At 39.3% G+C, this 118,057-nt stretch overlaps 8 protein-coding genes and 1 pseudogene across 9 annotated transcripts in view; 5 read left to right on the plus strand and 4 right to left on the minus strand.

Moving 5' to 3' along the window:
* The window catches only part of LOC122670106 (probable caffeine synthase 4), a 1,773-nt gene extending 7 nt beyond the window's left edge, over positions 1-1,766 (plus strand). The window contains exons 1-4 of the mRNA XM_043867111.1: positions 1-65; positions 228-638; positions 1,081-1,275; positions 1,419-1,766. The exon at positions 1-65 is cut by the window's left edge and continues 7 nt beyond it. Of these exons, the coding sequence (XP_043723046.1) occupies positions 1-65; positions 228-638; positions 1,081-1,275; positions 1,419-1,766 (1,019 nt within the window). The remainder of the gene's footprint in view (positions 66-227; positions 639-1,080; positions 1,276-1,418) is intronic.
* Positions 1,767-20,553: 18,787 nt separating this feature from the next.
* Positions 20,554-22,315, plus strand: LOC122670218 (annotated as a pseudogene).
* Positions 22,316-28,801: 6,486 nt separating this feature from the next.
* Positions 28,802-30,508, plus strand: LOC122670352 (7-methylxanthine methyltransferase ICS1-like). Its single transcript, XM_043867232.1, has 4 exons — positions 28,802-28,876; positions 29,017-29,427; positions 29,781-30,050; positions 30,155-30,508. Exons 1-4 carry the CDS (start codon positions 28,802-28,804, stop codon positions 30,506-30,508), a joined length of 1,110 nt encoding a protein of 369 aa, XP_043723167.1.
* Positions 30,509-39,784: 9,276 nt separating this feature from the next.
* On the minus strand, positions 39,785-40,930 carry LOC122670437 (protein NRT1/ PTR FAMILY 5.5-like). The gene has a single exon (XM_043867351.1). It carries the CDS (start codon positions 40,928-40,930, stop codon positions 39,785-39,787), a length of 1,146 nt encoding a protein of 381 aa, XP_043723286.1.
* Positions 40,931-51,300: 10,370 nt separating this feature from the next.
* LOC122658389 (cytochrome P450 86A1-like) lies at positions 51,301-52,932 on the plus strand. Its single transcript, XM_043853324.1, has one exon. It carries the CDS (start codon positions 51,341-51,343, stop codon positions 52,904-52,906), a length of 1,566 nt encoding a protein of 521 aa, XP_043709259.1. The 5' UTR covers positions 51,301-51,340; the 3' UTR covers positions 52,907-52,932.
* Positions 52,933-54,662: 1,730 nt separating this feature from the next.
* LOC122670751 (sodium-dependent phosphate transport protein 1, chloroplastic-like) lies at positions 54,663-74,372 on the minus strand. Of its 2 annotated transcripts, XM_043867733.1 has the most exons (10): positions 73,906-74,372; positions 72,175-72,282; positions 67,840-67,995; positions 65,344-65,559; positions 63,179-63,388; positions 60,080-60,217; positions 57,395-57,496; positions 56,154-56,219; positions 55,791-55,875; positions 54,663-55,247 (listed from the first exon to the last, which is right to left on the minus strand). In XM_043867733.1, the coding sequence occupies exons 1-10, from the start codon at positions 74,314-74,316 to the stop codon at positions 55,150-55,152; spliced, it is 1,590 nt and encodes a 529-aa protein (XP_043723668.1). In that variant the 5' UTR covers positions 74,317-74,372; the 3' UTR covers positions 54,663-55,149. The 2 variants fall into 2 exon arrangements, with proteins under 2 accessions (XP_043723668.1, XP_043723675.1); XM_043867740.1 differs by lacking the exon at positions 55,791-55,875 and having other exon boundaries at positions 73,906-74,371.
* Positions 74,373-92,918: 18,546 nt separating this feature from the next.
* LOC122669161 lies at positions 92,919-94,300 on the plus strand. The gene has a single exon (XM_043865848.1). The coding sequence runs from the start codon at positions 93,118-93,120 to the stop codon at positions 94,258-94,260; it is 1,143 nt and encodes a 380-aa protein (XP_043721783.1). The 5' UTR covers positions 92,919-93,117; the 3' UTR covers positions 94,261-94,300.
* Positions 94,301-95,214: 914 nt separating this feature from the next.
* Positions 95,215-99,954, minus strand: LOC122669151 (glycerol-3-phosphate 2-O-acyltransferase 6-like). Its single transcript, XM_043865838.1, has 2 exons — positions 99,324-99,954; positions 95,215-96,268 (listed from the first exon to the last, which is right to left on the minus strand). Exons 1-2 carry the CDS (start codon positions 99,939-99,941, stop codon positions 95,399-95,401), a joined length of 1,488 nt encoding a protein of 495 aa, XP_043721773.1. The 5' UTR covers positions 99,942-99,954; the 3' UTR covers positions 95,215-95,398.
* Positions 99,955-109,959: 10,005 nt separating this feature from the next.
* Positions 109,960-111,274, minus strand: LOC122649883 (probable aquaporin PIP1-4). Its single transcript, XM_043843143.1, has 4 exons — positions 110,924-111,274; positions 110,457-110,752; positions 110,201-110,341; positions 109,960-110,100 (listed from the first exon to the last, which is right to left on the minus strand). Exons 1-4 carry the CDS (start codon positions 111,252-111,254, stop codon positions 110,008-110,010), a joined length of 861 nt encoding a protein of 286 aa, XP_043699078.1. The 5' UTR covers positions 111,255-111,274; the 3' UTR covers positions 109,960-110,007.
* Positions 111,275-118,057: the final 6,783 nt, after the last annotated feature.

Genomic DNA, 118,057 nt, shown 5'->3' on the forward strand with positions numbered 1-118,057 from the left:
TGAAGGAATTCCTACGCATGAGTAACGGAGAACGAGATACAAGCTATGCTCAGAATTCTTTCAATGTTAGTACATCTTAAGCTCTCTAACTCATTTTCAAATTTTTTTTTCCCCCTCTTATGGTGAACGAAATCTATATCCTATTACTTTTGCTGTATATATTGTGATTAAATTTTTATTTTTATTTTTATTTTTATTTTTTTTTTTTTTTTTGATGGTTGGAGCAGAGATCGGTGATATCAACTGCAAAACCTATCCTAGAGAAGGCCATTGAAGATCTCGTGAGCGAGGGCCTTCCCTCTAATGTCTTAACCATTGCGGACTTGGGTTGCGCCTTCGGTCCTAATACGTTCACAGTGATCACTACGATCAAACGAAAAGTAGAGAAAAGGTGCAACGAATTAGGTGTAAAACAGCCAGAGCTTCAAGTTTTCTTAAATGATCTTCCTGGAAATGATTTCAACTCAACGTTCAAGTTCTTTTTTGAAAATTATCAACAACTTGAAGGAGAAAGGATCGGCGAAGATGGTAAGAAGTGTTTCATTGCAGGTGCTCCTGGCTCCTTCTACGAGAGACTATTCCCCTTGAATAGTTTACACCTTGTCCATTCTTGCTACAGTGCGCACTGGCTCTCTCGGGTAAGTAAATTTAAGTTTCATCACTTCCCAACTATTTCACTTGGCCCCACCAAGCACCAACAAATCAAGGCCGGTATGCATTGAGCATCGTGCACTGGGTACGCCCTAAATAGTTAGTGGATTCCATCTATATGCCATATCTCTGGTGTACGAGAATAGTTCTCATACGAGAACCTGATGGAACCATTCTCGCTAGGTTGGAGGGGTTTCGGTCGAAACCAAGTCGAGATATGTCTTTCTCATTTTTGGCCTGGTGTTCTCTTTTATATTTCTTTTTTTTTTTTATTAACTTGCTTTAAGCGTCCAGTCCTTAATTTAGATCACGACATAAATTACTAATATTTTTAATAAATTAATGGAAATCGTTGTGAGTTCCACCAGGGCTCACAAATGAAGTAGGTATTCCAATAAACAAGGGGAAAATCTACATCTCCAATACTAGCCCCCTCCCGTCCAAAGCTTACTGGAACAATTTCAAGAGGATTTTACTTCGTTCATCATGTTGAGATCAAAAGAGTTGATCCCCAACGCTCGTATGGTCTTGATACTTCATGGTAGACAAGGCGGCGACCCCTCCTCAGCTACCTGTGATTATTGGGAACTATTATCAGAGGCCCTCATAGCTATGGTTTCAGAGGTACGTAGTACTACTACTTACATATCTTTGGGCTTTAAGAAACTCCATTAGCTTATTGCTAAAGTTCCTTCCATGCATGCGTATATATTTCTTTTTAACTAATTAGGAGTTTTTTTTTTTTTTTTTTTTCTTTTTGGCAACAGGGACTAATTGAGGAAGAGAAGTTAGATTCTTTTAATGTGCCATATTACACGGCATCATGCAAGGAAATTCAAGAAGTAATAGACAAGGAAGGCTCCTTCGACACAAAACAATTGGTAACATTTGCTCTAGATATTGGGGACAAGGAAGAGACAAACATGCAAGTTAAGGGAGATAAGGTAGCTAAAAATATCAGATCAGTTTCAGAACCCCTGATTTCTCACCACTTTGGACATGAGATTATAGAACCATTGTATGAGAAATTTACTTGTTTGGTAATTGATGACATGGTCAAGAAGCTTCCTATTGAACTTGTGAGCATTGCCATCACACTTCAAAGAAAGGGCTAGAAGTAATTGAGTTTCAATGTAAGAAGCTAGTTTGGGTTTAGATTTGTTTTGAGTGTGAAATAATTGGCTCCTGCTTAAGGTGGATGTCCTTCCCCAAGGAAAAAATCTTTGTACTTTTAATTTTTCACCATTAATAAAGTTATCGGAACAACTGCTCACAATATCGAGTTTCTTGGTTAAAAACAGGGAAGATTTAGCTGAAAAAATCTTTGTCCATTTAATTCTCTCTCTCTCTCTCGCCTTCTGCCTGTGTGGCCTCACAAAGGCAGAGGTGTAATGACCGCCCTACCCACTGCCCCACCTCCCTATCTGGGTGGGGTCCATGCCCTACTATGTGAGGCTGCACGAGCAGGCGGCAGCAGAGGATCCATTTCTCTCTCTCTCTCACACACACACGTGTGCCCCCTCTACATGTCCTTCTACTTCGGATGGTATCCGTTCTACCAGGAATGGTGGTAATGAAACATTATTGCCAGACATGCCAAAGACTATATGAGGGCTAATGACATGTAGTAGAGGATGGTTTGACTTTCGGATCCACATCCTCCACTTCCATCACTTGTACTTCCATCCTACTTCCATGATTTCTGGGAGTGACACCTGTACTGACAACCATCCAACGGTTGTTAGTTCAAAATTTCAAATGGTTTTTAAACCTTATTAAACCCAAAAACAACCCCGACCGACCCAAACGACCCAAAACCAAACCCAACCCATTACACGCAAGTGATAAGGTTTCAAAAAGATTTGAAATCCCAAATTTCCCAAAATCTCGACCTTCTTCTTCCCTCGCTCTCTTCTTCTCCAAATCTGCCTGAACCATACCGGAAATGGGTGACATTGCAGCGTCCATCTGAGCCGCGGCAACCATCATGGAGAAAAAATGAAACCCTACTTCGCAATCCACCCTTCTCCCTTCAAAACCCTTTTCGAACGAAATACCCTAAAACTTTGTGTTGCAGAAAAACTCCATCGGTCCAATTGTATTTTTTCATTTTACTCCCTTTCTGTGGATGAATAATCTCTTCTTTTTTTTCTTTTCTTTTTTGATAGGTTAAACTGAACACCCAAAAACCCCCATCTTCTTCTGCAAACACGAACATGCCTTTGTGGGAAGACTCTGGTTGCCCCTTTCTCCATCCGCTCCGCCATCTTCCATTTGTCTTCTTCTTCTTTTTTTTTTTTTTTTTGGATAGGTTAAACTGAACACTCAAAAACCCCCATCTTCTTCTTCTGCAAACACGAACATGCCCTTGTGGCCTTGCCCTCATCTTCTTCTGAAACCCAACCCCACCCCTGTTCTTAGCCTTGAAATTATATTATGGTAAATATTAAACCATTATTAAATATGATTATCTTCAATGCTATAGTCTAAAACTTGTTCTGAGCTGAGTAAATGACGGGTCAATTTCCAGTGTTAGGATGGTTATGGTTTATTTATTTGTTCCCTGTGAAATGGACAATGGTTGTGATATAGTTCCTCTCACACCTACAAATGCAATTTATGTGAAGGTCTTGGGTTGAGGACAAAGCGAGGAAAAACCAAGCATGTGCAAAGGTTCTTGAGGGAGGTCAGATGGAGGTGGAAATGGGATGACTGAGTGTGATTTTACTGGTTCATGCTATCAAGAAATTGGATTTATGGTTGCAATAAACAAGGTTGATGAGGGTGTCGAGAAGGGTCCATAGTTGATCCTTTTGATTGTTGGGATCAAATCTGTTCAGTTTACTTAGAATAGAAGATGTGATAAGAGATTGCAGCAGAGAGATCAGAATTTACAGATTAAAAAACATGAAGTTCCAGATAACAGAAACAGAGGGTAGAGGGAGATGATGTTTTATTATAAGTAGCAGCAGCAGAAATAGAACATAAGAGATGAGAGAACTGGAGGGGAGAAGAATAAGAGAGTAAATTTCAGCCTCTATGGTTGATGACCCTCTGCAATCTGTGTGAACTAAACTATTTCTACAACTATGCTTTACAACTATTTTTCCTCATCCTGCACCTGAGTGGAGCGATGGAGTTCTTCTGCAACTCAGAGTTTTAGGGCATTTCTTTCTAATAGAAATGGGGATGAGTGGGGGTTTAGTTTGAGTGAAAATGGTTGGGTTAAAAGTGGGTTTAGTTTGAGTGAGATGAGCCGGTTGGGCTGGGTTGTTTTTTGGGTTTATGGTGGTCTAGATAGGTCTCATCAGGTTTTCAAAAAAGTTTGAATTAATTCAAGTACAGCCGTTGGATGATCATAAAGACAGGTGGTGTGTTGAGAAATCGTGGAAGTAGGATGTAAGTACAACACATGGAAGTAGAGGATGTGGATCCTTGAGTTTCACCAATGCATGCCGACTCATATTCACTACATGTGCCTGTAGCTTAGACAGAAGAGGGGTGTTGACAATGTTAGGAGCCCCATACCCTACACACAAAGTTAGGCAACAAGTTCAACATCCTCTTGTACTTAATTTAGATCTATTTTTCATCTTAGTTTGTTTTCAAATTATTTCTTAAAACCCTTTTATATCGAACTTTTGAGAATTAAAAAAAAGAGAGTCAATTACGATGATTTCAAGTTATAAATTAAGACACTTCCAGAGGTGTCATTCAGACACTCCCATTTAAGATATTATCATAAATGACTTGATAGCTACCTCTATACACACACAGCACACAGACACATTACAAAAAGAAAAGACTATACAATATTTATACACTAATATAATGCAGCCTGGTTGGAAGGCACGGATCCGGAGAGCGACTTTCCAAGCACACCAAAAGAATGATTGATGGAATCGATCCAAAAGAACCCTCAATTCTTCAAGATCGAAGGAAAAACTCACCGTGGTTTCTTTGGAAAACAAGAACTCTGCAAGGTTCTTAAAACTCTCACAAAAAAAGAACGTTTTTTTTTTTATCCAAAATTATTCCCTACAGCCAAATACGTTGGCTTTTAAATAGACTCAATTACAACCCATTGAAATTAAAATACTATTCATACTCAAAAGCTAATAACGTGAAGGTGTTATTCCTAACTAAGGACACCTAGTAAAGAACAAACTCTAAACTTCTAAATTCCTATTAAAATAAAGAAATAACAACTTCCTACTTGATCTCTAAAACAGCTCATCACCGAAACTCAAAACAAACTACGGATAACGTACTACTAGTGCTGGTGTTCTATACGTGTAGGCTTGGTTGGCTCGTCTCCACCTGATTTGCGATAGTATTCGGGCCTGCATCACTAATACCATGTTTTACTATCTGAAAAGGCCAATTTGGATCTTCTACGGCTAAGCAGGTAGCGGCTATTGTGCTAACTGCACCCAGGCAGAGGTGTGAGCCCTACTTGGGTAGGGTGCTCATTGCGCCCCTGTCTGGGTACGTGTAGGCAACACAATGGCCGCTACCTGCCCAACTGTAGAGTGTCAGAATCCATGAAAGGGTGGTATATCAATCCTGATCATATGGATACATAGAAGATGGTCTAAATTGGCCACATCAAATTTCAGATTCATATACAACCGTATACATTCTCAGGTAATGACATATATATTCCATTGTATTTTTAGTCGTCAATATACTTTTAAAATAAACTATTTTTTCCATTGGATTGTCTGAATTTTCTTATTGACATCTTTCAATGTGTCAAATAATTTGTAATTAAAATTTTTTTTTTTTTTTACCCTTTTGGTATATGATATTGTTTTTTCTCAATGAGAATAATAGATGGCTTCATCTCACATGTGTACCTAAAAAACATGCAGGACAATTATTTTTGAAAACCCTTTTATAACCCTTATCTTAAACAACTTTTGTGCAAATCAAGAGAAACTATCAAGACCTGTTGGACTGGTAAAAGTTTGTACCAAAAATGTATATATATATATAAGAATATGTAATTTCTAAAGCAATCAAGAAACATACCACACTATATGAAAGACTTGAGAAGAGAAGAATCCAATAATTGCCGCACATTGTGTCGACCCGGAAGGCTAGGCCGGTATTGGTGAAACTTATCTTCGAAACGTTTGTCAAGTATGTTTGCATCAACCAAAATGTGTAGTTAATTATGGTGTACAGTAATCCCAAGATTGTCTCCACAGAAAAAAGAGACCAATAATGTGCTATCAATATCAACATTAGAAATGGCAACTGTCTCCACATAAAGATGGGCCAGAAAATATGCTACCGTTAATATCATTAAGGATAATGTTTCACTATTTTCCACATGATATATTACATGGATTAGTCTATGTGATAGATGGTCGGACAAGCATCTCACTGGTATAACAACTTAAAATGAGTAGAGAAAGTAGTTAAAATTACAAAAAGATTTTATATTCATCTCCATTTGATGGTATTTTGATAATTTTACTAAAACTTATAGCAGTGTGTGATTCTCCACTGGATAGAGTTTAGGAAAGGGGAAATAGACCACCAGCTTTGCATGAAACTCCATGGGATCTTACCGGATAGGAACTTATGATATAAGTCATGTAACAAGTTGCTAAAGGGTTATGTGTAGTGAATATTCTAAGATAAAAGGTTCTTCAAGCCTAAGGCGTACTTTGTGCCTCTTCACATTCACTATTTAAATCATTGTTTGTCAATGGAAGTGAGGGAGGTTGGAATTGGAGGAGAGACACTACCAGGGAGGAAAGAGAATATAAGAGCGTTTAGATGAATTTGAAAGGGCATGGATCACTCCAACATGTGAGGTCATGAAATTTAATAATATAATATTTCCTCAAGATAGACAACATTCTCCATATATACATGTGCCAAAAGAATATAATATCAAAATATCATTTATGAAAGAAGGAGTCAAGTGGGCGACATGTAATTACGGCTCATGAAAATACAACCCCAGAACTTTTCATAAAACGAAACAACCGAGCAGTCCTAATATAAAGTATAGAATAATTTTCAGATGCGAATGAAGAATTGATTTAGTCTGTCCAAAAGATGAACTAAAGATAGCACCAATTAATGAACCGTGCAACACCCCTTCAATGCTCATATTGAGGAGAATGGATCATCAACAGGTATCAACAAGTGAATGTACATCTTAGACTCAATCACAATTTAATTTTGTTTTCATAAAAACCCCTCATCCCCTTGTAAATGACAAAAATAAAACAGGTGGTTATGAACAGTTCCATGCCCCTCAATATATGGTCAACATGTGTTTGAGGAAAAAACGGGACTCATGCATGCTGATCTATTTATGGCCTCAAATGTCACGTATTGGAACAAAAACAGCATGCTATCTCACATAACATGCGAAGATCGAACATTGCTCTCGCAAGCCAATAAGAACACATAAGACTATATATATATATAATACACTTTGACCCAGGAAACCCGTACCATTGTGATATGAAAAATCAAAAATAATTATTTTCTAACATCTAAATTGGCTCGTAATGTTCATGAAGCTCACATATATGTGAGGTTAGCGTTTTGGATATGTAGTACTAAGAGGCCAACCTTTTTTTCTTTTTTCTTTTTTTTTTCTTTGAAGAATATCTACTCTCTACATATGTGGAGCTGATCTGAACAAGTCGCAAGGGAGTTGATGATCAATATATCATAGGTCATATCCAGTACCTATATTCATCTGGCATTGCCTAATTATAAAGGATATCTAAGATTATATCTAGAGATATCTCATACAAATAACACTGACATATCACTTCATTAGTATTCTATAAGAACTCTAATTGCACAGCCAAACCAGAAAAGATTTATGGAAAACTTTTTTTACTGTGATTACTCTTTCTATTATTTATGATTACCAGCTTTTCCAATAATTAAACATTAGGCTTCAACCACTCCATAAATGAGATATAGGCATAACGGTTGCTACGAATTGTAAAAACAGCATCCTTCATTTTTTTCTTTTTTTTTTGGTGGGGGTGGGGGGGGGGGGGGGTTTTAGTAACATAATATTAACCTTGATGTAATGTAGAAATTGTTGGCCAGCGAACTTGAATAACCGTGCCAATATAGAAAGAGTGTAAAAGGGAATTTTAGGTGTCCGCACCAAAGAAAGAGGTTCTAGTCAAACCTGATTCTTTGGCGCCCTAGAGCATCATCTAATAAATAACCTTTCACAGGGAAAGGGAAATCATCATCCCAAACAAAAGATGAACGATGCTTTGCCGAGTACTTAGCAAAAAAATCTGCCACCAAGTTCACTTCTCTGAAACAGTGAGAAATCTTTCAATGGATAGCTTTCAAATACAGAAGAAGGCTATTCCATAGTTGACGAATAAACCAAGGAATAGACCCAAATTGGACCACCAACAACACTGCCACTGAGTCACACTCAATCCACAACCTATGTGTAAGTATTGTGGTCCTCGGAGGGAGGTTTCCTCGGCCTTATGGCGACAGGATTTTCCTTCGATGGATTATCGCGTATCATTTTGATACATCATTATGGGGATTGAAATCATGCTTCATAAAAAAAAAGGAGTCGCCACTTAGGATTAGGGCCTAGGACCCAATGGGTGTAGCCCCATCCGGAGTTAGCGGAAAGGGCTATGTGATTCCATATGGTCTGACTGGAGATTATGGGTAAGTGGTCAAGTTATGAACATGGGAAGGTATTAGCACCCATCTCTCCCAGTTAAACCGGTCTTTCTACTAGATGTTAGATTTAGAAAATTCTCCCTTAATATGTCCTATACCAACATGTAACACTAAATTATTATGCACTAAATATGATAAAGAAAGAAAAAAATCATTGACTATGTACACTAAAGCGAACTACTTTAATGGTCTACATTATGCCAAAAATAATAAAAAGAAAATAGACAAATACCTGTATAGAAATAAAAGAAATGAATGGAAAATGTACCAAATACGAAATATGCGATGTCCCACGGCTCAGGTAGAGACGGATGATCGACTTGCCTCTCTCTTGTCGGACAAAGTAAAGGCTATATGGGTATCGTTACTCAGACTTCAGGCAGAGTAACGGCTATATATGGGATTTTCGTTATCTGTATATAGACAAAATAACGACTGTTGTCGACACTGAATTTTGTCACCCCCCGGCGATGATGATAATAGGACACGGACAGACATCGATATCTCTCTCAAGAAGAACTTTTGCCCTACATCTAAGCCAAATCATCCTGACATCCTTAAAAATAACTTATAAGACCCTTTTACCAAATGATGAAGGAGGTGCTGCTCACCTTCGATTTAGATGCCAACCGCTCATAATGATTGTGACCAGCATTGTTAACATCTTGTGTCTTCCCATGACGTTGCTTGCTTTGCCCCTGTAAATCCCTCTTCTCAACTACAATAGCCATTTGATCGATTTCCGCAACCTGCTGCATGCACCACAACCATGCCATCATCAAATGCACGTACAGCAATAGTATCCACAGTATGAAACTTCCCAGCTGGCAAAACCACCTCCAAGAATCCTCCAGCCAAAGTCGAAGCCTCCACACCATGACCAGGGGTAGTGGAGGAGAACAGCCCGTAGACCCACCCCCACGGATAACGTCCCCATGCATGCCCCTGGAAGACTCGCCTCTAGGGCACCACACCACGACCATGGCCCATCACATGGGAACCACCACTACCCGATCCACAACCCAAACCAAGATTCACAAATCCCTGATCCGAAATATTTGACGACGAAATACAAATCTCAGATTATGGGACCTTCCAAATAGGGAACACCACCAGTTTGACTATTACTTCTCCCATCCAACCATGGTTTGTGATCTCGGTATCGGCTGGATCGGTTCGGATCGACCGATACAAATCGGGATTGCCCAACTCGGGCAAATATAACACTTTTGTCCCTGTTCTCTTATAAAAAAAATTTTAATTTTTTACATTTTTACCGTTGTCCGTACAGCTGGATCAGATCGATATCACGATCGGTCTCGGCTGATACCAATCCGATCCAACTAATATCGACCGATCCGATCCGATACCTCAAACTATGCATCCAACTCATCAGTAGATAAGGTAAATTGTCTTCCACTAACATTTTTAATGCATTTTTTTTTTTGGTAAAGCATATTTAATGCATTTGAGCCCCCATGCAAAATTCAAATTGTCTTCCACAAGCCACAATAATTGAAGGGATTCTCGTTGTCTCTTAGAAGAAACCTGTTCACACCTTCAACAACTACTGGTGGAAGACTAACTTTGTCTTATTATATATACATACATAGTTGAAGTAACTCAAAACATAGAAACGTTATCGAGTGATCAGAGTATACATTGATTGATCACTGAAGTCATGGGGGTAAAGGAATTCCTACGCATGAGTAATGGAGAACGAGATACAAGCTATGCTCAGAATTCTTTCAATGTTGTTACATCTTAAACTCTAACTCATTTTCTTTTTCTTTTTTTTTTCCTCTTATGGTGAAGGAAATCTATATCCTATTACTTTTGCTGTATATATTGTGATTTAAATGTTTTTTTTTTTTTTTTTGATGGTTGGAGCAGAGATCGGTGATATCAACTGCAAAACCTATCCTAGAGAAGGCCATTGAAGATCTCGTGAGGGAGGGCCTTCCCTCTAATGTCTTAACCATTGCGGACTTGGGTTGCGCCTTCGGTCCTAATACGTTCACAGTGATCACTACGATCAAACGAAAAGTAGAGAAAAGGTGTAACGAATTAGGTGTAAAGCAGCCAGAGCTTCAAGTTTTCTTAAATGATCTTCCTGGAAATGATTTCAACTCAACGTTCAAGTTCTTTTTTGAAAATTATCAACAACTTGAAGGAGAAAGGATCGTCGAGGATGGTAAGAAGTGTTTCATTGCAGGTGCTCCTGGCTCCTTCTACGAGAGACTGTTCCCCTTAAATAGTTTACACCTTGTCCATTCTTGCTACAGTGCCCACTGGCTCTCTCGGGTAAGTAAGTTTAAGTTTCATCACTTCCCAACGGTTTCACTTGGCCCCACCAAGCACCAACAAATCAAGGTGTGCATTGAGCATCGTGCATTGGGTACACCCTAAATAGTTAATAGAGTCCATCTATGTGCCATAGCTCTGGTGTAAGAGAACCTGATGGAACCATTCTCGCTAGGTTGGAGGGGTTTCTATCGAAACCAAGTCGAGATATGTCTTTTTCATTTTTGGCCATGTGTTCTCTTTTATATTTCTTTTTTTTTTTTTAATTAACTTTTTTAATCGTTCAGTCCTTAATTTAGATCACTACATAAATTACTGATATTTTTGAATGAATTAATGAAACTCGTTGATAGGTTCCACCAGGGCTCACAAGTGAAGTAGGTATTCCAATAAACAAGGGGAAAATCTACATCTCTAATACTAGCCCCCCTCTCGTTAGCAAAGCTTACCTGGAACAATTTCAAGAGGATTTTACTTCATTCATCAAGTTCAGATCAAAAGAGTTGATCCCCAACGCTCGTATGGTCATGATACTTCATGGTAGACAAGGCGGCGACCCCTCATCAGCTACCTGTGATTATTGGGAACTATTATCAGAGGCCCTCATAGCGATGGTTTCAGAGGTAGTACTACTACTTACCATATCTTTGGGCCTTAAGAAACTCCATTAGCTTATTGCTAAAGTTCCTTCCATGCATGCATTTTATTTTATTTTTTTGGGAAACAGGGACTAATTGAGGAAGAGAAGTTAGATTCTTTTAATGTGCCATATTACACGGCGTCATGCGAGGAAATTCAAGAAGTAATAGACAAGGAGGGCTCCTTCGACACAAAACAATTGGTAACATTTGCTCTAGATATTGTTGGGGACAAGGAAGAGACAAATATGCAGGTTAAGGGAGATAAGGTAGCTAAAAATATCAGATCAGTTTCAGAATCCCTGATTTCTCACCACTTTGGACATGAGATTATAGAACCATTGTATGAGAAATTTACTCATTTGGTAATTCATAACATGGTCAAGAAGCTTCCTATTGAACTTGTGAGCATTGCCATCACTCTTCAGAGAAAGGGCTGGAAGTAATTGAGTTTCAACGTAAGAAGTTTGGGTTTAGATTTGCTTTGAGTGTGAAATAATTGGCTCCTGGTTAAGGTGGATGTCCTCTCTCCCAGGAAAAAATCTTTGTACGTTTAATTTTCTGCCATTAATAAAGTTATCCGAGCAACTGCTCACAATATCGAGTTTCATGGTTAAAAACAGGGAAGTTTTAGCTGAAAAAATCCGTCATTTTAATTCTCTCTCTCTCTCTCTCTCTCTCTCTCTCTCTCTCTCTCTCTCTCTCTCTTATTCCTGAGAAGCTAAGTGAACTGCAGCTCATTATGAACTACTAACTACAAATCTTCGAGCTGTAAAGGTTGATTGTCATGCTTCAGAGGCTTTTTGCAACAAGGGCTACCAATGTTTCCTGGACGATGATCTCAGTTGGCTTGAGGCATCCTCTCAATGAATCGTGACCAAGTTGTGCCCTTTCGTTGTCCCCAAAGCCAAAAATGAAGCCCCTGCGGCTGATGAAAACAGTGTGGTATAGCCCTGTGCTAATTTGAGAAATGTGGTCGCTCTTAAGCTATCAAGGACTCGGTGCTTCATAACTTTATCAGAGATCCCTCTGTCAACAAATCCTAAGCTCCCAAAGCCCATCCACCCAAAACAAAAAACAGAGCCATTGTCCACAAGGACAAAGGATTTCCTCTTTCTCGCACAGACCTGCACAAGGTTCAGATCAAAATTTATGCCACTAAAATATTAGTATGTCACCATATGTGACTACAGACTCACTGTCATGGAAAGAAATTGAAGGACAAAAAAGTGAGCAAAAAAAAGTGTCAAGGATAGGGTCAGTGATGGACCAATAAGATAATTAAATTAAGGGAAAAATATAGGGACACCCCCTCAACTATGGCATGTTTTCATGTACACCCCCTTATCTTTGAAACCTTTCAAACACACCCCCTCATCTATTGAAAGTAAGTAAATTAGTGCATCAAACTAACTGCCGCTAGTTTTAAACGTTAATACTCACCCACCCATTTTTTTAAGACCAAATTGCCCAAATTAAAAGTTTGAAGACAAAAATACCCTAGATTACAACTGTTATTCTGTCTGTATAGAGATAACGAAAATCCCATATGTGACCGTTACTCTACCTGATCTGAGTAAATATACCCATATAGCCTTTACTCTGTCCGACAAGAGAGAGGCAAGTCTATCATCCGTCTCCACCTGAGCCATGGGACATCGTATATTTCTCATTTGATACATTTTCCATTCATTTCTTTTATTTCTTGACAGGTTTTGTCCCTTTTCTTTTTATTATTTTTGGCATAATGTAGACCATTAAAGTAATTCGTTTTACTGTATATAGTCAATGATTTTTTCCAAGACCGCATCCACACACACCAAAAATTTGGAAAGAAGGGGCAGGGTTGAAGATCGCCATAAGGTTGCATCCACATAAATAATTGCAATAATTAAAACATTAGGTTCAACAACTCCATAAATGAGATATAGGCATTAAGGTCGCTAAGAATTGTAGAAGCAACATACTTCATTTTTTTTTTTTTTTTTTTTTTTTAGAAATTTTAAGTAACATGATTGGAAAAAGGAAAAGTTGCAAATTAATCGGGTGTCAAGGAGAAAAAATCTTTAGATGAGAGTGAGGGAGGTTGGAGGAGAGACACTATCAGGGAGGAAAGAGAATATAAGAGCGTTTAGATGAATTTGAAAGTGTATGGATCACTCCAACATGTGAGGTCATGAAATTTAATAATATAATATTTTCTCAACTCAATACATGTGCCAAAAGAATATAATATCAATATCAAAATATCATTTATGAAAGACTCAAATGGGCGACATGTAAGGCTCAAAGAAACGAAACAAGCGGGCAGTCCTAATATAAAATGTAGAATAGTTTTCAGATGCGAGTCCAAAAGATGACAACCAAAGATAGCACCAATTAATCCTATATGAAAATGATGGTCACGCTTTCGAATCCCCTCTTACACTCGATCTCTCTCCTCCTCGACAGTTATACTTCACAAATTTATGAACCGTGCAACAACCTTTGATTGGAGGAGAATGGATCATCTCTATGTTCCAACAGGTGAATCTACATCTTAAAGCCAATCGCAATTTAATTTTGTTTTCATAAAAACCCCGCATGCTCTTGTAAATGGAAAAAATAGGACAAGTGATTGGCTCTCACATATACGTTCACCTATTGGTACGTGCAGAGGAACCGAACTTCATATTGAGTTGGCGTGAAAGATTAATTCAACCTCACATTGACATTTGTGTCAAACTCTTGTTCTAATTTATCATTCATCGTCTATGTGCAAAGGTACATAGAGAGAGAGAGAGAGGGTCCCCTTTGACACACTCTCTCCTCGTGATGAACCATTCCATGCTGATCTAATTATGGCCTTTTTTTGCTAAAGGTCAGCAAAACTTTGTATTAAACGATATTAAAAAAAGTAATTACAGTTAAAGTCCAAACCAACTCAATGGAGTTTCTTCCCCACCTTCGGCATGGCCATCAATAGGGAAGAAAACCACCAACAAATTCTACAAAAAAGCCCACAACATCACCTAGAAAATCTGTATCTAGGCCTTAGGTTTGCGTCTCAGATAATCTCATTGCAAACACAACTTGGAGCAGCATCCCAGTTACTTGACGTCCTTGTTGAAGCTGCATGCTTAGCTAAAATGTCCGCTACTACATTAATTTCTCTGTAACAGTGGCTTATCTTCCAGGTAATCCTTGCCAAGTAGCCGCTGTAGAAACGCCATCTCTGCTGGAAATTCCAAGGAATTGAGTTGTTTTCCACACAACTAACCACTGCAACCGAGTCGCTTTCAATACACAATTTATCCACCTACAACACCATCGCATGGTGGAGACCTTTGAAGAAACCTTCAAGCTCTGCCATGAAGTTCGTTCCTACGCCGATATAATACGCAAACCAACACCTAGAACTCCCAATGTGATCTCTCAAAATTCCCCCAGCCCCTGATCGTCCTGGGTTACCAATAGAACAGCCATCTATATTTAGCTTGTGCCATCCCTGAAGTGGGAGCTGCCAACATTATTCGGTAATCTTTCTACAAGGCAGCCGAGAGACGTTGAGAAATAGTTTCCTTGACAGCAACAGATCAGCCACCGAGGAGACTTGCACCGGAGCCACAGATGACACGTCGATTAACTCTTTAAGAATTCCTTTTACCATGACTGCATGATTACGATGCTTATCCTCAAATCTCCATCTATTCCGTTCCATCCAAATATGATATGGCACAAGGATGATCAAAGCTGGCCATATTTTTGAAGCACATTGCTCTAGCAGGCCAATTAGAACACATAAGATGACTAGATATAGATATATATATATATATATATATATATATATATATATATATAATACACTTTGGCCCAGGAAACCCGTACCATAGTGATATGAAAAATCAAAATTAATTATTTTCTAACACCTAAATTGGCTCGTAATGTTCAAATAATTTTACAGATAAAATTACCCATATAAATTGGGCAAAATTTATTCAAGACCACAACCCCATCCACCTTTGGAATCAAGGACATAAAACAGTTGTTCATTCCTTTAGAAAATCTGCTCTCCTGAAAGAAATTCCTATTGGCTCTGCACACATATCACAGCAGAAGTCTACCTGCGAATTGGTAGATCGATAAGGGTTACCCCCTTTGAGTGCAGCGGCAGATCTTTTCTTTGATCAATAGCACCTGCTTTGCACCCACATCTTTTGATACTATCCCTCAAGGACGGATTATCCGCTAACGAGTGGTGATGTTAGAAGTTTTAATTTTAAGATTGTTTTTTATCTTTGTGATTTCCACGGCCATATATTCTGTAGTGGTGGTGATGTCCTGTGACACACTGGTTTGAAGAACCGGACGCGGTGTTTGGACCTTTGTCGTACCGATACTATAGAACGGGTTTAGCCCCCAGGAAATTATCTCTGTAATCTGCAATCACTATTATGGCTTCCCCTCCCCCTTGTTATGGTGATCCATCTTTACCTTATGAACATAGCACCCATGTGTTACCAACTAATCTCAGTATTAGTGGCGCTTTAAATTTTTTAATTGATATGTCATTAGATAACCAAGAAAAAATCACCAAAAAATTAGATAACATAATCACTCTACTTGCTGATCTGGTTGACAACCAACCGATCATACCCCCTAAACTCCCTTCCCGGGAAACATTTTTAGTTATTAGCACTCTTACTGAGGACAACTCAGAGGAACAACCTGTCTCGGATGATTATCTTTACCTCAAAGAAATCACGGACCATTGGAAAGATCGTTATAAAACGACTAAAGACCCAATGGACCAAGACCGACTCTTCAGGATGATGCAACAATTCTATGTTGGCAACCAACAGAGTTTTGTCGCACACAACTTTGTTCTTTTTTCGGACGACGAAGAACAGATTCACAAAGAATCATCTTCTTCCTCTTCTGACTCAGAGTTCGAAGCTCTTCCCCACAGTACCCCCACTGTTGGTAAAAGTTCTAAGCGTAAGATGGACGCACACGAAGACCATCTTGACACGGATGAGGACTTCCAACCTCAGACCGGTCAATGCGAAACCTTTGGTCACGACACTGTTTTTGCCATAGAAACAGAGGGTTTATATACCTGCAAAGATGACCTTCATAAGTATGGTTTAGCCTCAGGCGGAACCTACTTAGACCTTACCAATATAGCCATTAAAGATTATGATAAGGCAATTAATGAATGGGCACAAACTTTTGCCATTCTCATTGCCAATAATAAGGCTACTTGGTCCGCGGACAAATTCCTGGAATACCTTAGTGGTTCACTCCAAGGAGATGTCCTGCAATTTATTAAAAAATTCGATCAAACTGAAGAAGGCAAACTGGCTAAAACCAACCTGCTTATTCTCCAGAAAAACTTTGAAAAAATTTTGGTTGAATTTACGAAAATCATTAAAAGTGAATTTTGTGGTTTTCATTCCCCTGACAAACTTGCAGAAGATGTCAGTTTTAATTTAACTAAGATCAAGCTTAACAATCAACTAGAATTTGAAGCTTTTTCTAAAAAATATATGAGTCTTTACCAATTGTTAGATAGCTCAAAATATGCCTATTGGAAAGACCAATTTTTCCCAAAGTTACCCCCACCTTGGGATGAATTATGTCATTCTACCTATCCAGCCTTTATCAACGACTCCAAAAGCGCTGATACACTTGGAAACAGAATTAATTTTATTTTTAGGCATATTCTGGATCATTGCCTAAAAGCCCGAGCAACCAAAGCTCTTAAACACAAAATCTCACTCGGTCTGTGTAAAGATCTGCTCAACAACGAATTTGAATTCGGTACCAAGCCAATTCATCATTGTTCTCATAAATCTACATCTAAATCTAAGTCTAAATATACCAAACGGTATCGATGGAAAAAGTATAATTCCACAGACTTTCCCTCCAGACCTAAGAAGTCGTTTACCCACAAACGCTTTATTAGGAAAAAACCCTCTTACACAAAATCTACACGGGACAAGACCAATTGCACCTGTTATTTGTGTAATGAAAAGGGCCATTTTGCAAATGAATGTCCCAATAAAACTAAGAATGCCCGTAAAATGATTCGTTACTTAGATGAATTTGATTATGAGGTATTATTCTTTTCTGAAGTTTCAGACCCCACTGAACTTCTTTATGAGTTAGTCTCTGAATCCGACGATCAAATGTCTGACAACGAGTCTGATTTCATTTTTATGGAAACTGAGATCCAGGAACCCCCTCCTTCAAAATCATCTATCCCTATTGAGATCACGCCTATCACTGCCTCTGAACTCGAATCTGTCGCTCTCAATGACCTTGTGAGAGAAGACGTTTCTTTTGACCCCAATCTCTTTAATAAAATCAAAGATGTTACTCACGATGAGGTTTACAAGCTATCCAAGCCTAGTAATCTCTGGTCTCGGCGTTATTTAGACCAAGCCTGTGGTAATACCACAGCCCAATCTACCGATGACGCTAGTCTTGAACTTTCTTTGTTCAATCCTGACCAAATCAAAAGATTGGTTAAAAAACACCCAAAATTGAGATACATACACATTGGTCTCATGTAGATTGAACTCACTGCTCTTTTTCGACAAGGTATCGACACCCCCGTTGTTGTTGCCATTTTCAATAAAAGATTCCTTCAGGAGCCACTCAACGCTCTTGTTGGTGGAATCGAATCCAACCTTGTTAATGGTTCGGTTTGGTTCAAACTTAAACCCAATTTCTTTATTTCTATCCATGACCCGAATCTTTGTGATTCCGTGGTTTTGAAAATTAAAACCCAATGGAATGGCAAGAAGGCTGACAGTCATAATCTTGCTGTTAGTTGGAAATGTTTACATGAGTTAACTAATGTTACCTCTACTAAACTATTACCCCTTCCAGATAAAAAGTTTGTGGAACTCTTTGAACCACGACCCTATGAGCACAAGATACAACCTCGAGTGCTTAATTGGCATGACATTAAAATTCCCCGTGAATGGTTAATTACTGATATTTTAGACACCCCTCAAAATATCTGTGAAATGCAAGCACCAACATTTGAACTTCAATCTTCAGGTAATAATCTTTACTTCGAAAGACGAACACATGTCCCTAGCATGCTAACGGCTAATAGACCTTCTACGTCTAGCCACGGTTCAACATCCTCTCGAACCTCAGCTGCTACATCTTCTCTACCTAGGTACGTACCCAACTATGTACCAAACTATATACACCCTCGGTTCTATAAAGGACCACAAAATTCTGATTATTCTCCTTCGGAGCATGACACCGATTCAGTCGTTGTCATAACTATCTTCAACCATTATATTACTGAAGATTCCGATATTATTTTTCAGACACACCAAAGTCCAAAAAAATATACTTATGTCCAAGAACATTTCTCTTTCTCCGGATTCAAGCCTTATACCCTTGATATCCTTATGGACACCGGCGCCACCGGCTGTATTTGCAAACATAATGCAATACCTGGCCATTATTGGCAGAAAATGGATATGCCTGCCTATGTTAGTGGCATTTCTGGTCCATCTACGACTTTAGAGTACAAAGCTCTAAATGTCCCTATTACCCTTGGCAACAGAGATTTTGTTATTCCCAAGATCACTTGTTTTCCTTCTATGCATGGTGATTTCATCTTAGGCACTAATTTTCTTTTTAATTATCTGCCTATCACCATCCTCCCTCGTACCTTTCAAATCCAGCACCCAACTGGCCTTGTTGAGTTAAAATTACTCACCTCTCACTCTTCTAAATGTGACAATGGTTTAATTCAGGAACCCATTAATGTCACTACGGAAGACCACTGGCTTATCACCCTACTAAAACCCAATTTTAGTAGTCATCCTCTTTTATTGTGGCACCTGAGCCCTTGTTTTTGTTCTATCAAACTGGATGCTCCACACAAGATCATCCGTGTCAAACCTATTCTTTATCTTAAAACAGATATTGAAGAATTTGATAAACAACTCCCAGAATTACTCAACTTCGGACTTATAGAACCCTCTACTAGTCCTCACTCCTGTCCCGCTTATATGGTACGCAATCATGCGGAAATTAAGCGTGGAAAAGCTCGTATGGTTATAAACTACAAACGTTTAAACCAGAACATTATTTTTGATGGATACTTCATCCCTCGAAAAGATGTCCTTATTCACCGAGCCAAAGATGCCACTATCTACAGCAAATTTGATTGTAAATCAGGATTTTGGCAGATCAAGCTAACTAAGGAATCCAAACCTCTTATACCTTTCTCTACACCCTTTAACCGCCATTATCAATGGAAGGTTATGCCTTTCGGCCTCTGTACTGCACCACAGATTTTCCAACGATGGATTGACTCCATATTTGCCAATCTCCCCTTTTGTGTTGCTTACATTGACGACATTCTTGTCTTCTCCAAAACCCTCGAAGAGCACACTAAGCATCTCCGCATCATTGGAAACCTATTCCTACAACATGGAATAACTCTTTCTCCTTCGAAAATCGAAGTAGAGAAACCTCAAATCGAATTTTTAGGATTAATCTTAGCCGATCATGGACTCCAACTCCACATCCATTTCAATGATATCCCACCATCACTTGAAAATGACACCACTAAAACCATCAGGTACAAATCTCGATCAGATTGTGGACCTTCCAAATAGGGAGCGCCACCAGTTTGACTCTTACTTCTCCCATCCAACTCATCAGCAGATAAGGTAAAGGTACAGGCCTTGAAGAATAAAAAACGATCCTTAGAAAGAAAGACACCCCACCCCAAGTCTAGGATTTACCAGTTTGACAACTAAATTGTCCTTCACTAACATATTTAATACATTTTTTTTTTAGGGGGAAAGCACGTTTAATGCATTAGAGTCCCCATGCAAAATTCCAATTGTCTTCTACCATGCAACATATTTATTTAATGCATTTTAATCCCCATGGAAAATTCCAAGTGTCTTCCACAAACCACAATAATTGAAGGGAACACATGTGAAGAACAGTGATGACGATCCTTGTCTCTTCATTCCTTATCGCCACATCCGATACAACTCCTTCTCTAACAACTACATGTTTTGTTTTTTATTGGTAAGAACACATGGGAAGAACATTGCTCTCGCAAGCCGTCGGATGTGCGCCATCTGGTTGCTTTCCTCCCTACTGGTGGAAGACGACTAAGTTTCTCTTATTATATATACATGCATAGTTGAAGTAATAACTCAAAACATATATAGAAACGTTATCGAGTGATCAGAGTATACATTGATTCATCACTGAAATCATGGGGGTGAAGGAATTCCTACGCATGAGTAACGGAGAACGAGATACAAGCTATGCTCAGAATTCTTTCAATGTTAGTACATCTTAAGCTCTCTAACTCATTTTCAATTTTTTTTTTCCCCCTCTTATGGTGAACGAAATCTATATCCTATTACTTTTGCTGTATATATTGTGATTAAAATTTTTTTTTTTTTTTTTTTTTTTTTTTTTTTTTTTGATGGTTGGAGCAGAGATTGGTGATATCAACTGCAAAACCTATCCTAGAGAAGGCCATTGAAGATCTCGTGAGCGAGGGCCTTCCCTCTAATGTCTTAACCATTGCGGACTTGGGTTGCGCCTTCGGTCCTAATACGTTCACAGTGATCACTACGATCAAACGAAAAGTAGAGAAAAGGTGCAACGAATTAGGTGTAAAACAGCCAGAGCTTCAAGTTTTCTTAAATGATCTTCCTGGAAATGATTTCAACTCAACGTTCAAGTTCTTTTTTGAAAATTATCAACAACTTGAAGGAGAAAGGATCGGCGAAGATGGTAAGAAGTGTTTCATTGCGGTGCTCCTGGCTCCTTCTACGAGAGACTATTCCCCTTGAATAGTTTACACCTTGTCCATTCTTGCTACAGGCGCCTGGCTCTCTCGGGTAAGTAAATTTAAGTTTCATCACTTCCCAACTATTTCACTTGGCCCCACCAAGCACCAACAAATCAAGGCCGGTATGCATTGAGCATCGTGCACTGGGTACGCCCTAAATAGTTAGTGGATTCCATCTATATGCCATATCTCTGGTGTACGAGAATAGTTCTCATACGAGAACCTGATGGAACCATTCTCGCTAGGTTGGAGGGGTTTCGGTCGAAACCAAGTCGAGATATGTCTTTCTCATTTTTGGCCTGGTGTTCTCTTTTATATTTCTTTTTTTTTTTTTATTAACTTGCTTTAAGCGTCCAGTCCTTAATTTAGATCACGACATAAATTACTAATATTTTTTAATGAAATAATGGAAATCGTTGACAGGTTCCACCAGGGCTCACAAATGAAGTAGGTATTCCAATAAACAAGGGGAAAATCTACATCTCCAATACTAGCCCTCCTCCCGTCTGCAAAGTTTACCTGGAACAATTTCAAGAGGATTTTACTTCGCTCATCAAGTTGAGATCAAAAGAGTTGATCCCCAACCCTCGTATGGTCTTGATACTTCATGGTCGACAAGGCGGCGACCCCTCCTCAGCTATCTGTGATTATTGGGAACTATTATCAGAGGCCCTCATAGCTATGGTTTCAGAGGTACGTAGTACTATTACTTACATATCTTTGGGCTTTAAGAAACTCCATTAGCTTATTGCTATAGTTCCTTCCATGCATGCATATTTTTTTTTAACTAATTAAGGGTTTTTTTTTTGTTTGGCAAGAAGGACTAATTGAGGAAGAGAAGTTAGATTCTTTTAATGTGCCATATTACACGGCATCATGCGAGGAAATTCAAGAAGTAATAGACAATGAGGGCTCCTTCGACACAAAACAATTGGTAACATTTGCTCTAGATATTGGGGACAAGGAAGAGACAAACATGCCGGTTAAGGGAGATAAGGTAGCTAAAAATATCAGATCAGTTTCAGAACCCCTGATTTCTCACCACTTTGGACATGATATTATAGAACCATTGTATATGAAATTTACTCGTTTGGTAACTGATGACATGGTCAATAAGCTTCCTATTGAACTTGTGAGCATTGCCATCACACTTCAGAGAAAGGACTGGAAGTAATTGAGTTTCAAAGTGAGAAGTTTTGGTTTAGATTTGTTTTGAGTGTGAAATAATTGGCTACTGATTAAGGTGGATGTCCTTCCCCAAGGAAAAAATCTTTGTACTTTTAATTTTCCGCCATTAATAAAGTTATCCGAACAACTGCTCACAATATCGAGTTTCATGGTTAAAAATAGGGAAGTTTTAGCTGAAAAAATCTGTCCTTTTAATACTCTCTCTCTCTCTCTCTCTCTCTCTCTCTCTCTCTCTCTCTCACACACACACACACACACACACACGTGTGCCCCCTCTACATGTCCTGCTGCTTCGGGTGGTATCTGTTATACCAGGAATGGTGGTAATGAAACATTATTGCCAGACAGGCCAAAGGCTATGAGGGCTAATGACGTGTAGTAGAGGATGGTTTGAGTTTCACCAATGTATGCCGACTCATATTCACTACATGTGCCTGTAGCCTTAGACAGAATTAGGGGTGTTGAAAATGTTAGGAGCCCCATACCTACACACAAAGTTAGACAACAAGTACAACATCATCTTGTACTTAATTTAGATCTATTTTTTCATCTTAGTTTGTTTTCAAATTATTTCTTAAAACCCTTTTATATCGAATTTTTTAGAATTAAAAAAAAAAGTCAATTACGATGATGTCAATTTATAAAGACACTTCCAGAGGTGTCATTCAGACATTTCCTTTTAAGATATTATCAGAAATGACTTGGTAGCTACCTCTATACACACACAGGCACATTACAAAAAGAAAAGACTATATAATATTTATAGACTAATACCATGTTTTACAATCTGAAAAGGCCAATTTGGATCCTCTACGGCTAGGCAGGTAGCGGCTATTGTGCTGCTTGCACCCAGACAGAGGTGTGGGCCCTACCTGGGCAGGGTGGTTGGGCAATGGGTATGGTGATCATTTCGCCCCTGTCTAGGTGTAGGCAACACAATGGCCACTACCTGCCCAGCTGTAGAGTGTCAGAATCCGTGAAAGGGTGGTATATCAATCCAATGGTCAAGTATGTTTGCATCAACCAAAATGTGTAGTTAATTATGGCGTACAATAATCCCAGGATTGTCTCCACATAAAAAAGTTACCAGAAATGTGCTATCAATATTAACATAGAAATGGCAACTGTCTCCACATAAAAATGGCCAGAAAATGTGCTATCGTTAATATCATTAAGGATAACGTTTCACTATTTTCCACATGGTATTACTTGGATTAGTGTATGTGATAAATGGTCGGACAAGCATCTCATTGGTATAACAACTTACAATGAGCAGAGGAAGTAGCTAAAATTACAAAAAGATGTCATTTTATATTTTATATTCATCTCCAGTTGATGGTAATTTTGTAATTTTACTAAAACTTTTAATTGGAGTTTGAATAACTTTCTTTTTTAACTTTGGACCAAGATTTAGCCATTGAAATGTATGTGGGATCCTCTATCACATGGACTAACCAATGTCATACCAAGTGGCAAATAGTGAAGCGTTATACATCACTTGGCAACGTGACACCTAGAAAGTTGAGTAGGATTTCTAAACCAAACTAATTATAAATGGGATATGCTCCATCATGCCTAGCCTTGCTTGAAAGTCGATTTAATAATTAGAGGGATTGGCCGGTAACCATTTTGATAAAATCATGAGCACAAGTTCAACTCATTTTGGGGATTGGAAAACCTAGGGATGAAATTAAGTTTGACCCGACGAGTCAGAACCTTCTCGAAGTCTGCCTGAAAATTTCAGGGCATGGACTAAGTTAGGTTTAGGAGTTTTAGGCCCAAAGTTGAGCCGTTTTGGATTGGGTTGACCTATTTGAAGAAGGGTTCTCTGAACAAACCGTATAAAGGAGAGCATATATAAATGAGGGGAGAATGTTTTCTGCCTGGGACACAGGGGTCACACCCATGCATAACGTGCGCTCTCAATGGTTGGCGCACGATGTGGCCCCTGTGTCCCACCCAGAAAACAGCACCCCATAAATGAGATACAATAAAACGGTATTATACGTAATAAAGAGGGCAGTGCAGCGAGGTTATTTCATGTGAGAGGAAAGAGACACAAAGGTGTTAGCACACCCACAGTACTCTACCCAAGAAAGAAAGAATTTTGAGGATGCAATTCTCGGTTATCTCAAAGTTCCAATTATCTACGTGTTTACCAATTTAAAAGGCTTTATCTCGAATCAGTGCATTAAAATTTCTTTGAACTGTAGAAAGTAGCTCAAATGGATCGAAAAGTAGTACTGGAGATTTTGAGGCATGCTCCCTTCGTGGTCGCCATTTCCACGTTGTAATAATAAAGCTTGCGGGAAGAAGTAGAAGAGAAGCAGCAGCAGCTCCGAGCAATATTCAAATGATTGTGCTTGCTACTTACTGGAGGGAGCCGAATGGGAGATCACTCTTGTAGACTTTTTTACTGTGAGTACTCTTTCCAATTATGATTACAAGCTTTTGCAATAATTAAACATTAGGCTTCAACCACTCCAAAAATGAGATAGAGGCAAAACAGTAGCTACGAATTGTGAAAAACAACATCCTTCATTTTTTTTTTTAGGGGAAGGGGGCGGGACGAATTTTAGTAACATGATTGGAATAAAAAAAAAAGAAAAAGTTACAAATTGATTAGGTGTAAGGAGAAAAAGTCTATTTTTCTAATCTCCTTTTTTTTTTTGGCTAAAGGTCAGCAAAATATGTATTAATGAATGAAAAGATGTTACAACAGGCTGGAAATTATCACCCAACTATCTCGAAAACTTGGGCGTTCACCTTCGGCATTGCCATCAGCAAACTTCCCAAGCTTGGAGAACAAAACATATAAGAAAAAAATTCCAGACCCTTAATAAGTTATGGAAATCTGTAGTAAGGCCTGCCTAGTGCTTCATAATTGACTGCTGAAGCAATGAAAGTAGGAAGCAATGAAAGTAAGAGTTGTAGTCTAGTTGCTATTGATTGTCTGCTTGGCAGCATGGTTTGCTAAGGCATCTGCAGCTGCATTAGCTTTCCTATAACAGTGGATGATTCTCCACTGAATAGAATCAAGGAAAGGGGAAATCGACCACCAGTTCTGCAGAAAACTCCAGCGAATCTTGTGTGTGAGAACAGCATTGACCATGGTTGCCGAATCACTTTCAATCCAAAGCTTATCAATATATAGATTGCGTGCCTCCTTAACACCCACTATAAAAACCGTCATTTCTGCCATGAAATTGGACCCCACTCCTTGGTAGGAAGCAAAACACCTAATAGGAGTACCAAGATGATTCCGAAAAATACCTCCTGCACCTGTGGATCCCGGGTTCCCCAACGAAGAACCGTTAATGTTGAGCGGTGTCCTAGGGCATCATCTAATAAACAACCTTTCACAGGGGAAGGAAAATCATCATCCCAAATAAAAAATGAACCGTGCTTTGTCGAGTACTTAGCAAGAAAATCTGCCACCGAGTTCACTTCTCTGAAACAGTGAGAAATCTTTCAATGGATAGCTTTTAAATACAGAAGAAGGCTATTCCATAGTTGATGCACAAACCAAGGAATAGACCCAGACTGGACCGCCAACAACAGCGCCATTGAGTCACACTCAATCCACAATCTATGTGTAAGTACTGTGGTCCTCGAAGGGCGGTTTCCTCAGCCTTACGGCGACATGATTTGCCTTTGATGGATTATCGCAAATCGTTTCAATACATCATTATGAGGATTGAGATCATGCTTCATAAAAAATAAAAAAAAAGGAGTTGCCATCTAGGATTAAGGCCTAAGACCCAATGGGTGTAGCCCCATCAGGGGTTAGCGGAAAGAGCTACGTGATTCTATATGGTCTGGCCAAAGATTATGGGTAAGTGATCGGGTTACAAGCATGGGAAGGTATTAGCACCCCATCTCGTCCGGTTAAACCAGTCTTTCTACTAGATGCTAGATTTATAAAATTCTCCCTTAATATGTCCTATACCAACATGCAAGGCTAAATTATTATGCACTAAATATGACAAAGAAAAGAAAAATCATTTACTATGTACACCAAAGCGAACTATTTTAATGGTCTACATTATGCCAAAAATAATAAAAAGAAAAGAGACATACCTGTCAAGAAATAAAAGAAATAAATGAAAAATGTATCAAATGCGAAATATGCGATGCCCCACGGCTCAGGTGGAAACGGATGATCGACTTGCCTATCTCTTGTCGGACAGAGTAAAGGCTATATAGGTTTCGTTACTCAGAATTCAAGCAGAGTAACGGCTGTATATAAGATTTTTATTAACTGTATACAGACAGAATAATGGTTGTAATCAAGGGTATTTTCATCTTCAAACTTTTAATTTGGGCAATTTGGTCCTAAAAAAAATAGGTGGATGAGTATTAACGTTTGAAACTAACAACAGTTAGTTTGATGGACTAATTTACTTATTTTCAATAGATGAGGGGTGTGTTTGAAAGGTTTTAAAGATGAGGGGGTGTACATGAAAAAGGCCATAGTTGAGGGGGTGTCCCTATATTTTCCCGTTAATTTAATTATCGTATTGGTCCATCACTGACCCTATTTTTGACACTTTTTTTTGCTTGCTTTTTTGTCCTTCAATTTCTTTCCATGACTGTGAGTCTAGTTACATATAGTGACATACTAATATTTCAGTGGTATATTTTTTGGTCTGAACCTTGTGAAGGTCTGTGCGAGAAAGAGGAAATCCTTTGTTCTTGTGGACAATGGCTCTATTTTTGGTTTTGGGTGGATGGGCTTTGGGAGCTTAGGATTTGCTGACAGAGGGATCTCTGATAAAGTTATGAAGCCCCAAGTCCTTGATAACTTAAGAGCCCACCACATTTCTCAAATTAGCACAGGGCTATACCACACTATTTTAATCACCCGCAGGGGCCTCATTTTTTACATTGGGGACAACGAAAGGGCACAACTTGGTCATGATTCATTGAGAGGATGCCTCGAACCAACTAAGATCATCGTCCAGGAAACACAGGTAGTCCTTGTTGTAGAAAGCATCTGAAGCATGACAAGCAACCTTTACGGCCCGAAGATTTGTAATTAGTAGTTCATAATGAGCTATAGTTCACTCAGATTCTCAGGGGTAAGTTTCAGATAAAGTTCTTAAAAGGAGCATTTTTAAGCCTCCCCAAAGAGTCTGAAGCAATGGCCAAAGGAGAGTGATCCGAAGCCACTATCTGTGCAACACCTGTTGACAACATGATTGAAAAACTTCCAACCATTTAGAATTACAAAAACTACGGTCCAATACCGCATCCACTCGACCACGCTTCATGTTGTTGGACCAGATAAATTTCTCCCATGTGAAGAGACAGCAATAAGAGAACAAGAATCGCTCACAGCACCAAACTTCAAAACCGATCCCAAGAAAAAAGGCCCCCGAACCACGCTTTTCATTAGAAAGAAGCGTGGCCATGCCCCAAAAGACCCGCCTCTGGGGCACCACACCACGACCATGGCTCATCACATGGGAACCATCATTACCCGATCCACATGGGAACCACCACTACACGATCCACGACCCAGACCAAGAATCACAAATCCCTGATCCGAAATATTTGAATTTGAAATACAAATCTCTGATTGTGGACCTACCAAATAGGGAACACCACCAGTCAAAGCATGTGGGTCCCATTTCAATAACGATGCCATTTTAATACGTTTGGAAGTGTCGGTCGGTATAAACTCACATAAGCCAGTGACGTTATCGTCCATGCCATGAATGACGACCCGACCGATCGATCCATCCAACTTATCAGCAAGGTCTTTGAAGAAAAAACGATCCTTAGAAAGACCAGTTTGACTCCTCTAATTCCGCATGCCCCTAGACTCGCCGCCTCGATCTTCATTCCTTATCTCCACATCCGATCCTACAACTCCTTCTCTTTTAAAAGAGTACAGTTAATTGAGGTGACCCCACCCCTATCCCATCTCTAACCGCTTTATCTTTTGAATTATATTGCACGGCAAGACTTTTGCTAGCAAATCTTGTCCACTCCAGCCGAGTTAACTCCCGAGTTTTGACTGAGTGAGCAACAACCCGGTGGGTTAACACCATCTTCCTCAATGTAAGGAGCCTCTGGAGCTCAATCTGCACTCGCTATCAGGGTATACAACCCTCTCGATCATGGTCCCCTTTGTCAACAACATTTTTTTTTTATTTGGAAAGATGTGATCAACAACATGTGATTGAGGAAAAATGGGACTCATGCTGACCTAATTAGAAAATGGCCTCAAATGTCATGCTGTCCTAATTAGAGAATGGCCTCAAATGTTATTCCTAGTAAGACTTTGTATAACACACGTGTGAAGAACATTGGTCTCGCAGGCCATCGGATGTGTGCCATCCCGTTGCTTTCCTCCCTACTGGTGGAAGACAACTTTCTCTTATTATATATACATATACATAGTTGAAGTAATAACTCAAAACATAGAAACGTTATCGAGTGAGAGCATACATTGATCACTGAAGTCATGGAGGCGGTGAAGGAATTCCTATGCATGACCAATGGAGAACGAGATACAAGCTATGCTCAGAATTCTTTCAATGTTAGTACATCTTAAGCTCTAACTCATTTTCATTTTTTTTTACTCTTATGGTGAACGAAATCTATATCCTATTACTATGCTGTATTTATTGTGATTTATTCATTTATTTATTTATTTATTTATTTTTATGGTTGGAGCAGAGATCGGTGATATCAACTGCAAAACCTATCCTAGAGAAGGCCATTGAAGATCTCGTGAGCGAGGGCCTTCCCTGTAATGTCTTAACCATTGCGGACTTGGGTTGCGCCTTTGGTCCTAATACGTTCGCAGTGATCACTACGATCAAACGGAAAGTAGAGAAAAGGTGCAACGAATTAGGTGTGAAGCAGCCAGAGCTTCAAGTTTTCTTAAATGATCTTCCTGGAAATGATTTCAACTCAACGTTCAAGTTCTTTTTTGAAAATTATCGACAACTTGAAGGAGAAAGGATCGGCGAGGATGGTAAGAAGTGTTTCATTGCAGGTGCTCCTGGTTCCTTCTACGAGAGACTGTTCCCCTTAAATAGTTTACACCTTGTCCATTCTTGCCACAGTGCGCACTGGCTCTCTCGGGTAAGTAAGTTTAAGTTTCATCACTTCCCAACTGTGTCACTTGGCCCCACCAAGCACCAGCAAATCAAGGTGTGCATTGAGCCTCGTGCACAGGGTATGCCCTAAATAGTTAGTGGATTCCATCTATCTGCCATATCTCTGGTGTACGAGAACCTGATGGAACCATTCTCGCTAGGTTGGAGGGGTTTCTGTCGAAACCAAGTCGAGATATGTCTTTCTCAATTTTGGCCTGGTGTTCTCGTTTATATTTCTTCTTTTTTTTTTGTTAACTTGCTTTAAGCATTCAGTCCTTAATTTAGATCACTACATAAATTACTGATATTTTTGGAAGAATTAATGGAACTCGTTGACAGGTTCCACCAGGGCTCACAAGTGAAGTAGGTATTCCAATAAACAAGGGGAAAATCTACATCTCCAATACTAGCCCCTTTCCCGTCAGCAAAGCTTACCTGGAACAATTTCAAGAGGATTTTACTTCGTTCATCAAGTTGAGATCAAAAGAGTTGATCCCCAACGCTCATATGGTCTTGATACTTCATGGTAGACAAGGCGGCGACCCCTCCTCAGCTACCTGTGATTATTGGGAACTATTATCAGAGGCCCTCATAGCTATGGTTTCAGAGGTACGTAGTACTATTACTTGCATATCTTTGGGCTTTAAGAAACTCCATTAGCTTATTGGTAAAGTTCCTTCCATGCATGCATTTTTTTTATTTTTTGGAAACAGGGACTAATTGAGGAAGAGAAGTTAGATTCTTTTAATGTGCCATATTACACGGCATCATGCGAGGAAATTCAAGAAGTAATAGACAAGGAGGGTTCCTTCGACACAAAACAATTGGTAACATTTGCTCTAGATATTGGGGACAAGGAAGAGACAAACATGCAGGTTAAGGGAGATAAGGTAGCTAAAAATATCAGATCAGTTTCAGAACCCCTGATTTCTCACCACTTTGGACATGAGATTATAGAACCATTGTATGAGAAATTTACTTGTTTGGTAATTGATGACATGGTCAAGAAGCTTCCTATTGAACTTGTGAGCATTGCCATCACTCTTCAGAGAAAGGGCTGGAAGTAATTGAGTTTCAATGTAAGAAGTTTGGGTTTAGATTTGCTTTGAGTGTGGAATAATTGGCTCCTGGTTAAGGTGGATGTCCTTTCCCCAGGAAAAAATCTTTGTACGTTTTAATTTTCTGCCATTAATAAAGTTATCCGAGCAACTGCTCACAATATCGAGTTTCATGGTTAAAAACAAGGAAGTTTTAGCTGAAAAATTCGTTGTCATTTTAATTCTCTCTCTCTCTCTCTCTCTGCCGACATGTGGCCTCACATAGGCGGGGGCAAAATGACCGCCCTACCCACTGCCCCACCACCCTGCTTGGGTGGGGTCCATGCTCTGCTGTGTCAGGTTGGCAGCAGCAAACGATCCAAATTTCTCTCTCTCTCTCTCTCTCTCTCTCTCTCTCTCTCTCTCTCTCTCTCACACACACACACACACACACACACACGCACTCACTCACTGGATCTCGTCCAATGTCATTTAAACACCAGAGTCGATCTCCCACCATCCATGGGGTGTGGGGAGCACCTCTAGGATCTGGAGACCACACCCCATGGATGGTGGGAGATCGACTTTGGTGGTTAAATGTCATTGAAGAGGATTTGAATTCACACACACACACACACACCAAAAATTTGGAAAGCAGGGGTGGGGTTGCGGATCGCCATAAGGTTGCATCCACATATATAAGTGCAATAATTAAAAATTAGGCTCAACAACTCCATAAATGAGATATAGGAAGAATTGTAGAAGCAATATACTTCATTTTATTTTGGAAATTTTAAGTAACATGATTGGAAAAAAGAAAAAGTTACAAATTAATCGGGTGTCAATCAAGGAGATCGAAAAAGCCTCCTCTTTGCTTTTGGGGGAGGAATGTAAAATGAAGTCAGGGCGAATCATCCAATTCCAACTCTTCCAACATGCTTACGTCTTTTCTCACCTAATAACAATGTTTGTCTCTTGGAATGGTAATTGGCGGTAAACTTACTTGAGGAACCGTAAAAAACCAGAAAGAGTGTATAAGGGAATTTTAGGTGTCCGACCATAAGATTCATGTGGTTTAGTTGCTCAAGAAAAAAAAGTGTTCCCAATGGCCAACACAACACCACAAACAATGACGATCATCAATAAAGGAACCATTCTTATAGTAAACTTAGAGACAAAAGCACGAGGAAGGGAGCAACTTCCTGCTTGTGGTTTGACACGAATGTAAGAAGAGGTTCCACTGAGGAACACAAGAGTAGCTACCAGACCACATATGGCTGGGATCCCAAACCGAATCGACCATTGATTAATATAAGGCAGAGCGATAATCCAAATCCCTGGAACAAATGACATTGCAAAGATGGAGAGAAAAAAGTAGGTAACCTCTTTCTCTTTTGGGTGTTCCTCTACCTGTCCTTCTGCTTCGGTTGGTTTCTGTTCTAGCAAGAATGGTGCTAATGAAACATTGCCAGACATGCCAAAGGCTATGAGGACTAATGACGTGTAGTAGAGGATGGTTTGAGTTTCACCAATGCATGCCGGCTCATATCCACTACATGTGCCTGTAGCCTTATATAGACAGAACTGGGGGTATTGACAATGTTAGGAGCCCCATCATACCCTACACACAAAGTTCGACAACAACTTCAACTTCCTCGATCTCCTACTTTAGATCTATTTTTTTACCTTAATTAGTTGTCTTTCAAATTATTTTTGAAAATCTTTTTATATCGAACTTTTGAGAATAAGAAAGAAAAAAAAAAGACAATTAAGATGATGTACGTCAATTTGTAAATACACTTATAGAGGTGTCATTCAGACACTCCCTTTTAAGATATTGTCATAAATGACCTGATAGCTACCTCTACACACAGACACATTACAAAAAGACAAGACTATAGAGTATTTATAGACTAATACCATGTTTTACTATGTGAAAAGGGCAATTTGGATCCTTTACGACCGGACAGGTAGCGGCCATTGTGCTGCCTACACCCAGACAGGATGTTCGAGCAGTGGGTAGGGCAGTCATTTCACCCCTGTCTGGGTGTAGGCAACACAATGGCTACTACCTGCCCAACTGTTGAGGATCAGAATCCATGAAAAGGGACGTATTATAATCCTGACCATATGGATACTTAGAAGATGGTCTAGATTGGCTACGTCAAATTTCAGATTCATATTCAACAGTATACATTCTTAGGTAATGACATATTCCATTGTATTTTAAGTCGTCTATATATTTTTAAAATAAACTATTTTTTTTCATTGGATTTTCTGAATTTTCCTATTGACATCCCTCAATATGTCAAATAATTTGTACTTTTTTATTTTTTTTTTACCCTTTTGATATATGATATAGTTTTTTTCTCAATGAAAATAATAGTTTCATCTCACATGTGTATCCAAAAAATTATTTTTGAAAATCCTTTTATAACCCTATCTTAAACAACTTTTGTACAAATCATGAGAAACTATCAAGACCTGTTGGACTGGTACAAATTTGTACCAAAAATGTATATATAAGAATATGTAATTTCTAAAGCAAGAAACATACCACACTATATGAAAGACTTGAGAAGAGGAGAATCCAATAATTACCACACATTGTGTCGACCAGGAAAGCTACGCCGAGCGGCAAAATGCTTGACACCCCATGAAATATGTTGACTATGGTCGCGGCGTTGGTGAAACTTATCTTCCATACGTTGGTCAAGTATATTTGCATCAACCACATTGTGTAGTAAATTATGATGTACTACACAATTAAATAATTAAATAACTTTGATCTTTTTGAGTAGAGGAGGAGCAATGTTGGAGCAGATTTTGCCGCTTTTGGGCTTTTTCTCTTTCTTCTATTTATAGCTAAGATTTTTATTTATTTATTATTATTAATCTTAGTTATATCTTTCAGTTTATGCCTCTCCTTATGATGATAAAGAGATATGTCTAGTGAATATTCTAAGGTTTTGAGCCTAAGGTGAGGAATGACCGCCTTACCCCTGCCCGAGCACCTTACCCGAGTGGGGGTAAGGCAGTTATTTACCACCTAACTGTGTCTTGGCAGTAGGGTCCTGCCAAGCAGCTCGGCAGTAGAGGATTTGAGTCCTTACTTCTAAGCAAGAAGGGGTTACAGGTCGTAGCACCGCCATGGGATTGCGAGAAAGGTAGAGATGAGTGGTGGTGGGTTTTGTTTGAGTGAAATGGGTTTGGTTGAGTTTGAATCAATCAGGATGGGTTCGGTTTGGGATTCAAGGTGGTTCAAACAACCATCTCGTGATTTTTAAAATATTTTGAATTTTTTTAACATCAACCGTTGGATGCATGTCACACCAAGTGGCGTACTATGAGCTCACTGAAGTAGGATGGAAGTACCAACTTTAGAAGTACAGATGTGAACCCTGGGTTTGCTAGGAGCAGATGGTGTGTTGGAATATCAGGGCGCCTTGGAGGACTGTTTACATGCAACAATAGATGGAGTTGTAGGCGAGGCAGCGGGAAAGAGGCGTGGCGACAATTGCAGATGGGTTGTAGTAGAGGGAGACAGTGGGTGGTGAGGTTGTTTGAGGTACTCAATAACCCAAGGGTAAAATTGGACATAATTCTAATTTGGTGTTAAAAAGAAACCCATACGACCCTTTTCATACTTAGGGTACCCAAAATATCCTTTATACTAACTAAGGCACCTCAGAAGTAATTTACCCATAAAAATAGATAAGGGATAAAGGGAAGGGAAGAGAGATGATGAATCGATTAATAATTTGAGTATTTTAAAGCAGCAAGAGATGTAAAAAATCTGTGTTTCACTTTCCAGGTTCATTGTTTGATACAATTGGATTGCACATCCAATGTTGGGGGAAGAAGACGGCGATGACGAAGGAGAACCAAAGAAGGAAAGGCAAAGGCAAAGATGATGAATTTTTCTCCTCTCAGGTTTTCTGCCCGGTCAGGTGCGTAGGTTTCTCTCATAGGAGGGCATAAATGACGACCTCACCCCATCCGAACAGTGTGTTTGGACAGGGGGTGAGGTCGTCATTTCTACCCCTCCTATGAGAGAAACTTGTGCACCAGACCCGGTAGGAAACCTAAGAGGAGAACGATGACGTTGAACAAAATTAGAAGAGAGAAGACTTATGAAAAAATCAAACAAAGAAAAATCCATATTTAAAAGACGATAGAAAAAGTGAAACACGGATGACAAAAGTGTGACCTAGCGATCTCATCTCCACACTTTGTTTCTTGTACTTCCCAATTATGGTTCAAGGGATAATATACCATTTTATTACTAAATAAAAAATATATATATATGTGTCCAATTTCGATCCATGGATGAGGTACATATGTGAGGCGTGTAGATACTAGATACCAAGGCACACGGGTAGTGTCAACATGTGTTGGGGGAAAGATCGGACTCATTCAGATCTAACTATGGCTTCAAATCTCACGTATTGGAACAAAAACAGCGTGCGTAATAAGACTTTGTGCTATCTCACATAACATGTGAAGAATATAGCTCTCGCAAGGCCAATAAGAACACATTAAACTAGATATATATAATACACTTTGGCCCAGGAAAACCGTACCAAAGTGATATGAAAAATCAAAATTATTTTATAACACCTAAATTGGTTTGTAATGTTCATGAAGCTCACATATATGTGAGTTTAGCGTTTTGGATATGTAATACTAAGAGGCTAGCCTTTTCTTCTCTTTCTTTGAACATATGTGGAGAATATCTACTCTCCACATATGTGGAGTTGATCTGGACAAGTAGCAAGGGAGTTGATGATCAATATATCATGTCCTATCTAGTACATATATCCATCGAAAAATTATCTATTCCATTTCCTGTTCGATCTATTTCTCCAAATCCCTCTAATAAGGAAGGGTGGACCCCACCTAGACAGTGTGTTTGGGTAGGGGATAAGGTGATCATTTTTGTCTCCCTATTAGAGGAACTTGGAGAAATGGACCGGACAGAAAAATGGAGCAAATAACGATCCATGGCCTTATAAAGTAAAGGATGTCTAAGATCTAGAGATATCTCCTACAAATGACATCGACATATCACATCATTAGTATTCCGTAAGAACTACTAATTGCATAGCCAAACCAGAAAAGGTTTATGGAAAACTATCTTACACAGTACTCTTTCCATTTATGATCACCGGATTTTGCACTTTTCAGTATCCAACTTTGGGTCTTTATCCCCTCCAATTTCCCAAACTCTCTAACAAAGAGGGCCGCAATGACTATCCTATTGCTGCCCGGGTGGGGTCCACCCCACTTATTAGTGGGACTGAGGAACTAGGCCGGGCAGGGAACTGGAGGGGATAATTTTTCATCCAACTACACACGGAGAAAATTCTCTTGAATGGCAAAACCATATAAAATTATCTCTTCCAGTTCCTTGCCTGCCCAATTCCCTAGTCCCTCTAATCAGGGTGGAGGGGGTGGACCCCACCCAGGCAATGGTAGGTAGTCATTGCGCCCCCTCCGCTGTTAGAGGCTGAGGAATTGGGCCGAGCAAGGAACTGAAGGGTATAAAGATCTCAAAACCACACGTTACCCCTTTCCAAAATAACCACACACTTGTATTTCGTTAGGTAAGCAGTCATGGTTGATGACGATACTTACAATAATGATAAAGATGAGTATCAATATTTACTAGTGGTACAGTCGCAATACATATACTTTTTTAGCTGTGGTTACTTACCACCGCTTTTAATTTATGATAAATAGCAACAATATTATTTTAACGTCGTTTTACACTGATATATAGCAATGGTATTTGGTAACGTATTATCGCCGCACATTATTGATAGATAACAACGGTAATATATTTACTGCCACGTTATATAGTATGTTTTATCTATATAGCAGCGGTAATATTTTATCGTTGTGGAAATGTTTATATAGTAGCGGTAAAAATATACTGTGGCAAAAGCACCTTTCCTTATAGTGTTGAGTCTTTATTAAGGAGGTTGTCACCCCTCAACCCCCCCCCCCCCAACTTTTATTTTTCTTCCATTAATAAAGTTATCCACCTAGGATAATGGAGTTTCATGTTTAAAAAACATTAAAGTTTGAATTGAACATCTCTTCTCTCTCTAATGCAGGCTAGCCTTGTATCTCATTTTTTTTAAGAAAATTGTATATATTCAAGCTAAAGCCTACAAGGCCCATGAAGTACTCAAGCCCAAGACTAGGAACTAGTCTAAACACCTTGGCTAAGGCCAACTCAAATCCAAGACCATCAGGCCAAAAGGAAATTAATCAGCCCAAAATCAACAATAGCCATGCTAGTGGGAAAATCTCTATAATGCCTCTTGCGCTGCCCTAGTGGATTGATGACGTAGAGAGCTACCTTAGTAGATGATGATGTGACACTTTCCTTCAATGCACTCTCTTGAAGATTGCATCAAAGCACCTTACACCAATTTTTCTTAAAATTGATCTCCACAAGGCGTATGATACTATGAGTTGAAGATACATTTTCCATGTGATGGAGACTATGGGTTTTCCAGAGAGATTTATTTTGTGAGTTAAGCAATGTGTGACGACCCCTATGTTTTCAGTTCTTGTAAATGGGAGTCCTGCAGGCTTCTTTGTAGGAAAGAGGGGAATTAGACAAGGAGATCCATTATCCCCTAATCTCTTTACTCTTGCCATGGAAGGTTTATCTATGTTGCTGAATCAAATGGTTGTGGAAAGGATGATGCAACTTATCCCTAGATGTAAACCCCTACAACTCTCTCATTTAGTTTTTGCAGATGATCTGATGGTGTTTGTCAGGGCTGATAGTGAATCCAGTTCAGTTGTGTTAAAGACTCTTAGCTATTTCTCCATTGTCTCGGGTCTTAAAGTTAACAACTCTAAGTCGTCTATTATCATTGGGGGTGTGGATGATCTTATTCGAAGCTCTCTGATCCAGATCTCTGGATTCACTGAAGCTCATCTCCCCCATCAAGTACCTAGGTGTTCCTTTGATTTCAGGAAAATTAAAATCGAGTGATTGTGCACCTCTTTTTGACTTGGTTAGGAAGAGATTGGAAGGCTGGAAATCTCGTTTCCTCTCATTTGCTAGTCGTCTTCAACTTATTATCTCAGTGCTCCAAGGAGGATATATTTATTGGTCAGGAATATTCAAGTTGCCTAGTCATGTCACCAGGAAGTTGGAGTTAATGTTAGCTAAATTTCTTTGGTCGGGGCCTTTGATGGAAAGGAAGATTCATTTCATTTCTTGAAGTGATATTTGTAAGCCTAAAAATGAAGGGGGGTTAGGAGTGAGAAGAATTAAGGATATGAATATTGCCGGCATTCTGAAACAAATTTGGTGGGTTGCCTAAAAAAATGACACGCTCTAGGTGAAGTGGATTCAGCATAGATACTTGCGAGTGGATTCCATATGGACTATCCAGCCAATCCTTAACTCCTCTTGGGTGTGGCGAAAGATGTTGAAATATAGGGTGCTTGTGGTACCTTTTATACATCACAAAATTGGGAATGGCTCAGATATGCTTCTTTGGTTGGATCCTTGGCACCCTAAAGGAATTCTTCTAAATAGATTTGGGGATCGCATTAGATATGACGCTGGTTCAGACAAGATGGCTTTGGTGAAGTCTATTATGGTGGATAGAATGTGGAACCATGGTCCTCCTACTTCCTCAATGCTTTCCTTGGTTTGGGGACGACTTACAGAAATCAGTAGACACAGTCATCTACAGGATGATTCTATCTTATGGATGGGCTCCCCGTCAAGGGTCTTTTCTACAAATTCCACTTGGAGCATAATGAGAGTTCCTTACTCGAAAGTCAATTGGGCAGGTTCAATATGGTTTGACAACTGTATTCCCAGGCAATATGTAACAACTTGGAAATGCTTGGTTGATGGGCTACCAACCAAAGACCAGATCCAAAACGTAAGGTGATGATTTCTCCAAACTGTACTTTTTGTTGGGCGGGAGTAGAGAATAGGGACCACTTGTTTTTTTAGTGCTCTTTTACGAAAGAGATTTGGGGAGATATATTGAGCATTTGTTCTCCGACTAGAAGGCCTAGTAATGGTATTCTTGTGGAAGCAGAATGGATTACCAGGACCTTCAAGGGAGATTCAATTGGGTGTATTGCTAAATTGGCCTTCTGTGCAACGCTTTCTCACATTTGGAAGGAGAGAAACTTTCGGATCTTTAGAGATAAAATGAAGACTATGCCTTGCCTCATCAGAGACATTAAAGCGGACGTCAAGGATAGGTGTAGAGCAGACACCCCAAAGGGAACGAAATCTTCAAGGAATATGATTTTAGTCCGGAATTGGGGAGTGCATCCTATGTGGGTTGAGAAGAGTAATGTCTTGGGGAGATGACTGGTGTGGGGGGAGGGGTCTTTTGGTCTTTGTGTTTCATTTGTGTTCATGGGGTCCTTAAGGAATTGTTTGGGTGGGCGGTGGGCCTTGGTTACGGCCTTAGTCTAGGAGCCTCTTGAGTCTTGGGGAGCCTAGGCCCAAGGCTCTTTAGGCTGCCTTTGCCTTGTATATATTTTTGTTTTTTTTGTCGTTTAGCAATAAGATGATCAACTTATCAAAAAAAAAAAAGATGTGTTCTTCCCCACTTGAACTTAGAAGAGTTCAACAATGAAAACCTTAAAGAATTTTCCCATCTAGCCTAGAAGAGTTAAATGTTTTCCCCTTGTCTTTACTTGGATCCTATACAAGTTGCAATACTTCATTGGAGATACAATCATTCTATAAAAGTTGTATTTCAGACACATATATAAATCGATATCTATTTATTTTTATTTTCATAGTTCTGTCTTTTCTCGTGCACCAACTTCCTGAGCTAATTCGAACACCGTACAATGTTTTTATAAGAAAACATTCTTCGTCAAAGTTGTAGATCCGGGAGTCCTGTTTGTTAAGATTTTGAAGGAAGTCATTTCAACCTATATTGAGCAAGATATACTCATTTTCTTGAATTCATCCATATATATAATTACAATAATTAAATTTAGACTTCAACCACTCCATAAATGAGATATAGGTATAACGGTTGCTACGAATTGCAAAAACAACATCCTTCATATATATATATATATATATATATATTTTTTTTTTTTTTTATTTTATTTTTTTTGGGGGGGGGGGGTGGGGGGGAGGGAGGGAGGATTTTAATTGAAGAAAAAGTCTATTTTTTTCTTTGGGGGAGGAATGTACAATGAAATTCCATCAAGGAAGAACACCTATAACTCACCAACAACTCCCATCAACAAAGAAGGATAAACCGAGATTGATTTGATGATAAGGGTTGCTCAAACTTCCAGTTGTTCATCTTCAATTTCACCATCCTTGTATGAGTGGCAACAGGCAATGACAAGAAAGAGAACAAGGGTGATACTACTCAATGCTGCCAATGTCCAATAGTAATTATCAAGGCGACTTTTATTAAGGGTATATTGAAACCACCCTTGTCGCCCACCCTTCTCACTAACCTTGTCCGTCACATAAACAAAAAGGATACTACAAATGATGCCTAATCCAAACACTGCCTCCACGAATGAGTTCATATAGGCCTTTATAGAGACAGGGACCTGATCACAGAAGAAATATTGGAAACCCTGTCGAGCAAACCCATCGAAGGCCCCTAGCAAGACAAACTGTGGAACCAACCAGAAGATGGTCATAGGAATTGTGTCATAAGGCTTCTCTACTAAACCATGTCTTTCGATAACATCTATCCTTCTAACCTCTACTTTTGCTGCAGTTATGCAACATAAGATGGATAAGATCATTCCAATTCCAATTCCAACTGGTGCAGCATACTTACGTCTTGTCTCACCCAATATGGACCTTAATGTATTGTAGAAATTGGTCGAACTTGAAATATAGTACCAATATAGAAAGAGTGTAAAAGGGAATTTTAGGTGTCCCAGCATATGATTCATGTGGTTTAGTTGCTCAAGAAAAAAAGTGTTTCCAATGCCCAACACAACACCACAAACAATGACGATCATCAATACAGGAACCATTCTTAGAGTAATCTTAGAAGCCAAAGCACGATGGAGGGAGTTTCTTTGTGGTTTGACACGAATGTAAGAAGAGGTTCCACTGAGGAACAAAAGTGTAGATACCAGTGCACAAATGGCTGGGATCCCAAACAGAATCGACCAATTTTTAATATAAGAAAGAGCGAAAACCCAAAGCCCTGGGAGAAGTGTCATTGCAAAGACGGAGAGAATAAAGGAGGCAATCTCTTTTGGGGGTGCCTCTACGTGTCCTCCTGCTTCAGTTGGCATCTGTTCTATCATGAATGACGCTAATGAAAAATTGCCACACATGCCGAAGGCAATAAGAACTAATGACGTGTAGAAGAGGATGGTTTGAGTGTCGCCAATGCATGCCGACACATATTCACTACATGTCCCTGTAGCCTTAGAAAGAACTGGGGGTGTTGACATTGTTAGGAGCCCCAAACCCTACACACAAAACAAAGTTGACAACAACTTCAACAGCCTCTCCTACTTTAGATACTATCTTTTCACGAATTTTTATTTGTTGCTGTAACAGGAACGCTGATGTGCGCATTGCGCGATGCAGTAGCTGCCATGTATGCACAGCGGGCCCCATTGTGTACACATGGCCATTGCTGTGCCGCACGATGCGCACAGCAGCGCTCCAATTACAACAGCTGATCGATAAAGGTCCATCTTTTCACCCTACTTTGCTTTCAAATTATTTTTGAAAACGCTTTTATATCTTTAATTTAAAGAACTTTTGAGAATTAAAAAAAAAAAATACATATTTGTAAGGCTAAATGTTCCTTGTGCAGCAGCGCAGACTGCGCTCAGACACATGAGGATGGACAAAATGACCACTCTACCCCCCTGAATGAGCAGCCCAGGTGTCTGGGCGCAGCCTGCGCTGCTGCACAAAGAACTTCCGCCCTATTTGTAAATACACTTATAGAGGTGTCATTCATCCTTCAAACACGTGTTGCTCCCTTCTAATATATTGTCATAAATGATGTGATAGTTACCTCTACACACACACATTACAAAAAAGACAAAACCATAGAGTATTTATAGACTAATCCCATGTTTTACTATGTGAAAGGGTGATATATCAATCCTAACTATATATATACTTAGAAAATGATCTAGATTGGTCACGTCAAATTTCATACTTATATTCAACCATATACATTCTCTGGTACTGACATATTCCACTGTATATTTTTTAGTTATCTATTATTTTTAAATTAAACTATTTTTTCCATTGGATTTTCTGAACAATTTTTTTTTATCAATTGGCCAAACTCAATTATGGGTGAAACTTGATAATTTTTCTTATTGACACCCCTTCAAAGTGTCAAATAATTTTTAATTTTACCTTTTTTTTAGATATATGATACAAATTTTTCTTAATAAGAGTAAAAGTATCATCTTCCATATATACTTAAAAAATATGCTAAAAAATATACACGACAATGACATCTTTTAATAATAACAAAATAATATAATAATTTTTGAAAATCCTTTTATAACTATATCTTAAACAACTTTTGTGCAAGTCAAGAGAAGCTATGTATAAGAAATTAAGAATATGTAATTTGTAAAGCAAGCAACATTACATACCACACTCGATGAAAGACTTGAGAAGAGGAGAATCCAATAATTGCCGCATATTGTGTCAACGAGGAAAGCTAGGCCGAGCGGCAAAATGCTTAGCACCCCATGAAATACGTTGACTATGGCTGCGGCGTTGGTGAATCTTATCTGCCAAACATTGGTCAAGTACGTTTGCAAAAACCACAAAGTGTAGTACATTATGATGTACATTGATCCCTGGACTGTTGCCACAGAAAAAAGGAATTGAACCAGAACTGTGCTATCAATATTCACATTAGAAATGGCAATTATCTACAAATAAAGAGGGTCCAGAAATATGCTACCCTTAATATCATTAAGGATAATATTACTAAAAAGTGATACAGACAGAAAATAATTAAAAAAATCATATGAAAGAAATTGTACATGGTACTCTGAGGGCGATATGTTTTCTAAAATTTAATATTTTTATTTGGGTTTTTTTCCCGTCATTATGTTGTGTGAAGTATAATGTTTCACTATTTTTCACATGGTATTACACATGGATTAGTCTATGTGATAGAGGGTCAAACACGCATCTCATTAGTATAATTTCAGCTTTAAATGAGTAGAGCTGGAAATGGCTAAAATTACAAAATGATGTCATTTTAGTTTTATTTTTTTTTTATGAAAATGTAATCACACAAACCACACACCAATCCCAAAAGGTTAACCCAGATGTCATTTTGTGTTTTATATTCATCACCATTTGATAGTATTTTATTAATTTTATTAAAACTTTGAGTTGGACTTTGTGTCATTTTTTTTTCTTTTATTTTTTTTCTTTTGAACTAAAATTTAGCCAGAAAGACATGTGAGATCCTCTATCACATGGACTAATCAATGTCTATCAAATGGCAAATAGTAAAACGGTATTCTTCATTTGACATAATGACAACTAGAAGGATGAGTACGATTTTGAAACCAAACTAGTTATAAACAGGCTGTGCTCCATCATGCCTTTGGCACTCGATTTAATAATTAGAGGGATTGGGAACTATTTTGATAAAATCTAATTTTGGGGATTGAAAAACGTTAGGGGTTAAAATTTGACTCGACGAGTCAAAACCTACTCGAAGTCTGCCTGAAAATTTCAGGGCTTGGACTATGTTAGGTTTGGGAGTTCTAGACCCAAGGTCGACCTGGGTTGGATTGAGCTGAGAGGCCTTTTCGTTGAGCTACCCGAAAGATAAAGGAGTGCATCAACGAGATGCAATAGAATAGATTCCATCTAAACAGTTGTGAGTTGTTCACATACGTGAATATTCTTTGCACTCAAAACGATATGGTACTTAAGGGGGCAACGAGGTTATTTCATGTCAGAGGAAATAAATAGACACAGAGGTGCTAGCGCATCCAGTCCGGATCCTCTATTTCCGTTTGCCCAGTATTGCTGTGTGCCCTACACATAGCAAGGCGGTAAAGACCGCCTTACCCCCACTTGGGTAGGGGTAAGACGGTCTTTTAAAAAAAATTTAAAAGATTTTGACTCGAATCAGTGCATTAAAATTTCTTTGCACTATAGAAAGTAGAAAACATGGATCGAAATGTACCGGAGATTTTAAGGTATTTTCCCATCGTGGTCGCCATTTCCACGTTCGCTGTTTTCCTAAATCAGAGAATCCGAATTATACAAAATAAGCTAATCGTAATAACAAAGCTTGCGGGAAGAAGTAGGAGAGAAGCAGCCCCAAGCAATAGTCAAATGATTGTGCTTCCTACTTACTGATGGAGGGAGCCGAATGGGAGATCGATCACTCGATCTTGTAGACTTTTATCGTTGTAGGTAGAACCTCCGCAGCTGCTGATCAAAACTCCATGCGTAGAAGAAGAAGATAAGGGCTTTGGAAAGAACTGATGATCCTTGCGGATTCTTTAGGTAAGGTTCCCAGTGAGGGAGAAAGATGATTTAGAGATATGAAATAACTTTGATCTTTTGAATAGCTAGGCCAGGGAGGAGCGATGTTGTAACGGATTTTGCTGGGGATCAAGTCATCGCCGGGAAAGGGGGTATGGTCGGAGAGGGGAGACCAGGAAAGGGTGGCGCACTCTGTGCCTTTCTCTTGCTCCCATTTTATAGTTTAGATTTTCTCTTTCATCATCCAAAAAAATAAAAAATAATTCCCTCTTTATTTTTTGGTCAAAGATATATAATATATATTTATATTCTTTCTAATAAGTTTTTATTTCTTTTTAACCCTCTTCTTATGATGTAACAAGATGATATCATCACTTCCAATCACACGTAGGGCCCATGACTCCAGCGAGTGGTAAAACATCAATTAGCTTATTAATTTTGCTCAGTGGTGGCCCACTCTACCTTTAAATGGATTGTTTCCTACCCTAGTTGGGGTTTTGGGGAGTCCGGTTTACCTCTTTGTTCTAGTGTCTCAGACTCTCAGTTCTTGTTCGAGAATAGAGGTGGTTTAATAAATTCCCCCTCTTTGGGGGTGTTAGCACAAAATAAGTAAATAAATAAATCCATATGCACGTAAGAGATATATTTAGTCAGTATTCTTATAATTACAACCTACATTTGTTAAGGATTTTTCATCTACCCAGTTGGTCATCGGCGCACAAAATTTTGCTGCTACCCAGGTCATAGTCAAAGAAACGGAATTTAAAAGGGTATTTTAAAAAATATTAAAACCTAGAAAGGTATTTATGAATCCAAATAGGAAATGAATTATTTTATTTCTTTGGTTGCAAACCTAGGTAGCATGAACATTCCTACAATCCGGATAACAACAAAAATTTTCTCATCATGGGCACCCTTGGATCAAGCATAGGCTCTCTCAAAAAATGCATCTGTAGATGTGGATTGATTTAAGAAAAAATATAGTACTTTCATGGAAACATGGTTCGTCTACTAGAGAAAGGGAGGTCAATTAGAAGAGAGTGTTCGGGAGAAGAGAATGTGAGAAGGATTGTTAATTTAAAAGTGAATAAGACATCCCACCATGTAAAATTATGAAGTTTAATAATATAATATATCTCCTCAAGGTAGGAACTACGAACATATTCAACAATTGTGCCGAAGGAGTATAATATTAAAAGCCACACTTGCACCCAGACATAAGAGCACGCATAATGACCATCGCACCCCTGAAAAGATGAAAATGACTAGGGGTGTGGTGATCATTTCACATGCATCTATGTGTAGGTACAGGGTGGCGTGTACTGTGCAACTGGGTGGCATTCTCTTTCTCAATACTAGAAAGTCATTTATGAGATCCTTAAATTGTGATTATGTAAGGTTGATGAATCATCCAACAACTTTCCATTAATAAATATCAATGAAATGAAGCAAGTGGGTAGCCCTAATATAAAACATAGAAGAATCTTCAAGGGCACGCATAATGATCATCACACCTTTTAAAAAAATGGAAATGACAAGAGGTGTGGTGATCATTTCACACGCATCTATGTCTGGGTGTAAGGGTGGCGTGTACTGTGTAATCAGGTGGCGTTCTCTTTTTCAATATTAGAAAGTCATTTATGAAATCCTTAAATTATGGTTATGTAAGATTAATAAAGATCAACCAGCAACTTTCCATTAATGAATATCAATGAAATGAAGCTAGTGGGCAGTCCTAATATAAAACATAGAAGAATCTTCAAACCCAGAGGATTGATCTGGTCTAGCTGAAAGAGAGATGACAGCCGAAGATAGCTCAATTAGTATATTGGAAAATGATTGGCCGCGTTTCCGGTATTGATATGTGGGCCCCTTTTGTATGAATGTACGATTCCCACTCCCGTGCTCCCATTGGTTTGGTTTGAAAGATTGATGTCAATTGCCCAATCTGAATATCTACACAAAGCTCTAGAGAGAGGGGGAAAAAAATTTGTATTATATTTTGTCCTCCGCGTCTATGAAATTATCATAGAGATCCATTGACATTTGGCTGTGCCAGCGATTTTGCAATGATATCTCTTATAATAAGGGATAACTACTTCAGTCCGGTCAATTAAATGTTGGGAAACACATCGTTGACCTCTGACTTTTGGTATTAATTATTAAAGGCTTTGCGTAATGGTAGCCCAATTGGTTGGTCCAACTTGGAAACAAAGGATCAAGCATTGGTAAGGTGAAAACCCTCTTCTCTCAAAACTGACTACTGAGGTAGGTTAGACTGAGGTAGGTTACAAAAGTAATGTAACCTATTTTACAATACCCCTCCCTCACAAGCTAATGGTTTGATAAAAGGATAGACTAAAAGGTATCTTTACATGTTGCATTATTAATATGAAAGAGCTGACAGGTCCATTCATTATCTTGTGTGACAAGTAAGGTGGTTTCTTAACAATCAAATTTTCACAACGATTGAGTACATGAGGGCTATGTACGGTATGCATTTCCATTCAATGCATATAATGTATTCTTAACCATAGTTAGTAAGTTCAGGTACGACAATAATACGGAAACAAATGTATATAGTAATTAATTGACTCATGTGATAGCAATATGTTTTCCAAAAATCCGGGGCAATAAAATGCGTAAGGTAATGATACAGTACATGTTTAATACATGTTTTAATAAGGTTGCTCTGTAAAAGTCTGGGAGCACAAATATGGGTTTATCCTAACTAAAATCAAGGAGAAAACTGATTTTTTCGTAATTAAATTCTAATCTCTCATACCTTCATGAATACTTAAAACCAATATGACTTTCCAATTTGGAATCATTTCTCAATCTTTTGGATCTCTACATCTAATATTAATTAAGTTTAACTAAGTCTATCAAAATAAATGTTGATAGGTAATCCATCAACCACAATCTATCATAGCAAATAATAGCATGTATTAGTCAAAACAATAAAAATAATAATAATAATAAGTAGACAACCATTTAACGAATCAAAATATCATCATTAAAATTATCTCATCAAAAAAAAAAATCCACAAAACATTATCTATAACAAGAATATACCTATATATATATATATGTGTGTGTGTGTGTGTGTGTGTGTGTGTATCTTTCGTCACTTAACCCGCGAAATCCATAAAATATAATTCATGTCATAAAAAAAAACATCAATTGTTTATATTTGATGGTGCTTGTGTCTCTGAACTATATATGAAAGGAGTATTGGAGATATTGTGCAGTTGACTTAGAGTGTCACTATAGACCGAAGTGAATATCATCAAAGTCAACTGCAGATCTAATACCAAGTTCTCTATCAAACAGTGTCAGATCATCTTTCATTCTTGCACCCTCCTCATCCAACTCCAACTTCATAACCATCTTCATCTCTGGCCGTATATCAAGTGCATTTGAAAGAAAAGAAAAAAAGTGTGGAAACCCAAAGAATTTTGAATAAGATTTTAGAACCAAACCATTCAATCTCAAACCTGGTAATGTAGGAAAATACTTTAGAAACTTGAATTAAGAGTTTAGAGAAACTCGTTATAATGTTAACCTTGAAGAATCCAACGAAAACAAAGAACCAAAGTCGCATATAAAATACGATTAATTAATAAAATATTGTAATAGGCGACTTATTGATTCATACGGTCGGATATATATATTAATAACGACAAGTAATACGTGAACTTACTATGTTCTTAACTGAGAACATGAACATTGTTTGAATACATGTTTCGTGAAATTGTATTCTTTTTTCCTTTTTGGAAGTAGTTTTTTGTCCCATGTGTCTATCTCTCCCTCCTCCTCAAAACAAGGGGGCAAAGGTGTCTTTTCATATGGAGAGGAAAGAAATAGAATCATGGCCTGACAAAACTTTCTCCCTTTGTTTTAAACCCAAAAAATATATTTTGTATTTAGAATGCTTAAGTATTTCATCAAATACCTTATAGGTTGTTATCAAATATTGAAAATTAACAGCAAAACATAGAAAGAAACTTATAGTGTGCATAAAGGAAGACGAGTTGGGTTCAATCACTTTACTACTTTTTTTTTTTTTGGAGGGGAGGAGAGGGGGAAGAAGTAAAAAAGAGGTATTGAAGCAAGAACCCACGTGTCACGACACAATGGTTCGAACATGACCTTCTCGTCCAACAAAAGCATCTCCATTAACATCGACCCCAGAAGGCCTTCAACAACAATGGGGAAAGAGTTTCATGAAAGCTCCGAGCATCCCACATATCTCGGGGACCCAAACCCCTTCCACCCTAATTCGAACCCAAGGCTATTATCTCTTGTCGTTGGTCGTTAAAGTCTCATTGGATAGATAGATTGGATAAACTAACAAAAAAAAAAAAAAAGAAACCAAGGCTATTTATGCATTTATCTTTTTAGAATAAGTACCTCAGTTAGAAGTAGATCGGTATTGAGGGCTTGGAGATACCACTAAAGTTGGGGTTTCAATGGTCACATATTATGAGTTTATCCAGTGGCAGATGGCCTGAAATTTAAAAGGTGTCAAGGTCCCGATGCACCTATAGATGTGTCATTCAGACACTTTTTTTCAAAACCACATGCATTTTAAAATTGGAATTTTGTTTTTTGGGAAAAGGCTGGCACACCGCTCATACCGCAAGCTAGCGTTCACTATGTCTAACTCTCTCTTCCCTTTTTGAAATGACCACTCGTGCCCTCCCTACATAATACCCTGTCCCGTGCCTCCATTGCTGCTGCCGCTAACTTACCACACATGGACGGTGTGCCTATCCCACTTTTTTTTTTCTTTTTTTTTTTTGAGATTTTGATGCCTGCTCTGGTTTAAAGAACCTATGAAATGAATGTGGACAAGCTGAAGAGCAATGCTTTGGGGTGTGGGCCTGTATCTTGGGTCAGAAGAAATGGTTGGCTGGGGTGATACACTGATACTGGGCCTTTCAATTCAGCGGATGCGAGTGCGGGATTCGTGAGGCGGCATCTCTTTGCTTGGTTCCATCGTCATTGCTTGTTCTGCTGCATAGAACTAGCATGTTCGTTTTTGTGCAATTCAAGTGAAATTAATGGGTTTCTGTGCTTGTTCTGTTTGGGATTGGTCACAGATACATAGGCTGCAGGAGATTAGACTCATCGACTACACAGCCAGCGTTGGTTATCTTCCCCCCTCCCAAAAGAAAGGAAAATTATTTTGGTTATGGGAACAGATCTCCCACTACTGTATTGTGGGAAATCTCCCACGTCACACCACTAGCGGGGTGAGAAACAGTATAACGACCAATCATATGGGCCTATATGATTGTATGAGAAAGAAATCGTAAACAAACATGATGAATGTTGTTGTAGTTCGACACAAATGTTTACATCCACTCAAGAGAATCAGACAAATTTCACATTAAATCAAAAAAACATTTTACACCACTCTCCACCTCATTTGTGATCTTATTTACTTGTCTCTAAAGTTTTTTCTCACATAGATAATATATATAGAACCTTAAAAACCATAATTCCCACATAATTACAATTTTACTCTTGTATTTGTAATAGACCCAAAACTCGACTAAATTTAAACAAGTACGTCCAATAATAACTATGTGAACTATTACATAATACAAGACATATTACCCAATAAATCTCTACCTTGGCTAGGATTGTGCAAGCCACTTGATAAATGGCATTGTTGTTGATTTTGCCTACTTTATCGTTGTCTTTGGCTGTTTATGCACCACACTCAAAGCAGCATGACCCACACCACTGCCCGAGGTGTCCCGTGACTCCCGCATAGCCCAGGGTCGCATGATGTGATGTTATCTCTCCTGGGTTGAGGACTCGGCCCTGGCAAGGCCAACACGATCCTGTATTAATGTATTATATACTATATATATATATATATATATATATATATATATATATATATATATATATGTATGTATGTATATATAATACATTAATTTTATTAATATAATACATCAAAAAGTGGGCAGGGGCTTGGGGCTTTGTTAAGTGGGTTGTGAACTTGTGATGCCATGACGGGTTTTTATAATTTCACTATTCAATGGGCCAAATAGGATTGGGCCAGGCTTGGGAAAATCCTACCAAGGTTGGGTTGGGTTAAGGGCATACTGGGCTCTGGCAGGGTCCGGCTGGACTTGGGTTTAGGTTAAAGCTCCTAGAGTTGGGTTTGGGTTAAGGTCCAGCCCAGCCCATTGACACCCCTATTCAGTACAGTACCGAAGCCAAACACCCCATACTGGTACCATATAGTACCAAGTACGGTACCATTTTCCCATATCGATACCGTACTATATGGTATCGATTCAATATGTATTTTGTATGATATACGATATTTGTTATACGATTTCTTATATTATATATAATAGTGTATATTTTTGTAAATGTATTATATATATATATATATATATATATATATATATATATATGTATATATATGTCGGTAATATGGTACGGTACCAATATTCAGTAATTCAGTACCGTATCGATATGTACTGCCGGTATCAACCTCCATACCAATACCATATCATTTTGAATACGTTACCATTTTCTCATACTAGTATCGTATCGAATTATTTTCAATATGGTACGATATGATACGAATAATTCAGTACGGTAAATGGTTACCTACGGTAGGGAATTGACATCCTTAACCGAACAGATAAGGGAATCTGTGTTCTAAAGACTAGAGTGTGACATCACCGAATTTAACCCACCCCCTCATTTGATGAATCGTGGAAACTATCCCCAATTTTTATATTTCTCAATTTAAAATACCCCCAAAAAATGAATGAATGGAGCACTGACCAACAAACCCTTTACTTTTTTGTTTTTGTGTGGTTTTAGAAGTTTCCATTGATTGCCAAGTTAACTTCTCCCATATTGAAAAGGTCCAGAATTCAAAATTCTCATTCTCCAAAACCCAATTAAATCGCAATTTTCTCAATGCGGGTAAACAGCTTCTAACCACCCTCACTCTCTCGTTTCCTTAAGTCACCACAGTACTACATACACTCACACAGATTCTTTCTTAATTCTACCAGCCAGCATCAAAAGAAAAGAAAAGGAACGTCACCACGATTCTATTCTACTTGTAACGCTTTCGTGTCTTTTCATAAAACATTTCTAATTTCTTATCAACTAAACAGCAACTCTCATCGCATTTGTAATTATTTTCCTAACAACCCCTTCCTACAGTAACCTCTTTTAAATATTCTCACGATACTATCACTATATATCCTTCTACTGTCATTCTTCCTCTCCACTCTCCAATCTTCAATCTCCAAATCTCCAATCTCCAATCTCCACTACTCTCTCGGCGCTCATCTGTTCTACTACTTATAACCCATTAAATGGATACCTCACTTCTCTGCTTCGTCGTGACAGCCGCCTTGTCAGCGTATCTCATCTGGTTCTATCTCCTAGCACGAACCCTGTCCGGTCCAAAGGCCTGGCCTGTTGTCGGGAGTCTCCCTGGCTTGATCGCAAACCGGTCTCGAATTCATGATTGGATAGCTGACAACCTTCGACGCACCGGTGGATCTGTCACCTACCAGACTAGCATTCTGCCTCTGCCTTTCGTAGCTCGCAGGCTAGGTTTCTATACAGTTACCTGTCATCCTAAGAACATCGAACACATACTCCGAACCCGGTTCGAAAACTACCCAAAAGGTCCGACCTTGCAAACCGCCTTCGATGACTTATTAGGCCAAGGCATTTTCAACAGCGACGGCCATACATGGCTAATCCAACGCAAGACAGCGGCGCTTGAGTTCACCACACGAACACTCCGTCAAGCCATGGCTCGATGGGTCAACCGGACGATTGAGTCACGGTTATGGCCGATTCTCGCCAAGGCCACCACCGATAACTCCCCTGTAGACTTGCAGGACTTGTTGCTTCGCTTAACGTTCGATAATATATGTGGGCTTACCTTTGGTAAGGATCCTGAAACGCTTTCCCCCGAGTTACCTGATAACCCGTTTTCCGTCGCGTTCGACTCGGCCACTGAGGCGACTATGCAGAGGCTACTCTATCCGAGTCTGTTCTGGAGATTAAAGAAAGCTTTAGGGATCGGATCAGAGAAGGTACTGAAGGAGAGCCTCAGAATAGTGGAAAATTACATGATGGAGGCCATCATAGCACGTAAAGAAGCACCGTCGGATGATTTGCTCTCACGTTTCCTCGAGAAAAAAGACATCGACGGCAACTTCTTCCCAAGCTCGGTTCTAAGTTTTATTGCTCTCAACTTCGTTCTTGCTGGCCGAGACACGTCATCCGTTGCACTAAGTTGGTTTTTCTGGTTGCTCATGTCTCACCCGCTAGTGGAGGAGAAGATCATCAACGAGATATCGACGGTCCTTAGGAAGACACGTGGTGAGGATCAACATAAATGGGTGGAAGAGCCGCTGGGATTCGATGAAGTGGATCAACTTGTCTATCTTAAAGCAGCGCTGTCCGAGACGCTTCGGTTGTACCCGTCCGTGCCGGAGGACTCCAAGTATGTCTTATCGGATGATTTCTTACCGGACGGAACGGTTGTTCCGGCAGGTTCGACGATTACTTACTCGATTTACTCGGTGGGGAGGATGAAAGCCATATGGGGAGATGATTGCTTGGAGTTTCGGCCGGAACGGTGGATCTCATCGGATGGGGACCGGTACGAAACACCGAAAGAGGGTTATAAGTACGTGGCGTTTAATGCGGGACCTAGGACTTGCTTGGGGAAAGACTTGGCCTATCTGCAGATGAAGTCGGTGGCTGCGGCAATACTGATACGTCACCGGCTGTCGCTGGTACCCGGTCACCGCGTTGAGCAGAAGATGTCGCTGACGCTCTTCATGAAGAACGGGATGCGTGTAAACGTACACCAGCGGAATCTGGAAGGGGACAGTGGCAGCGTCACTTCTTCCACCTAGTCAGGGGTTTCTTCTTGGTATGGGGAACTGAACTTAATGTTTGTGCTTCTTCTTCTTCTTCTGGATCTCTGCAACTACTGCCAATATTGTATTGTTCAGGAACTACCGTTATAATTTGCTTTGCATTTCTTTCTCCCGTGTCTTAGGGGGATTTTTCGTTCTCATGATTCATTTCGTTCATTTTGATGTTATAGATTACATGTTGTAATTTGTTCTGTTATTTACGTCCTGTAATAATAAAATAAATTAAGTGTAACTCTCTCTCTCTCTCTCTCTCTGAGCCAGATTCATAAAGTCAGGTATGGCTGATTCGTATCAATATCGGCTGGGGGTTGATACCAATTTCTGACCGATCCCGTATCCATGAATCTGTACCGACTAAGTGTAAAATGGTTAAAAAAAATAAATTTTAATTAGTGGAGATATTTACCCAAAAAAAATATATATTAGTGGAGATGAAAAAGGCTAAGCCCGTGGATCCTATCCGAAATCTTTGATAGTTCTTATTCGTTTATTGAGGAAGGCCTATTGTTGTTCAATTTAGATCTTCTATTGCCGAGTTGTCTGGTAGGATCGTATTATTCAAACACGATGTTACGTGCAATGTTCGTCTTACCCCCACTCGGACAAGTAGAGGATCTGGATCCTTAGGCCTTAATCATGTTTGTTATGCTTACATTCAACAGTAGCTTGGTCTATATTTTTTTTATGTTTTAAATGGCCTTTTATGGTAAGGGGATTCACATAGCCCTGGTTTTCAAACATATCATCAGTTTTTTTCGTTTGGTTGGTGTTTTATTCTGTTCTTTTAGACTGTCATGACTTCAATTCCACTTTGTCTCCCTAGTCGCAGTCTTCTTGCTGGCCTCCACCTAACATGAATATTAGAGTGCCACGGTGGACGATAGGTGTGCCATCAATCCTATTGCAAAGATGCGTTTGCACGCCCATTTATAGTTGAGGCGTTAGCGCATTTCTTGCCGCATCAGCGCAACAGTACTGTTCTAGGATCAACTCGACCACCAGACGCCTACGAAGTTGGTGGGATGCTTCTTTTATGCCACAGATATTAGCCACAGCTCGTATTTATTCAGTAATTCTACCCCCTTTGAATTCTTGGACCTTGCTTCTTAATATTGTGACTCTTCCATGCTGTCTCAGGAACCTCTTCAATACAGTCTGGATTGTTAACTCCCAAAATGAAACCAGGGGCAAAAATCCATTTAATACTGATCTTTCTAGATCGGTATCGACAGAGTGGGATTTCTAACTTTTATGGGGTTGTGGCTGTCATTTCCTTGGTTAACAGCAGTGTAGCAGAAACATTCATGTTACAAGTGTCCCACTTCTCCCTACCAATTTCTGGTAGTTGTATTGAGTAAACTCTTGTATATATTAGTTGGAGAAATGTTCTTCGAGTGTGTGTGTGAGTGTATTGGGGTGGGGGGTGGGGGAGTGTGCACTTTATCCCCAAACACATGATGGGGGTAAAATGACCGCCCCGTTTTTTGGAACACCATGCACTTGTGGTCGACACCTCTAATATAGATATTAACCCCACCCCCCAAAAAAAAAAAACCCTCCAATATAGAGCATATTCCATTTCCATCCCAATAAAGGACAGGAATTTGAAGAAAGAAATAAAAAAGAAAAAAGCAATATTTTAAACAAAAGTATGTCCCATCAAGTATAGCATTTCTAATTTCTAAATCTCTGTTCCATCTTATAAAGGACAGGACATTGGCAGAAGAGAGAATTAGCCACAGAATCTACACAAAAAAATGACATCGATTAATTACATTACATAGCAAAATTGACAAGGGTTAACCTGTTACAAATATACAAGCCTATGGCTGAAGGCAATTACACAAAAATCTTTCCTCCATTACATATGTGCAAGCAATGATGACAGGTTAGGCATCATATTAAGATGATTTGGAATTTTCCATTGTTCAATCAGCCTGGCAGAGCTGGAGGCAAATGTGTTCGATTATGTTGAGCAAGTGGAAATTTTGAGAATAAAAACTTTTTGATCTGAGTGATGTGGGTTATGTGATTCTTCATTGTGATTTTCCTGGCACTCCATGAGTTGTGTAACCAAATACCACTAGGAATTCCTTTCTCCATTTTTGTCCCACCTTGATTTCTTTTCTTGCTTCTCTTAATTTTATCTTCCAAAACTCTTTTCATGTCACGTATGTCGGCAAAAGCTAGCCCACAAATATAATCAGGTATTCTAATGATCAATCCAGGATTTTCTCGCCGGTAGAGAAGAGGTTCCAGACAACAGTTCCTACCAGATAGAGGCCAACTGAAACCTTGAAGACATCATCCCAAGATCCTAAACAGTCAAGTGATGGAAGAATCATTAGTAAAATGAGGAAATCTAGGCCGATGGTGTCTAAGTCCATATGAGATATATGGCTTATATCCATGACCTTAGACCAACCATTCAGTTGGTGCCAGCTAAGCATCTATAATCCTATCTCTTCAATCCTTTCGACAGTCAGAAGTGTACCAATACTACTCTTTTTCTTTTTTGGGGGTGAAAAAGTGTATCAATACATTTAGTTATGTTAAGTACATGACCAACTGTTCTGATAAAATTCTGAATTATCAGTCACCAGATCATCCTGCCATGTGGCAGAATTACATGGGCTGGCCATATAAGCTTTATCTGGTTGGGAATATAGTTGTAATTTTCCCTAAGAATACACAAACTTAGTACAAATTGGTATCAGACCACAAGTTTCCTCTTCATATACTACTGGTATACTCTAATTAACTGTGAAGAGATTTCTAAACACTATATATATATATATATATATATATATATATATAATGCTTAATTAGAGATTAATAAACCAAAAGGGCGTAAACAAACCATGTTGCAAGATGTAACCCGTTGCTGCTGTCCCAAGGACACCTGCCAGTACCCCTGCAGTGTTGGATAGTCCAAGCAGTACTCCCTGTGTAAAAAATTTCAGATAAAACATATATTATTTGTATTTGTTGTTGTTTGTCCAGTAAAGATAAGTCATAACAGTCTTGCTTCTCTTCCTTCTACACTAATTCAAGTTTCAAACACTTGTGATAAATCTTAAATCCAACATCATTCAAATAATGGGTGATGTAAGGTGAGGATCCACAGAACAAATAGTGATTTCCCATTAAATGGTATTGACCTTAATAGCAAAAAAAAAAAATGTATTGAGCATCGATGATATCTGGAAGAATTAGTACTTACAGCATATCGAGGGCCAATATCTAGATGATTAGAATATAGACCTGACTGAGAGAATGCATCAGTTCCCTATTCAAAAGATACACAACAATTAGACATACTCCCAAGCCAAATGGAACCTCACAATTTGTAACTTAATCATGTCTCATAATACTATTCTCATTATTCTTCATTTTGGTAGATTGACAATGATCAAATATTTATACTTGGAAGAGTAGAAATGCTAACAGTAAAGCAGCTGCTTAGAACTGGCCTAATTGCAGGTTATGGTACAACAACGCTAATCAAACAAATATTGCAACCCTACCTCCCAAAGAAAGGTGGGGAGGAATCTACCACCCCGTTGTAGCACTACAAAAGTGAAATTTTTATGCCGTTTGACACAAAAGAGTATTGCCTGCATTCCTCCTTTTACTCTGTCGCATCTTCTATGTGTTCTTCAGGTATAATGCATATAACCATACTCCTTAGTGAACCATAAGATGCAGCACCCATTTTCAAGGTTGCATCAATGAGTGTCCATTGAAACAAACTCACCTTTGATTTCGTATCTGTAGGCCTACACTTTTTAATGTATCATCTAGTTGTAGTGCTCACATTTTCCAACCATTAAATGTTATTTGTTCAGTGGGCGAGCCTTGGCACACCAGTTAAGTTGTGCTATTGCAACCATCAGGTTGTGGGTTCGAAACATGGAAACAGGCTCTCCACGAAGCAGGGGTAGGGCTGCATACATTTGCCCCTCCCAAACCCTGCAGTAGCGGGAGCCTCGTACACTGGGAGGCTCTTTTTTTTTTCAAAAATATCTCAGAAGTGGCGACTCCAATTCTTCTAGTTGTCCAAATTATTGATCTTGTATTCAAAATTTATATCAATTTGAAACTAATACAGCATATAAGATTAGGTTCATGTATTCCGTTACTTTGGCCTTTCTGAAAGATAATTGACTATCAATAGCAAACTTAAAGACACTTTGACATTGTTGACAGGCAAGCATGTCCCAAAATAATGTGATGGATCAGACGACTACTTCCTGTTTGTTGACTTATATCTTCCATAGGCTTTTCCCCTAAGGAGAAGGTGACCGGTTCTTAGTGGTTCTGTTAGAATCCCATTTATATTTCTAGACATTTCCATAAGCTATCAAAGATATTTGAAGCGAGTTGCGAATCTCAAACTGGAGCAGTAACAGCTGAATTTATTTTTAATTATCTTTTGCAGCACTATGGATAATCAAGACAAACCTGACTGCATGTCATGCATAGAACTGCCAAGGCAGGGGAATCGACGTGACTGAGCTGAGTTAGAAAGAAAGCTGGACCAAGAAACCCAATTGACTGCATAATCTGCAAGGTTATTCCAGGAACAAAGTTAATTAGCACTAACTGATTTGAACTGACGGTATGCAACAAATCTTGACTGAAATAATGGTTGCTATAGCAAACAACAGTAGAAGCCAGAAACCAAAATTTTGTATGAGAGGAAATAAATACATGCTCAACCAGGGCTAAACAGATCCTAGTTCATGAGCCATTTACCCATCTTCAACCTCACTTCCAAAAAATGAAAAGGCTTAGAGTGGATAAGCAGTGGTGAGAAAAGGACAGTTCACATCATCTCTAGATGATTGGGTATTCAAGAATCAGGTACTAAATTCTAATATTTTATCCTAAATATTATGAACAGAATGTGAGAAGATCTAATGAGTGCAATAGCATCAGTTAAAATGATATAAGACAGAAACTATCCTAATTCAAATGAGATAACAAATTGCAATACCAGTTTTGAGTCAATTCTTGGATTCCTAGACCTATTCCAGGTTGAATTCATTCAAGCCTTCACATTTTTATGAGAAAACACATACATGATTGATCAAAGTGCAATCAATCTAGGGGAAATTTTATTTTCTACGGTGACATCATAGAGATGCTACTGACACCAATTCATTGATTAAGAGTGCCTGAAGTGGTGAATAACACATTTATCACATAACATGCCAATATTATACATAAGGATGATATGGACTGTCTTCTGCCCCAAAAATGGGTTCAGGTATCAGGTGATGAAACTGGAATGTTTATGGCTGTTTTGACCTGGTAAAGAACGATGTCAACTAACACATATATTTTATGTTGAAGTTATTATATGAAAATGAAACTAAAATAAGAATATAGAAGTAAAGCAAGCAAAGAATTATAAAGACAGAAGCCTGACATGCTGGAAAACAACAAAAGTGAGGTATATCCATGTAAATGTGAACTGACAACAGATTCCGTAAAATTACTTTTCTTTTTTTCCTACAACCAAATAACTGGGACAGAAAATGAATAAGCCAATGCCGATTTTGATTCTAAACTTGAATCCTAATAGATTACATCTTATCAGAATTAACTGCAGAGAACTAAAGTATAAGTAAACTCTAGATATCAATAAACAATGCACAGAAAATGGGTTGATGAGATTATCAACAATGAAAAATTTAGCCAAAAATACGATTCATGCATGTAAGAGATCCTAAGTTAACGAAGCACAATCAAAAATATACATGAACCAAATTATAATGGGATTTCTTGGAAAATCATATCATAAAAACTCGGGTAAATAAAAGATTAATATAAGCACAATCAAAACTCAGTTTTCCCTGTTGTGTTTGGATCCATGTAGCCAACCCCATTAAGTTGGGATAAGGCTGAGTTTGTTGTTGTATCAATTAAGATATAGAAATAAGAAAATTTAGGACATTAAATATGAGAAATTGTGGGAAGAAAACTACAAACCATCAGAAATAGACTCTATTCATTATGAAAAACAAATCAAATATATCATTAATCCGCTACACTAAACTTGGAAACAGCCTCTCCTGCGAAGCAGGCAGGAGGTAAGGCTGCGTACATTTGCCCCTCCCAGACCCTGCAGTAGTGGGAGCCTGGTGCACTGGGTTGCTCTTTTTTCCACTATATTGAACTTAGCAAACATATAGGATATTATAAATGAAAAAGAACTAAATACAATGGAAATTTGAAGAAAAAGGATTGAACTCTTGTTAATCACAATTTGAATCCAATCTTGTATTTTGGAATGTAATTCCTAAAAGCACCCAGATCTTAAGCTTGAATCTTGAGAGCAATAAAGAGATTTTTCACAAACCACAGATTTTTGGATTAATTGGATCTTTGAAAATTTCAAAAAATATAATATTTAAAACAAAATATGCCTCCATGTGTATGGAAGAAGGACTCCCCATCTGAAATTGGGTCAAAAGTACCAATCAAACCCTGGGTTAGTCCTGATTTCAAACTATGGTATATACATCCCAGAACCAATTTCTTAGAAGATTATAGCATTTTAATTCCTACTAAATTTGGACCTAAACGTAGATATGTTTTCAAATGGCCCAAGTTTTGGTATTTTTTGCATGAAATGGCCACCCAGACTCAAACTCATGTCTTCAGGTTGGGAGTCCAAGCATTTATCATTGTAACAAGTGACAACCCCTAGGCCTAGAAATAAAGAAATTAATCCTAATTGATAGGGTTTTTTTTTCCTTAAACAATGATAGTACAGATTCTGCCAAAGGTGAACTAAATCAAGGATTCAGAGAGGCCTGGGGGGTAAAACCCAATTTTCTACATTGTCATGGATATGAAAACAGTCCCTTAATTTCAACGTTATTTGAAATAGTAGCAGATCACTAATATCAATTCAATCAGAATTGGGAATTGTGTTTTTATCAAAATGGACATTCAAGCTCAGGCACAAGGAAACAAAACAAGCAGGATAGTTCGGAATTAAGCATTCAAATCATTTTAATCTAGAGAGCAATTCAAAAAAATTAATAGTGTTTCTTATGATATGAGTGAGCTGTACTGTGGCATGGCATATGAAATCGAGGACATCATCATCAATCTCAATAAAGAAAACGAGAATACCTTGCGAACCACGGTAACAGATAGCCCTTTGCTCACAAGTGTGTCTGCAATCCACCCTCCAGCATTTGCCGAGAATGCCATTGTAAGCCAGGGTAAAACACAGAAAAGCCCAGACTCCATGAGGTTGAACTTCAAGACCTGGAAAGGAATCAATAATAAATGTCAATAAACTTGCTTTCCGCACTAGATGCTTGTATTGGATCAATTGTTAGAAGCACCCACATTTTTCTCCATCAGCAATGTCCACAAACTTCTATTAAAAATGTGAACAGTGATCGGCATACTACACACATGCACACAGTGGCATCAGATTTATCATGCAGCATACTAAGTGATAAAATAAGATGACATCGCAACAGTCTAAGTTAGAGAATCGGCCTCACAGAAGATATATTCTACAATGCCTGAAAGAAAAAGGAAAGTCATAGTTTGGGTATATGTAACAGCTAATATTCACTCGTGGAAAAAGCAGCCGTACGTGGAACATATAACTCCTTATCAAACATTATACATGTTGTGCGTTGATATACATTGTTGTGGCCCTTACTTAACAGCTCGAGCTTTTGGGATAAGCGGTTGTAACTGGTATCAAAGCCAAAAGTTTGTGTTTTCGATAACTAGTAAGTAAGAGGGGTTTGTGTTATGTGTTACTGTTGTTGTGCCCCTACACTTTGTGCCCCTTAGTGCCACATGATGGCACCACCACATGATGGGGTCACGTGCAGAGCCGTGGGTGTGTGGACCTGCACATGCGGGGGAATGCTCTTGTGTGTTGATATACATTGTTGTAGCCCTTTCTGAAGAGCTTTAGCTTTTGGGTAAGCGGTTGAAACAATACACACATAATAGATTTACCATTTAACTCCGTCACATGATTGTGTTATTAGGGGTATTTGAATCCAACACAGACAAGAGGTTTTTGACTCAGAAAAGTAGGATAGGGGATTTGGAGGTTATACAACATTCTACGATGAATTAACTTGGAGAATGGACCCTGCCAGATCTTCTGATCACTAGGACAGAGCATCTATCTATGGTGTAGTGCTTACGGAGCGGGGCGTGAGTTTCATCAATATTTTAAGGAGAAAGATCTCACCATGGATTGTGTACATCTTTTGTCCACAGGAAATGGTTTTCCACCATGCAGACTACTGATTTTGCAGTGCACATTGCAGAACATTGGGCAGATAGGTTAGGGCCTTTAGCCATAAGTCAATTTTCAGAGCCAAACTCAGTAATTTACAGTTTACACCCCCTTCCATGTGTTGCAAAAAGACTGACTTTTCAACCTTTATTTTTTCACATGGTGATATGTGTCCGGGCTGAAATTGTGCATTTATGGAGGCTAATATGGAGATTAGGTCCACTACCCACACGTATGACTTTGACATGGGTGTGGCTCCTATTTTGTACTGTTCAGGTAACATACATATCTCAAAAAATGGATGAGCTAATTCAAGCCAGTCCATTGCATATGTACAGGGCCCACAAAGATGAACAAATCTGGAGCCTTCGCATCCAGAACATGCAGATCACTGTCATGCTGCATTCAGTATACATGGATCTCATGCAGTCAGAATTTAGAGTGGATCAGCATGAGAACCACAAACCTGAAAATACAGAGTGGAGGTTTTTTTTTTTTTTTTTTAATAGGTAAGTGGAGGCTCATTACGTCCATTATTATTCATAATAGAGCCATTCCCACACACGCACAACAACAACAACAACAAACCTCTCCTCCTATAGACCCACAAATAGTGAGGAGGGGGCAATGCCATCACAGTCTATGAGGAACTAATCTTTTCCCTATTTTCCTCAACATTAGCACCCATACTTTCACACAGCAACATAAACACTTGATCAGAGCTGATGTCATGTGACATTAGCATCATTCTCTTCAACCAAAACAACAAAGCATCTCATGACAATCTGTCAGTTTTAAACTTGAAATGTTTTCTCATTACTAATGTTGAGATTATCGAGTTTTAATGTATGGGGTACATGATCATATGTACACAACTATTTTATGTATTTTAGAGTCCTGCGGGTATTTTGATATTAGTTGTCCTATTTAGTTGTCTAGCTTCAGTTTGATGTCTACTAGGTTAGTTTCCTATTTCTAATATGATTCCTAGGCAGTTTGATTCTAGGTTGTAACCTATTATATAAATAAAGGAAGCTGAGGTGTGGAATGATTACACACTCACAGTTTTTTCACAAACCTACAAGCGGAGTGCTCTCTTCTCTTCTCTTCTTCTGTTGCTGGTTTATTCTTTCCAGCTCTGTTACAACTAACAACATGTATCAACTAAAACATTACACTTTTTCTTATAGACAACTAAAACAGATGGTTAATCATCTGTATTTTAAAATAGAAATGTTTTCTCATTTATAACATGTATCAACCAAGACAGAACACTTTTTCTTGATAGACAACTAAAATAGACAGTTAACCATCCGCTTATTTCTCCAACCCTTTAGTCCATATTATCTTTTTGAACAAATAGTTAATACATCCTAGCAGATTAACATTAATTTCAAATCAAACACTTAACTACTTAGTGAACATTGACAAAAAAACACTCCAAACCTTTTGAATCATTTTAAATTTGCTGCGCTAACATCCCAATCTTGTCATGTTCCCTCTTCATGCCACACTTTGGCAACTTAGTCCTGGGCCAGGAATCATAAGAGTATTGCCAAGCAACCCAAACTCTTGCGCTTCTCTTTCCCTATTCTTTTGTTTCTTCTTACCACCAGAATGGTGTATTCAGTTGTTTCCCAGATAGCTTATATGTTTATTTAGTACCTCATGACATTTGTGGCCCAATCCATGTTGCCTCTTCTAGGTGCACAAGTTTGTCTACATTAACACACATATAAGCAACAGAAATTTAATTCAATTCAACTCACTGAGCCTTATCCCAATTGCTATGAGACAGGGTAATATGAATATTTCCCCGCATTTACTTGATTTAATAGTTCCAATTATAGTAATTTACAAACAGATGATTGATAACAAACTTTTTAAACTTATGTCTGTCATGCTGTGAACACGGATTTAGTTAACCACAACTGGATGCTTGTTAGAAATTTTACCTGGTTATAGTATGTCGGCATCCATGTGAGAAGAATGAATGTCCCCCAATTGTGGCAGAAGTGGGAGACTATTAGGGCCCAGACAGGTGCTTTTGATAATATTAGTCTCCACGGTATTGTCGTCACAGGGTCCTTAGGAGGATTGCCACTAATGATAAGCCTCTTTTCTTCAGGACGAAGTTCAGGATCTTCAAAAGGTGAGCTGTGTGCCTATGACATCAGTTTCCAAAGGTGAAGTAGCATCAGAAATCTAAGCATGTACGGAAGTGGTGGAAAAAATCACAAAGATAGATTCTGTAATCCTTCACTTTTGGCATCTTATACATATTTATCAATATCATGGGTACATACAACAACAACAACTCAGCCTTATCCCAACTAAATGGGATCGGCTACATGGATCCTTGCAAAGACTAAATATTAATAATAATAGTAAAAAGAAAAGGAACACAACAACTACAACAACTCAGCCTTACTCCAACTAACTGGGGTCAGCTACTTGGATCCTTGCACTCCAATCAGCTCCATCCGATGTCATACTTGAAACAAGACCTAACTATGCATGTCTTTCCTCATCACTTCTCCTAGGGTCATTTTAGGCTTGCCCTTAGCTCTTTTAGTACCTTCAATTTGAATCAAGTCACTCCTCTGAATTGGAGCATCCAAAGGCCTCCATTGAACATGGCCATGCCACCTAAGACAACTTTCTCGTAGCTTATCTTGAATCAGGACTACTCTCAAATCAGCTCTAATATGATCATTCCTTATTTTATCGTTCCTAGTTTTGACACACATCCATCTCAACATCCTCATCTTCGTTACACTTAATTTATCTACATGATGCTTATTAACTACCCAACATTTTGCGTCATACATCATAGCTGGTCGGATGACTATATTGTAAAATTTTCCTTTTAAGCTTTAAAGGGATCCGCCAATCACATAACACTCCGGATGCACCTCGCCAGTTCATCCATCCTCCTTTAATTCTCTGTGAAACATCATCTTCTATATCACCTTCCTTACTGATGATTGTCCCAGATACCTAAAATAATCACTTTGCGGAATCTCCATCTCATCAACTTTCACCCCCTCGTCAGTCCCAGAGTTACTAAAGTTACACACGGTATACTCCGTCTCCATTCTACTTATCTTAAACCTTTTCAGATATCAATAGTACACTACAATGTAGAGCTACATCATATCTCCTCTAGATGCATACTGATAGAAATATTTTTGTCATAACTCAAGGATGACAGAGGAGATATTATTTTAAACATCTATGACAAATCATGTCAGATATGAGATAGAAAATGACATGTTTGAAAGTCCTGCTTCCCAGTGGAAGAAGGCACCAGTAGCACATAGGAACTCTTGAAACTACACCTAACAACTTAGATCCACTGCAAATGCCTCCTGTTGGTATGTATTGTTATTGATTCTCGTGAAATTTAATCAAAGGGCAAATAAAGAATATAGTTCTAATCATCCTGTAATGAAGCATGTAAGGCATGGTTTAGAAATTGACATGTGACTGAATTTCGGCAGATGTGGGTTGTGGCAACTCCCTCTTAAAATGGAGACTAGTTGAGATACTAAAACTTCTTAGGACAGAATATTGAGTTGTAATGGACATGTTCACAAAATTAATGAAATATCATGAATATCAGTACAGAACTACAAGATTATGTTGTGCCCGCAATAACATTATGCCTCAGCCAACGATTGCTAGTTAATATGGACATATCAATACCAACATATGACACCAATTTCCAACTTCTTTTGCATTTGATGTTAAAGGATGGACATGAGTATCAGATTTCAATTATCCAGGTACCGCATAAACAAACTGATAGCAGGACAGCACTAGTTCTAATAACCCCAACAATAAAGACACCAGATTTATTTCTTATCACATTTCAAGCTCATCATTTTCATTGTCCCATGCTATTACAATTAAATTTTTTTCCCTCTTTGAGATGCTAAAGTAAAACATACACTCTGCCAGTAAGGATAATATAGAACTACTTAGATTGCAAACATATGTCTACCTAAGTGTGTTCCCACATAATAGGAAGATCCACTGAAGTATCTGCATGAGCACTACTACAATGACGTTGATGAAATACAAACAACAGGATATATGATGATTGTAAGAAAGTTACCTTACTCAGCCATATTGCAAACCAAACAGTCCCAACAGAGCCAAAGGAGTAAAAAACTGATGGCCAACCAAACCTATGTATCAGCAAAGGTGAAAATGCCAATCCTGTTACTGATCCAAGGTACATCCCACTGTATACTAGAGCTAAAGATCTACTTCTCTCTCCAACAGGAATCCACTTTGACAGAATATTATTCATGGCAGGCATGGCAACACCCTGCAAAAAGATTCAACTAACTCTCAACAAGACAACAATATAATCCAACAAACCTTCAACCAAAAAGAAGTCAACAGAAATATACCATAACATATAAGCATCCTCATTTTCTGGTTCATATAATCAGAATGGAGTGCATAAAATGTACTAAGGGCTACCAGCCCAGCCCCAATAGGAAAGAAGATGAGGGGGACCCAATCTAGATGGGTCAGTCATGTACAATGAACACAAAGGACCACGGATAGAGTTGTTTGGAGCACAAGCACCCGTGTAGCCGACCCCTTGTAGGGGGCTGTTCCTGGGATGCTGCTTTGACTACTGCTTAGACTTTTCCCTTTAGTAATTTTATTCTATCTCTTTTTTACTTCCTTACTCCCCTTTTTTATATTTCAGTTGTTATCAGAAAAAAGAGAAAGGGGGTTTGTGGCTCTTCGAATTCAGGCTTTTATTTTTTGCCTGCAGTTCATGGTCTGAACCAATTTTTATTTATTGCTATCAAGTTGTTTACTGAGGCTGGGATATGTTCAGTCCTGTTTCAAATCAATTTTATGCAAGTTATTAGGAGTCCTAGTTGCATAAAACTACTCCAAACACAGCCTGCATAAAGAGGAGTTTTCCTTTAAAAGTTTAGTCTTGTTTTTAGAAAGTTTGAGTCAGTCAAGGACTACAATCTGCAGCTGGAGAGTCCTAGTGATCTGTTTATGCCTTTTTTTCCCCTTAAATTAAACATGTAAGAGGCATGACCTCACCCATGATTTGAGTCAAAATTAAACATGTAAGAGGCATGACCTCACCCATGATTTGAGTCATAAAAAGGCTTCAGCTTTTTGGTTTTGAGGTGATTCAGACCTTCCTGCTGTGGTGATTCAGTAGGTTCCTGGTGGTGATTTCAGGAAAAGCCTTGGTGGTGATTCCAAAGTAATGTTTTAGTAGGTTCCTTCTTTTCCATTTTCTTCTTCTTGTCTTGTTCTTCTATCAAACCAGGTCCTATTTTTTATTTCCTGTGCATCTTTAATTCTTCTTTTCTTATTCTGTTAGATACTGTTCTGTTTTCTTCTTCAGTCTACTATCCTCTGATCTGGTTTGAAGTTCTGATTTCAAACTCTGTTTCAAAATCCTATCTTCTCATCAAGTTTCAGTTTCCTACTTGCAGTCAAATTCTACAAAACCCTATTTTCTGAATTGAGTTTATAAAAATCTGGTTTCATAATATTGTTCTAATATTCCTGCTGCATCTGAATATCAGTTCTGATCTGTTCTTAGGACTGCACATCCATTGAATTCCAAATTATCCTAATTCTAGTATAATTCTCAGGTTTTTGGGTTTGTTTACTGAAATATGACTTCTGCTATTTGTTCATGCTTCAATTTATGATATTCCTAATAATTCAGTTTTGATTTCCTTATTTCCTGTTATCAATTTCTGGTTCAGGAATTCTGTTCTTGAATATCTAACAGACCTAACCTTAGTACGGTTCTTTCATATCTCAGAATCTGACCCTTGGACTGCTTTCATCTTTTGATATGTTGTTCTATTGAATATCCTAAGAATTTGAACAGCTTATCATCCAGATCAGACCCTTTGATTTTCTGATGCTTAATTTCTCCTGAAATCTGGTTGTTCCTATCTCTAAGATTCTGGAATTTTACTGGGAATTTTGATCCCTAATCCTTAGGTGACTTTGAACTCCATTGTAACCATTAGGAGAAGAGGAAGGTTGAAAGTGTTAAAAGGATAAGGGGGTAATCGAAAATTACTTGGGCTGCAGTCATCTCAAAAGGATAAATTGGAAGTATTATTAGTAGATTTATGCTACAGTGCAAATTGGAATTTCTTATATTAATATGGGTATAGGGGAAAAAATGATTTGGGCTGCAGTAGTAAGAAAGGACATGTGTGCTTATGATTTCAAGTGCTAAATAGAGGACCAACACAACAGTACTCATGTAGGAAAAAGTAGTTGTAGTTGCGTCAAGGATTAGTTGAGTTGTGTTGAGTATTTGGTGGTTTATGGAGAATAAATAATTTCAAGTGCTGAAACCCCTTTACCTTAAGTATGAAAATGATTTACAACTGCCTTGTATTTGAATTTTGATCAAAAGACAAATTCCTTTGTTTCTACACTATATAGATGTGAGGCAATTAGAAATTACATCTGAAAGAAGTATATCAACCGGACAACTATAAGCCATTATCAAACTTATAAGAAGGCCGAATGTGAACACCTTCCTAATGAGGCAGCCAATTTGATATTTTCTCAAGTAAATTAAGGAACTAACCTCACCAATCCCCATGAATGCACGGACAACAAGTAAGAAAGGCAACCCAATCTTAGCAGCAACAGGTGTGAGAATTGTTGCGATGGACCACCAAACTACCCCGAATCCCAGTACACGCTTCCCACCAACTTTATCTGCCCATATACCTCCAGCAATCTACAAAATTAAATTTTCCAGTTAGAAGAAACCCTAGAAAATAACTTATAATGAATAACCATTTAAAGGGGTGAGGAAATGTCCTGAAGCTACAGTATTGAAGGAATTTTTCACATGCATAGTGTAACAAAGTCAAAATATATAATCTCAAGGCAGAGAATTACCCTCAGTTTGTAGTGAGGATGTTTGAATGAAAAAGTATTAGTCAGACTCCAAACAGTTCATGAACATAAAGCCAGTGACCAAATTGGTTGACATAAATAGGATGTAACGGTTGGAAAAGTTCATAAACGAGAAGAAGAAAATTTTCACAAGTGCTTGTAACCGGATTTTCTTTTGGGGGCAGGTACAAGGAAAGGCCCCAGCTCATGACACTACCCTCCCCATGCTAAGCTGTGTCACTGGTACAACCAGCAAGTGAGCTTATCAGCTGAGCTAAATGAAATATGATGCCTTTCTGAATTTAGAAAAACAAGAAAAATCCACGTATACAAACTATCACACTGTTACATGGGGAAAAGAAATACTTTAGAACCACATTTGATTAGAGTGACACTTCATTACGCTGATAACTCTACAACTGAAGTAGGCAAGTTTCAGTAGCTTTTGTAATTGGCAATGTCTGATGACTTCAGGAACCAGGGCGGTTTTACGAGATTGAGATTTTTTTAAGCAATACAATGAAGATAATTTTGTGAAGTTCATAGAATCTTGTTAAGTACGTAGGATTCACTGTATTCAGTTTTTACCCAATCAACAGTTATGGTGGGTGAGAACTTTACTTGCCAGCCTATGTAGACATCCTTTGAAGCAAGTATGTAGCATTACCTCTCATAGACTAGACTGACTTTGCTACCAGGCATCTTCAACTAGGATACCTGGGCACTTTGAGATGGAGTATATCTTTTCTGATATTATACTTTTTAAGTAGAAAATATCATACCGGGCTTGCATACTTGCTATCTGGGAAAATAGATTTTGCTAGCTTAAAAACACCAACTTCTTGACTGAAAAGGTAAAAGCAAGTGCTACAGCCATGACTAAAAGAAGTTTGTGTTCTAAACAAAACTGTGGAGATTAATAATATACTCTAATGGTTCTTGATATCATGAACAATCCTCCAAGGGTGTCTGGACTTTTTTATGTAAAAATATTTTTGGCAGTCATTAATGTTCAATAATTACAGAGTATAAAAATGACATACTCAAGCCCATTAACTCGAAGCACAGTAATTAGGCCAAAACATTGGCCGCATAAAGAAATAGGAGAAAAAACTAAAATGACTGATAGGCATCATGTTATTAAATTTATTTTTAAATATGCCCTTGTTTATTTAATTATGTATTTATTTATGTATGTATGTAAGGTATTTTTATAAAGGGATTGAGAGAAGAGTGATAAGCAAGGACCTCAACCAGCTTAGTAACTAAGTGAGCAATAAAGTTACTTGTAAAACTCTAAATACACATCTTCATTACATAAGCAATTTGTTTCACTAACTTTTCCCGGAGTACAAAATTCCCAAGAAACAACGATGTTCCAAAGAATACAACTGATGTATGAGAGGATCCTCACTTTTTGAAGTCCCAAAGAAAACCTTTTGATACCAGAAACTGTAGTGAATGAATTGGGGCACTGCACATTGCATCTTAGATAAGTTCAAGAACTTCCCTTCTGCAATCCAGCTCCCTTAAGAACTTTCACCTTTCTTCTACAAGTAGGAAAAACCATGAAAACCTCTACAAGACACTCTCTAGTCATTATGATAACTGCATTCTGGTACCTAATAGAAAAATCTGAATTGAACAAATCCTCGCGAGATCCTCATCAGACAGGATATATACATACAGACCATTTTGGAACTATATTACCTGGAGTCATTAAAATAGGATCCAAACTTGCATTTCACTTTTATTTTAATTGAAAAACTGGTCTGACCCAGTCAGTATCCTTCCCAGAGGGTTAAAATAAAATTTAAGCTTCATCTATCTGATTATGGTCTGCAGCACATCCTCCAGATCTGTCGTTGCTTTGTTCTGAAGAAGCCAACCATTTCTTTCTTTCCAAATGTGATATATCATTGCATACAAATTATGCCTTCTTGAAAATCTGAGACTTGTATCTTCCACAAAGAGCAAAACCTAATAAAACATGCTAAGGAATACTAGACATTCCTTGGGTGTGGAATATAATAACGTGAGAGCTACAAGGCTTACATGGTTTCAGCTATTGTAGCATTATTATTGAGACCATTGTGATAAAGATCACTTTAAGATATCAAACAAGTACACTTCATCTTTAAAAGTTCCCAATGTTGTGCAACGGCTACATGTTTTCTATATGTGGATTCTCAATGGCAGACATATCTATGCTGGACACAGTGGATTCCATAACAAAACTTGATTTTTTTTTTACCCATTTTTGTCTGAAATTGTGACCATCTGGCAACATGGAAAAAAATACAACTCTTCCATAGCACTGATAAATTTTTATATTTATTTATCCCCTTCTCTATAGGAAAAGTTACAAGCCAGAAGATATTCCACTGCTTAACAGTTTCTTTGGTTGGTAACAGTCCCTGACCATTTTCTTTTTTCAGTTCATGTTAAACTCCAAAACATGCACCAGATTTCGTCTCTGATAGTATTCAGAGAATACTGGTCTGGACACAACAATGTGGCAATAGATTTTTTTTTTTGAAACCTTGGAACCCCAGTTTCTTGACTTGTTAGGTTAATGGAAAACCTAGGTCCATCAATAGATGCCACATTTTCTTTTGGGAGAATTGCCTAGATCTACTAGATAAAAAAAAGATTTGCAAAATTGATAGATATAATTTATATTTTACAATGACAAGTTATGACGTTGAAAAGATTTACCAAATCCCCATCCCAGTAAAAAAGGTTACATGAACAACCTAAAATACCCCTGACAACCTTCCCTTTCTTCATCTTCCTCCCTCCCTCCCTCCACTGGAAACCTGCCCAGTCTTTGTAACTTTCATCCCTGAGTGGGTATACGGTAGATTGGCAACCTGTTTAAATCTAGTTAGGACTTGGTTCAGAGGTAGCTACAGTTACGAATTGAAGTTCAAGGTAACTACCTAAAGAAGATAATGGAAGAGCAACAATGGCTCGGTGGTTTCTTGGGGAATGCCTGGTTCTGTGCTTCCTGCGCTACCCTTTGTGTGGAAAACCAGTTAATCAAATCCAAAGAAACTGCTCACAGAATTCAGTGGAATTATCCCAAAATAAGAAGTTTGAAAGAGCAAATTTTGCAATATTGAAAAAAGAAAACAAAGGAGAAACTTTCTTTGATTGCTCTTCAACTCCAACTTCATTCCCTCACATCCAACAAATTCCCTTTTGGAGAAAACCAAAGCTAAACCCTATTAAACAAATTGAAGACTAAAACTATTCAATAAACGTGAACCCTAACCCTAACATTGGAAGGAAGCAGAAGAAGAAAATGGATTTCTTAGAACCAAATCAGTCTTATGTCTGGCGTCATAGATTTCCTGACCTGAGCAAGCAAATGAATTTCTCAAAACAAGATACTGATTTATTCAATACAGAAGAGTCCAAGCAGGAAGAAGAAGAGTAAGAGTGTGTGAGGCATGAAGAGGATAGTCATGGCGACTCTTCTTCCTCTGCTTCTTCCTCCAACGGTAGCGGTGGAGAGACTAATAGTTGCGGAAACGGAACCAAAGCGCAGACATATATTTCTTAAGAGAGAGATTGTTTGGGATTTCTTATTTATTCTATTCCTAGCTGCTTGGATTGTTTTTCCTTTTATTGAATGATTCATTAAGGAAGGAGACCATGGTAGTGGGTTTGCAGGGGAGGGGTGGGAGGGTGGCGGTGCTGGTGATGGGGGCGGGTTAGTAGAGCGGGGAAGAGGGGGATGGAGGAGAGAGAAAGATGGGGGGTATTTTTGGTTGTTCTTGTAGCTTTTTTTACTTGGATGGGGATTTGAAAAATCTTTTTAATATGGTAGTTTGCTATTGTAAAATATAAATTATACCTACCAATCCTGTAAATCTTTTTGTTATCAAGTAGATCTAGGCAATTCTCCCTTTTCTTTTTCAGTAGCTACAGATGACAATTCAGAGTTCATAGCCCTACAAATAATGTTAAAAGTTTTGAATACAAAAGGTTTGATCAATCAATGTTCACCAACCTGGGTAAGAAGGTAACCCCAGAAAAAAGAAGATTGAATCAAACCAACAGTTGTGGGACTCCAATTGAATTCTGCTGACATTGGAAGGATGGCAATGCTCATATTTACCTGCCAAACAAAAGTTTAGTCTTGCAATAGTACAATGAGAACAACCCATGCCATCTTTGATAATCCTTATAACTTATCAGAATTAATGGAACAATTCTTCCCAATTAATATTTTCAAAGGAAATTAATCATGGAGAACAAATAAACAACTCTTGAACATTAAATAAAAAGAAAAGATGTTGAAAATAATATATCAAAATATCCAAACAACCAAGCATAAAATTATTTATTGACCTTTCAGTAATAAGATTATCAAGCATATCTGTGGGATGTGTTCAATGAGCATCAATATAATCCCCAGATAAGGTAAAAGTATACATACTATCATATCAATATCATCCTGTGGCCACACCCGCTAATATAAATGTAGGCCACGTTATGTACGAGCTAGCATATGTGTGAAAAATGAAGTCACACTTCTATAAATATGACAAAGGCAAGGGATACAAGCATAAAGGGGGGAAGGGGAAGCATATCAAGAAATGCATATGCCTGAATATGCAAAGGATAATGGAAACTACATATTGGTTTACTTTCACTATATTCTCAATGTATGATTCTCCTTAAATTACATTTTCTCTATATTTATAAATGTACAAAAAGTCCAGAAATATAAGGAAAATTGGTGTCTTTACAAAAACTTAGGATTGCCGAGTTTTATTTTATTTTGGTGGTTATCTCATCTGCCATGCAATTCACCCATTATCCTGTCTCTAACTCTTCTATACTACCTAACTTTCTGTTTGTTTTTTTAATCATTTTTGTCAGTTCACTGCTTTTATGCTTGTATGAATCTGATGAACACTGATCACTAAAGACATAATGGTTCCTTCCATTGATGTGCGGTAGGAAATTTGAAAAGAGTGGTTCTGGGATTTTTTTTTATTAAGTATCAATTCATGATAATATAATAAGTTGGCCGTTAATATTTAGTAATTGCCTTCCTGCATCCCCTGCCACCACCGTTAGGCAAAAAGGGGAAAAAAACTGTTTTAGTAGTAATCAAATTCACCAAGCTTTTATAATAAGAAAACTCTACGTAAATGGTGGCTGGGCATATGCAGTAGCAGCTTGTGATTATTTAACAGCAAAGACCATTAGTGTTCCCAAGGGTCTCTATATTATGTCATGGCCTGACATGACAAGCCTATCTGTAGCAGATTGGCAGAGCATTCCAGTATCAAGTTGAGGCGTTAAATTTCAACAAATGGGATAGTTCAATAAAAATCACTACAGGAAATATTTAACAACAAAAGACAACCACAGATAGTTTTCTGTAGGGAAGAAAAACCAAGATGGGAGGAAGCTCCGAAAATGAGCACAAGAATTCAAGTCTTTAATGATTCAAACAACCTCAAACTCAACCAGTCACAACTCCTTATAATATACAAGAAGCAAAACGCTCAGGAAAATGACCACCATGAAAGCTGTAAGCCTGCAACTCTTCAAATTGTCTTAGAAACTAGCAGATTGTTGCTACAATTTAAGTAAAAAAAATTCACTGAAGGAAAAGAGTATAGGAATATCAAAATGACAGAATCATCACCAATTGTTTTGACTGCCATGCAATTAAGAAGCAGTCTAACTTCACAAAACAGAGTAATTGAGGAAAGAAGACGCTTACTCTATCCATATTGCAGAGTAGAAAAGCTGAGGAACACAGAATTACAATCACCCAACGCTTGGGAAACTGTTCCCACCATGGAAACGCGCGTTCTGGGGAGTCCTCTGCAATACTAACATCATTCATAGCATCTAGAAACTTGACAGCATCCGGTGCCGAGTCCACGATGTCGTATGGCTCGGATTTCACATCGGCCCAAACTCTACCGATTTTCCTCCGGCCAAAGCTTTCCAACGAAACTGAACTTACCGATAAAACATGAAAATTGGAGTACCGAAGAAATCTTTCACTTTGCCAGTCAAAGTTAGAACAGACTATCTTTCTACTAACCCTAGGAGCATTAGAGTTCTTGTGCTTCTGCAAATAAGAGAAGTCTGGAGCGAGAGAGAGAAAAGCCGCTCCGGCATTCATGGCTTAGAGCGCGAAACGTTTTCGTTATCGAGAAAGCACTGTCCGATGATTTTAAAAGCTGCAGAAGAAAGAAAAGAATAGACTTCATTCATGGAGTGAGGAACGAGAGATATTTATGGGCACTGGCTCTCGTTTAGACACCTGTCTATTGTTTGAAGAGGAATATACCGGGAATTAGGAAAGCATTGGGTTAGTTAATTTAGTTAATTGGAACTGGAGTTTGGAGGTAATAAAAAGAAAAGAGAGAGAGAGAGCGATAAGTATGTATCGGAGACGGATACGGACACGGATATGGAAACGGATTTCAACTATTCATTTACATCCTTAATCTGAATCGATGCATTTGCCCCTACGCAATTTCACCTTTTTTTGTCCCTCTAAGGCTCTCGCTGACAAAAAGGTTTAGTGAAGGGGTTCTTGGCATGGTTCTAAGAATTGGTATTAGATCCGTAGAATCGGCAAATATGAATTGGTATTGGCATTTCTAACTGATCCTGGTTGGGGATTGCTACTGGCTCCATGATTTTAGTAATCGATATTGGTCGATTCTGATCTGATATTGATCCAGATCGGTCCATATCGGTTTGAATCAAACAGTTTACCCATGTTTTCTTTGAAATTTTCAAATTTTTAATATTTTTATCCTTGTCTGTACCGATCCACCGATATGGGATCGGTTAGAAATTGATATTATCTCCATCTATACCAATACAAATCAGTTGATCTGATACTGATTCCTCAAACCATGATTGGCCCATGGATCGAATATCGATCCGGATCGACTGATCTAATCCAATCTGGATCAAATCATCAAAAACAGTGCAGGCCAATCTAAACCAATACAGACCAATATTGGGTCTATACCAATTCTTAGAACTATAATACTGGCCTGGCCGATACCGGGCCAATCCGGGTCCGATTCCATAAAAGTGACATTTTCAAGCTTTTCTTACACTATTTGTTATATGCGAGGGGTATATTGGGGAATTACATGGAGATTTTCTCGACTGTAAACTGAATCCATTGTCATTCTTGTTTTCTCATCCAGATTCTTTCAATTGATGAGGACAAAACTGAATTGCGATCCTTTGGATTTGCCATATCCGGTTCCTTATCCATTTGCAACTTCTTATGGTGATCTTTTGGGCTCGTTGTCCCTGGCCCAGTACCGTGCTTGAGCTGAGGTCTGGTCTAAAATGGTAAATTGCCTAGATCCTAGATCTACTTAGATTAGAAGAAAATTTGTCCCACTGTAAAACTATAGAGTATAGACTCAAGAAGTAGTTACCCCATGCAAGTTAAATGGATTCAGATCATCTGCGGCCGGGTGTTGAACGGCCATCATGCTACGCTCAACAAGGGGTGTCAATTCCAGGCCCGGCCCGATCCAATTTTTAAACGTGCCTGGCTTAAGCCCGACACGTTTAATAATTGGACAGTCCCGGTGTGGGGTCCTAGCCCATCGGACACCCGTTCAAACCGATCGTTTCCAAGCCCGACCTAGCCCGCCCGGTTACAGCCCGACCCTTAAAGCAAACTACCCTCTAGTTAGCCTACCTGACAACCCTCTCTCCCTTTTCCTATTTAACCCCTTAAAATGATTAGCTCATTAAGCCCAAACTAATAGGCAATTCAATTGAAGAGATTAATTCCTTAACTCAGAAAAATGTTTAGATTCTTCTCCATTAAGCTTCTCCTTCTATAAAATCAGAACCAAACATGTATAAAAATGACGAGGGGAGTTCTTGCTCCAAATTGGTGTCCGTTGAATATTAGATGGAAGAACCTGCTAATTAAAGGAATCAAACAAGTATTAGTCCAACAGAATCAAAGATTTTAAAGAGATAAACAGTGAACAGAAGTTTAGGAAAAACTACAAAGTAGTACATAAAAAATAATAAACAGAAGTTCAGGAAAAGCATATTGAATCAAAGAAGAAGAAACAAAATGCAGGAGAGGAATGGAGACTTACTGATGATAGGCGATAAGCAGATTGAATGAAGATGACAACAGTGGAAAAACAGATAAACCAGTCCAAGAGACCAAAGAGAAGCTCATTCCAAAAGCTATGAGTTTGGCCTCTTAAGCCAAAAGTACATAAAAATGACTGGGAAACTCAGAATTGGGAGTTTTAGACCTTCCCAGAGGATGAGAAAACAACCCCTTAATTTCTCTTCCCTTAACAGAGATTACGGTTTGAAAAATTGGGCTTAGATTTGGGTCTTTAATGTGTTTTGGTGGAAGCCCATTTCCCCTTTCTTCATTTCTTCAATTAGGAATTTAATTCTGTTAAGGCCCGGTTAAGGCTCGATTAAGAGTTAAATAGGCCCACAACCCAACTAAGGCCCAATTTTAGTATCTGAATAAAGCCTGACACCAACCAAACCCCGACAGAGCCCATTCAGGCTCGACCCGAATACTTAAAACAGTCGGACACGGTGTAACCTGCACAATTGGTTAAGCCAGACTAGGCCCGACCGAGCCTGACCGATTGATACCCCTAGCTCAACCCACAGCCCGCCACATGGATTTCATTCCAATCGAATGGATTTCTCTCTCTCTCTCTCATAAGGAGTCTTCCCATTATAGGAACTCTTTATTTGGTTTCCTTCTCAATCCAGGATTCTATATTTTATGTGACTCTATCCCTTTCTTGTCTCTCAATAATTGCTTATGTATTAGGTCTCTCATGGACAACTAGGGTGTCCCATGTAATGTATATAAATATTATCTTTCATTATGAAATTGTGTGGAAAAATTACATTCTAATACTCTCTCTCTCTCTCTCTCTCTCTCTATGGTTCTATTGTGAGTGACATACGCGCACATTGGCAGTGGTAGTTCGGTACCAAAAATAAGATGACATTTGATGAGGTAAAAATTTTGCTGCAATATTTGCATCAAGAATATTTTTGCTACAAGGCTGGCAGCCAAGGAAATGGAATAATTCACTTTTCCTTTGGATTCATAAATACCTTCATAGGTTTTAGTATTTTTTAAAATACCTTTTAGAATACAAAGTTTGGTACATTCCAAAATACCCATAGAGAACGGTTCACCCACCATCCTAGGATATATATATAATAGAAAGTTTTAGTATATATAACACAAAGTTTTAGTGTATATATATACAACACAAAGTTTCTCTTCACCCATAGAGAACGGTTTACCCACCATCCTAGGGTTCACAAACTCCTCCTAGAATTTTGGTATATTTCAAAATGCCCTCCCAATACCCTTTTCTGTCCTCTTTTGTCCGCGGTGAATGAGATCCCATTCACTATATACTTCATCAGTAATTAAACACCGAGAACCCAAAAACCCAATTCATTTCATTACGATTTTCCCTTCTTTCTATTAGTTCCTTGATTCACTACACTTTAATATGCACAGATCTACTTTCTGTGTCTTATAATAATTCACCTCTCCTTAATTTAACCCTTTGTAGGATAATTTTTATTTTAATTTTTTTAAACTTCACAAAAGCTAACTCCTTTTTTTTTTTTTTTTTTTTTTTTTTGTGGTACAACAAAAGCTAACTCCACCAATACAGAAGCATAAAAAAAGAGGGTACCTTTACCGCCAGCTAGAAAGAATCCACAGAGAGAAAGCAGCAGAAACTATAAACCACGAGTGTGGTCAATGCTCTATAAAAAAAAAAGAGTGAAAAAAAGTGGGGATTAACTTTTGGATTAATTTGCCAAAAGTTTTAAAAAGGGATTAGCTTTTTTAAATAAGGGTTTTTTTTATAAAGTTTTTTAATAAGGGCTACGTACATGAAAGCATGATTTTGAATTTGGGAATTGACCAGTCCCGATCCTGATTCCTGCAATCTTCTTTTGAATTGCCTATTAATGCATAAAGAATTAATTCACATATACGAAATTGGCCACGCATCTCCTCTGGGACAGGGCTCCTCTATGGTGCAGCAGGGCGTCCGGCATCTAGGCATGCAGCCCAACACAAGAACGATGTATGAGGCTACATGTCTCTGCAGCAGGGCTGTCGAATGTGCACCAAACGCCTATCACGCCTCAGAGAATCTGATTCCCGCCCTCTTCCTTGTCATTATCTCCCTTTTGATAACTAAACGAATGGATTAATGTATTGAGGGAAGGTAAGGATTTGTATAATGAAAAGTGCTGATATTATAATCCAGTTGGGATGGTGTTGGTAAAGAATCTGATATATACGGCTTGTGGGACCTTAAGTCATAGAGAGAAAGCTTTAGAGAGAAAGACACCAAAAGGAAATTAAGGACAACTTTCATGTTCTTTCTTAGAATTACAAGGGTTCTCTTCTTTCTTCTTTCTTGTTTTTCGATCATATGAGTGTACGAACTCACAATTTACAAGCAATTAGCAGGTCTAAGCTACGTGGGAATGAATCCATACCAACTTTATGATCAAATAAATATTAAGTGATAACCTTGCCTTCACAATCACGACCGACCTTCAGTTTTTAATATTGGTCGTCACTTGTATCCTTCTCAATTGGATAGTTTCTCTTATTTTTGTGTAGTTAGTGCTGCCCAATGGCTCTTGGCCAACCCATATCATTACTATGTCTTTTTTACGGATCATTATCTGCTCTATTTCCCTGTCCGGTCTATTTCCTCAAGTTCCTCTAATAGGGGCGAAAATGGCCACCCTATCCCCTACCCAAACATACTGACTAGGTGGGATCCACCCCTCCTGTTAGAGGGACTTGGGAAAATAAACCAGGCAAGGAAATCGAGCAGATAATTTTCCCTTTTTTACCGGTGCCAAAGATCATGTTTGATAATCAAGTGTCCAGGTCATCCCCGGCCACTTACGCTCCAATATTACCCACCTATTATAACCATGGATCAAAAAATCATGAATCGGATCGCCTATTCCGTTGGAATTGAATCCGATTCATGATTTTGATGGATTCTCCTGGCTGGATCCGATTCTTGATTCTAATTGATTCCCATGTCAGAGATTGGATCAGGTCATCTAATCAGATCGGATTGGAAATCAGCCTCTCCATCCCAATTCACAGATCCATCCAGCAGGGTCAGTCATTCTGAATTTTTTAAAAAGCTAAAGGAAGGGATCAAAGGTTATCTCAAGCCTTACACAAAACCTCGACGTCATGTTATCTCTTTCACAGTTAGTTCTTCCCATCCACGTAGTAAAGTGTTGTTCCCGCCAATGCAATCACCTCTAATGGCACTTAAGGTTTTCACAAAACCCTAATCTCACCACACTCGATCAATAATACAAGACATAGATCGATTGAAGGACAGGGGTCAGTGAGTAAATCTATCATGAGGGTTATTGCTTACAATCATGGCTTCAAATCAAACGAAAAAATTTGAATAATTCTACTAAACAGAAGGGAAAAAGACAAATTCCTAATGGCATCCCCTGTGCCACATAAGGAGGCGAAATGATCACTCCGGCCCTCTTGTTGGATTCCTCTTTGTGCTCATTGGCCTGCTGATAAAGGGCCATGCAACCAAGCATCGCATTTTTTCCTAAAAATAAAATTGGCGAGAGTAGAGGATATGATTCGTAATTCAGGGATCAGTCAAATTCGGCATGGATCTGTCAAAAATGACCAAATTCAGGTTTTGATGGATTAGTTTTGGTATCCGTAAAATCATTATAAAATATTAAAATTCGATAAGGATCAGCCAAAAATATTGAAACATTTCAAAAAATGGTCAAAATTCCCAAAAAAATCACACGTATCGGATTGAATTGGATGATTCAACCGAGTAGAGCAATCCACTAATACCTTGCTGGATTAGCCATTAATTGGGATCTGTTTAGACTGAGATCCGATCTGATACCTCAAACCATGGTGGAGGATCAGATTCATAGCCCAAGACACACTTATGGCTAGGGGTGTCAAATGGCCGGTTCGGTTCGATTTCGGTCTTGGAATGAGTGAGACCAAAACCAAACATTAAGAAACTTTGGTTTTTAGTCGGTTTCGATTTTGGTCCGGTGTGGTTTCGATTTATTTCGATTTTTTAATATTGGGTTAATACCAGTTTAGATCGTTTGTTTTCAAGTTTCAACCACAATAAAGTCTTACATTCATAATTTTTAGTGAGAAAGATTCGAGAAAAACACTTTAATTTACCTTCTCCAAGTCAAAATAAATAAACAACCATGAATAAGATATGTTCATGTTGTAATCCGAATAAAGAAGAATAAATTATAAGGGGAAGAATGGAAGATAACTAATATTTAATCAATTTTGTAGTAAAATCATTATTACAAATCATATAATTATTTATCATTAATTGTAAGGGAAAGATAATAAATATTGAAATCAATGAGTAGTCACTAAGAAAATAACTAATATTGAAATCACAAAATGAAACCTACTACCAAATCATTTATTTGACAATCCAACTAATTTTGTATAATGAACAAAGACATCAATGGAAGAAACATTGTTATAAATCAATTTCCTTATTCATAACCTCATACTTAATATTGATTTGTAACAATTCTCCTTACAATTAGAAATTTGTTCACTAATATTGAAATCAATGGATAATCAATTCTCATATTCATAACTTATACAAAATGTTTCTTTATCGGTTTTATTTAACTTGATTTTTAATTTGAATATTGATCGATTCAATGCATTCCACTTTTCTACCTATCTCGTCATACCCCAACCCAATACCAATCTGATAAGAATTAGTTCGACTTGATTTGAGCTTTTTCAATCGGAATTATCGGCTCGGGTTAGATTTTGATACCCTTACTCATGGCCTCACGTGAATCCACATCAAACCGGCGCTAGATTGGAATAAAGAGTGAATGACTCACACAACCTACTTATATTAAATTATGGTTAGGAGAGATGTCAAGTAAGATGGATAGTATGTAACGAGTATTTTACTCGGACACATCATGAGTAGTGACAATAGTTGATGACAAGAAAGGTGAAAGAGAATTGTCGTTGAGGAAGACACGAGAATTTTCATGGGGACAATAGAGTTATAGAGAGAATCATTAGAGGACCCCACCCCAAGTACGAAGATGCCGGTTTTCATACCGCGAAACGAACACGAAAACTTGAAAAAATAGAAGCCCCACGAAATAGAAATTGAGCGGTAAAAGCTGAAGTGATGGGATGAAAAGAAAACAGCACTCAGCAATATTTTTAAAGCAACTTCCGTTAGGTTAACGGTACGGATATGATATAATATTGACATGACATGATACCACACTGCCACAACGTCGAGCCTATGATGAGAACGACGTTCGATGTCGAAAAGGTTGGGTCCCATCCTATGGAAAGGACAAGGTCAATGGTCAACGAAAGTGATTTCTCATCTTCTACCTTTCATAAAAGTTTTTCAATGCGGTGGTTCGCAGCTCATGTTATGTTGCTCGTTCCTTTCCCGCCTTCCCGTAATTACGGGGGAACCAATTTGTAAAAGAAAAAAAGAAATTAGAAAATCATTTGGATGATCACTGCACATTGGAAATGATTGATCATGTTAATATAGATTAACAAAACATTATCTGTTGCATCAAAAAATCGTTGAGCGATTCTGTGAGTGCCGTTACCTACAAATGGACCAAAGGATCAACAGAGAGAATCGGTGTGATTTCGGCCTAGGGTTCTCCGATGCCAAAGTTAGATCTTCTGAGCAAACAGATGAATAGTGATTATTCAATATGAGTTTAGATGTCCCCCAATGGGGTTGTGTACCTTACTTTTTATAATAGTGTATGGCGGTGTAGAGAGTCCCAGTTTGATGGCGATTGTGTCGTTGAGTGGATAGAGACCCTAAATAACGAGGCTCTATCCTGATTGGCCATCTCCCCGCGGGAGGGAGTGTCCTGGTGGTATCAAGATCCTTGTTGGATAGATACCCGCGTGTGGTGATAACGTCATTGGTGCTTGAATCCGTCTGGGTGACGTGACTTCTAAGCAGTGGTCTAGAGTTCTGGTGGTGACATGAGTTTGCAGTGACACGATTGGATCATAGACGAGTGGCCCCGGTGTCCGTGTACATCACGTCCGCGTCCATGATGCCACGCCTGGGTGAGAGGCCGCGCCTGGGTGTAGGCCACGCCTGGGTGGGGCCACGCCTGGGTGGGGCCACGCCTGGGTGCAGGCCGCGCCTGGGTGAGGCCGCGCCTGGGGGAGGCCGCCTGGGTGCTGGTTGCGCTCAGGTGGGACCCCCGGTTCGTTCTCCTTGGTTCTGGAGCAGGTCGCCTATGACACGTGGTAGCCACTGATTGGTTTGATGAATCTTAGAAGTATCATTTGCCCCCCACTCTCTTGAGATAGGATGTCCAAGAGAGTAGATGCCTTTACATAGTGAGGGGTCCGCTGCGAATAAACTTTCTTTGCAGGGCTTGCCTATAAATCTATTAGTGAGGTAGGAGAGGTTGGGGGTTCAAACCTTTCCTCCTACAATTTTTCTTCTTTTGTTTTTTGTAGATATATGTCCCTCTTCTTCACTTTCTCTTTTTTCACTTTCTCTTCTTTCACTTCTCATTTCTCTTTCTTACTTTTTGTCTCCCATTTTGCTCTTCTTTGATTTCTCCTTTGCATTCCACTTTTTGTCTTTTGTCCTCTTTTTTGTGCCCACCATGTGCTCGTCTTTGGGTCACCTAGACTAGTATCCATTTGCTTGATTTTGGGTCCTTGTGTTTGCTTTGTGCTCACTTGGTGTCTTGTTTACTTGGAGGGCTTGAGTGGTGCTTGGCTTGAGTGCCTTACCTCTGGTGGTCTCTGTCACTTGATCGTGCCAGTGGTATGGTCGTGTCGTCGTGTGCCTGCCTCTCCGTGCGATTTCCTTCCTCCTGAGGTAAGTTCGACCCCTTCTCTTTCTTTTTTTTTTTTTTTTTTTTTAGGCAAGGTTACGCCTAGGTGAGGCGCATCTAGGGTGGCCGCGCGAGGAGCGGCTGCGCCTATGGGGCGTGAGACCACGCCTGGGTCGCCACGCTTGTGGGGAGTGAGGCCGCTCCTGGGGTCGTCGCACCTGCGTGAGGCCACGCCTGGGTGGCCGCCGCCTGCGGGTGAGAGGCCGTGCCTAGGATGGCTGTGCCTGTGGGTGTGAGGCCGCGCCTATAGTGGTCAAGGCTTGGGTGTAATGGACCCTCATGCTTCTCCACTCTCCTTCTTCTTGTCTGTGATGGATCTGCTGTTTATACTTTGCAGGTGGTCTTCATTTCATTTTTCTTGCTAGCTTCTTATCTAGGAGATCGTTGCTCTAAGCAAGTAGCTAGTCTGCTTCATTATTTGTCCCTGTCATCACCTACTGACTCTGATCCGACTGCGGTCGTGGTTGGATCCCTTGAGGAGTCTTCTTCGGGGTCGTCTTCCCCTACGGATACTTCTTCTTCTTTGCCTTCCCCTGTTGCTAGTGAAGGGGAGGATGAGGTTTCTGGAGATTCCACCCCTAGTAGGGGTCGTAGGGCCTCCAGAGCTTCTATTTCTATTGGTGACCTTAGGAGTAAGTTGGCTCTCATTCCTAGCGTCTTGACTTCCTCGGACTTGGCGGTTCGCATTTGGAGAAGACCCCGATTATGACTTCTCAAGGTTCCCCGAGGTCACTCTGTTGCTACACGAGAGGCGTGAGTGGCTCGTGTCTCTCCCGAGGATGATGTTGTGGTGACAGAGGAGAGTGCGATCTTACCAGAGGAGAGTGTTGCTCGTCCGACTGAGGCTGATATGATGTCTCCTTCTGGATCAGAGGCTGCTCCTCCACTAGATGCCCCCTGATTTTATAGATGTTCTTTCTGGATGTTGACTTTTTGGATGATAACTTTTGGATTGTGATGCTTGCTTTTGTATGTACTTGACTCTTTCTTTAGATGTTGATATGATTTGATCCTTGTCGCTTTGATATTGATCTACGCAATCTCATGTAGTTGGCGGTCCATAGGGATGCCTTGTCTCGGTGGTCCCCGGACCTTAGTGGCATGACGCCCAGCGGTGGCATAACGCCTTAGGCATAGAGCCTCGATGGTGGCATAACGCCTTGGGCATAAAGCCTCGGTGGTGGCATAACGCCTTAGGCATAAAGCCTCAATGGTGGCATAATGCCTTAGGCATGAAGCCTCAATGGTGGAATAACGCCTTAGGCACAGAGCCTCAGTGGTGACATAAAGCTTTAGGCATGAAGCCTTAGAGGTGGCATAAAGCCTTAGGCATGAAGCCTCAGTGGTGGCATAAAGCCTTTAGCATGAAGCCTCAATGGTGGCGTAAAGCCTTAGGCATGAAGCCTCAGAGGTGGCATAAAGCTTTAGGCATGAAGCCTCAGTGGTGGCGTAAAGCCTTAGGTATGAAGCCTCAGATGTGGCATAAAGCCTTAGGCATGAAGCCCCAGTGGTGGCATAAAGCCTTAGGCATGAAGCCTCAGTGGTGGCATAACGCCTTAAGCATAGAGCCTCAATGGTGGCATAAAGCATTAGGCATGAAGCCTCAAGGGTGGTATAACGCCTTTGGCATAGAGCCTCAATGGTGGCATAAAGCCTTAGGCATGAAGCCTTAGAGGTGGCATAAAGCCTTAGGCATAGAGCCTCAGTGGTGGCATAAAGCCTTAGGCATGAAGCCTCAGAGGTGGCATAGAGCCTTAGGCATGAAGCCTCAAAGGTGGCATAAAGCCTTAGGCATAGAGCCTCGGTTGAGTAGTAGAAGAAGCCGAGTATTCCCGAAATTTTTTTCCCTTGAAACTGTAATGCCATCTACTGCTACTATTGGTGGTGCTGCCACTCCGCTGTTGTTACTTCTACTGATAGTACTTCTTCAGGTGTAGTGAGTTCCAGGTACGGTCTACCTTCTTGCCCCCCAAAGTCTTCAAGCGGTAGGTCCCTAGACGTATCTACTTGGAGACTATGTAGGGTCCTTCCCATTTGGCTGACAGCTTCCCTACCTTCTACGGCTGTGATGCACTTGCCCTCCGTAGGACTAGATCTCCCTAGTGGAATAGCCTTTCCTTGACCCTGGCATTATAGTATCTGGCAGTACGTTGTTGGTAGGCGACGTTCCTTAGTAGTGCTCTCTCACGGACCAAGGCGTTATGCCACCACCGAGGCTCGTCCCCCCATGTGGCTTCCACATATCCCCTCATGGACTTCTGTTAGGGCGTACTTTGCCCCCTTGGGTCCTAGGCACCGGAGTAGTGGTGTTGTTGCCCCCCGCTTGTACAGTACCCCATCTAGGACGGTGTACTTTACAGCTCTCATCCTGATCTTCCTTACCTCGGCCTTATCTTCTGGTAAGACGTCGTTCTGGAGGTAGTTGAGTAGAGGGTCCATCCAGCTAGGTCCCTCCTCGATTTCATTAACCTGCTTTTCCTTATACGTTGGCTCATGCAAGATCTCAACATAGACTGCGCTAGCCAAATTTTGGAGTTCCTCATTGACTAGCTTGGATAGGGCGTCGGCGGGGACGCTCTCATCCCTAGGAACTCAAACCATCTCAAACTTTACAAAACCCTCGATCAATGCTTGAGCACGTGCTAGGTATGATGCCATCCTATCATCTTTCGCCTCGTACTCTCCATTCACCTAATTCACCATAAGCTGGGAGTCACTCCGGGTGGACAGGTGTGTGACTTGGATGGCTCTAACCACCCGGAGTCCAGCTAGTAGTGCTTCGTATTCTGCTTCATTATTGGATGCTTGGAAGGTGAATCGGAGAGCATATTAGATACGAAATCCTTCAGGGTTGGTAAATATGAGGCCAGCGTCGCTTCCCACCGCTTTACTCGACCTGTCCACGAATATGTCCCACGATCCGTGATCCTTCTCCTCGGGCTCCCCTATCTCTGATTCGATCTCAGACAGGGTACACTCTGCAATAAAATCTACAAGAGCCTGGCCTTTGATGGCTGTCCTTGGTTGGAACCTGATGTCATGCTCACTTAACTCCACCGCCCATGCTATTAATCATCCGGAGATGTCTGGCTTGTGGAGTATCTTCTTCAGAGGTAGGTCTGTGAGGACCGTAATGGTGTGGGCTTGGAAGTATGGTCGTAGCTTCCTAGCTACGATTACCAATGCATAGGCTACCTTCTTGATCCTAGTGTACCTGGTCTCTGCATCGACCAGAACATGGCTGACGTAGTAGATAGCCCTCTGGACATTGTCTTCTTCCTTCAGCAGTACTGCGCTAACCGCGACAGGGGTGGCGGCCAGGTAGAGCTGCAACTCTTCGTTAGGTTCTGGTCGCCCAAGCAGTGGTGGGCTCTCTAGGTACTCCTTCAATTCTTCGAACGCCTTCTGGCACTCTTCCGTCCATGTGAAATCTTTAGGGCTTCGGAGGTTCTTCAATGTTTTGAAGAATGGTAAATACTTATCACCTGATCGTGACACGAACCTGGAAAGGGCGGCGACCCTTCCATTCAACCTCTGCACTTCCCTGACAGTCCGAGGAGGTGCCATCTCTTGGATGACCTTGATCTTGGATGGGTTGGCTTCTATTCCACGTACTGAGACCATGAACTCCAGGAATTTTCCTGACCTTACACCGAAGGCGCACTTTGCAGGGTTTAGCTTCATCTGGTTCCTCCTCAGTATTGTGAATGCTTCCTCTAAGTCGATCAGGTGTTGGTTGGCGTGGATGCTTTTCACGAGCATGTCATCCACATATACCTCCATGCTGCGCCCGATCTGCTCCTCGAACATCTTATTGACCATCCTCTGATAGGTGGCCCCTGCATTCTTCAACCCGAATGGCATGACATTGTAGCAGTAGTTCTCTTTGTCCGTCCGAAATGCGGTGTAGGACTCATCACCCTCATGCATGAGGATCTGGTTGTATCCGTAGTAGGCATCCATAAAATTTAGCATCTCATGGCCGGCGGTGGCGTCGATCAGTAGGTCGATCCTAGGCAGTGGGTACTCATCTTTTGGGCATGCCTTGTTCAGGTCGATGTAGTCGACGCATATCCTCCACCTCCTACTTGGCTTTGGTACCATGACCACGTTTGCGAGCCAGGTTGGGAACTTCTCCTTTCTGATGAACCCTGATTGGCTTAACTTCTCGACCTCTTCCTTGATTGCTGCTTGTCGGTCGAGGGTGAAGTTACACCGCTTCTGTTGAATGGGCTTCCTGGTTGGGTCAACATGTAGTCGGTGCTTCGCTATGGAACGTGGTATTCCCGGCATGTCTGAGGTCGACCATGCAAAGACATCCATGTTTGCTTGGAGGAGGTGTCCAAGCCCTTCTTTCTGTTCCTTGCTTAGTAGCCAGCCGACCTGAACGACCTTGGAGGGGTCATCCCGGCTAAGGGGCCATGGGATGAGGTCTTCCACTGGTCTTCCCCTTCTCTCTATCAGTTCATCTCTCTGGTCACTGACCATGTTCTCTAGGCAGAGTGCCATTCCACGGGTGTTACCATTGTTCTTTTTCATGAAGGTGGCGTAGCACTCCCTTGCTTTCTTCTGATCTCCTCGGACTTCGCCTACCCCATTCTTGGTGGGGAACTTCATCTTCAGGTGAAGTGGCGATATGACTCCTTTAAGGGTTGTTAGAGATGGTCGCCCTAGGAGGCCGCTGAAGGACACCACGGACTTGATTACCATGAAATTCACCATGATAGTCACTTGTCGAGGGTGTACCCCGAAGGTGATGGATAGTTCTATGGTACCTCTGATGGAGGCGGTGACACCTGAGAATCCATGGAGGTAAGTGGGCTCTAGTTTGAGCTGATCGTCCCCGAACCCGAACTATCGATAGGCGTCCAAGGAGAGTACGTCAACAGACGGCCCTGTGTCTATCAGTACCCTTTGTACAGGTCGATTGGCTACCTCCACCTGTACCACCAGGGCATCTTCATGTGGGAAGTTTAGTCCTTCCAGGTCTTCATCCGAGAAGGAGATCACCGCCTCGGTCTTGGCTATCTTGCTTAGCTTCTCTGCCACTCCCACGAACCTGGCATGAGCTTTAGCTTTTCTGGTGGACTCTTACCCCGGTCCTCCAAGTATGGTGAGAATAGGAGGTCCTTTGGTGCCACTAGGTTCTGTTGCATCTCTCCGCTCTTTTGGGCGGTCTCCATCGCGGCCTCTGTCTCCTTGGCCTGAGCGGTTGTCACGTCTCCCCTTCACATACTTGTTCAAGCTTCCTGCTCTTACAAGTTGTTCTATCACTCTATCTCTCTCTTCAATTGATAGCACTCCTCTGTGTCGTGCCCATTCTCTTTATGGAAGAGACAGTACTTATTAGGGTTTCGCTTCTCTGGTCCTGCTAGGATGGATCGTGGCCAATGGAGTAGGTCACAGTCTTGGATCTGCATGAGTATCTGGGACCTGGTGGTGTTCAGTGGTGTGAACTCAAGGGTGCTTGCCCTCTCACTTCTCTCTGGGCGACGGTCTGTCCTCCCAGATGGGCGGTTGCCCTTCTCTTGTCGACGCTCTATCCTCGACCTCTTACCTTCTTTGCGGTCATCAGGTGCTGACCTCTTATTGTCCTGCGGCTTGGCCTCGATTATTTTCATTCTAGCTTTTAGTACCTCAGCCATATTTGCAAACTCGTTGCACCGCTCTAGGAGCTCTTTCATAGTCCTGGTCTCATGACGTGTCAGGTCCTTGATCAGGTCCAGGTCCTTGATACCTCCTGCTAGGGCTGCATGCTGTGTCTGGTCGTCCAAGTCTCGAACCTCCAGGGACTCCTTGGTGAACCTGTTAACGTACTCCCTGAGAGATTCCCCAGGATTCTGTACCACGTTCAGTAGATTGACGGTGGTCTTCTTCTGCTTGACACTGCTTTGGAAGCCGATGATGAACTATTCGCATAGCTCTGCGAACAAGCATGTAGATCTCGGTCGTAGCCTGGAGAACCATGATGTGGCTGCTCCCTTGAGGGATGCAGGGAATGCCCGACAGGAGATCACGTCCGACCCACCATACAGCGTCATCATGCCATTAAAGTAGTTGATGTGGTCATTAGGGTCAATGGTGCCACTGTAAAGTTCAAAGGTGGGTAGTCAGAACCTGGAAGGTAGCGTGGCTGATATGATCTCTGTCGAGAATGGATGTTGTCCAGGTATGGAATGCGTCTCGCCTTTGGTCTGCTTCTTCAGCCCTTCCAGCTTCTCATCCAGATCGCGGAGTCTTCGATCGAGCTCCTCATCCCGTGCATGTCCCTCACGCCTGGTCAGACGTTCGCTGCGACCCCGTTCACGCTCTCTCCTAGATGGCCCCTCCCGCCTTGAGTGTTGGCGGGATGGTGAATGGTCACGCCTTGATGAACCCTGTCGTGAAGGTGAGGGGCTTTCCTCTCTGTAGGTCCGACTTCGTCGTGGTATGTGACCTTCTTCAAGTCGTCCGTCGAACATAGACCTCCGGACCGATCTTTGCGGGCTAGGCATCCTCGCCCTGGGTGTTGGTGTCCTCCCATGTTCTGACCGTGGCGAGAGGTCTCTTGTTCTCCTGGGATGCTGGGAAGGCTCCCCCTGCTGCGGAGTGGGGGTTGCCCGTTGCGTAAGTCTCTCTGATCTCACGCCCCTGGGAGATGATCTCCTAGGGTTCGGCTCTTGTTGAGGTACAGACTCCACCCTTGCTGATGGCGAAGTCCTTCGACGGTGAAACGTCGCACTTTGTGTCAAGTATTCTAAAAAGAGTCATTGTTCATCGAGGATCTGTCGTTACAGGTCGTTGATCTGACCCACAGTGGCTGGAGCATTGGGGTCAGGTATCACCTCCACCACCACATTGTCTGCCTCGTCATTGTTGGGCTCGTCGACCACAAACTGGTCATTAAGGGGGATCTCTTCCTCCAGAGGGACATGGTCCTGGTCATTGGCTCTGCGGCGAGAGCACTCTGGGGGTGGTGATCCATTCCTTGCTCCGTTGTTGGTGGTGGTAGTCTTCCTTCGTGCCATTGAATGAATATGGAAGCGAGCTAGTAGCTGTAATGGCTAGCGTCGTTCCCACAGATGGTGCCAATCTGTTGCGTCAAGAAATCGTCAAGTGGTCCTGCGAGTGCCGTCACCTGCAAGTGGACCAAGGGGTCAACAGAGAGAACCGGTGTGGTTCCGTCCTAGGGCTCTCCGATGCCAAAGTTAGATCTCCTGAGCAAACAGATGAATAGTGATTATTCAATATGAGTTTAGATGTCCTCCAATGGGGTTGTGTACCTTGCCTTTTATAGTAGTGTATGGCGGTGTGGAGAGTCTCAGTTTGATGGCGATTGTGCCGTTGAGTGGATAGAGGCCTTGGATAACGGGGCTCTATCCTGATTGGCCATCTCCCCGTGGGAGTCCTGGTGGTATCAAGATCCTTGTTGGATAGATACCCGCGTGTGGTGATAACGTCATTGGTGCTTGAATCCGTCTGGGTGACGTGACTTCTAAGCGGTGGGCTAGAGTTCTGGTGGTGACATGAGTCTGTAGTGACACGATTGGGTCATAGACGAGTGGCCCCGGTGTCTGTGTACATCACGTCCGCGTCCACGATGCCGCGCCTGAGTGCAGGCCCGCCTGGGTGAGAGGCCGCGCCTAGGTGGGGCCACGCCTAGGTGTAGGCCGCGCCTAGGTGAGGCCCCACCTGGGGGTAGGCCGCGCCTGGTGCGCCTGGGGGAGGCCTCACCTGGGTGCTGGCCGTTCCCTGGTGGGACCCCCGGTTCGTTCTCCTTGGTTCTGGAGCGAGTCGTCCTATGACATGTGGCAGCGGCTGATTGGTCCGGTGAATCTTGGATGTATCACTATCTAATAAAAGAAATATTTTATTTATCATATAACAATTAAAAAAAAAAAAGGACATGTGAAGATGGAATATTTTTTTTTCTCGTATCACAAAAGCGTGCAAAACAAGATGAATGTGGATGATTGACAGAGATTGAGAAAACACAAAATATATAGGGTTTGAAAAGTTCAGGTTGTCCTTATTACTATTTCTTAAAATCAACACTACAAAGCGAAAAGTAAATCGGATAACAAAAAACAAATAGAAACTGATAAAATCGAATTAAATAAAAAAAAAAACGATTCTGATTTTGATTTCACCTTGTCAAAATATAATAAGGTCTAATCAACGATTGAATTTGATTGACGTTCGATGAACTTGAACTCAATGGCGTCCCTCGACTTAATTTCTACCCGAATCATTTTTACTATTTCAAAAATATATACTACAAAGGAAAGATAAGGAAAATTTTATAGTTAATATTACATTTCGTACTTATATTTTTAAGATGTCATTTAAAAAAAAAATGAAAATAAAAAAATTCCTTTGCCAGATCACGTGGCCCTTGCACCAACGCGGGGACCAATGAGGGAACAGATAGGGGCATCAATAAGGGGAATTTTCATTTTATAGGGGGTAGGATAGTCATTTTAAAAGGAATATTTGAGGGTAGGGGCCACGAGATCAAGCAGCGCTATTTTTCCCATATAATATCTAATATTTAGATTTGAAGGCTTTGAATTTGATTGTAAGATCATATGAGATAATGATTAATTTCCAAAATAGTATTTATTTGATTTCACTTCCATGTGGCAATTTGGTCGTAGATCAATTTCAATGAAGGATGAACTTATTATCCACATTAACTCATGCATGTGGCTTTATATTCCACTGGCTCTATTTGGTTGTAAGGAGAGAAAGAAAGGGAAGTAAAATCATTTTTAAAAGAGAAACTAATAGTCTTATAATTATTTGTATAATTAACTTAAATTTCTATTAAATTTCGTATCAATTCAATGAATTTAGAATATTTTGGAATTTTCTATCCAATTATATTAGATAATGATTACAAAAATTTTGTTTTAATTTTGATTTGATTTCACTTTTCTTCCCTTGTGATCTCATATCTCGAAAGAATCCATTCCAGAGCATAATTGCGTAAAAGACCATTGAATCCCGAATAAAACCCGAGATTGAAAGAGAGAATGGAATCTAGATTATAGGTTGGAGGCAAATAACCATTTGAAGTAAATAAATAATCTTGTTTTGTTTAAAGAGAATAGAATCTAGATTATAGGTTGGAGGCAAATAACAATCGGAAGGAAATAAATAATCTTATTTAAATGCATTGGATTCTAAAAAATTGTTATAAATCATGGAATTTAATCAAAATTTTTAAAAGTTCCGGAACAGGTTTTACTAAACGTCAAATTATTCTTTTTTCTGTTTCAGGAACAGTTCTCTAACAAGTTTGCCAAACGTTCATTCGCAAAACTAAAGAACAATCTTCTAACACATAAACAAGGAAAAAAACATTTCTGTCAAAAAACTGCGATCCCAGAACAAAAATGTTACCAAACCCAACCCAACTAACCATTGGCATCAAATATACGTTTGATCCAAAGTTGGTAAATTGGTATCAGATTCTTTGGGATTTCAACCACTTCAAGAATCACTCCATATTCCTCATTCCTCGTCCAAAACAGCAAGTGTACCTAACACGATCAAACAGATCCTAGGGAATAATTGGGATTTGATCATGGTTCATCACTGTACCGGTTCGAGCCAGTTCATACAGAACTGACTCTTGTTGGTTGTAACTGGAGTTACTATTTAATGGTCGCCAGTTCTCCCCTGTCCACAACGGATAAAATCAAGAATCTCGGCAAATGAGAAACCTGTAAGAAAAAATCGCCGTGAAGTTTATCGTTTGCCGTTTGCGTCTCGGCAACTGTCAAAATTTATTCTTCCATGTCCCCACACACCAACATCAACTTCTTCTTTACAGACTTCCCCTCTCTTCTTTCATCATTCATGTTGTGCCTGTGATGATGTTTCTTCATTCATTCCCTTCCAAAGTTCCAACCCTCTTTGTTGCAGCTACTCCTCCACTGATCTAGTCTGATATGGCTTTTACAGAGCATAAGCTTTTTTAGTAATGGCGGCTATACGATCCTTCTTCAGTGGTTGTTTCACCTCTCTGGTTCTCCTCTTCCATCTGGGTTGCTTCGTATTCCCAAGCACTGGTCGTATTTCAACGAAGAAGCGGAAGGTATCTCCCCTCTCCCCTTCTTCTACTCCATCTTCTCTCAAATCACCCCAGAAAGCTCTCTCCTCCTCCTGGTCCTTCCTTAAGCGGATCTTCTACTTCACGAACCAGAAGAAATATTACGAAATACAAATCACACATCCCACCACGACCTCAACCGTTTCATCCGCTAGATCATCGCAGCAATTGACGTTCGATACGACCCCATCTGCTGATTCTGCTCCGCTGCGCAAGAGGCAAAACGGTTCCCGACAGGAGCCCGACATATCGCTCCATCATCATTCATTTCCCCTCCGAAACGATATCTTTCCGTGCCCAATCTGCGGCGAGGTCTTTCAGAAAACGCAGCTTCTAGAACAGCACCAATCGATCAAACACGCCGTTTCGGAGCTCTTCGATGGTGATTCAGGAAAGAATATTGTTCAGATCATTTTCAAAGCGGGATGGGACAATAAAGGGAAGCAGAACCCCATCATTCACCAAATCCTCAAAATCCATAACAGCCCCAAGATACTATCTAGGTTCGAAGAGTACAGAGAGATTGTGAAGTCCAGAGCGGCACGAAACGGACTGAGGAGACGAGACGAGAGGTGTATCGCTGACGGTAACGAGTTGTTGAGGTTTAACTGTTCAACGTTCACTTGTGGGCTGGGACAGAAAGGGAATTCCAGCATTTGTAAGCAGTCCTACTGCAGCGTATGCGGGATCATAAGGTCGGGCTTTTCGGCGAAGATGGACGGCATATCGACGCTTTCGAGCAGCTGGAGAGCACACGTGGCACTTCCGGATGAGATCGAGTCAGAGTTTGCGTTCATGAACGTGAAGCGTGCCATGTTGGTGTGCCGAGTTATAGCGGGTCGGATCGGATGCGAAGGAGAACAGGAGGTAGTTGACAAGGAAGACGCGCAGTATGATTCGGTCGTAGGGAGGAACGGTGGAGCCCACTCTAGGTTGGATGGAGATGAGCTTTTCGTTTTTAATCCGAGGGCGGTACTCCCTTGCTTTGTGATTATATACAGCGTCAGTGTGTGAAGTGGTGTGTGTTAGTTTTGCTCCTCTTTACTTTCTTTCTTTTTCTTTTTCTTTTTCTTTTTTTGGGTTTTTGTTGTTTTAATTTTTGTAAAGAATGAAGAAAAAAAAGATGTAAAAAGAGGAAGAGTAACAGAAGAAGGTAGAGCAGTTGAGCAATTGATTGGCGTCATGAATCACGGTGGTCAAGCGTCGTGTTTCATTTGTTGTTCGAAGGTTGTTGCTATTATGGGTGTTTGCCAATAAATATTATGTATTATTTTTGGTTGGTTAACGTAATTTGTGTATGTGTAATGGTCGAAGAAAACCCTTATTTTAATGTTTGTGAAATGATCAATCTTTTACTTGGATCTTATTATTTCTTACCAAAAGAAATCTACTCTTAGTCGTGGCATTCCATTTTTTCTTTTGATGGAGGTTTGCTTTCATGCACGTTTGCATGCCCAAATTGAGGTATTGGTATTGGATTGGAATGATCGTATCGATATCAGTCCCACACCCCATGGATGATGGGAGATCGATTCTAATGATTAAATGTTATTGGAGAGGATCCGGGCTCGAGATTTGATCTGATTTGACGAAAGGGTGTGTTGTTTGGGTCTTAAACCAGCTTGAGACATAATCCAGGACAATTATCCTCTCAGTTCCCTAGTGCCTCTAATAAGAGGGGAGTGGACCCCACTCGGGTAGGGAATAAGGTGGTCATTTCACCCCCCTCTATGAGAGGAACTGTACAATTAAATCGGGCAAGAACCTGAGAGGATAAAGATCCATAATCCACGAGTTGTGGGTATACAAAACTACTCTAAACAAAGCCCATCTCAAAGCCCATCTCAAAGTTTGAAGAAGTCATAGATTGGGGCCCCAAACCCAACCAACAAACCAAAAGATTATACATCAAATACCAATTTACATTGTCCATGCATGCAAGATCTGATCTAAATCTAACAACTTTAGTTTATAATTTTATATATCAAAGTATAGATAATAAATCAAATACCAATTTACATTTGCATCCAATAATATTCCACCCTTAGTATTAATATTACTCTGTTATATCTCAACCATACAAATCGTATAGAGAGACACGAGAGAGATAGAGAAGAATCAAATTCTCATCTTGCAGTTTCACTCGCTCACACTAGGCTTTTTCTTTCTTGGATCCAACTATTCCATCTGTACCTGCAAGCATCTCGTACTTATCCTTCCTTGTGAGGTTAGTGCACTCAAACCCTAATCTCCCTGAAAGCACCCTCTGGATATAGTTAGCAACCTCAATGGGTGACTTGCCTCCTTTACAAGTGAGCTCGGTGGGCAACTGGTTTAAGAATGTGATCTCAAAAGTGGGTCTTGGGTTCATGAACACAATATACGGGTCCAACAGTTTAAACCCACGGGTCGATGTTCCATAAAATAAGTTCTGCTTTGTATTAATGGCCACAGGAACGATCCTATCGGTGAGCTCTGCAAACATTGCACTGAACCTCAAAAGGAAGGGTTCTCTGCAGGTTGTGCCTTCAGGGCAGATCACTAAGTCCCCTTCTTCTAGTAATCGTTTGATGTTAGCAGCATCTTTCTCTCGTTCCCTTGATAATGCAACTGTTTTGATGGGTGAGATCATCTCTGAGAACTTGCTTATACTGTAAGTAACACAGCTTATCTTTCTTCCAAGGGCAACTGCAGTGATGACCGGATCCAGAACGGTTCTGTGATTGCAGACGAAGAGGACACCAGGTTGGCCTTTCTTGGGTTGAGGTGGAGGGTTACCCTTCACGACCAGCTTGATTCCAAGCATCTTGTAGGTGTACCACACGATAGGTTCTGGCAAAGGAATGTTTAAGTAGACTCTTATGAGGGAGAGTAAGAAGCCAATTGGTATCCAAAGAAAGGTCAAGAGGGCCACCAGAGGGGTGGGTCTCTGAACTAATCTTCCCTCGTGAAAGATGACTGGGCTTAGAAGCTTGTTTCTTGACACAGGCTCGCACTTGGTCCTCGGTACCTTGTACCCTTCCTGCACACACACACATGTTACCACAGCTTAAGAATTATTTTACTACACGTAACTATGCTAGGGTTAATTTCTTGAAGCAGTTTTCTGTCTAAGCCACACTCCCAAGTTTTTATCTCTCTCATCCTCAATACAACATCCTCAAAATAAGGAGGGAGAGGTGTCTTTTCATCTGAGGAGGCCACACTCTTAAAAAGTTTTTTTCCTTAATTTTTTCTTCAATCTCTAGTTGGTTTGGGCAATCGTAATTCATACACATAAAATGTACATCTTAGAGCTAATCACATGTTTATTTGATTTTCATAAATACCCCTCTTCCCTTTAAAATGGTAAAAATAGGACAGGTGGAGGTGGTTGCCTCTCACATGTATTTGCACTTGCACATATGCACAAAAGAACCAAACTCCATAACTCTGGCACGTTTCCCCAACGATCGTGTGTTGTGCAGACACAAGGCCGCATGCAATGTCTGCTTTACTCCTACCTGGGCAAGGTGCTCAGGCAGGGGTAAGGTGGTCATTGCACGTGACCCAATGTCTACGCTGCACGACTATTGGAACAGCCCGCGCTATAGAGGATCTGGATCCTTGTTTATATCCAATGTAAAATTATTTTACTACTTTTGCTTGCCATGTGGAATTCATCACATGGAACTGCCATTTTTTTATGGGGGAATGTGCATCATGGCCTGCCCTGTGCCAGACACTAATGAGGGTGAAATGATCGCTCGCCCTCATGAAAAGTGGTAATTGTAAGGGTATTTATGTAATATCTCTTCATATGTTCTAATATAATCCTACTTGTGTTAATGTCTAGGCTGTGAGGGATAATCTAATAATTAATCCATCTGACCTAAACCCTAGTTTTCTTATATATACTAGCTGGAGGAGCAGTCTGGGTATTCCAAACTAGATACTCAGGGTTTAATGCTTTAAGCAACCTTATGCTTAAACCCTAACCCTAACAGTAATAACAACACTATTGACGCCTTGACATACTCCCATTGGTTGGTGCATATACAAGGGTCACGCTCTCTTACTGAGAACTCTTCACCTATAATAAGTTAATAATTCATAAAGGATTGGAGTTCACTGTGGCTCTGCATATGTGTGGGTATAATCAATAGTACGGGGACGATGGATCAGACGCTCTGTGTTAATTTTGGTGAAATATTACAGAATCTGACCCGGTTCAGTCCCTGTTAAAACTCAAAATAGACCAAAACGCATTAAACTTTCAGTCCTACTAGGTAGGGTTTTACAGAAACACAATGAAAGCGATAGGAGCAAGACATTAAATTTGCATCTCCATAGTTGGTTCGAAGTTCAGACAAAACACTTGCAATCGCTGGAACCAGAACAGCAGTCTGACATGAGACTGTTCACTCCATTAATGAAAGATTTGCGAGTATCAGTTACACGTGAGACCTAGTACTGTATCTAACTTCCATACACCATAGAATGATAGATGGGCGATGGAATGGTTACCTCACATTAATTATTGTGACTTTTTTAGTGAAAGAATTGAAGTTTGAAAGTTTAATTTTGCAAAGAAAATTTAACTGTGGAATCACTCACTCCCTGCAGCAGGCTGCAATCCTCCTTCCTGAAGTATGAATGAAGGATTCAGATCCTTTATGGTCCGTTGGCCATAGTGGTCTGAACGACACAGACTGAGTCATGTGTGCAAAGACCGTCTTATTCTTATTCAAACACCTTGCCCGAATAAAAATAAGACGATCATTATACACACAGCCAATTTGCACCACATCAGCCACATCGGGCAGCTGCACCGTAGAGGATCTGTGTTGATGACTCGTTTTCACCCTTTTTCAATCCACATGAATCCGGCTACATAACATAAAGGATGTGTTCCATTAATCCAATCATCACACACAATGGCTATCCCGCCACGAATTTTTATCTCCTACAATTCTAACACCCTCCAATTCCCGCACCTGTTATTAATGGCAAATCCCCCCTACCTATCCCCGTACCTGTTATTAATGGCTATTGATTTATGGGAGTGGTGGGTTACAAAACAGAAGTTATACTACAGTTAAGAAGTTAACACATCTCCTTGAAAAGAATGGGTCCCATTTTATACACCATGTGAATTCTCTCTTGCACTTGAGTTGGCCAGAATTAAAACCAGCAAAAAAAAACAAAAATAGTAATACTAGTACAGTTGGAATATTCCATTTCAGAAAAAACTGATGACTCGGCTTGGTCAAATTTGGTCAAACTAAATTTTTTTATTATATTTTAATACAATTAATATGCATAGATTAACAAAAAAATAAAAATATACAGATAAAATATGAGAAAACCTAAAATATAAGGAAATCACATATCAATGCATTTTGAGTTTATATCATTGAATAAGAGAAGTGAGTCGAATAGATGAGGGTTTCTTACAAGTTTACAGTATAAATTTAATATATATTCAACTTAGATGGTAACTGAACCGGCTTTTTTTTTTATTTTTTTAAAAAAAATTGACTAGACTCATAAAATTTGTCATGACTCGGATAAAAATATCAAATCTTATTTAAATCAAATGATTTAAGATAGAGTTTCATCATTTTTTACCCTAATCTAATCAACATGAAAATTTGATTGAACGACTCATCCCAATCAAAAACCTGATTTTTCAACTATGAGAGAAAGACAGTGAGATCCAAAGCCCTGATAGTTACAGGACAAATCGTAGGGCAATTTGCCAAATGTCCAAGATATAAAAGTTCTGAGCTCAATAGCTCATTAAATTTTTGTGACAAAATGGCAGGTATGATTGCATGCCAGTTGTATTTATTTTCATTCAATCAAGCCACAAGGACTCCCATTATCACAACATGCATAAAAGAGATGCAAATTTAATGAATTCGTACCAAGTTTTGGAAATGACTTTTTGTTATTAGATCATAATCCATGATATTAATTATAAGATTAATTTATCTCATAAATAAACTCTCACCAAGATCAAAAGCAGCAATTCTAAGTTCTAAAGAAAACAAAAAATTAATGACATAAAACAATGAAGAAGGAGAAGATCAAACCTTGCAAATGGACAAGAAATCGTGATCAGTCTCTCTATCTCCCAAGCCCACATCAGGCCGAGCTTCCCCAAATTCTCGCTCCACAGCAGCTCTCTTAAGATCTCCAATGAGAACACCAGGTTTCTTAACAAACCCAGTTGCTCTACCAGATTTAAAAACTTGGAGTTCAGTACCAAGCACCTTGTCCACCCCTAAATAGTTCTTAACAAAAGGCTCCACCATGACCCTTGGATTCGCTGTCACTATGTATCTTTTCCCAAAGGAACTGAATACACGCCAACCCTCCGGGTGAACATCGTCGGCATAGAACCTGGGCAGCACAGACCTCGACACCAACTCAATATCCCTTATCTTTAAACCTGCAAAGGTGATGAAGATAAAGATCTGTTTGGCCAATGACTCAGACATGAATAGGTATATGGTGTAAGCGATGGGAACAGATGCCAAAAGAACAAGTGCCCTCAGAAGGCTTCCAGCTTCAAGAGCAACAAGTATGAAATAAGGAAAAGCACTTCGAGAAACCAAAAGGGTACCATCGAGGTCTGCAGCCACAGTTTGGTTTGATCTCCCCTTGGAGCTGCACCAAGAGATTGGCTCAAAACCATGATGAGACCCCATTAGAGCTCTTCACCTATATTGGTGTGTGGTGCTAGAATGTGATTCTGTGACTTATGTGCAGTAAACTCTTTTTCTTATGCCAAAATCGCTTAATAATGTCCTCTATCTATATATATATGTGGAATGAGAAAGGGGCAGAGAGAGAAATTACAATTAGATTAGAAGCAAAAGAGACAAAGAGCATTTATTCCAGTGTTGAGGGAGTGTGGATTTTCCTCCTCTCAATTTGGAGATCTACAAATCAGGGCAGGTGAGGGGGGATGTGCGCTAGGGTCCGAGTAGTTGAAAGCTATAACCGAAATCAATTAGCCCACTTTTGTAGGTGCCGCCCTAGTAAAGCTAGTCCTCGCCTAGCTTCGCCGCAGTTGCAACTAGTAACGACCCACAACCCAAAATTCCTACCAAACCAACAGAACAACCCTACCCTCCCCCTCTGGGTGATTTCTTCAAACACAAAACGACCAACTCGCAGGCTTCTTTTTTTTTTTTTTAATTTATTTTTTTGTCTTGGGGGAGAGAAGTGCTTGAGTTCTAGATAAATCAGCGGTTAATGAGTAACGCACTTAGATTATAAATCATGAATGGGGTCTCCATCTCATGCTCTAATGCACTATGCATTCATGTGCCCTGAGCTTTCAGCTTAGCTAACCCTTTCATCGTTTCTAAACGGTTCATGGGTGTGTCGTGTATTGATTTTTCTTTGGTTAACATATGACAATTTACCCAATTTGTTATCAACGTAAGGCCTTGGACCAAACGGTGTCAAATGAAAGTTCAATTAACTATAAGGGTTCCACACCCTAGAGGCAGGTCCATACCCTCATGGACCCTGAATCGTTATTCCCTCCAATTTGTAGTTCCTTTCAATTCTTCCAATTCTTCACATGGGGGAAAATGATCATCCTACCCCCGCCTAAAAACACTACCCAAGATGGGATCCACTCCCCCCTATTAGACGAATTAGAGGTGCCCACATATTGGAGGTGCTAATTATTTATCTTCCATGATCTATCCCCACCTGTCCCCTAGTGGAAACTCCCCTTTTAAACTGTTCATGGCTGTTTCTCCTTTTTTACTTCTCTCTATCTCTCCCCCTGTCTTTTTAAATATTATATACGTGTGGGTAGTTCAATTGATGGATTGGTTTCTCCAAGGTTTCTTTAATAAGAATATAATATTTAATTTTTTATTATGTGATAGTTGTAGAGAGCGAGATAGAAGCATAGTAGAGCATCTTTGAGAAAACATTTCGCTACTACACTTATAGTAGGAATGTTCTTGCTACAAGGCTGGTAAAGGAAAACTTATATCTTGTTTCCAGGAACATAGAAATAAGAGGTAAACCACAGTCACCCTCCCAAACATATAAAACCAGCCCGGGTTCTTTCTTGATAGTTACAAATGCTGCTCTATCCATGAAATTGATAGCTATGAGATTGTGTTGGCTCGTCTTTAATGACCAATAGATGCTATGTGGTGTTGCTTTGGATTATATTTACTCAAGTTCGGTTCTTGCATTGAGAATGGGAGTGAAAACAACTATTCTTGTTGGAGTTCGAAATGTTACTTTCCATTCTAATTGTCAAGTTCTGATTCGATGCTCCATTGATGATACATCCAAACCATCATTTGAAAGCCTCAAGTTACGGATGTAAATGGATAATCAAAAATTCAAATTCGATCCACATCTATATCCGTTTAGGGGCATTCGTATTCGTTTAGAGATATCTGCAAAAAAAATTTAAATATTTCGATAAAAATCCATCAAAAAAATATCTGAATACTTAATAATAAAAAATTAAGTAAATAATAATCTGGAGGGTTTTTTGAAGATTCAATAGCTTCTAGAATATGAGGATAAGAGAATCATGATTTAAGAGATATGGATTGAGAGTCAATTGTATCGGCTAAGGAGAGGAAGCTCCAGGGTGCACAAGGCAAAGATATAAACGGATAGTTGAAAATCCAAAATTCGATCCACATCAAAATCCGTTTAAAGATATCCGTATTTGACCAGAGAATATCCGGATCTGATGATTTGATCAAATCCGTTTACATCTCTGCCTCAAGTTTTGTTTTGTGTTTGTGTGTTTTTTATTTTGTTCCTTCCATTTAGCTAGATCTGAAAATGTAGTTGCTAATGTATCTTAAGTAACGATGCTATTGTGTCTTTATTAGGATACCTCAAAATGAATCTTCATCTCTCCATTTTGGTTGAGCAGTTCTACTCCCCATCTGAACCGTGCCAAACTTCAGCAATGAAACATTATTAAATGGTTGAGTCCCCAAAGTGTAAAACCCAATCAACAACATTTAATCCTTATAGAGTATAGAGATGCTTGGAATCTTGGAGCCGATCCCCAATTTATTGGCTCACAATCAATGTGAGCGCATGAGCCACCTCTTGGGGTCTTTCTATTCCCCAAATCTCTTGTACCCAAAAGTAGAAAGATTTGTCAAATCTTTCTTGTTCAGTCTCTTGCAGAAAGAAAACGCCCTTTTCTTTCCTTTCCTTTCCTTCCTCTACTGTTGTAACTGGACTTAGTTTGGCATTTAAGGAGTCCGTGAGGGGGATCATCTGGAATTAGAATAACACAGTTACGAAATAATTCATATCAAAGTTTTTTTTTTTTTTTTTTTTTTTCCTCAATCATGTCAAGGATTCATAAGCCACAGGATGGCAGCCAAAGAGGACGGCCAAGGGTTGTGGGGTTTGAGGAAGGATTAATAGAGTCGAACAAGCGAACTCTCCCTTGAACTTCGGCCAGCGTTCTACTGCAACTAGTCACAACCATGCCAAGAGGCATTTCCCCATATCAAAATTCAAGTAAGACCCTACGAGGTATAAGCAGCAGAATCAGCCTCTATGGATTTTGATTTCAATTCAACCTCTATGGGCCTGAACCCTGAAAATTATCGGTTTCATATTTGTTTTTATAGATTGAATATCTTATTGGTCCAATTTCAATCTGACTCAGTATATGCAAAAAAATTAAATAAAAAACCAAGCGAACCAACCGTTTGGACCCAATTCCTTGGTGGGTCCTAAAATGCGACTTAACAGACTTAAGTTCACATGTGGTATGTGGTTGGTGGCGTATAGTGGGCCAAGCCCAATGTTTTTATAGTAAATCTTGCCACTAGAAGCCCAATACAAAAATCTTTAGGAATCTATATCAGATTATTAGATATCAAACACAAGAACTACGATAACAATCATGGATCAAGAAAATATGAAGAACGAACAAACACTGTTTTTTCCTTGGCCAATCAAACATATCAACAGACACTGTTCAAAATTAAAATCTTGAATATAAAAATGGGTGGTTTGGTTTATCAAGAATTTATTGCAAACTTACAAGGCAAGCCCAGAAAGGGTACATTGTTAATTGTGAGAAACAATAAGGTTTTAGTTGATTGTCTTGACTGTCACTTCAGGAAAGAATTATGGAAGTCGCAATAAATCCTTTGTTTGGTACCCATCACTCAAGTTTAAGATTTTTATGTTATGGTATCGGAGTAGGTATTGGCATGGAAGAAGAATTCGATCGAAATCTGTCGAAACCATCGACTTAACTCGATTTTGTAGTTTTTCGAGACGAGTTGAATGGTGATTTTTAAAAATTCAAGGTTTCGATCAAAATTCGATGGTTTCGACTAGTTTCGATCGAGATGTTGGTAATTTTGCAAGTTTCGACACTTGTGCCCATCGAAACTTGGGAAAACCTAACTCGAAACCAGTACAGATACTTAAGTATGCCAGTTACCAGGACAGATACTTATTTATGCCTAGTATCATTCAAGTAAATATTTTCATTTACTTAAGATATTATTCATAAATAAGCAAATAACCTCTATTTGAATCCAATAAAAATAGTTAAAAAATCAAATTCCAAAAGAAAAAAAAAATCAATTCCCCAGTTTAAGAACAAAAGCTGGATTTTCGACGGTAGATGCAATTTTCAATTTTTTAGTGCTAGGATTTTTCTCAAATCTAAAAATTTCATAAACCTTAATATGGTAAAACATTGCTAAAAACCAAAAGTGTGATAAAATATTCATTTATTTTGATGTCCAAAAAAATATTTTCATTCAGAGCGATTTTGATAGCATTCGTTCACACCAAATTAAGTTTGACCGGTATATAACTCCTTCAATATAAATAAGATTTAAGCAATTTTGGACTTATTGGAAAGCTTTTTAACAAATCCAAAATTGCTTAAATCTCATTTATATTAAAGGACTTATATTCTGGTCAAATCTTATTGGATACCATGTCCAAGAACAATATACAATATCAAACTTGGATCAAAACCACAAGTAATATTTTTAGTGTTCTCTATGTAAAACTAATGCATAGATTGAGTTTAAAATGTCTAGAATGGACAACAAAAAAAGAATCAGGCAAAAGAACAACTTCTGGGCCTCAAAACCAAGGTTCGAGTTAGCCTGGAGAAAGTCCCAGGTTTCGACCGAGATATTGTCGAAACCGAGATGAACTCGTTTTCTGACTGATCGAAACCTAGTCGAAACTCAAGTTTTAAAACCTTGGGTATTGGTCGCCATCGATACTGATACTGATATTGATATTGTTCGATTAAATCCTTAAAAAAATCATTTTTTAAGCATATTTGTCGATACCGATTACCTAAATTTACTATGGGGTTTCATTTCTAACCCCACATTGACACATTGGAGGAAGACCATGGTTTGAGGTATTGGTATCATATTGCTTGTATCGGGTGATACATATGATTTTGCAAGTTAGTGATCCCGATATCATGTCAATACCTGACACGGTACGGATAACGGGTAAAACAATAAAAAGATCTTTTTTTTTAAGAAAACCAGTTTTAAAATATGTTTTTTTTATTTATTAATTATTGGCCTCAGTCCACTTATGGTTGACAAATTCGAATTGGAGAATTATTTGGAAGTTGTCCAAAATAAATTTTTTGTTAATTTAAGAACTCAAAAAAATAAAAACAAACTCAAAATATAATTGCGATTATATTAATTTAGAAATGATTTGTTTATCTAGAAAAAATAAGTAAAGTTTTAAATTATTTTTGTTATTTATTATACCTATGTTGCATTATCAATCAATAACCATGTATGTATAACATACAAGTTATCTCTATGATTCAAGTAATCGAAACCACTTAACAAAAAAAAAAAAATAGGATAATGGGGTTCAAACAAACAACCATGCTCAATTATATGTATGAGTCAAGTTATGCGGGTCACTCGAAATAGAAATTTTTACCAGGGAAAAAAAAAAAAACAAAAACACCCCAAATAGAAATCATAATTTTAGGAAGCAAAATTAAGTCATATGGTATAGATTTTTGCCCGTAAAGTCAAATCAAGTCGCCAAGCATGTGATATATTATTAAGTAAACAAAATTTCTCTATCAATTCCCCCAACGCCAATACAGAGAAAAATTAAATGATTTAAAGACTTTGATGGCCATCTGGAAATTTTTGAACTGATAGTCTTCACATTAAACACCTAACGAATCTAGTCTCGATATAAATTATAAACAATATTCAATGAATTTTAAAGATATTTATTGAACATTGTCATGTCAAACAATTTTTTGTAGCTTATCATGTATCCTAGTTATTCTCAACTAACTTTTAATTTGATCATTTATTATTTTATTTTTTTTAATTGTGTTACATATCCATCGCAACATCTTCATCTCAGTTATATTGGGTTTATCTATATGATGCTTCTTAACTACCCAACATTCTACATCATATATTATAACGAGTCGTGTGATTATCCTGTAAAATTTTCCTTCAAGTTTTAAAAGAATATGTTGACCATACAATACTCCAGGTGCACCTTCTTCGTTTATGATTGAATTCAAATACATAAAATAATCACTTAACAAAATCTTGCTCCCAATGGCCAGATAGATACCCTACATACATCTCAATGGCCAAATGTAGTCCAAAGTAAGCAAGGAAAGTTGCCCATGCTCAGAGTCAAAGTTTTAATGCAAATGAAGATCAATATAAAATTTTAAAAAAATGACATCTTTTGTAATTTTAGCTAGATATACTGCTGAAATTTATCAATGAGATGTTTAGATAGTCCTCTATCACTTGAACTAGCCATGTGACAGATAGTGAATCGTTAGATTTCACTAGGCATAGTGACACTTAGAAGGATCCAATTAATTATATGAGTTAGGCATAGTCGTAAAACTTCGTTTGGTTTCCATCAACGAGAGTGGAAACTAGAGCTAACCATGGATGATAGATGAATCACCATAGGTTAGGGGCTAGGGAGTGCAATAGTTTCTGAAGCGAGCCAACATGCGAGCGGAGAGGAGGAGGATCTTTAACCCCCCAGTTTCCTGTCCAGCCCAGTTCCCCAGTCCCCCTAACAAGGGGGCGCAATGACCACCCTACCGTAGCCTGAACACTCTGCCCGGGTGAGGTCCCCCCCCCCCCCTTTTATTAGAGGGACTGGGGAATTGGGCCGGGCAGAGAACTGGAGGAGATAGTTTTTCAAGAGAAGGAAGGGAGATTGATGATTTTGCCTACTTTGAGTACTGGAGCTCCATGTGGTGCAAATCACGTAAGGCCCCGCCCCAAGACCGTGAAATAATCATGGCCGTGCGGGTTGAGGCAAATAGACGTGATCAACAGGCCGTGGAGAGCCAAATCATCACGTATGTCGGTTTTTTTTTTTTTTTGGGGTAGAAATTCTAGTACGGAATTTTAGAACCAGTTTTATTTACTTTTGAAATAGGGTGGGTGGTAGCGGAACATGCGTTCTATGAGCTTGTTCATGCCTTTTTTTATTATAACCGTAGATCTGACATTAAACTAATCAAAACCATCCATTGCATTTTCATGCAGTCACCGGCTGGTACGGTTATCCAAAACAGGAAAAAATGTAGAGAGGCGGTTAGGGCTTTGGCTACAACTCATCCTGTTTGGGCACCGGTGCTCGCCGAAGATGCAGAGAGGAGGCAGGGAGGGGGGATGTAAAAGCTGGGACAAGAGAGATAGAGAGAGAGAGAAAGGGTGCAGGGTTGAACGTGAACGTAGGGGTGGGGTAGGTGGTAGATCAATTCAGGGGAAATAAATTGAAGGAGAAATATTTTTGATTTTTGATTTTTGAAAAAAATCCATAAAATTTTCTTTATTGTCATTATTGCTCTTGCAATAACCCCAGGGGTTTCATATTCAATGTATTTCCAATTACAACGAATCAAAAGTTGCTCACTTGAAAAGTCATCAAGCATTTAATGCAAACGTTACCAACAGTTCCATATTCGTGCATTTGGGTTTTCCATTTTCAGTCTACGTCATGGAACATTGAGGGTTACCAGTAGTTTTATTTTTCCATATGTTCTCTAATTTCATCAATTTTAGAGGTTTCTAATACTGACCCAGGGACTAGGTGAGAACTTGTGAGGATTGGATATGATTTTTGTGAGTTTTTATGGTTTCAGTTTTGTTTGGAGATGATAAGTGATACACATTGCAAATCAAGAAAATGTGGGTTTCTGTTTGTTTCCTCCCTCTAACTTTCTCTAAAGGAGATTAGAGATAGATTTCTCCGTTTTCTCGGTTTTGGTGATGGATTTATCATTGGATTTATAATTGATTTTTGGTATAGAAGGGTGGGAGGTAGATACAGAGAAGTGGAGCCAGGAGGGGATGTAGAGGCAAGGGGAGGAGAGAGAGAAAGCGGGGAGAGGGATGCAAAGGCCGGGAGGGGGAGAGAGAGGGCAGAAGTGATGGAGGGGGAGGAAAGGGTGTAGCGGGGATGCAAAGGCGAGGAGGGGGAGAGAAATCACCATCCTTCAGGTAAAATAAGACTACAACAATTCAATGGCAGATAGTCAACGGGGTTAAATCTACGGTTATAACTATAGGAACGTTCTCCCAACTTATTTTTAAGGACGTACCGCGACATTTAAGCCTTTGAAATAATCATAATTATTAAATAAACCGTGAAGTTTTTCGAAATTGTGAAACCGATTCAAATTTCGTTGAATTATTCAGAAGAATTCAATTTATTTGAATAATTTGTGAATTTATCAACTTTTATCCAATCATAGATTTAGGAATTTGTGTCGAGTTGGTTGTATCCATATCAGTATCGACTGTTGAAGATATCAATACTTGGCCAATATTGGGTCGGTGGCACAAAAAATATAGAGGCAAATCAGTAAAATAAATAAATAAATTTTGGGGGGTAAAATTGGCCGATCCGTATCTGTGTTGGTATTGATATCACCGGTGACTGATGGCCCGATACCATGAACAAAACCCCTGGATCCAACCGATTAACATGATAGATTCATCAAAATGAAAACTATGACCAAATGTATAATTGTACAAAGGGAAAAGGAACACTAACTGATGTTGTGCTGCTGCGTGCTAAATGACTGGCATATCCCCTGGAAGGGTGGAAAGGACCTAGGGTGGTGCGCCCATCATTTTGCACACGGCTATGCCTAGGCACAGATACAAACCGTGACACAACACCAGTTAACTATTAACCAACCCAATACTCAACGGCTCAACCCATTAAAGATTTTATCTAAAAATAAAAGCTCAACCCATTAAGACCAATTAAAGACGGATAACCGACCAAACTGTGGAATTTGACACCCGTTGCTCACCCGAGAAAAATGGATTCCTAGTTTAATTTTTTGTCGGCAGCTTAGAAGAAGATTTCATCTTTATTATCAAGACTTGGACATGAATTTCTTGGGAATATTCTGAGTTCTACATCAACTCTAATGTGTATATACTATAAGGGTAGTAGTTCTCTGTCCGGGAGTGTGGCTTACGCCACACTCCCATGTGTCTATCTCTCTCCTCCTCAAAACAAGGGGGCAGAGGTGTCTTTTCATATGGGGAGGAGAGAGATAGACTCATGAGAGTGCTGACGTAGGCCACACTCCCGGACAGAGAAATTTCTCCCATACTATAATAAGGGAAAAAGAAGGCTGCTTGGTCGCGCCTGTCCGTGTCCATGCACATGATCATTCCGGCCCCACATTGGATGCTTGGGTGTGCGCTTCCATTGGTCTCCATACTGGCACAGAGGCCACGCGACCAGGTAACGCTCTACCTCCCAATATTTAATTCATTCTTCCATATTTGGTTTCTTTGTGTCCTGCCACACAGGCTATGAGGTGAGGTGGCATGATCTACATGGCATAAGCTGTTAGGTATCTTTCCTTTTCTTGGACTTTGGGCTGGACTGGGTAAGGTTTTTTAAAACCTCAGCTCAACTCTAGGTTCTCTTAACTCAGGCCCAGCTCAGTGCAGCCTGAGGTCAGGCTGAGATATCTCAGCTCCGGCTAATCCCTGTTGGGTTCAGTCCAACCCATTCTAGCCCTGATTAACCTAGTTGGTCCTGATGATCCTGGCACTCCCTATGTATGATGTAACTATGTATAATTACATATTAAGAAAAATGAATCTCTACACCATTGGGTACTCTACACCCCTCACAAAGATTATTATATTATTTATTTTCAAAAAACAATTATAAATTAAAATCACCTTGTCCTTAATACATTATATAATTATATATATATGTATTAGATATGATTATATATATATATTTATACATACTAAAAAATGCAGAGCTGAGCTGGGCTGAGTTGGGCTCAGATCCAGGTTTTAGCCTAGCCTGACCCCAAGCCTGAAAATCTCAGCCGTGGGTTGCCCTGTGGGCTGAAAAAGCCCAATCCAGACTATGTCAGGCTCAAGGTGGGCTTGGGCGTGTTCAAATCGGCCCAATCAATCCAATTTTCCAGCCATAAAATCTATTAAATTATTCTTAAAAGTCCACGAAATTGGCATACCATTACTTGTTACAGAGAAATATTATTACATAATAATACATTTACATTGGAAGAAACGAAGGAGAAGAAGAAGGCAGAAGCAGCAGAAGCAGCAGAGAGGGAGAGAGCCATGACATCAAAGCAGAAAATAAAATGAAGAAGAACCATATATAGAGAAGAAGACCATGCATATATATATATATATATATATGTGCATTAGTGATCATCTATATAAATCACTTGGATTTGAAGGGAATGGCCCTGATCACCACCTGATGGTAGAGAGCTGCAAGTGCTGCCCCGATGAAAGGTCCCACCCAGAAAATCCACTGCATGTGCCAAAATACCAAACAACAACTTCTAATTAAATAAGGTACAAACTGGAAATTAACAAACAAGCTACGAGAAGAGAAGATGTAATTTACATACATGGTCATCCCAGGCGTGGTCCCTGTTGTAGATGATGGCGGCACCGAGACTCCTGGCTGGGTTGATACCGGTTCCTGTAATGGGAATGGTGGCCAAGTGGACCAGGAACACTGCGAACCCAATGGGCAACGGTGCCAAGATCTAGAGTGTACGTACGTCGTCCATCAAAAACAAATTAACAACAAGTAATAAGGGAAAGAAGCCAGCCAAGGACCAAAGGAAGTAAGGAAAGAAAGAAAGAATATGGAGGACTTACGGGGACGTGAGAGTCTCGGGCGTTACGCTTGGCATCGGTGGCAGAGAAGACGGTGTAGACGAGGACGAAGGTGCCGACGATCTCGGCTCCAAGGCCATCGCCCTTGGTGTAGCCATGGGCCACCGCGTTGGCACCCCCACCCAGCATCTCGTACTGGTTCTTCTGGAACCCTTTCACCACTCCTGCACCGCAGATGGCCCCAAGACACTGCATCACCATGTAGAACACCGCCCTCGTGAGTGATAGCTTCCTAGCCAGAAACAGTCCGAAAGTCACCGCTGGGTTTATGTGACCCCCTTCACAGTCACACAGTGTCAATTTAATTAATTAAAAGTGTTTATCAGATCATCAACAAATTTGAAGTAGTAGTAGTAGTAGTAGTAGTAGCAGATCCTCCTTAACTTAACTTATTGATATCGATCAAAATTAACGATATAATTAATTAATTAATTATTAAGAAGTAGTACCTGATATGCCAGCAGTGCAATAGACGAGAGCAAAGATCATTCCACCGAAAGCCCAAGCGATGCCTTGAATCCCGACGGAAGCACACTTGGTGGGGGACCTATTCACACCCATCACCGTCAAGATGGTGATGTACAAGAACAGGAAGGTTGCCATGAACTCCGCGATCCCTGCCCTGTAGAAAGACCATGACCTCAACTCCCCTGCTTCGAACAACGGCTCTGCGGGTGACTCCCTGTAGTCCTTGTCTTGGCTCTGGGCAGCCGTCCCTATCGGCACCCTCTCCTGGAACTTGTTTGCTCCCACTTTTACGTCCTCTTCTTTCCCCTCCATCTCTCTCTCTCTCTCTCTCTCTCTCTCTCTCTCTCTCTCTTTGGATTCCTCTCCCTTCCTAGTTGCAACTTGCAAGTGGAAGTTGCTTGTTTCTTCTTTCTAAATATTTTGATTTCCTTGGACTTGGAAATGAATGAAGTGGATGATGATGAACTGAACCTGACCGAATAGAATGGAAGCTTCTGTAGTATGAAGTACAGGATGGGATGGGATGGGATGGGATACCACTTCCTGTGATGACAGAGGATATGGACTTGGAGTGGTTTCACTGGTATATGTATTTATAGAGCAATAATGCTCACTGCCAAGGGGAACTGGACTCAGTGAACTCTTAAGGAGAAGTATCTGAATCCTCTGCGGCTTAGGGTTGTGCCGTCATCGTGCTGTGCGTAACTCCCATTTCCCCACCTGAGCAAAGATGTCCATCCAATGGTTGGGCATCGAGCTCCTAAAAAGTGCTGCTCATAATTCAAATTTTAAAGGAATTCGATGCCGAACCATTGGATGGGCACATATATATATATATATATATGTTCTGAGGTAGTGAACGTGACTGTGCCAGTGTGGGGGCCAATGGAAGCGTTCTTGAAAGAATCAATAAGGGTGAATTTACCCTTTTTATGAGGGTGGAGTGGTTATTTTGCACCATCTTGTGTCTGAGCACAAGAACCGTTCACATTCCGGGACATAGTTCCTTTTCCCATTAAATTTTGGGAAAATTGGAAAGAAGTGTGTCCGATGTCTCCAAGACCATATCACATTGGCGATCTGAGTGGGTTGTGTTTCATTGAATTTTTTTCTCTTGTGGTTGGTAATTGGTAGTTAAAGTCCCATTAAGTAGATAATTAGAATAGTCTAAAAAAGAAACAGGTATATTAGGATGTAAATTTGAGATGGATCTGGGAATTGGGACCAGAACCAAACCAGAACGGACCCAAACTGTTAGGAGCGGAACCATTTAATCCATTAGTTTATTGGGATGGTTCTTCTAGGTTTAGAGTTTTGAACAAATGCTCAATGGAATAGGTCAGTTTTGGCCGAACTGCCTACTGGTTCACACTCCAATGGATAGTGTGAGATCAGGTAGTTAAATGTCATTGGAGAGGATTAGTCTTAACAGAAGCACCTTTTTAGGTACAGTTTTTTTTTTTCCATCGCTAAAAATAGTTCTATAGTGGTTTTTTATTTTTTATTTTTTATTTTTTGGACAGGGCTATATTAGCTGTTTTGGCCCAAAAATCCTACTGGTTCCAATCACCATTGGTTTATTAGGAAAGTTTTCATAATGACAATGAGTGGTGCAGTACAATATAAACAATGCTCATAATGAGAATTAGTTAACAAGCTTTTAATGTTGACCCTAAAGACTAAAAAGAGAGTTTATCTCTTAATTGTGAAATTTTGGTCCTTTCTAACTGAACTAGAAACAACTAAAATTCGATCACACTTGCATTTAATCTTTAAATTGCCTCCAAAATAATAACAAGGAGATTAATTAGTTAAAATTTGGTAAAACTTTGGATCATTGGAGGTCGTCTTCCATGTTAAATACCTTGTTAATTTTGAGTAGAATGTTGACTTTCTTGGTGTTGAGCATTATCCTTCATTCCATATAATTAAGACTTAAAACATTAATTAATCATGGGTCGGTGGCCAAACCGCCAAACAGCTAATTCATGCATCCTCTAGAATGTTGTTATATTCTTCCGGGAGCATGATTAACTCTCTTAAAAAAAAATTAGGACAAAACACTGCATTCATCATAGCCGATCTGTTATGATTAGTTCAATTTTTGTTCTTTTCAATAAACAAAACCAAAAATTAATCAATCAACACCCCCCCCCCCCACAGCTTGTCATGTTGCATTATTGAGATATTGGTTCTAACACATATTTATAGAAAAGGATTGTCTAAATGCCACCTCTATAAGACATATTTAGAACTTGACAATGTTTAAGATAAGAGCGTAAAAAGGGTTTTCAAAAATAATTCAAAAATGAAATATCATTATGTTATTATTGAGGAATTGAGGGATCTAGTTGTGCATTGGATAGGCAATTTGTATTCATAGCTAGCCTATTCGTTATGGGAAATCAATGCTCCGGGCCGAATAGAGCGTACCTCCACTTTCTTTGGCGTATATTAGCTTAGCTGTGCTCAATAGGCCAGTTTGGCTTCCTCTCTGGCACTTTTGTTACCGCTCCGTGGGCCCTGAATTAGGATCTAATGCACAAGTGGGTCTTCAAGTAAAAATAGTTGATCGTGTGGGTTGGGGATAGAAATATCAAGTGGGTGTTTTCAGTTAGGATACTACAACTTGCCCCAGCATTTCCCAATGGTTTTGGCAATGGGCTCATTCTCACCAATTACTGTCATACACATTTTTAGAATAAACATGTGAAATGATATTATTATCCATATTAAAAAAAAAATAAAAAAAATTACATATCATACAAATAGAACAGAAATGTAAGATTATAAATTATTTGAAACCTTGAGGGGGTGTCAATAAAAAAATCCCTTCTTTTAAGTGCCTATTGTCGTCAAACATAAAAAAAAGGTTTAGTGATCATTGTTTTGTATGCATTTTAAATACACATGTAATATGACGAGATTTTACTATCACTATATAAGGTTATACGCTATTTAACACCTTTGGGGGTGTTGATAAGGCTATAAGAAGTGTTCTAGGATTGTGTTTGGATTCTTGGGTATTTGGATTGAGACCATAACTGCAGGTATTGTGTAACTTACCTTAACTTTATTTATTTTTTTATTTTTCTCTGGGTGGGGAACTTACCTTAATCTTTCATAGGTCATGTTAACATGTAAGACAATCTTTTGGTACAGTAATTAACAAAGTAATATATACACGTTGAGGTCAACTTTTACCTCAATTTGGAAGAAAAAAAAAAATTAATTATACCTGTATGGATGCACCAAACAAGTGCAGCTTGTTTATAATTTATATATATCATTATCTTTGGGCACTCATTCCCATGACCCATTTTTCGATTTTTTTTTTAATTTTTTAAATCATGTGGACTATTGTGATAATGATCCAATTAATAGCAGCTTTAAGACAGATCACAATTCACCCACAGGAGTTTTCTGATCTCCATTTAAGATGTTGTCCCTTCAATAATGGATAAGATTAGGGCCCTTACCTGTACAACAAACACATACCCTAAAATCTAAATCACTCTCTAAAGATGTCTAAAATATGATATACGCCAAGTAGAGGGTAGAAATGAAGAAACACAGAAAATTCGATAGATAATATATAGGAAGGGAACACGATTAGAGGAATCAATCAGAGTTGGTAAACGTATAATATTATAATATCACACATGATCGATCATGATAATGCAGTATTGGACAAGTAGGAATATAAGTAGGAATATATGTATGAATAGTTATCAATATATATTTTTTTTACGTATTTTGTTTTGTTCTTTAGTTGGATATTCCAATTAAGTAAATTGAATGATCTTTATTTGGTTATAATAATAGTTGAAGGCTAATTAGTGGCAATGACATCATTCAGGAATATATATATAATGAATGTTGTATTCAATTTTGGTGAAATAAAAATTATAATCTTACTTTTTTATCCTTTTAGTAAAACATATTTTTTTTAATGAGGGTAAATCTTGTCATTTGGCATGCATACCTGTAAAAATATGCAGCTTTTAATAATGATATAATGCAATTTATTTTCAAATTATTTTGAAAACCTTTTTTTTTTTTTTTAATATTAATTAACAATTGAGAATAACACAGGAACAATTAAAAAAAAGTTCTAACTTCTCACTTCACCATTTTGATATCAACAAGATGCACCCGTAAATTGACCCATAATCTATGTCTTTGAGCATGTAAGAGTCCAATTTAGTAACCCTTTAATTAGTCAGTCCTTTGTTAAAAGCCATATGTAATACCCTTCGACTTAATTATTTGACGAGCAGATGTAATCAATAGTTACATTTTTTTTGGTAAGATCAAATTAAAGAGCGAGAGAACAAGGGTAGATGATTATACTTTCTAATATATATATACATTTTTTTTTGTTTTTGGAGCGGGGGTGGGAGGGGGATGCCATTCGCAACTCTCTTAATACATTTTCATTTTTTATTTTTTATTTTTTGGAGGGGAGTGCTTGTTATTTATGTAACAATGAAAGAAGATGTTTCAAAAAAATCACAAAGTAAATCTAAGCCATTCATTTCTATGATTTTTTAATCTAAACTGTTTATTCCCACTCAAAGTTGGAAGAATACACAGTAATGTATACAGTACTAGTACACATACATGGTATGTATGTTAATACAAAAGGGGGTATTTTATTGAAGAGGGAGCATTTTCTGTGGTGGAGCATAGCCCCTACATGCGTGCAAGGGCCAATGAGAGCGTGTGCATAAGCATCTTGGCATTTCTACCTTTCATAGGGAGTGGAGCGGTCATTCTCTCCACCTCCACTGTGTATGGATTTGGACGGTATACTCCCCCGCAAAGAATTTTTCTCCTTGATTGAATTAAACTCTGAAATTTGACATATGGTTAATCTAGACCATGTCTTCTCTATCCAGCGGCCAAAATGGACATATCATCAATCCATATGGTAAATGGAATCTATTATGATATTTAAAAAAATAGCATCTCTTATAACAATAATAATTCATCTTTTTTAATTAAAAAAAATCCAATTATCGACATCGCCTCCATCTTCGACCTGGGCCTATTCACCTGTGGAGTTAAGGCTGGAATAGAGAATGAGTTTGAATCATTATAAAGTGTCTTTTTTTTTCCACGGGATTTCTCTTCAGTCAGTGTTATAATTTTTATCAATCGTTGAATTAAATGAAATCAAATGAAATGGAAATAAGAGAATATAGAGCAGAACATCTTTTTATGTTTAATCGCACGTAGGAAAGAGATAAGATTCAAAAAAAAAATTTCGTTTGTAATGATTTTAGGTTTAGAATGGATATTCCAAAGAACAATTCTTCTGAAAATCTCAAAAGGTGTTGAATTGTAACTTCATTCTAAGGATTCTTGCGATTTCGGAGAATCCAGGAGCGATTTGAAAAGTAAGTATATCTTTCTTGTACTGGCTTCCATTCCACTATTCTGATCTATAAAGAATCTCTTCAGGGAATAATAACCAAAGACGTGAAAGTTTCTGTGCCAAATTAATAGTCAATTAAACAGTCAACTTGGCTGCTTACGAATGAGTGCTTAGCAGAGAATTAAATAACTCAAAATATCAAATGGAATCTTCCTCCTTCCATCAAAAGAAGATTGCATGCAGAGAATAATGGCTTATAATATCAGTCATTACCTCTTGGAGACTGTAAAAATTTAAAAATAGCACCAGTCACCAGTTGTTTGTAAGCCAGCAGCCATTGTGTACACTGTAATCCAGGGATAGATGCATGTGGGTTTCAAGTTTCTAGTAGAGAAGCCATCACTAAAATAAAGTCTATGTTACTGTGCATATGCACGTGTCCTCCTGACCACACAAATTCGTTTGCATGGGCCACACAGTAGAAGAAGACTTGAAGACAAGGCAGCCACCATCAAATGCACCCAACACCGCCCAAGCTGGTGTTGGGCCGACTCTCACCGTCCAGACCTAATCATACATCACCACCATGTGAGATGATATTACAGTGAATGAGATGTGAGATATGTGCTTGAGATGGGCATGGGCTGCTTTTGGATGTCAAATAAAATTATGGGAATTTGCAAGCCATACAAACGAAGATGTGGAGAATAATATCATCTACACAGGGCCTACATGGCTACATGGATCAGAATAAAAGAGTCATGGGCCCACAGCTCATCATGTAAGAGCTAAAATTATTTCAGGACACAATTAATTGGTTGAAGAGATTCAATGAAAGACCATTATACTTCTTCTATATGGAATAGTCCATGTGATAAAAGACCCCACATACATCTCAATGACCAAATTTTAATCCAAAGTAAACAAAAATAAATTGCTCAAACCATGAATCAAAGTTTTAATAAAATTATCAAATTACCATTAAATTACACCAATAAGATGCTTGTCTGATCACTTCACTGAGCAAGGTGATACGAGAAAAAACCCCTCACTCGGAACACCTTATAGAGGTGGATAAGGACAAAAGCCCTAGAGTCAATCACATACTAAGAAATCAGGACCTGGTTAAGTGATCCTTCCTAGGCCTATTTTATTCCCTAGGGGTGTGGTGTTAATTGTACTCCATAATCAGTTCCAAATTGAGACCAAGATCAGAAATTATAAATTAACTAATCGGGCCCAGTTATGGAAACCAGGGCTTATTAGTAGTCAGTCCGATTACTTCAGGTTCTTAAATGGTACTTAATTAGTCAAAAGGACGAAAGACTCGTTAATTAAGCCCACATATTGTGCTCATAATCAATCTATGATAAAATGGGATGAAAATATATGAAACACAGAGCCCATAGACTCAATGGTCAATTACAAAACGGCCATGCTTGGCCCAAGAGAGTGAATAGTGAGTGACTAAACCTCTGTAATTGGTTCCTAATCAGTTGTAACATATTTGATTTGGTCCGGTTCTGATTCCAAAATACACTGGAACATAATGGCTTGGACAAAAACTTACCAATTAATAATAGGTTTTGGTCAGTCCTGTTATAATCACAGATTCCGGTCTGGTTACCTGTCAAAGATTGACAACATTAGTACCAGATAGTTTATATATAAGTAGTCAGATTTGGAATAGCTTCCAATCTCATAGCCTTTTTCATAGTAGTGGAGTACGAGTTAG

The sequence above is a fragment of the Telopea speciosissima genome, chromosome 1, assembly GCF_018873765.1.
Source record: "Telopea speciosissima isolate NSW1024214 ecotype Mountain lineage chromosome 1, Tspe_v1, whole genome shotgun sequence".
NCBI lineage: Eukaryota > Viridiplantae > Streptophyta > Magnoliopsida > Proteales > Proteaceae > Telopea > Telopea speciosissima.

Coding starts and splice junctions, on each gene's coding strand:
- LOC122649883 (XM_043843143.1), bottom strand. CDS start 111,254: ATGGAGGGGAAAGAAGAGGACGTAAAAGTGGGAGCAAACAAGTTCCAG. Junction 110,753..110,923: donor TTGCACTGCTGGCATATCAG/GTACTACTTCTT, acceptor GTGACTGTGAAG/GGGGTCACATAAACCCAGCG. Junction 110,101..110,200: donor ACCACGCCTGGGATGACCAT/GTATGTAAATTA, acceptor TGGCACATGCAG/TGGATTTTCTGGGTGGGACC.
- LOC122669151 (XM_043865838.1), bottom strand. CDS start 99,941: ATGGGGTCTCATCATGGTTTTGAGCCAATCTCTTGGTGCAGCTCCAAG. Junction 96,269..99,323: donor ATTTCTTGTCCATTTGCAAG/GTTTGATCTTCT, acceptor GTGTGTGTGCAG/GAAGGGTACAAGGTACCGAG.
- LOC122669161 (XM_043865848.1), top strand. CDS start 93,118: ATGGCGGCTATACGATCCTTCTTCAGTGGTTGTTTCACCTCTCTGGTT.
- LOC122670751 (XM_043867733.1), bottom strand. CDS start 74,316: ATGAATGCCGGAGCGGCTTTTCTCTCTCTCGCTCCAGACTTCTCTTAT. Junction 63,389..65,343: donor TTGCAATATGGCTGAGTAAG/GTAACTTTCTTA, acceptor CTGATGTCATAG/GCACACAGCTCACCTTTTGA. Junction 60,218..63,178: donor TGCCGACATACTATAACCAG/GTAAAATTTCTA, acceptor ATTCCTTTCCAG/GTCTTGAAGTTCAACCTCAT.
- LOC122670352 (XM_043867232.1), top strand. CDS start 28,802: ATGGAGGCGGTGAAGGAATTCCTATGCATGACCAATGGAGAACGAGAT. Junction 28,877..29,016: donor ATGCTCAGAATTCTTTCAAT/GTTAGTACATCT, acceptor TGGTTGGAGCAG/AGATCGGTGATATCAACTGC. Junction 29,428..29,780: donor GTGCGCACTGGCTCTCTCGG/GTAAGTAAGTTT, acceptor ACTCGTTGACAG/GTTCCACCAGGGCTCACAAG.
- LOC122658389 (XM_043853324.1), top strand. CDS start 51,341: ATGGATACCTCACTTCTCTGCTTCGTCGTGACAGCCGCCTTGTCAGCG.
- LOC122670437 (XM_043867351.1), bottom strand. CDS start 40,930: ATGTCAACACCCCCAGTTCTTTCTAAGGCTACAGGGACATGTAGTGAA.